Source organism: Leptinotarsa decemlineata, unplaced genomic scaffold (genome assembly GCF_025532065.1).
Source record: "Leptinotarsa decemlineata unplaced genomic scaffold, Ldec_3_MD MMD2_P_RNA_scaffold_2, whole genome shotgun sequence".
Classification (NCBI taxonomy): domain Eukaryota; kingdom Metazoa; phylum Arthropoda; class Insecta; order Coleoptera; family Chrysomelidae; genus Leptinotarsa; species Leptinotarsa decemlineata.
In genome coordinates this window covers 6,303,482-6,419,070 of record NW_027412529.1, presented here as the reverse complement: position 1 = coordinate 6,419,070, position 115,589 = coordinate 6,303,482, and the positions used below count along the sequence as shown (strand labels likewise).

At 36.1% G+C, this 115,589-nt stretch overlaps 3 protein-coding genes across 3 annotated transcripts; 1 reads left to right on the top strand and 2 right to left on the bottom strand.

The window, feature by feature from the left end:
* Positions 1–13,472: 13,472 nt before the first annotated feature.
* On the bottom strand, positions 13,473–33,456 carry LOC141485555 (uncharacterized). The gene is made up of 4 exons (XM_074182412.1): positions 33,306–33,456; positions 26,998–27,062; positions 21,558–21,777; positions 13,473–13,758 (listed from the first exon to the last, which is right to left on the bottom strand). The coding sequence occupies exons 1-3, from the start codon at positions 33,324–33,326 to the stop codon at positions 21,609–21,611; spliced, it is 255 nt and encodes an 84-aa protein (XP_074038513.1). The 5' UTR covers positions 33,327–33,456; the 3' UTR covers positions 13,473–13,758; positions 21,558–21,608.
* Positions 33,457–42,761: 9,305 nt separating this feature from the next.
* LOC141487479 (uncharacterized) lies at positions 42,762–46,816 on the top strand. Its single transcript, XM_074186569.1, has 3 exons — positions 42,762–42,949; positions 43,241–45,113; positions 46,547–46,816. The coding sequence occupies exons 2-3, from the start codon at positions 43,242–43,244 to the stop codon at positions 46,814–46,816; spliced, it is 2,142 nt and encodes a 713-aa protein (XP_074042670.1). The 5' UTR covers positions 42,762–42,949; position 43,241.
* Positions 46,817–65,299: 18,483 nt separating this feature from the next.
* LOC141485559 (uncharacterized) lies at positions 65,300–87,536 on the bottom strand. The gene is made up of 3 exons (XM_074182416.1): positions 87,406–87,536; positions 80,234–80,304; positions 65,300–65,668 (listed from the first exon to the last, which is right to left on the bottom strand). The coding sequence occupies exons 1-3, from the start codon at positions 87,418–87,420 to the stop codon at positions 65,386–65,388; spliced, it is 369 nt and encodes a 122-aa protein (XP_074038517.1). The 5' UTR covers positions 87,421–87,536; the 3' UTR covers positions 65,300–65,385.
* Positions 87,537–115,589: the final 28,053 nt, after the last annotated feature.

Here is a 115,589-nt window from a genome sequence, read left to right as displayed (position 1 = left end):
TCCCACACAAAATTCCTGCCTATAACGCATTCATCTACAGAATGCTGAGGATACCACTTTGCAATGAAGCCTGGAACGAGGAAAGGAAAATTACATATCAAATAGCAAACATGAACTAATCTAATGATAATAATAACAGGGAGGCCGTGGACCTTTGAGTTTGGAGTATCAACATGACAGAACTCTGTCACCGAGTTGGAACCCGTTCAGCAAAAAGCTCAGATAAAAACCGCAGAGATCACCTTACTTCTGCAGAAACACAAGGATAAGCCACTGCATGGGGTCTTCTTCAATAACATTGGAGACCTTGGCTTATCAAAGCGCCTGACGTTAGCTTTTCTCAGGTCGAGTGGGCTGAAATCGGAAACTGAGGGGTTCATCATGGCTTGCCAGGATGGTGTCTTCAACACCTTAGTCTACCGCAGTCGCGTGATGGGTATAGAGGTTCCTGACACAAGGTGCAGGGCCTGCCCCGAGGCGCCCGAGACCCTAATGCATATGCGGTCTCGGCCTATATCCATCGACATAACGCGGCCCTAAGAGTGCTATGTTACCATCTACGGCACTCTTACGGTATTGACGAGACACTGGTGTTGCACTACGCTCCGGAGGATATTGAATACGTTGTGGGGAACGAGAAGTGCCGAATTTATTGGAACTATTCGTTCCCCACCCTCAGGCTCATACAAACTAAGAAGCCTGATGTGGTCCTTCTCGACCACCATAGCAAAACGATATTTGTCGTGGAGTTTTCAGCTCCTGGCGAGACGAATATCGTCAGAAAAGAGGAGGAAAAACGGATAAAATATCGAGATTTTCTTTTTGAACTCCGCAGACTCTATCCAGATCACTCTGTCAAGATGGTTGTTCTGATTATTGGAGTCCTTGGTGGAATGATGTATTCTCTACTCTCGAATCTTAAAATTATACCGGCTTGCCGCACTAAGGCAGAAATATTAGCCGCACAGATGCGGCAAGACTGTTATTCTTGGCTCACTGCGCTTGCTCAGGGCACATGATTCTCGGACCCAATGATCACTTACTTCACGGTGTGGGGAGTGGCCATTGGTTGATAATGCTGGCGTGTCCTCCCGAATGTTTCGGGGCTTCGGGGGATAGGGCCTGACTAGCGCACAGTACGGTGAAAAATAATAATAATAATGATAATAATAATAATAACAATAATAATATCGTTTATTATGCATGAAAATACACTTATAAATGATAGGAAAAGGGTTAGCCAAAGGCTATCTTCCACCCCTCCCAAAACTTATACAGTGAGTATAAGAAAATAATTATAAACATACTTATCTACTATCATGACAATGATAGAGAAGAGAAAAAAGTAATACATCATATAGTTGCTAATAACTCTTAATATTCTTAGCATCATTTTGGTCAATTTAACAATTCACAATCAGATAAGAAGGGGCTATATAAGAAAAATATCCTTGAAGTTTGGAAGTACGGTGCAAATATAATAGATACATTAGAAAATAGAATCAAACTGAAAAGTCAGAACACGGATCAAACTACTCCAACGAATAAAACAACAAAAAGATAGACAGCATTCACATTCACCAAACCAAAAAATTACCAAACATCTTCAAACCCTTGAACATCAACATCACTTTCAACCCAAACACGAAAATAACACAAAAAAACGAGCACAAAAAAGCATATATAAAGCCATTAACGTATAAATTAAACCTCGCCATACAAAACAAACATAACTTTCCCCAACCAGAAAACATCAAACTCATAAAACAAGTCAATAAAGGAAACAAATACCTGCCCGAACCCTAATCAGTAAAACATCGACAAATTCTTGAGGCGTTCTAACCGCATTAAAGAACAAACTAGAAGATAAAACGTTCAGTTCGAATAAAGCCATGAAGATGATAGCATAGTAGTAGCACGAAAGTTACATTATTCATCATCTAACTCTTCTTTCTTGATTTGGGTGAATTGTTAGAAGAAGAGGGAAATATCAGTTACATCCTCATCTATTTCACAGGAATTTTCTTCTGTTATGCAAGGAATCGCACGTTGAAAGGTTAGGTTAGGCTTCGTTGATCCCTAAATCGCTATATACTATTGAAGAGTATAGAAGAGGTGATAGAAATTCAAAAACAATTTCGATGGAAAAGAAGAGGCAATGAAAAATAATAAAATCTGACTACTTGTTCTTAAAGCAACATGAACATGATCAGGTGATCCACTAGAGAGAAACCAAGCCACACCCATTAATAATAATATGAAACCAGAGTCAAATATCAGCATCGTAATTGATGTGTTCAGAACAACGCATTTAATGTTCACCGCAATAGTAAACTAACCGTCAGGTATAAAAACCTGCAGACCACGGCTAAAAAACCCGGAAAGTAGCTTTCACACCGCTCCAGCTCATACCATTCGAAAGATAAACGTAACAAAACAAACGTGACCTTTGACTTCGAACAAAAAACAACGCAGACCTGGGATCGATGGGACTTTTGATATTTCATTTCCTCACAATAGGTCTCTGCCATGATGGTTTCGCCCATTTGTAAAAAGTTATAGAGAATCACACCAGCCGCTGACCAACATCATCTTTTTTGGTGGGTTTTCGAGTTTGGAAAGTGCCTGGATAGTTCATCACTGTTCAACCACTGTCCACTTTTCATCACACGCGACTATCCGATCCAAAACAGGATCGTATTGGTTATACATGAGCGAAGAAGAATAATAGACCTCGAAATGTGACAATTTCTGTCGATTGTCCAAATCGTGGAGCACCTACTTTTCAAAATTTTTGACCTTCCTAATACGTTTGAAACCTGGAAAACCGCCTGGAACCTGACACCCAGTTCTTTCCGCACCGTTTGTGATGGACCAGTCTCCACCAGGGTCCTCGAATCCTCGCCCTGGATTACTGTAGATCAACCACTACGAGGCTCATATTCGAGGCTAAAAGCTACGAAACGAATTTTCGCACACCAACGTCGACACTGCTTTCATCAACACTATCATTCCCAAATGCCTGTTTACTTTTCCAGGTTGTTTTGGCAGCGCTTTGGTTTTATTTGAATTAGTAGAGAAAAATTGGCCAAAAATCGCTCCGCGACATCATGTAGTTATGAGTTGGAAAAGGGCAAAAAATCGAAATTTGGAAACAATCAACAGCATCAGTATACAGGGTGTAACATAAGTACGTTGAAATATTCAAGTGACGTATTCCTGAGACAATGTCAAAAAAAAAAAGTCTATATGAACTTGTGTCCGAAAATGCTTTGTTTCGGAGAAACGGGGTGTTGAAATTGAATTTTTTTGTTCGCTTTTTGAAAATAACTCTTGCAAAAAATAAGTTATTTGCACGAAATTCGGTACCGGGAGTTTTTTCTGACGTGGGAATTCATAATTTCGTATTAATTTTCATGTAACATCTAGAGAGCGCTGCGTACGCTGTCATTATTTATTTCAAATTGCCCTAACTTTTTTGATAGTAAACTTTTGGTACTTTTCATGAAAAAACCTAATTCCCACACCTTTTTCAAGTAAAAAAGGTACACCTCCTCAACAACAATAGAGGTGATCGTTTTCGAGATATTTACAATTTTCTATATCGATGCATATTACTTTATAGCCAAATTTGATTTCAATAATTTTTGTCACTCTTCCCTTGCAAATTGAGTTAATTATATCGAGTAGGCTCTGAAAGTTTCTTTATGGAAATAGAAGTTTGCTGTCACATTTTTAACTACTAATTGACAAATTCACAGTTCGGAGTTTATAAAGTGATTTTTTGGTACCATGCCTGACTTTACGAATGCTGAAATAACTGATATGGTTTTTGCGTACGGCTTGGCTGACGGAAATTCAAGCGAGGCAAGACGCATCTATCAAGAAACGTATCCCCAACGCGTGACTCCTTGTGCAGCGACATTTGAGAATCTTTTCCGGCGACTTTCCGAATCTGGAAGCTTTGAAACAAATTCTGCAGTATACAAGAAAAATTAGTCACACTTTAAATGTGAGTTACATGACAATTTACAGAATTTTGAAGTAACAGCAATTATATCCTTATCATATTCAGCGTGTCCAGGCACTTACGGTACGTGATTTCCAACCACGTATCGAATTTGCTCAATAGCTTCAAAGAAAGTCGAACAACATCCGGAAATTTTATCAAGAATCCTCTTCACAAATGAGGCTAATTTTTCAAGAAATGGTATCATAAACTTCCATAACAACCACATCTGGGCGGAAGATAACCTACTTGCGATAACGCAATTGGTGATTATTGATTTGGGCCCTATTTTCTCCCCTAACGTTTGAATGAAGATGCTTACCTACATTTTTTGGAACACGAGCTTCCCCAACTTATGGAAGATGTTCCCATTGGTCTCCGACACTCTTGGTTTATGCACGATGGAGCTCCTGCTCATTTCACTGTGATAGCAAGAAATTTTTCAGACGTAGCATATCCCCAATGATGGATAAGAAGAGGAGGCGCTGAGCATTGGCCCCCCAGGTCACTGGACCTCAATCCCGTCAATTTTTTCTTTTGGCGACACCTAAAATCACTAATTGATGTTAGCCCCATTGAAAACGAGGTAATGTTGAGGGATCGCGTCATAGATTGCTGCGAAACGATAAGAAACACTTCGGGCATTTTTCAACGGGTGCGGAATTTTTTGATGAGGAGAGCAGAAGCTTGTATTACTGTTGGGGGTCGTCACTTTGAACAGTTGTTGTAATAGTTGTTTCGTTCAAGTTTCATGTTTATTTTCCTAATAAATAACATAGTACTTCTCCGAATTGTTTTTTTTACAAACTCTGAAATGTAGTACTTTCTAATTGAATAATTAAACCTGACAATTTTTTTTAATTTGAATTGAATAAGCAGTTCGATAATGCGCCATTTAGAAGAAGTCTGTACGGGTATACTGCGTATAAAAATTGATGAAAATAACTAAAATTGCAAAAAACTTATGACAAAACCTACCATGTTTTAAAAAATTTCAACAATTTGTATTTCGAGAACAAATCATTCTTCGTTTAACATTTTATAAGAAAAAGTTTTTTATTTTGACGAGATCTACCACATACTTAGTTTTCGTAATGTTCTCAGCAACTTCACTTAGCGCCCAAGGAGCTAAGTGATATGCATCGATATAGAAAATTGTAAATATCTCGAAAACGAACATCTCCAGCGTTGTTGAGAAGGTGTAATTTTTTCACTTGGAAAAGATGTGTGAATTAGGTTTTTTCATGAAAAGTACCAAAAGTTTACTGTCAAAAAAGTTAGGGCAATTTCAAATAAATATTGACAGCGTACGCAGCGCTCTCTAGATCTTACATGAAAATTAATACGAAATTATAATTTCCCACGTCAAAAAACCACGGGTACCAAATTTCGGGCAAACAACTTATTTTTGCAAGAGTTATTTTCAAAAACCGAACAAAAAAATTCACCCTGTCTAGAGAACAAAGTTCTTCATCGACTGATGTACTCGTATACCAAGACACAGTAGAATAATAACTCATTGAGATATGAAGCTACAAAAACGTATGAAACTATTGAAACAACCGAATGGAACATGAACCACCCTATATTTTTATTGATATTGAAGTTAGGAAATTTCTTCGAAATTTGGAAAGTATATTGACAATAAACTCTGTTATGAATAAAATAATAGCAAACACTTGCGAATGAGCATTTCTAAATTCCAAAGTATTACGTAATCACTCCAGAAATGGTTCATGACCTAAGTGAGATGGCACTAAAAGTTCACCGATCGAGTGAAAGGATTTCAATTTGTATTCTTCTCGAGGAAAAGTTCATAATTCACCCGAGGTGAAAGGTAGACTGTGGGCGTATTCGCAATTAAATGGCTGATTGATGTTTAGTTTCAAGTAAGTATATATTACATGGAGGCCTATTTAAAAATGAAGACCGTGAAGTGAGGCATGTCAACTTTGAAATTAGTTTTCAATCAACTATCGTTGGTAATATCATATGAAGGGGAAAAATTGGTAACGTTACTGTTGCGAAGTCGGGAAGACGGTGCTACTCGTGCGAAGCCGGAAACATTCAACAAAAACTTTGGAATATCTCTTTTTATCGGAAGCGATCTCTCCTGTCAACGTGGGGAAATGCTGAAACCCGAAACTTCAATGTTATGTGGTTCAAAATAATATCACAGAAAATCATCAAATTCATAAGCAGGGTTTATCGACCACCTAGCGATACACAATATAGCACACTATTCTTTTTACTTGCAAACACCACTGATTTTCTGCAAATCAATGTTCCCAGTGCCGAAATTTCCAGATTTGGTGACTCCAATGTCCACGATATCGAATGGCTCAACTTTTCAAATATTAACGACAAACAAGATCGCGAAGCTGAGGCTTTTGCAATAAGCAGCGGACTCACTCAGATTATAAATGAGCCTACCAGGATTCCTGACCGTGATGGAGAATATGCTAGTCTTCTGGATATATACCTAACAACTAATCCAGAAATTTACACAGTCGCCGTAAGGTCTCCATTGGGATCTTCTGACCACAAAATCATTTCAGTGTTGAGTGGATTACCGATGAATGTTGGGAAACAATCTAAGCTACGCAAAGTTCAGCATTACAGATGAGCTGAATGAGAGGATCTTCGAGACCATTTCCGAATTTTTCTCAGATGTTTTTTTCAGCTCTGAAGATTCATCAACTTGTGCTTCTGAAGTCACGGTACTTACTCTATCATCTATGGATGTATATATCCTTTTTTCAATGAAGTGACTTTCTAACTGCAAATCTTGGTTCAACAAAAATTGCGAGCAAGCAAAAATCTCGTCAAAAAATCTCGCCTAACGGCAGTGGCGCAAAAATCCTAGTACCGAAAACCGTACTAGGATGAATATAAGCAAAGAACTTCACAATCAGAGAATTATGGATGAATTGCTTGCCAATCCCAACAAATCTAGATACTTCTGATCGGTAGCCTGAACTGTTAATCAGAACCTTACAAAATCCAGAATTCCACCACTAATACAAGCGAATGGTTCAATTATAACAACAGCCATAGAAAAAGCCAATCAACTAGCTGAAGAATTTGTGTCCCACTCCACAGTGGATTTTCTGGGAAAAACACCACCCACTATTCCCACGCTAGAATCCACAATGCTGAAAATTACTTTTCGACAGTGTCTAGTCAGGCAAACTTTTGAAAAAGCTCAATATCAATTTATATCGTACTCTGGCCCAAAACTAATAAACCTAGTTCCTTTAGACATAAGAGCAATCTCCAACCAATACAAATTCTAGTCAAAACTGAAAGAACATGTGAATCAAAACTATGACATTAAAATCTGTCTATGAACTGGATTCATAATCGAAGTTCTCTCTAGGCTATGAATATAAACCACATCCTATTGTAGGTAATATCTTGACTCAGTAGAACAACCCAACGTCACCTTCTCTTCGAATATTACTCTCTCTTTCCACCAGTTTTCCTTCCTTCCAACTATTTGTATCAGTTGTATTAACATTGTCAGTATGAGTGTTTGCTTCATTATGCAACAATGATACCTCCTTTATATATATATTTGTTTATGTATATATATGTGCATATAGGTGTGTATGTATGCATATGTACATGTATATATATATATATATATATATATATATATATATATATATATATATATATATATATAATCAACGTTTAAGTTGTTTATGGGTTGATACTACAACTCAAGCTCTGCTTAGATAGTTCAGCCTTTATTTTTCATTCATTGTTATACCATCATCAAAATATGTAATTACCTGAATAAATTTATCTATCTATCTATCTTATCTAACAAAGCGTCCCTTGATCAAGTGACCTTCATCGTACTTAAAAAGTGCGCAAATGAATAAAAGTTGGAAGATTGCTCGCGTTCAGCCTATTTCCAAAAAGGGCAAGAAAAATCTTCCAAATGACTATAGACCAGTCGCTTTGCTATTAGTGATATCAAAAATCATGAAGACAGTCGTAAACCACCATATCCTCAAATATTTGGAAGGCTTCAACATCTTACGAGATCATCAATATGGCATTCGGAAACAAAAATCAACAGGCGACCTTTTATCGTATGTCACCCATATTTGGATAACGCAATCGAGAAATATGGACAATCAAGAGATGTTGCGCTCGATATTTCTAAGGCCTCTGGCCGTGTGTGGCATGAGGGTTTGCCGGACAAATTTCAATGCTATGGCTTGTCAGATCATTTGTGTGTATGACTCTTCAGCTTCCTGTAAGAACGCTCCCTGCAAGTGGCCGTTGATGAATATCTCTCGAATACTTTCACCATCAACTCTGGTATTCCCCAGGGATCCCTATTGTCTCCAACCCCCCTTTTTATTGTATGTCAATGACTTGTTGGAAAAACATGAAGAATCCAATATATTGCTTTGCTGACGACATCACACTTGTCTTGTCATTCCATTTGGATTCCAGGATATCGGCTACGGAGGAACATCTTCACCGGCAGCACGAGAGTGCATATCTTATTGAAGATCTAGAGGTAATTTCGAGTTGAAGTGAAAGTATCCAGGTTCAATTCAATGCCACAAAAACACAGGTATCGGTTTTCTCCAAGAATTAAAATGTCTCCGAAACGGATATAATAATATCAGGTCAGACAATCCGCTTTCTGCTTCGATGAGTTTGTTGGCGGTTAAAATTGACACCAATATGTCTTGGCACAATCATGTCGCTGGAATTGCAAAGGCTGCTTCTCATAAGCTTGGAACACTGTTCCGAACCAGAAAACTGTACACACCTCAACAACTTTTGAAGCTTCATAAAGCTCAGATAATACTTATACTCATACTTGAAAAAAACTTTTTCGGATAAATACTTCTCCATCATCAACCAAAAAAAATATGAGAAGTAGGGAGCCAAAAAGAATTTTGAATGTCCACAGAAAAGTGCGCAAAGTCACTTTTGAGAATAACTCACTACGCTCGTTTCGAAGTTCCAAAAAATGATGATATATAATGTGGTAGGTACTTCGACCACGCCACTGAAGATGACTGCCGCAGTTCAGTTGCAGTTGAAACGTTTGGAGATTATAACCAAGGAAGACCAAGGCAAAACTCGGAAGCCAATCAGAACATTGACGCCAGCCCTGAAAGCCTAACATTCCTCTACGATATTGATTCTTATCAAATTGAATGCGTTAGTGATATTCAGCATATCATTCAAATTGAAATTGCTCTCTACTGCATACAGTTTCAATTATTGTCTTACGAGTTATCGCGAAATCAAAATTATCGTACGACAAAATAAATTCAAGCGGTCTCAAGCACCAATGCGACACCCGTGATGAAGAAAGGTTTCAATTGCGAATCCGAGGAAGCTCACTGGTAGCTGCAGAAATCATTGAAATTTTTCTTAAAAAATAACTTTCGATATCGATAATAATATAAAAAATTACCCATTAAGAACAACAATTCACCAAAAATATTTGGAGCCTCACATGTCATAGTAACTTGTGATAAAATAGGGTGTAACAGTAAAATATAATTCACTAGAATATATTTGTAATAGCACATATTGATATAATTTTTCATAATGGATTAATCTCTGATAATGTTTTGGTGGCGCCATCTCTGAACGAATAGTGGAACCAAATGATGATGAGGAATACTACATTTCACATATACCATAGCTTTTTGTGAACACTCTATTCGTCCAATAGATAGATGGCTGTAGTAATACTTTTCCGAAATAGTAGTACTTGCTTTCCTACAATTATCCACTCAAAAAAATATATCTATCTCACTAGTAGTCACGAACTGAACCACGAATGCATCGTTGAACCTAAAGTCCTCGAAGGACAATTGACATTTTCGTTTGATGATTCATGTCAAAGCTCGATTTTGCAACGAACCTCCTTTGGGAGCCTGGAATATCCTTGACATTCGTTGATTGGGTCTTCTATTGATCTCATACCAGACGGCTTCATATTTTGGAGCATCATCGCTTTTTCGAGGAAAACATCTTCAATTGAATATCATTGTTTTGTGGATGTCTGGTAATTTTCAAAAAAACTTAATTTGGACACGACAAAATTTTTATCATTTTATTGAAAATCAAACAATATCCAATACAAATTTTTCGATGTGAAATGTAGAGCATAATTGCTGCCAACTGTTTTTGCATCTCGTATGTGTTGAGAACAAATCTGTTGAAATCTGCTTTGTCATTAACCTGCTGTCGCCCCCATACGAACGAGAACTCTCAAAAGTCGAAACTTGTGCGAGCTAAAGACTAACAAGGTCTTACCTTTTAACGTGTGATTCCTACCACGGGTTGGACGATAGGAAGTGAAAATCGATTGTCCAGCCTTGTGGTTCAAACCACCACTTCACACAGCGGTCGACTGAGTGAGTGAAACAAACCACCCACGTCAACCCACCAGGCTACCGTCCCATTTAGGTGTTTTTCTCATAGGTATTGTGGTTCTCAAGTTATGCTTTGGGAAAACTAAAAATTCTAACAAACTGAACAAACATGTTTGCTATATCTTCAACGAGTATGAACAAGCACAAGAAAGCGTAGTATTTATATTTTTACTCAGATTACGCTATACCCAACGATTTCATTAATTTTCTATCTAATCAATACCGTAGATTGCTGAGGAGGGTGGTTGATGACTGCTACCTAGGACCTTCCGAATTATTTTTTAGTCTCAACTACATTATCTACATTATAAATTGATGGATGTATCCGTTACTACGTGGTAGGAGATCATGATGAAGAAAAGAGAATTGACAGTTTCTATGTTTTACCACTTTTATTTATGACAAACGTTACTGCAGTTTCGTCCTATAAGGACATTTTCAAACTTATACATTAAATTCATAGTTTAATGTATAAGTTTGTATGCTGGGAAAAAATACCAGCGTGGTTCAAACAGAACTGGCTGGTATCTCAATCGCCATAAAAGAAATAACCAGGAAAAGAATTTCTGGCAAAAACATAACAATCCACACTGATAGCAGACAAGCCCTCTTAGCCTTGAACAGACAACGTGTTACCTCAGGGCTAGTACTAGAGTGCCACCAAGACGGTAGATAATAACATTATCCTGAGGTGGGTTGAAGGGAGTAAAGATAATCGCATTGCCGACTCTTCAGCCAAGGAAGCGGCTGGACTAAGAATTTCAGAACCCAGTGGCACCTACGGCCTGAGGACTTCGACAATTGTGAAACTAGCCAATCGTCACACCCATGGTCAATCCCTAAAGAGATGTGATGGAATCATAGGAAGTAGTCTTGACAGGATCAGCCTGGGCGACCCTGGGAAGCTGGCGCCGAAGAAGTATCTGGCGATGATAAGGAAAAATCTACGCTTAACAGTAGGATTTCTGTCTGGCCACTGTCAACTAAGGAAACACCTGCATGATATGGGGCTAATGGGCACACCCCTATGCAGGATGTGTGAATAGGAAGATGAAACTGTCAGGCATGTCCTATGCGAGTGTCCGGAGTTATCGTCAGTGAGAGAGTGTGTGTTCGGCGAGTCTTGGCCTACACCTGCCGAAATAAAGGACATGTCTCCTAGTGACCTACCCACCTTCCAGAAATGAACAGGATGGACGATGATCTAGCAGGACAACTACTTGGGAAGATGTACAATGGGTCACATGTGGCCTGAGTGCTGTGGGCCTAGACTCGCCCTCCCTACTCTACAGATTCAGATATATTAATATACTGCTTCGTTTTAGAGGAAAAAATTCAAGCCACTTTGCATATCATGGGCACCTTCTTTGGAGACCAGCTGACAGTGATGATGTTGTCATATCAGTGGAAGTTAGGGTTGTCAATTAGCAGTGATTTCATCATCAATAATTTTAATAACGCTGAAATGGCTGACATGCACTTTATTCATGGATTAGCAAATGGAAATGCGGAAGAACCACGGACAATTTACCAGGACCGATATGGCGTGCTAAAACATTAAGAACGCTACATGCAGGATCATGTGAAACTGGGAGTTTTGATAAAAATACATGTGGTGGGAGACCAGAAACTGTAACTACGCCTGATCTAGAAGAAGCTATACTTGATTCGATAGAAGAAGATCCTTCCAATAGTACCAAGAAGATTGTACTGCAGCTGAAAGTCAGATCAAAAACCGTACGGACAGTTCTAAAAACAAACCTCCTATACACATATCATATACAGCGGATGCAAGCTCTACTGCCTTGGGATTTTCAGCCAAGAATAATGTTTCGCAGATGGTTGATTCATACGATAACACACTTTATTTTATTCACGGACGAAGCAAATTTTTCACGAGATGCTCTTATGAACTTTTACGATGGACATTTTTGGACCATTGAAAATTCACACGTTATTAAAGACAGTCATTTTCAGCAAAAATTTACGCTGAACGTTTGGGTAGAAATTGTTGACCAGCAAGATTAACAGGTGGATCCATTTTGTTAGAAGAAGTACCGGTTCTTGTAAGAGACACCATGTGGTACCACGAAGCTCCAGCTAATTTTAGGGTTCTTGCTCGTCAGCATCTTGACATCACCTACTCTAATCGCTGGATTGGACGTGTAGGACCTCAAAACATATGAAGAAAACCCAAGCGACAAAAAGTTGTATTTTCAGTTGCCTAATCTAAAACATAAAAAACCACGACAAAGTCGGAGTTGTTCTTCTTTTTCTCAATATTTTTGGCTGTGGTGCCCACTGAGACGTCACTAGGCCTAATAAATCCAATCTAGTTCGGGCTAAATGAGCGTCTTATTACTTTAAATAACTGTAGTGAATTCCAACCAAATCGGTATATGGATATTTATGGTATTTTATAAATACATGTAGAATTGGATATGCCAAACTCCTTTGCAAGGGATGCATTTGATTCACCGGCTTCTAATCGGTATAATATTGCACTTTTTTCTTCAATTGTAAAACACTTTCGCTTCACAGAATTCATTTTGTCGAACTTTATGAACTTACAACTAGTGACAAAGACTGCATACTGGAACCTCTGGCGCAAAATCATTCTAATAATATCTGTTAGTAGTACCTATCAATAGAGGTACCTAAGAATACTACCTGATAGTAGTACCTAGCAATAGAGGGACCTAATAGAGGAAGTGCGCCGAGGTATTGGTGCGCAGATTGTGTAAACAAAACATTGCGCGACGTTTTAACCGGATGTATTATCATGAAAAACGGTCGCTATAAGCGGTTAGTCGCTTAAACCGGAGTCGCACCAAAAGGTATATTTCCTCAATAACTAAATATGGAACTAAACTTGAGTAAACATTATCGTCGCTGTAAACGGATAGTCGTTATAAGCGGAGTCGTTATATATGAATTACACTGTACTGTTTTTTTTATTCAACCCCCTGTAGTTAGGAAACACCCTGTATTTTTTCCAACTCTTGTGAAAAATTAAGGTCGGACATATCAAAACACACTTTTCTGATAATACAATATGTTTATTTACAAATTTTTAAAAACAATAATCTTACTATCTAGCATACACCAGGTTCAAAAGATCAAACGCTGAACTCCAATCGAATCACTTCTGACTAGTTGTTGAATTTCCTCTCCTTTCGAAATGATCAGAACTAAAATTTCAACATTTTTACCTCTTGCCTGGTGATGGTTTTGGTGATAATAATGCATGACTGTGGAACTACAAAACTAGCAACTGGTGATGTTTTGCACTTTCCTGCACACTTGGAGAGACGAAAAATATAACTGAAACAAAAATACAAATCAAGTGATAAAAAGAAAATAGAATATTCAAATTAATCAGTAGTTTGCTTTCGGAATTTTTTATATAGTTTTCCAAAAATATGCCATTTATTTGGGCGGCACTTGATGAGAACACAAGAATGTGAAAATCTCACAATGAATGTTACTTGAATCAATTTTTTAAAAACATCATGTTTTCGCATTTCCTTCAGAGAAAACTTTTTCAGAGTACATTAGTTGTATCTTCAGCTATGAGAGGTACAATTTATTAAAAAATATCAATTTCTATAATAACATTTTGAGTTTATTGGCAAACGAATGAAATACGAATTTATTCATACAAATTTGAATAAAAAAAAATATTAAATTCTTGAAATGTTATGAACATACATACATTCAATCAATATACATTTCAAGTGGATTTTTTACAAATCTTCAGAAAATTCCAGACAGTAATGCGTCAATAATATTGATTTCATGAAGAACATCTATTTCTATAATCATTTTTGAGAAGGTGAACGATTGAATTGTGAATGTATTCATTGAAATTCGATGTCAAAAAAATATGATTCAATTATTGAAAAAATATGAATGTATTTGTATCAGTTTGGTGATGAAATGGGAGTGATATTCAACTCCAATTAATATACATTCCAAGTGGCACTTTTTGCAAGTTTTGAGAAAATTCTAGACAGTAATGCGTCGATGATATTGATTTAATTCTATCCAAAAAACAGATCACAAAAGGTTCAGACATCTTTCTCCTGAGAAGAAGTTGAAAGAAGAGTACCACAATGTAGTATTTCAGGCCCACTATTCTATATCGTTTGTTGAAAATATCATCTTTCAAATAGTCAGATATAGTTGAAAACCCGCCATTGGTCTGGTCAGTGGTTCTAGGGTGAACCACAAATGCATTGCTGAACTGAACTGTCGTTCTGAGTAAATGGGGCAGACATAGGTCAAACACTCATTCAAAAAATTCAAAAGCGATTTTAAAAGTGTTTACTAGTCACATGTTCAAAATCAATCCAAACAAGTTAGTAGTCATCATTTATGAGATTGATTATTATGTATTAGGGAAGAAGTAACCAACTACAACTTGAAAATGGAAATTTCTGAGATTCAATTTTGGTCGTATTCAATCAGGTGAATTTTAGATCATAAACTTAATTTTATGAGTATGTAACCTAGATGTGACAATACGATTCATCAGTTTCATCCCATTTCAACCAATATGAGGTTTATCATCCAAGTTCTGACAAAAACATGCATCGTATTCAGAGAGTTCAAAATGTTTGCTTCTTGGTTTCTGGTATGAATGAAAAATCTAGAACTTTCCACAGATCAGTAGATTTGAAGTGGTTGTTGAATCGTTCACTTGTGGTATGTAGGTATATTCTTCAAAATCATTATCACTTATATCACATCACATATATGGATTTTTGTCTAATTGAATAGATAGCCATAATCTGAGTTCGCGTGTTAAGTATCCCTGCCAATAAAAAGGAAATATTGAAACCTTTCTAGTATATCATGCACAATCAATCATCTCCATGAATGCAAAAACAATTGATTTACTTCGTTTAGCATAAAATGTATTCGAGAGTTCATTTAATTATTTTTTTTTTAATTAACTGATGTATGAACAAGGACCATCTGCAAGAATATCCCCTGTGAGGCAACCTGCAAAAGTGTCTGTCGGATATAATTCAATATCCATCGTGCTATTAGTCAGAAAAATAGTTTTTTTGGCAGGCATTCGCCAGATTACACTGTGTAGGAACGTTGAGAGAGATAAATATTTCTGTCAAGCATTCAGAGCATCAAATTATTCGTTTGCGATAAATATCCTAAAAAAACCTTGATGGAGAAGTAAGTTAAAGTTCATTTTCATTTGATTTTTTCTTTTTTGTCCTATCTTTTCATTCCCCATTGAAACAAGTGAGCTGTAACATTTCATATTCTTGAATTTTAAGCGTTAGTGGAAGACCAGATGTGACTTCAAATTTGCGATCTGAACCAAAAGCCATTTGCATATCAAATACAAAGTGTTCTTTCATTTTGTGATAATAATCATTTTGGTTGAGCAGTTTTATAGAGACAAAAAAATGTATAAATATTTTGCAACAATTCCAAAAACACAAAAATGATCCACAATTTGTGTTTACTGGTAACACCTGGGCTGGAAAATCCCAGGAATAAGAAGGAAAACGCGTTTTTTTCGTGAAAAATTATATTTGTTCAGCAACGTAATCTCCATCAAGAGCCACACAATAATTTCAGAGCCACTATAACATTTCAATACCACTTTCGTGAAACGATTTATTTCCTGCCTCAAAATAGGCCTTGGTTTCGACATAAACTTCTTCATCCGAGAAAAATTTCTCACCGGTGAGCATTTTTTGAGGTCTGCAAACAGCCAGTAGTCGCTGCGAGCCAAATCTGGCGAATATGGTGTATGCCGAAGTAATTTGCAGCCCATTTCATGTAATTTTGCCATCTTTTCCAATGATTCGCGACACTGTGCCGTTTATTTTGCTTTCATGCGCTTTGGACGAGGTGAAGTGAAGTGATGTATCCGTGTTTCATCCATCGTCACATATCGACGTAAAAATTTCGATTTGTTATGTTTGGACATGACCAAACACTGCTCAGAATGATCAAGACGTACTTAATTTTGGTCAACCTTGAGCTCGCGCGACACCCAATTTGAACAGAGCTTTCTCATAGTCAAATGCTTATGCAATATAAAGCAAGCACTTTTTTCTGATACCTTTACAATGTCAGCTAACTCACGCAACTTTCCGATCATTCAAAACGATTTTGTGGATTTTTTTATGTTTTCTGGTGTTACTGCCTCATTTGGACATCCACTGCGTTCTGCATCATCAGTGTCTCTACGACCACATTTGAAGTCAGCAAATCAACGTTTAATTGTTTTTTCTGATGAAACGGAGTCCTTATAACACTTTCCAAGCCATTGTTTTGCTTGAACGGTATTTTTCTTCCACCAAGAAGCAAAATCAAAAAACGAAATTGTTTTTGAAACATTGTTACTCTTAGCACAAACTAATGAGTAGAATATAATGACATTTCAACAACTTTCTTTTGAAGTTCAGTACTAACTGTTGATGTTTTTTGAAGAAGTTGACAGCCACAGTCAGGGCCGTAAAAGAAAAACCAAGGGGGGGAGGGAATCCAAATTTTCCCAACTCCACCAGCAAAATTTACCAACTTTCGAAGAAATGAAAGCCGAGGGATTAGTTACAACTATAATATATTACGTTTATTACTTAGCTATCCAAAGATTGGCTGAATGATTATGCCCGTTAGGCTATGCACAAACAAAAATAAATTTTGGTGATTATAAAAATAATAATGGGAATTATTCTACTTTGGACCAAGGTCCTTGGTCTTCCACCATATCCACCATGTATAGGAATATTCATTACGAATGGAAGGAAACAATACTCAAATGATATTGTGCTTATTGTTTTCTACTATTATTTCTTCTATCTTCACGGCCAGAAATTCTCCAACTTTTCCAAGTCGGAAAAACAGCGAAAAGTTGGGAATTTTGTAACATTGTCGCATCAAAATTTGTGGACTCTTCAGGACTGTTCTCTTACTTGGGAAAAATTAAACTTTTTTGAAGATTTCAAACAACTCAGAATTCTCTTCAAGTTATGCATGTTGGGAAATCCCAACCTTCTCCTGGTTCTTTCCCTTTTCTTATTACCTCTCCTTTTCTTTTCTCTCATTTCTATTTTTTCAAATTTTTATTCATTTTTTAACTATTATTTTTTTCTATCTTCATGGCCCAAAATTTCCCAACTTTTCTCAACTTTTTCAAAAGTCGAAAAAGCAGAAGGGAGGCTCCCCACCCCCCCCCCCCATGGCGACGGCCCTGACCACAGTCACTCGATTCGAGCTTAAATGTGTGTCATTATTCAAAAAAAAAGTCAAATAAATGTTTGGTTCATGAGAAACAAGGAATTCAATCGATATTTCATGAATTACTGCTGGGACTTTCTTTGATGCAAGTGCCTCATGAATCATTTCCAGACAAGATTAATTTATTCAATATAACTTTCACTTCGTGAGAAGACATATCATACGGCTTATTTCCGAGAGGTGAAAATTTGGCGGAGCACCATTTTAGTCAGAACTGGATATTTGCTGAGAGAAAGTGGTTCTTGAATGCAACACTTATGATGGGTAATATCGGCAATGCAATTCTCTTATGCAATTGGCAATTTAATCTGTTTAGTGTTATTCTGTCCTGTTATGTCATTTTATGTTTATCAAGAACAGTATTTTGGAGACAAATTTAGAAATTATTACACATTAGTGGAAATTTCACTTGTATTTTGAACTTTTTTTTCAGAACAAAACACAAGCACGACAGGGAAATCCTTACGGCGCTCTTACAGTGGTACCTGTGTGGAAGTAGCGATTCACGTTGGATTTGAATCGCTGGAGATTAAAATCCATCAGGAAAACCGTTCTCAGGAAGTTTATTCCACAAAAACGCAGTTCTCCAAATGAAAGAGTTCTTGAACGGTGACATTCGAGGTGTCCTGAGTTGAACCTCAAAACAATGAGAAACCACAGTCCGTCGCGTATTTCTGATATGTACCGCTCTTGGTGGAATGAAATGTGTCAAGTCACTTGAACGCCTCCCGTGAAAATATCTATGAAATTGGGACAAATCTCTAATCTTTCTTCGATTTTCCGGACTATGAAGGTTGCAAGTGATGTTCGTGTCTCCAATCATACAGATGGCTCGTTTCTGGATGGTATGATGCTATGTAAATGTTCCATATGTCTACCTTCAGACATTACGCATGCGTCTAGACGTCGGCGCATTGAGCCACGTATTCGCTCAAATATTCCTGGAGTCCCTCTGATTACCCTGCACGCATCGATGATGCGGTTTCTTGAGTCCTCTACATCGCGAACAGGAGTACGATAAACCAAATGCTGTGAATGATCCCAAATAGAGAAATCGAGAGGATTGAGATTCAGGGATCGAGCGGGCCAGTTTTGTGGTCCTTCTCGACCTATCCAGTGATTTGCATATATTTTAGTTAAATGCTGACGTGCTTCTTGACCAAAATGGCGGGAGTCCCATCATGCATAAAAAACATATCCCTTCTGATGCCCAAAGGAACTTCCTCCAGCAGTACTGGATGCACTTCTCTTGAAAAGTGAACATATGCCTCGCCATTTAATCGAGGAGGTAGAAAATAAGGCCCAATTAAATCATTCCGAATAACACCGAGCCACACGTTATGAGAAAACTGTTCTTGATGGTTAGTTTCGACAATAGCGTGTGGGTTTTCATCAGCCCATATGTGGTAATTATGAAAATTAATAATCTTGTCTCGAGAAAAACTACATTCCTCTGTGAATTCTATCGTCTTCAGAAAATCACAATTTCTTCTAATCATTTCCAGCTTCCAATTGCAAAATTCAAGACGATTCGGAAAGTCTCGCGGTAACAGTGTCTGTACTCGTTGCAGATGGTAAGGGTATAAGAGTTGTTCCTTTAAAATTCGAAATACCGTCATATGATCAACATTTAACTGGGAAGCAATCTTCTCTCGTAATCATTGTTGAAGTCGAGCAAATATTCTATGTGAAGGATGCTGCCGTTGAGGATAAATTTCAGCATATCTTCCAGAACCTTCTAACCCATTCCCCTGCGATAGACCGTAAACGTCATGCATATCAGCCATTTCCTCATTTGTGTATGTCATTTTAATAACAAGTGAATTATTAAAGTAACAAAGTAAGAACAGAACAACAATACACAATTAGTATTGATTCAATTTCTAAAATTCACAAACTGACAGCGTCATACCAATTTAATTGTCACCAATGTCACTATCGCTAATAGTGACCTACTAGATAGATTAGTTTCGTATTTTCGCATTTATGACGATGTATCTCTGTAGTTGTTCCTAAAATATTTTTTTGCTGCGAACTGGTTCATTTTGGGCAAAAAACTCAAGAGAAAGTGTTCGATAGCATGTTTCGATAGCATGTTTAGAATGAAACATGCTATCGAAAATGAATTTTTGAATGGTAAACAAATGATAAGACAAAAAGTTACATTGGAAATAAATTTTAGGGGTTGCGTTTTCCACCTCTCACAACCATGGGGTAAACCAAATAAATTTCTGGCTAAGTGGCATTTTGGTAGTACAAAACGTCAGGTTAATTTCAATATTTTAACTTTTTTAGTGCTTGTGAAAAAAATTGTTATACAAATTTTATGTACCCCCTTTAAGGGGCTGTATCTTAACAAGGGATGATCCAATGAAATTTCTTTATATGAAAGATCCTATCTTTTTTGGCGAGGAATGACCTCCTTGAATATTTTACACTTATTCAGTTACACCCTGTATATCTTTTTGGCGAAAACTGATGTCTGGGATTTTGTGGTATTGAATTGAAACTGGTTACCTTCACCCCAATTCTTAATCACTTCTAGATCATCATTAAGATTTGCAACCTCCTGATGCCAGTTTATTAGTCAAAAATGCGAGTACGGTATTTCTATCCTACTTTTTGTACCGGATGTACCACAAGACAGTCACTTGAGATCAATATATTTCCATCAGTTTCAAAGGGTTTCAAGATTCCTATGAACTATATTCCTATATGAACCTATATTTGTGTAGCAATTAGAAAAATGTCTCATGAAAACAATAACTGAGATACGCGATTAACTGTGTGTTCAAATCATCTTAAAAAACAACTCGTTCAGGCCAGTATCAACTCCCTACTCTCTAGGTTAATAGACTGACACCTATCAGAAAACAACTACTTCCCTGGCTAATACCACGAAGGGCGTTGGATTATATCCGACAGGTGTCAGTGCAGGATTCTTCACAATCGCCGCATTAGATTTTTAATTATTGGAACACACTTGCAGACCTGTTTCGGGCTGTTTGGCCACTCGTCAATGCAAGGTAGTGTATATCATCAACATAAAGTCGATAATTTCCGATAATTGAAAATCGAATTCTTTCAGAGTATTATTCCTCGAACTAAGCAGAAGCAGACAATAACAACAGATTTGTCATCGTCTCATCTGCCTGTGAACGAGGTAACCAACTGCATATCCGACATTTGCCCAATTCCTCGTATAAGGAAAGAAAACTTCTCACATATAGTCAGTGGGAATACTTGAAGACTGGCTATAAATCAAATCATCTAAAAGAACAATTCGTTCAGGCTAGTCCCGACTCCCTACACTGTAGGTTAATGGACTGATACCTATCAGAAAACAACTACTCCCCTGGCTAATACCACGAAGGGCGTTGGAATATATCTGACCGGTGTCAGTGCAGGAATCTTCACTGAATTTATTCCTGCATATGCTGTTGGCGATACAACTGCTGCAATAGATTTTCAGTTATTGGAACACACTTGCAGACCGGTTTTGAGCTGTTTGGTTAACTTGCACTGACGAGTGGCCAAACAGTTCGAAACCGGTCTGCAACAATATTTGAAAATCTATTGCGGCAGTTGTATCGCCAACAGCATATGATTTATAGCCAGTCTTCAAGTATGCCCACTGACTATATGTGAGTCGAATGGAGTTGTCAATTCTCATAATCAGTTATTGAGATTCATCAGAAATATTAGACATTTCAGAAACGCAAAATATCTGAAAGATTTTCACGTCACCTTCATATATTATATATAGCCTTTTGAACTCTACATTTTTCTTTGGAGTCGGAATTTAGGGTATTCACAAGTTGATAATACTGATTACTCGTACTTACCGGTATTTTAGTGACTATACAGGTACATACAGTATGGCATTCGTGTTAGATTCACCACCATCCTCCGTGTTCGATGATTGGCTCGTGAATGATTTTCTCATGAATGACTGGCTCGTGAACGACGATCTTCTTCACTACTGGATATGGCACGTGGACTTTCTTCACGTGGTGATGGTGGACGGTGTGTACGTGATAAGGAACATGGATCACGACATGTTCACTGAAACAAAAATATGATTTAGAATTTCATTTAGGCTCAGTAATTAACAGAACATGATGTATGCATTTGAGGATTATAATAACCCACATACAGTAAGATGCACTGTAAATCTGGAAGATGAACTGCAGAATATTTTGCCCACAGACCCCAAACGGATGATATTACTACTAATTCGATATAGTTCACGACACCAACCGTTTGAAGAAAAGTATCAGTAGCGGCACATTTTTCAATATCATCTATGATTTAGAACTCACATCGCATCAGAAAACACATTGATTTCAATAAAGGACGATGATTAATTCAAATCTTCAATCAAGATAGTAGTATCATGAAATAAAATTCAGTTATGAGAGATGCAATTAGTGTATCAAGATAGAGTAGGAGAAAGCCAAAAACTTTCGTTCTCAAAAATTGGTCATTCCTAAAAATATGACCCTTTCAAACTAAATGAGAATCGTTTTGGCTGGAATTTGATCAAATAAGGGAATGAATGTCATTACGATGTCATCGATTAGTAGATCAAACTTATTACGTGACAAAAATCGTAATTTATGACTGAATTGTGTGTTAAATGTTTGGAATACAAACTAAGTAGAGAAAAGTATTTTCTGTGTAATTTGGTGTTCATATGAAAGTATTTAAACATTTTTTTTTTGGGTAATTCAATGTTTATATGAAAGTAGCTGTTTCAGGAAGACCTTTTTTCTTCTAGTTTGTGTCTGAAAGTTACTTCTTTGCATGATCTACACATCTATGTATAAAGTTACTTTTTTTGAAATTGATTATTTCCTTCCTTCCTTTGGAAGATTTAGTAGTAGAAAACCAAAAATATAACCGTTTCAAGTTAAAAATCAACAATTCCGTATAAGACACTTCGCTACTGAAAACTCATATGAAAGCTTTGAATTCTTAACAGCTTGTATATTCAAATAAGTATTTTATTGATTTGATTCAATTTACTACACTTAAATTGATATATTTCATTTTATCAACCGTGTTCTTATATCCTGAACATTTCTATTATGTTATTATTGTTTACATGTCTCTTTTCAGTCCATGTTACACTTACTTTTAGTAATTTTACTTTTGTGATTTCATTTTTATATGTTATTTATATTTCGCACAGGGTTTGGTCGATAAGAATTTATTCTCCGTACAAGAAATTATTTTGAATTTGAGTTGTACGACAGATTTTTGAACATGCTATATTTCCGTACGACTAGTTGAACTGCACACGAAGCAATTATTGTCCAAACGGTTGGACCAACCAAAATCAAACAATTTGTTGTACAACAAATTGCATCATTTATTGATTCTTCTAGAAATATTGTGATACCAATCTTCCCAAATGTAATCCAATCCGTTATAGACTCAAATATCACCGATCTGTAAAATGCTCTCTAATGTCTCTCACATGAAATTTATAGGTAGAAATCATTAACTGCTTTTTTATTTCGATTTTTATTGTCCAGTTACGATATTGATTCACCTAGTGCATTTTAAAATGATCCATAGTAAAAAGACTTATCGCTCAATTGTGTATTGTGAAGACAATTGAGGAGAAACGTATGCTATTATGTTCTTAGCTCATCAAAATATTGCTTATATCCAATTCAAAATAATTTAAAATACCAAAAAATGATTGGCAAACACATAAAATCACCCCATTCTCATTTGTAAGAACAATTGTACATCAGTGGTTCACTTTTCAACACCTGTCCCAAAATTTCTGATGTTTCAAAGAATTTTTCATTATTGCAATTTCATCAAGATTAGTTCAATTCAGACTCAGGTTCGTGATCTAATATCAAAAAAAAAATCAATGAGGTCGAAGGGATAGAAGGGGCAGAAGGGACAAAAAACTAGGTTGATTTCTTTGAGTTTGAGAATGAATCAACTTTCATTTTATTTGAGAAAATAATAGAAGTTGATCAATTCATTGAGAACCAATATTCTCAAAAGTCTGTCCTGAAAATGCATTGAGTTTCACCTTTCTCTACTTGTTCTTTCACGTTCCAAATAATTCAAATCAGTTCGTATACTGTAATGTGAAGAAGAGGAAAGAAGAAATTGAAAAAGAAAAAAGAAGACAAAATGATGATAAAAAAAAAAAAAAAAAAAGAAAAAATAAAACCAGAAAGTAAAAAAGAATGTGTTTTCATGTAAATTTACAGATAACTCATTCATCGAACAAAAACTTTGAACCAGAAAAGTAAAATTGAAACGAATATGAAAAAATCAATGAAATAGTAAGGGATGAAGAAAAAAAGAAAAAGAAAAACAACTCATTACTACCAACCAAATACCAACCTTCAGAAATAAGGAAGAGTATATTATGTATCTTGAAAATATAAAAATATTGTAGAAATTTTACATGTTACATTGGACTGGCACGGATCCTATTTGAACTCATCACACACACACCCATATCTTTGATTCTTCAAGAACAGACTGTGCCTATCCTGGTGGAAGTTCTGGGACAAATTTCAAGAAGAAACTTCTATATATCTATCCCAGAAGAAGGCTTTCAAAAAATGGTTTTCAATTTGGTTTGAAAAATCCTGGAGAAACAGATTCTTTTTTTTTTTTTCTATGGTCTAGAAAAATTCAACTGATGCTCGTATGATATAGGCACCTTTGACAGAAGTTATAAGTTCTGTAATATCGAACGACTGGATATATTCAGTCCCAAGATCAAAAACAACTCGTCAAATCAACAGTAAGTTACACAAACATAGTTGAAATTGAATGGCTCAACCAAAAATGGTCTGAACAGAATATTTAACATAATACCAATTTTAGTCTGAAAACTATATGAAGATGGAGCAAACGTAATTAAATGGAAGAATATATTCATTTGAGATCTTATATCCTCATTTTCCTGGCGAGGTTATGGTTTTCTTCTTGTATTGCAATTTGTGAAAGTTTTACGTACATCAAACCTTCTTTCACGATTTAAGGAATCCTTTGATAGTGTTCAAGGATATGTATGTGAAAAAGTGAAAATTATTTATTCCAGGAATGTATATCTAAAGCCAATGTGAATGAAATATATATTATGTTCTGTGATTCCATGATTATTCCAATTTCCAAAAAAGTTCCTCTCTACAGCATTTGTGGCAGCCATTTTATTCACAAAAATTTTGGATGGCTGCCTTTTTAATGATAACTACATCATTGAACCGCAGTAATTCTCCCATTGAGTTTAATATTCTATTCATTTGTTATTACAAAAATCACCATAATGAGAAAATATACAGTAATTTTTGTGATAGAAAACAACAATTAATACATGTACGCAATAACTAAATTATTTACATCTTACATCATATTTTTCAAGAATATGTTTCGAAATCTAGGCAAACTAATTGAAGCAAACATATACCCGATGGTATAATTTTATCGTATAATGAGTAATATGTGTAACAAGGTATCAATGTTTTCTTCAAACATTTTCTTGTTTTCTCCTAAACCGAGAAACTACAATCTCCACAATTAGTTCCGCTGCTGCTGAATTAAATTACCTACAATTCCATAATTCCACCATGAAAAGCAAACAATTATCCAATCAAGTTGTCCGGTTTAACCCAAATCCATATGAAACCGTTACTACTGCATGTCGCGAATGTTTTCAACGGGTGAATATTCGAGAAATGTCAATTATGCAATAACATATAATTAGTTTACGAAACATATGTGGAGACAATAAATATGAATCAATGTTTTTTTTTTGGTTTTGTGAGACTAAGGACTCTCTGTGTATCAACAAAATTCACTGAGTGTTCACATTTATAAAAATGGTAGTGAATTCTTTGGAGAACAAAAAATATTTAAAGAATCTCCTGCTGATTCACTGTTCTCCTGTCTTTGAGGAATTCATTGGTGTTGAAGGATTTTTTTAAAGTTCATCTTGTACAGAGCTATTTTTGAAACAACTGATCCCTTCTGTTGAAGATAAGTATAGATGACACATGTTTAGATTGAGAATTAGGTTGATTCTGTGGAACAGTATTATGATGAGGGTCTTGGGGTAATTTCGAAAGTTTGTCAAATTTGTCCAAAAAATTATATTCATTCAGCTCGTCTCAGTGAAACAAACTCATAGAAATAGTTTCACAGTCAAATATTTGATTTGCACTTCTGTCTGTGATGAATTCAAAAAGAGATACGATTTCAAACATCGTGATTCTTCTCAAGAGATATATTCTTTCATGATTTTTTTAAGATATCTTTACTTCTTCATGAAAGTTAAAACTGATTTGATAATATCGAGTGACTTATACATTCATTACTTCAATTTCCGAAAAGTTCTCTTCTTATTCTCGAATCCATTGGAAACATTTTTTGTGAGCCATCTCTTAGTGTTGAATCTATAAATGAGTGCATTGGTTTGCTGGAGACATTGACAATCTCATGGAAGCTTCTTATTCAACAAGACTTCAAGTTTTCTTCAATTGTTACTAGGTACTTCAACTGTTTCATCATCAAAGAGTAGATTTTTTTCTCAGTATCGCCTAATATCAAATCTGACTTTGTTATTTTTTCCGTCTATTTGAAGTTGAAGTCAATTACACCATGCCCCGTTATGAAAAACTCATTCATTTCAATATTCTTCAATTTGAAATATATTTTCTCCCAAAAATATTTAGCAATAATTTATATTCTTTCTTGAAGTTTCAACTGGAAATATACAATACCTACATACTTTTTCATATTCGCCAAAAACACAAAACACGCATTTGTAGATGACTGTAAAGAGCGTAAGATATTATAAACCTACCAATCAAAAGATCGACTGAAATCGTTCTGCAAATACCTACTGAAACAGTATCTTGATAATTTCTCGAAAGTTCTAGTAGGAAAACTTATTTTTGGCTTCAGGCTTGATTTGAAATTCAAATCATATTGGTCATGAACTTGTTTTGTCAGTGATACTTTTAGATGAGTTGGAATTTCTACACGTATAGGCCGATTTGGAAATTTTTCTTCATTTGAATTACAAGTTATTTCAATGCTGCTTACAAAGGAAGCAATTAACCTCAATTCATCACGTCGAAATATTCAATGAATATTAATTGTTACTCAAAATGCCGTGGATAAACTATTCGAAAAGAAAAACTTTCATCAAACTAGATTCCTATTAATCCAGTTCACCTACTGTTTGTTTCAGAATCGAAAAAAATCGTGCAATTTAAAATTTGTCATTTTTGAACTCACCTTTTTCCACCCCATCCACCTGGTGCTGCAGTAGCCAAAGCCAGGACAAAAGCAAGAAGAGCAACCTACAAAAATACAACAATTATTATGACTCTCATCCTACATGAAGAAAATGATGAATAAAGGAAAGCTGAATACATTTATTCGAATGAATCAATGGAAACATTTTGTAAAGAAGTGTATAATTGTAAAATCTCTTTGCAAAGAGCTTTCGACTTTCGTCGTCATCGGTGCTCATCTGAAAGTGAATAATCTAATTCAAAGGAAAGTTTTTGTGACAATTGAAATTTGAAATTTGAGGTTATGAATTTAGGAAAATTGTTAATTGAAATACATACTCGTCAGGTAACAAGAAGCATCGAAATATGTAAAATTTGATTGGTATCAAACTCATTAGCCTAATAACCAACGAAATATATGTTGGAGATTGAGGCCATGTGGCCTATATGTATTTCGTTGGTCATTAGGCTAATTAGTTTTGAACAAACTGAATTTTGCAAATGTACTATGTTCTCATATTTCGATACTTCCTATTGCCTAACGAGTTAATACTCATCAACAATTTTCCTGAATTCAAAACCTTAAAATTCAAATTTCATTTATCACAGAAACTTCTTTTCAAATAGATTATTTATTTCCAGGTGAGCACTGATGATGACTACTTTACAAAATTCTTCGATTCATTCAGAAAAGGATAAGTTATCATATCCACTTTGAAAGTGCATGTGAAGCGAATTCATCTTCTAAATAATTTTGATGAAATCAAGAATACCTGCTTTTCTTGATAAAAAATGTGAATTTTTTGTGACACCTGAAATAAATTTTAATATTTGGTGGAAATCTTTCGAAATGGTTACATATTCATTAAACGTTTTCTAAGGTTCCCTAGGCCATATTTTTTCAAATTATGTTTTTCATTGAAGTTATTCCTGCAGTTGTATTGCCAACAGTATATGCAGGAATAACTTCAGTGAAGAATCCTGCACTGACACCTCTCGGATATAACGCCCTTCGTGGTATTAGCCAGAGGAGTAGTTGTTTTTTTAATAATTGTCAATCCATCAACCTATAGTGTAGGTGATTTGAGACAGACCAGAACGAATTGTTCTTTTAGATAATCCTATTTTTTCAATTTTGATTTACAAAAAACTGTGCTTGAAAATTCAAAATTAATTTTATCCACGACATCAACAAATGCGAACACTTATAACATAGAAAGACTTGATAGGTATAATTTGAACCTCTGAAATAAAATGAAATTGAGAAAATAATCTGTTGAATTCTGTTTTAGCGTTAAAGTGTCACTCCCTTACGAACGATAGCTAAAGTGTCGAAACATGTGCGAGCTAAGGATTAACGAGGTCTTACTTTTCAACGTGTGATTTTATTGAAACATACTAATGAAGTGATTACAAGCAGTTCGAACGATATATTCATATATGCATATATGAATATACTTGAATATAATCTGTGACCTTTTATTGTCACATTTTGCAATCAATGCACACCTGACATTGCCATAATCAAATAACCCCTTGAAATATTCGCTTATAATAATAATAATAATAATAATGAAAGTGAAATAAGTAGTCGACTATATCAGAAATTATTAAATTTCAATATTGAATCACAATAATCATTTTCAATATTCTGTCGAACCTGAGATTTTGTGAAGCTATGAATTAACTCAATCACTTCAACAGAACATTTATCAATAGAATGGAATAACTGTGTACTATATTGAATCCATCGTTGAACTTATTTTTACTATCCAGTATAAATCTTTCACTACCATTATTGCTAATTGCAATTATCCTTTTGAAACTACTTCTTTCAAATGAACATTGAATTACATGAATAAAAAAATATCTTCAGAAACTACAACATTCATACGAACATTAAATTACAGTCTGTACTGAAAATTTTCGTTATACAACTAAAACAGATTCATAGATTTATAGAAACGCAACACGATGTGAAATATTGAGAATCTCGATACGTAATGTCACTTATGGGGAACATTGTCATCCTCCATGGTGTACTTCGAGGTTTCGGGATGAGTACCTTGTTTTATCATCTCATCAGCAACATTTTGGATAACGTTTCTGTATGCTCTGAATATCTTCATAGAGAGATCTAATCGTAGTTATTTTTTTTCCTTCATTAAGAGTTTTCCCCATTTTTGTTTAATGTTGGAAAAGTGAGAAGTTGGCAAATCTTTGAAAAACTTATTTTTCCATATATTTAATAGGGAAATATATATATTCCATATACATATTTCCCTATGAATGATATTCATAACGAATGTTAAAAGTACGAACTGAATGGGAAAAAGGGACTTTTGCGTAATTTGATGTTCATATAACAGTAGCTGCTTCGATAGGATTTTTTCTTTCGTTTAATTCAATGTTAATGCGGAAGTAGTGGTTTCATAATATGTTTTCTTTCAGTTTGTATTCGAAAAAACCCTATATTTTTTTTATTGATTTGGCCGTTACTTGATGAAGATCCATAGTAATTTCAAAAACTACACTTCACGATTTGATCTCCACAAACTTTATTTGAAAAATATATCACAACATGTTTCGCTGACACAATAGCTTTGTCAAGTGATTTGAATACTTCAAGTTGTTTCTTAAACTAATATGTATACATACACTACAGGTAACCTTTCTCGATTTTTGAGAAAACAAGTTCAATAATGTTGATCTATTCAAATCTAGTTGGTCATTCAATAGAATGTTTGAATTTTCAAGTTTATTAATTTCCATTGCTTCCAAATGATTCAGTTTCAAACCTTTATTTTCAATGTGCAAAATTGCTAACTCTTCATTAAAGATGTGATTTTTTCTAGAAGATGATTCGAGTATGTTGAATTTGTTTTCTTATTCACATAGCTCTTATGATGTTCCTGAATTCGATTCCTAAACGTTTTGCCAGTTTGACCAATGTATACTTTACGGTACGTTCCACACTTTAATTTATATATTCCTGATTTCTCGAATTTGGATGTTTTGTCTTTATTACTTTCAACTAACGTTCCCAACATATTACTTCTTCTATATGAAATTTTATTATCTCGTTTCCTCAAAAATGAAGCCACTTTTTCCGTTGGTTGTCCAAAATACGTTAAAGCTCTATAATTTTGATTATCCACCTTATCAATAAAAAAAACGTCTCGAATCTGTTTTGCATAGCCTTTCTTGGCAAGTATTTTGTTTATTAATTCAGCTTTGAATCCATTGTTAACCGCAATTTGCTTGATGAAATCAAGTTCTTTATTGAAATTATCTATCGAAAGAGGAACTTATATATTTGTGTGGAATGGTAGAATTTCTACCGGAAAGCTACGATGTTTGCAAAAAGCGTCTGGGAACAAACTTTTTTGTGAAAATTATGTAAGTATTATCATGGTTGCCTGAACAAAATATATCTATTTTGGTGATGGTGAATTCAAGTGATTCTTGAAATACCATTCAGAGATTTTGTGAAAATATTACATTGAAAATTCATTTTTGTGAAGAGAAAAGTTTCAAGATCATGACAACTACATGGCATTTGGGGTATACTCCTGTTCATAATTACAATTCTCATTTTTGTTTTATATTTCATCGTATTTTTTTACTGTCACTCACGGTTGAGCAAATAAGTTTGAATTTCGTTTTAATCTTTCCGGCATATTTAGTAATTTGCACCCCATATTTGATTCAATTGAAATATTTTTTGAATTTGGAATAGTGAAAACCCTCAAATGTCAAGATTAATCATCATGTAATGTGAATTGCGATTCACAATGTGAGTCATAACGAATTCATTTCAAATTACCACGTTATTTGCTATTGATAAAATGAATGCCGCATTAAAGGATGTGAATGAGTACCTCATGGCAAATAAATCAGAACTGAACAAAACGAAAACTGAAGGGATGATTATTACAACAAAATATAAATGGAACAACCTTGATTTGAATGAAATAAATCTACAAATCGATAATGAAAACATTGAAATTGTGTCATGTATCAAATATCTTGGATTCCAGTTAGATAATTTATTATTTTTGGCAATCATCTCGATTATATATGTGAAAAATATCTAAAAACCTATATGTCTTTACAAGAATTTCTGGTAATTTTCTCACTCAGTCTAAAATTACTGTGTACAATGCGATTATCCAACCACATTTTGATTACTGTGCTTCTATTATTTTCTTGTTAAATCTTAATCAAACATCTCAATTATAAAAACTTCAAAATCGCAGTATGCGAATTGTTCTAAAAGTGAATAGATTCACTGAAATCGGAATTATGTTACATACTTTGCGGTGGCTATCAGTTTCTGTACGGTTGTGTTACTCAACTATGACATTCATATATAAAATTCTGAATTACTCATCACCTTCTTATTTTTCTGAATTTGTTAGTTCAAATTCAGAAGTGCACAAATATGACACAAGAAATCATGCTAATTTGCATTCATGCAGAACAAATAGGAGAAGTGCCATGAATTCTTTATCAATGAATCTCCAAATGAAATTAAATTTAGTCCATCATTAGGCATTTTTGAAAAGCATTCATAATGCTAGATAGAATAATACTTGGTAAGATAATATTGATAAATATAGTATTTACATATTGTTTTCTTCATTTTTTCATGGTATTGGAGCTGTACCTATATTGCAATGTATTTTTAATAGTATTTGTCGTTATTTTTCAATCAAAAAATTTTCATTTTCAATTTTGAACTATATCTACATTTCAAGTTTTTTATAATTATTTTAAATGTCCTTGTTAGTAATATGTTTTATATAATATTGTGTATTAGAATTACCTATTTCAATAAATACATTCTTCTTCTTCTTCTTCTCGGTTTTATTTTGTTTACTCGATTGAAGCAACATCGAAACGCTTTCACATGAGCATAAGATGAAATAATAATAATAATAATCTTTATTTCAAAAATATGCCGACTATTACAGCTTGTACACAGACAATATAGAATGAAATAATGTCAACAACAAAAAAAAGTCACTAACACTATATGGTTCTAAATCAATTGAATATTTTTTTATTTCTTTTTTAGATTTCTTTATGCTTCTCAAATCTTTGATTCGATTAGGCAATTTATTATATAGCTTCATTGACATGTAATGAGGGGTTCCATAGGAATGTTGATTAATATTGTTAACGAACAGATGCCTATTTTTTAATACAAACATTAAGCATTCATAAATATGAAGAGCAGATATCGTCATTATCGCGTTATTCTTGAAGACATTTCTACACGATTGATTATACTTCAAATTACTCATCATTCTGATTGCTCTTTTCTGAATTATAAATATTTCATTTATATTACTATTGCTTCCCCAAAATGTTTCTATATCTAGCTACAGACTCAAAATTCGAGAAATATAAAATTTTTACCGATTCTTTTGTTGAGATATTTGTGAACCACCCTTAGTCCATACGAAATTTTGCTCAATTTGTTAGCTGTATAATCAATTTGTTTGTTCCATTTCAAGAATTCATCAATATGAAGTCCTACAAATTTGGTGTCTTCTGAATATTTAATAGTTATGTTTTCAATATTCAAAGTTTGAGGTCGTTCTATCTGTAATTGATTAGCTCTAAAAAGTATAAGATTAATTTTTGATTCATTCAAAATCAACCTATTTCTAGTGAACCATTCTCTTGTATCATTAAACGTTTCCATACTTGTTTTTACTACTTGAAGGTATGTTTCACGGCCTATTAATAAATTAGTGTCATCAGCAAAGACTGTAATTGAATTGTGTGTTTTTGAATGATAACATAAATCGTTTATGTAGATAATAAATGACAAGGGGCCCGCAATGCTTTCTTGGGGTATTCCTACTTTCACTGCTGCATTCTCAGATTTGTATGTTCGACCATGTTTGTTAATAGTTACTATTTGTTGGCGATCCTAAAGATTCAATCCATTTCAGTGAGTTTCCTCTTATACCATATGGTTCTAGTTTTTTTATAAGTATCTCGTGATTCAAGCAGTCAAATGCCTTTGACAGATCTAAGAATATACCAAGTGCTAAGTATTTTCTTTCCATTAGGTTTGTTATATTTTGAGTAAATTGAAATATTGCACTGTTTGTTGATCTCTCTCGTAAGTATCCGTGTTGGTTATTGCCAATTATATTACATTTATATAGAAAATGAAGCAGAATGCTACTCAAAATTTTCGATAGGAGAAATGCCTTTGTGAAAAACAATCAAAAATTTTGTTAATTAATGTTTTTAAGAATAAAAAGAATAAAATGCCAAATATGTACTTACAATCATTTTGACGGTGGTCATTTCGAAAAATGTAGTGGTAATCCACAGAATGAGTCACAAAAACACCAAGATAGTAGTGATACATTTTCCGGTGATAGGTGAGCATATATAGTTTCAGGTGGGGCTCGAACCCCCTTCTTGCGCGCATATTATCGAACGTCGTTACATAAAGAAGTAACCCAGAAATAATCCATCCCGTCGAAATTACAATAAAAGACGAAGTGTCACGGGCGGAGAGAGTCCCAATGTGGCAACTTGATAATTTATATGTGTATCACTGCTCTTTGAAACGCGATCGGAGTTTTTATGTAATTACTGAAATCGATCATCACCATTGTATGTGTGTCAGTGGCGTGCGGTATGCCACCTGCGACTGACATTAATATTCAATAGCAACAGCCTAATCGCCTAAACAGGTGGTGATGTGAGCGATCATCTTGAAATATCTTCCAATTGAAATTTTGAAAACGATTCCATCAACAATTCAGCAATCGAAAATTCGAACACGTCTATAGTGAAATCAGATTCAAACTTGTTGACTCGTTCAATATCTTCCAATTTTGGGGTGCCAGAAAATTCCAATCAGTGATTTCATACCGCGTTTTATCAAGTCAAAATTTGTATCTGTATCAAATGTTATTTCTTACTGTATTTTAGGTGTATAACCTTCCACGATTCAGCTTTCTTCAGATGGTTTAGTGTTTCGGAAAATTATCATTTTCAGTTTTCAAAACCTGGAAATTCACTTGCAAATAATGTCTCATTTGACAAAATTTCTTTTAACACAAGTGAAAGAAATTAAATGTCCACATGTCTTATTCGATAGTCTAGATAGTTAGATAGATAAACAGATAGATATGTGAATGAATCGAAGATCAGTCCTCACCTGGAGATAAATATACAGTGTGTTAAAGTCAAATGGAATAAATTGATGTATGTAGCCGTTACTATGTGGTAGAAAATCATAAGAAAGAAAAGTGAAATGAAACTATCTATGTTTTTTACCACTTTTATCTGTAACTAACGTTACTGCAGTCCTATACAATATTGTATAAGTTTGAAAATGTCCGTATAGGATGAAACTGCATAACGTTAGTTACAAATAAAAGTGGTAAAAACATAGAAAGTTTCATTTTCTTTTTTTTTTTCAAATGGAATTAATTCATTATTTCAGTTTCTGTACATATTTTAATAAAATCCCAAAACACGTCAAATTTAAATTATAATTTGACATACTTCGACGGAAAAATGCTACCCCTACCTTCAAACCCTCTACGAATGACAGGTACATTGTGTTTTTCATGAGACAAGAAGATGTGATTTGTTGAGGGCAAGTAAATTCACACTGAAAAAGTTAAGCAGAAACTTTATCAATGTTAACTTCTAAAATATTCTACCTCACAATATCAAAAAGTTAAATCAATACTTGAATATTACTGGAGTTTTTTCCCAACACCAAATCGTTATTTTCAACACCTCGACACGTGTTTCGATCACCAAGTGATCATCTTCAAAGAGGAAGATTAAAACTAGAAACTGGCGCGAAGCTAACCCTATTTATGCTATATTATAGATATCCCATACAGGTAAACCATACAGGTGTACCACCCATACAGGTATACCAACCTGAATTAATGTTACAATTTTTCCTTATCTATTATTTTACAATATATGTTTAACTGTTATAGCTGTATATAAAACAATTTTCAGCTATATAAAAAAATTAATTTCACAATATTGCCTATCTAAATTTATTTTTGCAATGTGTCCTTATGTAGTAATCAATAAACCCAACAATATTATTTCAACAAGCTATATAGTATGCTCTTTGGTATAGGTCCGTCATCGTTATTCATAATATTATTGTGTTCACATATTTCTACACTCTCATAGGCATCTAGTTGCCTGTTGTTATTAACTTGTCTAACTAATCTTGATGAACTGAAAAGTCTATGGAATGGTTTTGTTGCAAAATATGATGGACGACTGCTGATTTTTTGGGTCTTTCATATTTTGAGTGTGCTATGTGTTTCTTATATCTTACTTCAATAGATCATTTTGTCTGTCCATAATATTTTGCATCGCAGTCATTAAATTCAATTTCGTAAATTCCAGACTTTTCCGAATTCTCGACTTTGTCTTTTGGACTTCCCAAAAGGCTCTGTAGTGTATGACTTGTTTTAAAAACTACCTTCATACCTAGTTCCTCGAAAATCTTTCCAAAGTTCCTCGTATATTGGTGGTATGGAACCGAGATATATTCATCTCTGTTTCTTCCTTTCCTAACCTAAACTTCTTCTTTATTATTATGTCATCTACAATACCTCTCGAGAAACCGTTAGTGACTGCTATTTCCTGTATTGTACGTCTTTCTTTTGTGAACCTATCATGTGTTAGAGGGAAAGTCAAAAGACGGTGCACTAAAAAATTCAACCCAGCACGTTTGTGCTGTCCACAGTAATGTGAACTGTCAGGAATATACCTGAAAGTGCTTGTTTCTTTTCTAAATATATCGTATTCTAACCCTCCATATTGGCTCCTCATTACTAAAACGTCAAGAAATGTTCCTTATTTTCTAACTCATACGTGAATTTTATTGATGGACATCTATTATTTGGAAATGGAAACATGGAAACAAAGTCCTCAATATTCGAATATATGGTATCGAATATCGCGAAAATATCATCCACATACCTTAGCCAAATCCTAGGAAAATACTTCGACTTTTCTTTGGTTTCGAATTTCGTATTCGTTTCTCTTACTAATTTGTGTATGAAACAAAATCTGTTCCAGGTAGAAGGTTGCTTTTATGAACAACAGGAAGGATCGGCCATGGGAAACCCCTTTTCCCCCTACCTGGCAGACCTGTTCATGAGCAGATTCGAAATGGAAACCGAAGAAAAGTATTCGTTTCTCTAACTAATTTGCGTATGAAACAAAATCGGTTCCAGGTAGGAGGTTGCTTTTATGAACAACAGGAAGGAACGGCTATGGGAAACCCCTTGTCCTCCTACCTGGCAGACCTGTACATGAGCAGATTCGAAATGGAAACCATAGAAAAGTCGAAGTATTTTCCTAGGATTTGGCTAAGGTATGTGGGTGAAATTTTCGCGATATTCGATACCAAAAAATCGAATATTGAGGACTGTGTTTCCATTTTGACTAATAAATGTCCATCAATAAAATTCACGTATGAGTTATAAAATAAGGGACAACTACCATTTCTTGACGTTTTGGTAATGAGGAGCCAATATGGAGGGTCAGAATACGATATATTTAGAAAAGAAACAAGCACGTAAAGGTATATTTCTGACAGTTCACATCACTGAGGACAGCACAAACGTGCTGGGTTGAATTTTTTAGTGCATCGTCTTTTGACTTTCCCTCTAACACATGATAGGTTCACAAATGAAAGACGTACAATACAGGAAATAGCAGCCACTAACGGTTTCTCGAGGGGTATTGTAGATGACATAATAAGGAAGAAGAAGTTAAGTTAAGAATGAACGAAATCTCGACTTTCAGAAAGGACAAAAACCAAGATAAATTTATCTCAGTTCCATACCACCAATATACGAGGAACTTTGGAAAAATTTTCAAGGAACTAGGTATGAAGGTGGTTTTTAAAACAAATCATACACTACAGAGCCTTTTGGGAAGTCCAAAAGACAAAGCCGAGAATTCTGAAAAGTCTGGAATTTACGAAACTGAATATAAGGACTGCGATGCAAAATATTATGGACCGACAAAAAGATCTATTAAAGTAAGATATTAGGAACACATAGCACACTTAAAATATGGAAGACCTGAAAAATCAGCAGTCGCCGATCATATTTTGCAACAAGACCGTTCCATAGACATCAGTTAATTAAGATTAGTTAGACAAGTTAACAACAACAGGCAACTAGATGCCTATGAGAGTGTAGAAATAAGTAAACACAATAATATTATGAATAACGATGATGGACCTATACCAAAGAGCATACTATATAGCTTGTTAAAATAATATTGTTGGGTTTACTGATTACTACATAAGGACACATTGCAAAAATAAATTCAGATAAGCAATATTGTGAAATTAATTTTTTTATATAGCTGAAAATTGTATACAGCTATAACAGTTGAACAATTATTGTAAAGTAATAGATAAGGAAAACTTGTAAAATTAATTTAGGTTGTTATACCTGTATGGGTGGTACACCTGGATGGTTTACCTGTATGGGATATCTATAATATAACATAAATAGGGTTAGCTTCGCGTTGGTTGTTAGTTTCAATCTTCCGCTTTGAAGATGATCACTTGGTGATCGAAACATGTGTCGAGGTGTTAAAAATAACGATTTGGTGTTGGGAAAAAACTCCAGTAATATCCATTACTACACCAAAGGTTCCAAACAGGGCATCATAAGTAAATCAATACTTGTTCAAAAATTATCCAAAAAATATATTAATTACAATCTTTGTCTACTCCACTGCCGAATATACCGGGTGTTCTTTAAACATGCAGCAAATAATTGAAGGACTCTTTCTAAGGATACTTTGTCCTTAGATGATTTTTGATATATCGCTTCGTTTCGAAGATACGGATTATTTCGACAATAACAATTTTGGTAATTTTAAGATTATTAACGTAGCCGAAGTGGAAGTATAGCTTACTACACTGGACCAACCAAGTAATAAAAAATCTAATAATTCCGTTGGTACCTATCAACAACATTCCGATTACTACAAACGGCTGCAAACATTCAATTTGAATACTATGTCATGTAAGTGATCCTGGTATTTTTGAAACAGTTCGGGAGTCCATGAGGAGAAAATTGGATTCTTGCATCCGAGAGGACGGTAGTCATTTTTAACAGTTCTAGTAGATTAAGAAACATTACATGTAAATTTTGCTAGTCATTTGTTAGTGTCAAAAATTTTTTTCGCTCCGTATCTTCGAACAAAGCGCCCTATCAAAATATTCTTAGAATAGTCCAAGAAATAGTCCCTTGAATTTTTGCCGCATGTTCAATAGACATGCTATCTCATTCAGTGAAACACAAATGAACGGCTGAGCAGTATAATATTCATTCCTAGGTAATAATGCATGTTTGTATATCTGACCTATCTTATTTGCATTTCATTTGAATACATCTGAAAGATCAATAAATTATGTCCTGGAAAAGAAAGTTTTTGGATCCCTACTTCTCCATCTTGATACAGAAGAATGTGGGAATCTCCAAAGGAAGGAAGGAAGTAATCAATTGTAAAATAAGTAACTTCATATATAGCTGTGTAGATCATGCAAAGAAGTAACTTTCAGACACAAACTGGAAAAAAGGCTGAAATCGTTCACAGGATTTCAACATAACTGAATGGTAAACATTTCATTTACAACCTCTCAGTCAGTATATTATGTAAAAATCCTGTGGATGTTTGGAATACAAACTGAGTAGAGGAGAGTATTTTCTGCATAATTCAGTGTTCATATAAAAGTATTTGTTTTGAAAGTATTTTTCTTTCGTGTAATTCAATGTTTCAGGAAAACTTTTTTTCCAGATACTTCTTTGCATGATCTACACATCTATATATGAAATTACTTCTTTAAAAATTGATTAGTTCCTTCCTGTCTTTGGAGATTCCCACATTTTTCTGTATCAAGATGGAGAAGTAGAAAGCCAAAAACCCAATCCCTTGACAACAAGAAAATAGCGGTTGCCATTTTTTCTTGATATTGAAGGAGGATTTGACAATGCACTACCTAAATCTATAGGATTGTCTCTGGCTAGAAAGGGTATAGAATCTATCATAACTGGCTGGATCTATGCCATGCTAGTAAACAGAACTGCAACTACCACTCTTCAAGGCGAAGCTATCAGGTTCAAGGTGGGGTACTATCTCCCCTTCTGTGGTCGCTCCTGGTGGATAATCTGCTAGATGCCCTCGACAGAAGAAAAGTTGATCTACAAACTTATGCAGATGACCTTGTCATCCTGGCAAGGTCCACGTCGAGAAGGGTAGCTTGTAATATCCTCCAAAGCGCGTTCGATATTGTTCACAGATGGTGCCTGAGGAAGCAGATGTCTGTCAATCTCAGCAAAACTGTGTTAATCCCCTTCACCAAGAGAAGGAAATTGGACGATCTAACGCCACTTTCCCTCAATGGTGTGATCATTCCATTTGGAACGGAGGTGGAATATCTTGGCATTGTCCTTGATAAAAGACTCACCTGGAACGCTCACTTGGAAAAAGTTTTACACAAAGCAAGACTGTATCTATGGGCATGTCGAAGGATTTGTGGTAAAACTAGGGGTTTAGATCCCAAAAAAAACCATTAGATTTTTGTGATGATTGTCAGATCAATGATCACTTATGGTGCAATTGCTTGGTGGCCGAAGGCTTTACAGAAAACGGCCCAAGCGAAGCTCTCTGGCTTACAGAGACAGGCTTGTCTGGCTATCAGTGGTGCCATCAGTACCACACCCTCAGCGGCCATGGAAATGCTTCTAGATCTACTTTCTCTCCACATTTTTCTGAAAAGAAAGGCTAGATGGACTGCAGACAGACTTGAGCACATTGCCAATTGCACAAATCATTTCATTGCAGAGTGCAACAGACTGTTGGTTGACATTGAAAATCACATCATTCTGGAAATGACCTTGTGACTTTATGCATCCAACTGTCAACTACGAACTGCCTTACAAAGTACTGTTTCCGAATAGAGAGGACTGGATCCTGCGGGAGAAGGAAATATCAAGAACAGATAGTTGTTGGTTCACAGATGGATAAAAAACACCTTCTGGTTCTGGTGCAGATGTTTTCAGTCGCAGACCCAGAACATAGTTATATACCTGCCTAGGAACTTATGCGACCGTATTTCAAGCGGAAGTTACCGCTATTGAATTGTGTGCGGAGAGATTGGATAAATCCAACCTCACTCCAATAAAAATATTCTCGGACAGTCTAGCGGCGTTGGAAGCTCTTGGCTCCTACCGAGCAACGTCTAAATTGGTAGCAAACTGCCAAAAAAGACTCTTTTCGATAGGAAGACTAAACAGATTGTCTCTGGTCTGCATTCCTGGCCATACCGGCCTGGAAGGCAATGAAGCTGCTGACTCTCTCACAAAGGAGGATGCTGTAAGCGGCTTCATTGGACCAGAACCTGTCATTGGCATCACTTTGGGCTTTGCCAAACAAACACTGAAGAACTGGATGGCAAGAAGAGTTATGCACTTCTGGCAGAATCTTCCAGGATTAGCTCACTCCAAGGCATCTATTCACCCTTCAAAGCTTGATTCCAAACAGTTTTTGGACTTTAGTCCATCCCTACTAGTTCATCCCTACTTTAGTAGGGATGAACTACGATGTCTAACAGGTCTTCTTACATGTCACTGTCATTTGAATCATCACATGCAGAGACTTGGGATGTCGGAAGACAGTGTGTGTCGCCTCTGTCTGGAAAATGATGAAACTGCAGAGCATATACTTTGTGCCTGCCCCGCTGGGGACCGTATCAGGTTCTTTGAGTTCGGCAGATCCGTACTCTCACCATCTGACCTGAAAGACCACTCACCATACAAACTAATCGGCTTCGTTAAGTAGCTGGGTTTATGAATAGGTGTGAGCCACAATAAACCGTTATGGGTTGCGGTGTAGGGTTGAATAGACCCACTCACTTTAGACCTACCTACCTACTTCTTTTACAATTGATTATTTCATTCCTTCCTTTGGAAGATTCCCACATTCTTCTGTATTAGGATGCAGTAGTAGAAAGTCAAAAACTTTCTTTGTCAAAAAATGAGTCACTCCTAAAAATATAACCCTTTCAAATTAATCAATAAATTATCTTATCATATCTTGTCTTATTCATCTTATCTCATACAAATCTTGGTTTGATTGAAAATGGTATGTTTTCAGAGATTATTCTTTGGAAGAGAAGCATTTTGGCTGTATCTTGTCTATCCTCATACAAAACATTGTGGGAAACTTCCAGAAGAATCAATAAAGTTCAAACTGAACACTTCATTACAAAGATGTGCAGAACATGCATAGAAGTCACAAAGAAGAAGAAGAAGATACAAACTGAAAGAAAAAGCCTTTCCGAAACAACTACTCCCAGATGCTAATTGAATTACTTTCTCCGGAGGTTTTCCACAATTTTTTGTAAAATGATGGAGAAGTTGAAACTAAAAGCTTTTTTCCAAAAAGGTTTCGAGGATAATCAATAACTGAAATTTCCACGTCTCTCGTTTTTTTCCATGTAATCATTCCTCATCAAGCTGCAGTTCTATTTCTTATATTTTACTTGCCTATTATTTCTTAAAGGATCTGTTCCATGATTGAGGATTTTATTTTGATTCATTTTCACCGCATCAATTCTTCACAAACTCATAAGGTATATCATTCATTTCGCAATTTCCTTATTACGAGTATTTTGTGTTTTGGAGAAATGGTAATTTTGATTTTACGAAATACATTCGAGTTTGACCATGAGCGCAACATATAAAATGATTTATGTATTAATTCCACCTTAACCAGATGTCTACTTCTTTATATGAATATTAGTATTTTGAAAAGGACAATAAAATAATTCAATCATCCTCGATTATGAGGTTTGATAATGTTTTGAAATCCTCAGTTATTGAGGTTTAGAGGATGCCGTAAATATAGAAGTATGTGAAAGTGATAATATCCGGTTGAAATAAACATATTTTTTGTTTTGACACACTTCTGAAACCTCATACACTGTGTTCAAGATAAGAAGGATCAGCATGGGAAAATCTAAAAAGTAATTTGTCTAATTTAAAGCATATTTGAATGAAGTTGGCCAATGGAACGAATATAAAGTTGAATCAGTGAAATGTTCGTCAAGAAGGCCAACTTATTGATACCTCGTATGTTTTACTGGAACTAACAGACAGTTGACTAAGTTCTTGAATTTCATCGATTCTCTCCACCCTTCTATCATATTCACCATGTAGATGGCAAAATACGACTCTATACAGTTTTTGAACTTGACAATAATGGAAGTTAACAATAAATATGATTTTTGAATTTATCGTAAATCAGCACATACAGATATTATCAATCATAATTCGTCTACCCACCTGTATCAGCACAAAGTAGCAGCATTCAACAGTATTATACACAGCCTGATAAATGTTCTCTTGTCAGATGCGAATTTCAATAAAGATCGGAACATAATAAAACGAATAGCTGTCAACAACGATTACGATAGCAGTCTAAAGTTACGCTTCCACCGGAGGAACATGAGGGAACTTTTGTGTTTTTGTTGCTTGTTGCTCAAAAATGTTTCCTATAGTTCCTAAGTGTTTCTTCTTGTTTCGGCAACAATTATTGCATGTTTTCGGTTTCCAATTTCAGCGGTAAATTTCAAAAGAAATTCGGCAACAACAGGGAACAGAAAAATATTGTTTCCTGAGTGGAAACACATACTGCAACTTGTAGTAGGGGAGACCGAGGAGGGTTGTGACAGAGGAGAGTTGTGACACGCGCGATTTCGCTGTATCTGTGACCGTTAGCGAGCTGTCAACGTCGCACATTTATTGTTTTCTAGACTGCTTATTGGATTTAGTACGCGCCAACGGCCCACGAGGAGCGGCTGAGTTACTGTGACGCTGTCATCTAAAAAACGACCAAAAGTAAGTTTTTGATCATAACTTTCTTATTCTGTCTTTTGCTATATATTACGGGAGCATTAGTGTAATATTTTTTCTAATTTGCATCGGGCCTTCAAGATTCAAAGCCATTCATAATTTTATTGAGATCTCTTACTGTTTGGAGGTTATACATTATTATTCTGGCACACTCACGATTTTGCGCACCTAGGAGAGTTGTGACAGGCTGTCACAACTCTCCTATTTTATTTACTAACAAGTGATATGGCTATTTTGTATGCATTCGATTGCTGCATTGCTTTTTTATTGTTTCAGAATGCCTAATACATATGTTCGTAAAACAGAGAGAGGAATGGCTAGTATCGAAATTTACGATCTGGCCTTTGAAGAGGTGACGGTTAGAGGCCAAAGCCTTCGAAGTGCAGCATCTTCATATAATCTAAATTATATGTCTTTACAAAGATACATTAAAAAGAAAAAGGCACATCAACAACAATTATCAGACGAGGCTCCATCTGTAGGCTATATCAGCCCAACAGTTTTTACGAAGGACGAAGAAAAGATATTGAGCGATTATTTGTTGACTTGTGCCGCGTCTAATTATGGACTGACTACAAAAGAGACAAGGAGTTTAGCCTATTTATTAGCAAAAAAACACAATAAAAAAGTTCCTGAATCATGGGAAAAAAACGAAATGGCTGGAGAAGTGTGGTTAAAGCTATTCATGAAGAGACATTCAAATTTATCTCTTAGGCTACCTCAAGCTACAAGCATCGCTCGCGCCACGAGCTTTAATAGGACAAATGTCGCTGCCTTTTTTGAAAACTATACAGGAGTCTTGGCCAAGCATACTCTCAGCGGTAAAGATGTATGGAACGTCGACGAGACCGGGATTACTACAGTCCAAAAACCTGATAGAGTAATCGCACGACGTGGAGAAAAACAAGTCAGTGCGATGACTTCTGCGGAAAGAGGAACCTTAGTAACGCTGGCTTTTGCTGGGAACGCCTTGGGTAATTATATACCACCTATGTTTATATTCCCTCGGAAGCGATTTCAAGAACATTTTATTCGGGATGGCCCAACAGGTTCAGTAGGAACAGCAAATGGATCCGGGTGGATGCAGGAAGACGACTTTCACTTTTTTCTTGAACATTTTACAAACCACGTGAGGCCAACAAAAGAGCAAAAAGCTTTGTTACTTCTGGATAACCATTCATCCCACATGGCTTTGAAAAATATAGAGTTTTGCAGGGAAAACGGCATAATTTTGCTCACGTTCCCTCCACACTGCACACACAAGCTGCAACCAATGGATCGTGCAATTTTTGGTCCTCTTAAAAAGGCCATTAACACAGCTTGTGATAATTGGATGCGGTCAAATGCTGGCAAAGTTATGTCTATCTATGATATCCCTTCCATAACAAAAACTGCCTTTGATGTGGCGATCACTGCAAAAAATATCAGCGCTGGTTTTGCTGCAACAGGAACATGGCCTGTTAATACAGATATTTTTGGAGAAGCAGATTTTTTGCCAAGCCAAGTTACAGATCGCATTTTGACCAATCCTGTGCCAGAACAAGCTTCCATTACTGCAGAAGAAGAATTGATAGAAAATCCGGAAGAAGGAACCCCCACCCAAAATTTGTCAGTTGATATAGTTGAGAACGACGTTGTTGTTGGGGAAGGTCTAGAAAAAAGTGATCACAACGAGCACGTTGGATGTGAAGAACGTAATGTGACTCCTCTTGTTATGACCGGCGACAACTCTAAAGAGCCTGCAAATATTGAACCTGTTGCATCTACATCTACAGTTCGTAATCCACTTGCCACCCAATCTAATGTATTCTCGCCAGAAACAATAAGGCCGTTGCCTAAAGCTCCGCCAAGAAAAGCCATGCAACAGAATAGACGTAAGATCAAGTCTGCCGTGCTAACAGATACACCAGTTAAAGATGAAATTGCTGCCATAGAGGAAAATAGGAAAGTGAAGAACGTGAAGAAGCGCATTTTTACTGATAAAAATGCTAAGAAACCAAAGGGGAAAAAACCAAAAAATAAATCAAAGACAAAGAATATTCGTGACGAAGAGGAGGACGATAATGAGGGCGGTGATGGCACAGAAAATGAATGTTTTTCCTTATGTTGCCTCGAGCCCTTTGCCAATAGCAGGCCTAACGAAAAATGGGTGCAATGCATTAATTGCAAAGGATGGTCACATGAAGATTGTACTGGGGGAGAACTGCAATACGAGTGTCATAATTGTTTTTCGGATTAAACTAATATTAAGTATTTTTATTCTCTCTGTGCCATTTAGAAAGATGATTTATTTTGTTAAGTTTTAATAATTATGTTACTTAATTAGCCAAAGATTATGATTAAAACTGTTTCGTAATTACTTGTTCATTTTTAATCTACAAAAAGTGCCGATAAATTCCAAACACTGAAGTGTCACAACTCACCTCGAGCACTGTCACAACTTACCTTGGTATTAGGAGAGTTGTGACACGGGTTGTCGCTTTGGTTTTAATCCATTATCTCGGGAAACTTATTAGTTTTGTGTATTTTTATTTTTGATTCTAATAGAGAATAGAACAAGCTTTGACTGATGTAAAGTTCACAGATATAGGTCAATTTTTAACCAAAATATATGAGTGAAAGCAAAAAGTGTCACAACCCTCCTCGGTCTCCCCTAACTTGTTTCCGTCTTAATAGAGTGCGGCTCGTCGTTGAATACAGTCGGTCAAGAAGTGTGAAATAAATAGAAAAATGCCGTTTATGTGGACAAATGAATTAGTGGTCGAATTAATCGAAAACTATAGGCTTTGTGGGTGTTTATGGAATACAAAGCACGCCCAGTATAAATGTAGAAATGCGAAACATGATGTTTGGACAACATTAGCAGAAAAAACAGGGTCAAATATAGAAGAGGTGAAAAGAAAAATGAAAAATGTTACCGCACAATTCTTTGAAGAAAGAAAAAAATTATCGTATTTCAAAAAAGTCGGGAGCCGGCGCCAAATTTATTTCAAAGTGGTTTTCTTATGAAATCTTGTTGTTTCTTGCGAACAGAAACAAAGTTATAAAATGTACTGAAAAAGGAGTAACTACAAGTGAGGTACGTATTTTATTTTTGTTTTATTCGTTATTTTTACACAAAGTTAAAAGTTATTTTGCCATGGAACCATTCCTTCGGGTGACATAAAATATTGAGCAAATTCATCTCGAACTTGTTTAGCTTCCAACGTTGAATTACGTGCTTGCTTTCGCAGTGATGCAAATATACAGTTGTTTATTTGTCTTCTCCAAGAACGTGAGATCGTTTTGCCCGTATCTTTGTCTTCAGAATCAAACGTGCCAGGCGGTGTACTTTCGGGAACGTACACTGCTTCTCAATACAATAACAATACATCAATAAATAACACCACACTGAAGAAAGACTTGTAATTATAAAATTCACTGCCACTATGTTTTGGTGCTTGTATCTTGATGTATTCGCCGTCCATAACCCCGGCACATTACGGAAAATTCCAAAGATTAGAGAATTGATGTTCCGTAATAAGCCACCCGTCTCTACTCTGAGGCATCTGAAAAATGAAAAAATATATTTTCAATTTTCAGGGTGAGTATGATACGTTATACAGCAGTGGAATGGACAGCGAGGAAATTGAATCGCTAGACTCCAATATAGCAGACAAGGCAGATGAAGTTAACTATTCTTGTTTCACTGTTGAAGAGGCGGATAATGACATCGACAATGAGAACAAAATAGTTGCTGTTATTACTAAAACAACAACAACGCCCGAAGAAAGCAGAATCAGATCTTCAACGCCTTCTATAAGCGGCACTAAAAAAAGAAACAGGAAAATAAGCTCTTTAAAAGTCCAATAATACTGAAATGTAACAAAAGAAAAGCTGAGGTGGAAGTTGAAGAACGACAGAAAGTGGCAAATCTATTGCTGAAGCAGCTACAAAATAAAAAGCCACGAAATCGTTTTCAAGTTTTCGGCGAGTTAGTTGCCAGTAAAATCGAAAATCTTCAAAATGTAAACGCTCAAAACACGGTAGAGCATTTAATTGATCTCTAATATTTTGTATGAAGCGTCTATGGGTAAATATGATCGGCCATTACAATGGTATCAAGATTGGCATATCAACATATCATTCATCAACATATCATTCAGATCACCAGAGCTATTACTCACCCTGTTCCAATATTTCTGTAACATCACCAGCCTCAACATCACACACACCTATGCCATCATCAAGTAGCTCATATGGAACTAATTATCTTTCCCAAACAGAGACAAACAACACGATACTCTCAGAAGAAGAGCAGTCTTGTAATAATCTTCAAGAATCATCAATATCTGATGCAATAGTTTTGGCCATGTCGGATGCAGGACTTGCTCTGTTGAAATAACGATACAATGTTATTTTTTAAATAGAATATATCTTTAATTTTTTCCCCAGTTCAAAAAATTGGTTTGTATTCAAATTTAAGTAACATGCCTACTCATTACACTATGTCATTTGATTGAAAAGCTGTGTATCTACTTACCTTAAGTTTATCCTTCAGAATTTCTGCGATTACTTCACATACTTCTGGTATTATTCTACTATATTATTCTATATATCATTCTATATTCTATATATTATTCTTCTATATTATTTTCTATGTGTGAATCGTCATTTTTCAATGCATTGAGTAGGTGCATGCCACCATATTCACTTCTATCGCGGAGACTTGGTTTCACCCCATATTTGTGCTTTCTTTTTTGCCGATAACACTATAAAGGACGCCGCTGCTGCCGCTATTTCATCATCTTGTTCCATGTTTGACAATCGCAGTGGAAACACTGAGTTGCTCTCTGTAAGTTACCAGAAACATTGACGATTTAAAAGTTCTGTCAGTGGAAACAAAAAGTTTACATTTGTTGCCTTCAAGTTCCTAAATACACCAACAAGAAGAAACACAAGGCAACAGAAATGTTACAAAATGTTCCTCCGGTGGAAACATAACTTAATACATTCTATTTTATCAATAAAGTTATGCTTATGCTTTGAAAAAAGTTTCCCCAATTTGAAGAGATGAGGATAAAAGTTATAGAACCTTAACCCAAGCAGGCCAACCCACTACGAATATTTCTAATTTTCTGTTCAGCAAAGGTGTGAATATTGCATTCAAAACTAACGACAACTTAGTACATTTCGAATAACAAAGATGAAAGTTCAGTTTCAGAAAAATCGGGAGGATATAAATTATCATGTGGGTCATGTTCAATGTTTTATGTAGGTCAAACTGGAAGGACGTTAACAGCTCGCATAAGGGAACAGAAAAATAGTTTCCAGAATGGAAAAATAAACTCCATATATGCCTCTCATCTAATTACAGAGGGAAATGAGTTCAACCATGAATTCATGCCCCATTATTTCCGGAAGAAAGGTTTAAAACTCAACCTGTTGGAGAGTATGGAAATAAACAAATCAAAAACTCTCAATATCTTATGAGCAATCGAACTGAACTGAATAATTTGTCATTTTCGAATCTGTTTATTTCCATGAGAGAAAAGATAAGTATAATTATGGTACTTTCATATAGTTATTGAATGTATACCTAAATTTATAACTAATTCATAACTAAATCAAAATGCCAGGAATAACTCCTAGAAATATACTTGAAAGACTTTTCTACGCTGTTGGAAATGATTTGGACGCTCCTACAGTTTGGTGGAGCCCAATCAAAAGAGTTATCCTTGGTATCACCAGAAATTTCGACGAGTTTCAGCCATTGACGAGTGCTATACTGATGATACAGTATGCATATACGAAGATAATTTTTAATACAAAAGAGACATCAAGTTGATTCAGAAATCTTGGATATCCTCCGAGAAATAATTGAAGTTTGTTCAATGTATGAGGCTCCAGATCACTTAGAAAACAGTACTCCACTTTTTCAACAATATGAAGAAGCAACTACTAATTGGTTTATCAAATATGGAGATTTAGGGCGCCTACATGAAATTAAAACAGAATGATTCATGATCGTGAACATGGCCCATTTGGTACTGGAATGAAGGAATCTGCTCTAGCAGTGAGAAATATATCATTAATTACATCAAGTTGTGTACATTTTCATTTTTTGTCAAAACGAACAACAAGAAGGCTATCCGTCTTATAACTGAAAAGAACAAATGAGTTTGATTTAAAGAAATATATAATTTTAGATCATAAATGTAAATGACACTCTTTTCAGTATACGAGATCACTTTGTTTCATGATACTGTTTTCTGTAGATAATTTGTTTGGAATATAATTTAAAATGTGGTAGTAGTAGCAGTTAGTAGACTGTTGAGCTTTTATTTTTCTCATCTCCAGTGGTAGATTATTATATATTTTACAACCATTGAAAAGATTTGAGGTTGGAATGGCTAATCTAATATATTCTGTTATAATTCGTTAATGTGTTATATAAAGTTCAAACAGTTGAACATGCATGTTATCTCTTGTTTTCCACAATTCACTTTTTAAAAATTGGTTTATTTCTTTATAAACACTTTATTACAATTTGAATATAACGTGAAAAACTTGGAACATTAACAGAATAAATATGAACTGTACTTGAGAATGATTTCTAAGTTAATGAACATCTTTCTGACCTCGCAGGGTCTATTTATACGTTTTGTATGAAAAACAATATTTGAACAGTGTCAGCAATTGCTTTGTCTGGAGCACAAGTGTTCATATTGCTGATACTGCACAATAAGCACTTTTAGCAGGAAGCTGTTATCGCTTTGTAATTTAATACGTGTGAGACGCTAATTCGCATATAACAACTCCCCTTTTATACAAAAAGTTGTTGCTTTTTGCTGCAACTTTTCACAAAACATTTTCCTTGTGGAAACTGGTGTTGAGTTGGATTTCCTCTTCTATAGGTTCCTGGAGGTTGATACTTGGTCTTCTCCTGGGGATGAATCTCGTTAAGATACGGGATGTTTGTCTGTCTGGTCTTGGATGATCCGGGGGTGGTTGATTCGAAGTGGATGTAATACCGATTCGTATTGGTCCTTTTCGTCTACATTTGCAAAAGATGTAAAGTATGATTAATACAATGATCAATGTTATAGTGCAATATGTGAACCATGATATGTGCTTGTTCACAAACGGCTCATTGATAAGTTTATCCAATTCTTCGGAATATTGGTTTAATTTATGTTGAGCGATGTTCAACTCGTCAACGTTGATTTTGTTGAGTTTCAGCGGTTTCAGTTCTGGAAGATGTCGTTTTTCAGGAAGATGGTCGCAACAGCTGTATGGTATTCGAACGGCATGGTTTTTGTATGTGACGTTCTTATATCTATCGACGAAGTATTTGGAGTGAATTCTAGTGCTTCCAACGAATGAGCTGCATCCGGGTTGGAGTTTTAGCAGGGAATTGGTTTTGATCACTCGTGTAACTGGTTCCATATTTTCGCAGTTAATGGTGATTGGTAGAACTTCAGATATTGTTATGAGCCACAAATTTAGACTCAGTTCCTGGACATTGTATTCCGTAGCGTAGATCAGTGAAGACTGGCAAGTTTTCGGGAGGACGGTCAATCTTCTCAATAGTTGGGCTTCGCATATAGCTTCGCTGTCAATCGGGTAGGGTAGTAGATCGGAACAGATTCTTACGCCATGATTCAGAGTTTTACAGTTTTCTAAATTTTGAAGTGAAATGTACAACAAGGATTCGTCATCTCTCGCAATATATTTTTGAACAGTTAATAATATGTGATGAAGTCCCGTTCGGTTATCTGGAATTGGTATTGGTAGAAGTCGATACAGAGTGTATGTTTCTGGTTCGACCAATGGAATTTTTAATATGAAAACAATTCTTTTGTCCACTTGATATGCTTCAAGTTCAATGATTTCGATATATTGAGCAACATGTGAGAGCATTGTGGGTAAAGGTAGATTGTTTTTATGGAGTGATTGAGAAATTTCCTGGAGTGAGTTCATTAGGTCATTAGGAGTGATAATTGAACTGTGAAGTATTTTCAACCTAGCGAATGTTATTGAATTCAATATGTCGTCAAGAGTTGATTCCAAGAAAAGATAGCTTTCCATTAATGTTTCACATATTTCCAATGTTTTCAATTGTGCTTCATAATATGCAAGATCGTCTGAAATGTTATAGATTGATTGTTCTATTTGCTTGATATCTCGATTGAAGGTTTCTTCATCGATTTGAAGTTTTTGAATAGTTGTGTTGAAATTTCTAATTACTGATGTGGTCACCGATATTTGATTTTTCAAAAGGTTTTCTAATTGGTGTTCATCTTGAGTGAGTTTATTAATACAGTTGGTGTAATATTCGCCGTCTGACGAGTCTAGATTACCAGTAATGGCTTTCCAGAAGGTGCCTATTCCATTAATTAATCCTCGTTTGGATCTTTTATAATAATTTTGGGTGTCTGCAAATATTTCTCGATATTTCAAGTCGAGTGAGTCAGATATTTGGGTCAATAAACTAATGTGTGTTTTCACTTCGGTTTTGAAGGATAACATTCTAGGGTTTGATTGATCAAAAGTATATAGCATGTTTTCCAAAATTTTGTTGTTGTTATTTAAGGCAAATTCTATGGAGTCCAAGTCTTTGTAGACGAGAAGAGTCCATTTATCATTGGAAATTTTCAAAGTGCTTTCTTCGTGAAGAAAAATTCCTATTGTGTTATTAATGGGTTGAACTGAATATTGGGAATGTGTTGAGTGCGTTGCTGAAATCAGCAGGAGAATCCTGAAAATGAAATCAATTTTCAGTACAAGGTCGTAATCTGTCAAAATTTACTTTTGTTTTTTGTCTTGTCTTCCAATTAACTAGCATTGCTGAGTTTTGGTAGATTTCTATAATTTCAAACGGGCCATTAAATTTGTTTTCTAGTTTATTTTTGATTTGGGATTCTTTAACGTAAACATTGTCTCCTACCTTATACTCAGGTATATTTTGTGCAACGTTTCTATCGAATCGAATTTTGGATTTTTCTTTTTGGTCTTGTGTTCTTTGACGAGCAATTTTATAATAATAAGAGATTTTATTATTTAAATCTCGTATGTACTTAGTTATGAGTTCTTTTTGGTTGTACAGAGTTTCGGGTGGTCTACTAGAGGTGTGTCCAAATAGTAGTTCGTAAGGGGTGAATCCGTGTGTTTTGTTTTTGGTGTTATTGTAACAAATTATTGCGTATGGTAAAATACCTAAGGGGTGTTCATCAGGGTTGTCGATTTTATTTGTTCTTATCATTTCTAGAAGGGTCGCGTGAAAACGTTCTAAGGAACCGTTTGATTGCGGATGGTCCACACTAGAAAATGATTGTTTAATGTCATAAAGCGTACAAAGGTCTTTCAGTAGGGCGTTGTTGAATTCTCGACCGAAGTCACAATGAATTCTGAGTGGAGTTCCGTAGTGTTGAAAGTATAGCAGTAAAGTGTTTACTACTGATTTTGCTGATTTATTTTCAATTGGATAAGCTTGGGTAAATTTTGTGAGTTCGTCTCGAATTGTAAGTATATAATTTTTTGTGGGAATTTCAAGAATGTCAATGTTTATTCTCTCGAATGGTGTTTTCGGAGTTTCTGTAATGACTAGAGGGCTTTTAAGGTTTTGTCTGCAAATTTTTGCTTTTTTGCAAGTTTCGCAGTTCTTTACAAAATTTTCTACGTCTTTGATCAGATTTGGCCAATTATATTTTTCTTTTACGCGTCTAACTGTTTCGTTAATTCCTCGATGTAAATTATTTTTTCCTGAATGGCATTGGTCCATTACGATGGGAATTTGGTCTTCGTCGGGAGTTCTTGTTAGATTTTGGCATACTGTTATTTTAATTTCTTTTTCAGCGAAAATGAAAGAAAGAATTTCCAAAATTGGTAAATCCAAATTATTTTCGACAAAGTACGTTTTGGAAATGTCTATTTCATCTGTCCATTTATAAAGGATGAAGAATAGAATTTCTACGGCTGAAGTATGATCGAAGGGTAAAGCGATTATGAAATATTTTCTGTCTTTAACGGTTTTACTTGAGAGAATATTGATTCTATCGTTGTAAAATTCGACATTTTCCTCGAATATGTCATCTATGATTTTATGATGAAGATCTTCTAATTTGTTTTGGCAGAAAAAAGTGAGGATGTATTTATGTGATTTGTCTAAAAGTTGCGAATTGTCAAATTTGATTTTTGAGTAATCAATCAGGGATCGAGTTTCATATAAGTGACTGAAATTTTCGTATTCTTGTAAAATTTGTTCGAAGGGGGTTTCTTCGTGTTCTGGTGTTTCTTTGTTTTGTGTTTCTGTGTCTGGTGTTTCTGTGTCTTGTGTTTCTGCGTCTGTTGGTTTGTTCGTTTCATTGATTTCGTTTGAAGCGAGTATCGTAAGTTTTCTGTGAAAATTTACACATTCTCTGAAGTGATTAATTTTGATCCGTGATAGGGCATCGGCATTTTTGTTTATTTTGCCAGGTTTATACTCTATTTCGTAGTCGTACTCTTCTAATTTGAGTCTCCAACGTGCTAGCCTACTACCTGGGTCTTTTATTGAAAAAAGCCAAGTGAGGGGTCTATGGTCAGTGATGAGTTTGAACTTTCTTCCGAACAGGTATGGTCGAAAGTGTTTCACAGCCCATACAATCGCTAAAAGTTCTCTGTCAATCGTAGAGTACTTTGATTCAGCGTTGCATAGTGTTCTGGATGCGTATGCTATTGGGAGGTCTTTTCCTATCGGTCCTTGTGAAAGAACAGCTCCTATTGCAAATGCGCTAGCATCTGTCGTTAAGAGGAAAGGTTCTTCGAAGTTGGGGTAAATCAAAATTGGACTAGAAGTAAGGGCTAATTTCAATTCGTTGAATGATTTCAGACATTCTGAGTCGAATTTAAATGGGGTATCTTTTTGTAGTAATTTTGTGAGTGGTTTGGAAATTTTGGCAAAATTTGGTATGAAGCGTCGATAATAACCAGCTAAACCTAAAAATGATTTGATTTCTTTTGGGTTTTTTGGTTGGGGGAATTCTTGGATGCATTCAACTTTGGAGGGGTTTGGTTTAACGCCGTTTTTCGTGATGACGTGTCCAAGATAAGCGACTTCTTTCCTTAAAAATTCGCATTTGTCAGGCTGAATTTTCAAGTTAGCTTTCCTTAGTCTTTTGAACACTTCTGTTAGTCTTGAAATATGTTCATGGATCGTTGGTGAGTATATAATGATATCATCCATATATACAAGACAGCGCTCGTTTTGGATGCCAAGGAGGATGTTATCCATCACTCTTTGGAACGTGGATGGTGCGTTCTTTAATCCAAAAGGCATACGGGCAAATTCATAGTGACCGTTCTCAACAGAAAAGGCTGTTTTCGGAACGTCTTTTGGGTCGATTTCGATCTGGTGAAATCCTGACGCAAGATCGAGGGTGGTAAAATACTGACATTTTCCAAGCTGATCTAGCAGGTCGGAAATGTTGGGTAACGGATATTTATCGGCTACTGACAGTTCGTTCAGTTTTCGATAGTCAATCACAACACGCCATTTGGGTTTTCCGGAAGCATCTAGCTTTTTTGGTACTACCCAAACAGGGGATGACCATGGGGATGTCGAATGTTGAATGATACCTTGATTAAGCATTTTGGAAATTTGGCTTTTGACTTCTTCTTTGTGAATATGAGGGTATCTGTAAGATTTTGTAAACACAGGTCTCGCATTGTTAGTTTCGATTGTGTGTTTAATTTCATTGGTGAAGGTGAGATTGTCGCCTTCAAGATAAAATATGTCAGAAAATTCTAGGCATAATTCGGTTATCATTTGTTTTTCTTCATGGTTTAAATGGTCAAGTCTGAGTTGGTTTTTTATCTCTTGAGTTCTGTCAATTTGTTCTAAATCATCGTGAGAGGTGTTAAAGTTCAAAATTGATTCGAAGTCTGTTATTGGTTCGAGAATAAGGTCTGAAAAATCTATTGTTTTGGGGATTGCGTTGGCGTTTATGATGGATGTCAAAAATTCACCATTGTTGTCAATTTTTACTAAAGCATTTGGTATTCTGACTTTCCTCTTTTTCTTGCGCTAACAGTATAGCGTCGGTATTTTTGAAGTTACTTTTGAGTTTGAATATTCTTTCTGTTCTGGGTTCAATTGAAATTTGGTTTGGTTTCGAATTTTCAGTTACTTCATTATCTATAACTTTGAACAAAGGGACTGTTTTGAAATTTGTAATTAATTGTTTGTTTTTTAGATCAATAATGCAATTATAATGTTCCAGAAAATCGGATCCTAATAAACCATCGAATTCAATATCAAGGTTGTGAACATAGACTTTGTGGGGATCATTATCTTTGAAATTGATCAGAGTCGATTCAGTGATTAAAACTTTTTGGTCCGTGATTCCCTGGACTATTACATTTTCTGGGAATCGGTGAAGGTATTTTTCACAAGTTTTTGGTTTGAATATCGAAATTCCTGCACCAGTATCTATTAAAATTTTGAAGGTATTTGAAAGGTCTTTGATGTAGTATAAGTTTTTTGAATTCATGGAGTGAAGTGAACTTACATGAAGCGTTGTTCCGGGAAGTTCAGATCGGGGTGATAATCTTCTAGGTTCATCGATTGGATTTGAGTTTGAATGTCCGATGTTATGTCTTGGGATTGACTGAAATCTGGGGGGTGATGTTGTGTTGGAAGTGAAAGAAAATCCTGGTATTCTGAGATATTTGGATTGTTTATATTTTGGTCGTGTTGGTCATTTTGATCATATTGATCGTATTGGTTGTATTGATCGTATCGTTCAAGTTGTTCTTGCGGGCATTGACCATTATCAGTATAATAGTCATTTTCTTGGCTACTAGCTGTATAGTAGTTCTCATACTCCGTGTTATAATCTTGAAGAGGTTGAGATTCTTCATATGTAACGCAATGTGTTCTTTGTTGATTTGAGTTGGGGTTGCGTTGAATTACTGAGGGACGATTCTGGTTTTGGTTTTGGAAATTTGGCCTAGGTGGGGTATTTTGGAACTGCGGTCTTTGTTGATTGTTTTGAAATTGTGGTCTTTGTTGATTGTTTTGAAAATTCGTTTGAGGACGGTTTTGTTGGGGAAAATTTGGTTTCGGAAAATTCGTATTTTGAAAGGAATTTGTGTTATTTGGTGGCGGTCGTTGTCTTTGGCGGCATTCGTTCGACAAATGACCAAAGCGTCCACAAAAGTTACACGTTCTTGAAGACTGAGGTTGTTGGGGTCTTTTGGAAATGTTGTTTTTCGGTTGGTTATGTTTGTCATGCTTTTGGTTTTCGAAATACGAAAGTTGGAGTTCTCTCCTGATTCGCATATGTGCTTCAAGCATGTCTCTGGGGTTTCCAGCGCGTATGATTTGCCCTAGTCTGGGTTCAAGTCCGGTAAGTAGTGTATTCAGTGTCATCGTTTCGATGAGTCTCGATTGAGCTGTTTTTTGATCGGCAGTGAGAGTAGATTTTTGAATACAAGCGTGCATTTTGGCGTTATGTACTTGTAATCTGTTGAAAAATATCAACGCGGTTTCATTTGGTAGCTGTTTAAGTCTTTGTAGGTCTTGGATCAAGGAGGTGAGATCTCGGGTATCACCAAAGTTTAAATTCAATAGGTGTCTGATCTCTTGATATGTTTCGGGGTTTCGAGAGCTTATCAGTTGGGCAGCTCTTCCGCGAAGTTTGTTTTTAATGTGTATCGTCAAAAGATTTCTTTGGTCGCGAGTTGACATTTGGTATGCACAATCGCAAGCATTTGTAAAAGTTGTAAGAAATATTTGGTCTCCTTCAAATTCAGGGACGATCGAAAATATTTCCGACAATTTATATGGTTCAATTTCGGGAAAAGGTTCAGGGATTGGTTCAGGGGCATTTTCGTTGTCAGGCATATCGCTCAATTAATCGATTCACTGGACTATAATAAATCAATAATAGCAATACTCAATACCTCTGAGATAATCGAACAGTACGATTATTTTGATGATAATTGATCTGTGCAATTATCAACAATTGGTTTTACAATAAGCCAATAATCAATCTGTATGATTATTGCAATGAAATAAAATTCAATACAATAAACGAGATGAATCTTTGTTGACTTACAGTATTTGTTTCATGGGTGATTCGTCTTGTTCTCGAAGTTTTCCACCAGGGGCTTCACTAGGTGTTCCTTCCGTGGTTTTCTTCAAGTGATGACTCCTCGGGTTCTCTTGGTTCTCGCTTTCTCGAAGGGCTCGGTCCTTTGTTTCCTTGAAGGGCTTGGTTCTTTGATTCCTTGAAGGATTGGAATCCACCGCTGCCAGTTAGAATTTTCTTGTTCTAGCAACGTTCAGGAATCCTACCGACTGCGCCAATTTGTTATCTCTTGTTTTCCACAATTCACTTTTTAAAAATTGGTTTATTTCTTTATAAACACTTTATTACAATTTGAATATAACGTGAAAAACTTGGAACATTAACAGAATAAATATGAACTGTACTTGAGAATGATTTCTAAGTTAATGAACATCTTTCTGACCTCGCAGGGTCTATTTATACGTTTTGTATGAAAAACAATATTTGAACAGTGTCAGCAATTGCTTTGTCTGGAGCACAAGTGTTCATATTGCTGATACTGCACAATAAGCACTTTTAGCAGGAAGCTGTTATCGCTTTGTAATTTAATACGTGTGAGACGCTAATTCGCATATAACATGCATACTCTCTAATGAGGCTAATGAGTTGTTTCCCAATAGAGCTTTTCTACTTTTTATGAAACATGCAAAATAGGTAAGTTCACTAATCGTAGTTATTATTCAGCGAAACAAAATTCTTATTCAGCAGAAAATTTCTTCAATTGGATAAATGTTATGTAAACAACTTTTATTTTAGTGACGGTTCGATGATTTGGAAATCTTTTTTGATAACGACTCTTGGCGATTCGTTAGACAGAAGGGACGGTGTAAACTTGATAAATGATTGTTGAAATTTTATTATTTTTCCAGCAGAAATTATTATTTTTCATTCGAAATGTAAAAAACTCAATTTGCAGACATGAGTTTCAATTAGACATTTCTATTATTTATAAACTTCATAAGGATATATTTTATATTCTGTTCAGAAATTAAACATTCACCTAGTTCATAGTCAATGTGTGTCATTCTTCAACAAGAATGTCAGAGCCGTGAGAGTGAACGACACTACTAGTGACCAAAAGCAAGTTAATTGTGGTGTTCCCCAAGGCACAGTATTGGGTCCTTCATTGTTCAACATTTATATTGATGATTCATTCAGATTACACAGTGAGGGGGAGGTAATTGAGGGTTTATAGACTGACACCTATCAAAATACAACTACTCACCTGGTTATTACCACAAAGGGCGTTGGATTATATCCAAAACAGATTAGAAGATGAAATTTATTTTTTAATGAATCTTTCAGATTAAAGTTCACAGAACTGTTCCAATTTCCATCGTCATTTATATTTTTGGTGATGCAATATTATTGTCTACCTCAAGAGAAAATCTCACAATCCCTTGGCAACAAGGAGATTGCGGTTGCCGTATTTCTCGATATTGAAGGAACATTTAACAATGCATTACTAAAATCTATAGGATCATCTATGACTTGGAAAGGTATAGAATCGACTATAACTGTATGGAACTATGCCATGCTGGTAAACAGAACTGCAACTACGACTCTTCGAGGCGAGGCCATTAGGTTCGGGGTCACCAAAGGCTGCCTTCAAGGTGGGGCACTTTCTCCCCTTATGTGATCGCCCCCGATGGATAGGCTGCTTGATGCCCTCGACAAAAAAAAGTAGATCTGCAAGCTCATGGAGACGACCTTGTCATCTTGGCAAGGTTCACGTTGGGAAGGGTAGCTTGTGATATCATCCACGATGGTTGTTGTTCACAGCTGGTGCATGAGGAAGCAGATGTCTGTCCTGGGGTTGACAGACCTCCTCCTTCACCAGGAGGAGGAAACTGGACCATCTAATGCCTCTCTCTTTTCCTCAATGGTGAGGTCATTTCATTTGGAGGTGAAATATGTTGGTATTGTCCTTGATAAAATACTCACCTACAATGCTCTTTTGGAAAAAGTTTTACATAAAGCCAGATTGTTCCAATGGATATGTCGAAGGATTTGTGGTGAAACTTGGGGTTTAGGCCCCACACAAATGCATTGAATTTATGTGATTATTGTCAGACCAATGATCCCTTATGGTGCCTGGTGGCCGAACGCTTAACGGAAAACGGCTCAAGCGAAGCTCTCTGCCTCACAGAGACAGGCTTATCTGGCCATCAGTGATGCCATCAGTACCATACCGTCAGCATCCATTGATATATCTCTAGATCTTTCTCCTCTCCACATTTTCCTAGAGAGAGGCTAGATGGGCTGCATTTGCAACAGACTGTTGGTTGACACTGGAAGTCACAGCATTCTGGAAATGACCTCTAACTTTATGCCTCCAACTGTCAACTACGAACTGTCTTATAAAGTACTGTTCTCGAATAGAGAGGACTGGATCCTCCTGGAGGAGATAATATTGAGAGCAGAAAGTTGTTGGTTTCGATTCTGGTGCAGGGGTTTTCTGTTTCAGATCCAGGACAGAGATATCAACCTACCTAGGAACCTATGCGACTGTATTTCAAGCAGAAATTTACGCTATTGAATTGTGTGCGTAGAGATTGGAAGAATCCAACCTCATACACAAGTCAATAAAAATTGGTCTAAATTGGTAACAAATTGCCAACAACTACTCTTCTCGATAGGAAGACTCAACAGATTGTCTCTGATCTAGATTTCTGGCCATACTGGCCTAGAAGGAAATGAGGCTGCTGACATTCTTGCAAAGGAGGGTGCTGTAAGTAGCTTCATTGGATCAGAACCTGTGTCATTGTTATCGCTTCAGGCGTTACCAAACAAAGATTGAACACCTGGATGGCAAAAAGATTTATGGACTTCTGGCAGAATCTTCCAGGATTGGCTCACTCCAACTCATTCATTTACCCTTCGAAGCTTGATACCAAACAGTTGATGGACTGCAATAGGGATGAACTACGATCTCTAACAGACCTTCTTACAGGTCACTCTCATTTGAATCATTATATATAGAGACTCGGATTGTCAGAAGGCAGTGTTTGTCGCCTCTATTTGGAAAATAATAAAACAGCAGAGCACATTTTTTGTGCCTGCCCCGCTGGGAACCGAATCAGGTTTTTACAGTTTAACAGAGTTTAACTCCTAACATCTGAACTGAAAGACCACTCACCATACAAACTTATCGGCTTCGTTAAGAAGCTGGGTTCATTTGGTCGAGTGTCTATAGGTGTGAGCTACAATAAACCTTTGCGGGTTGCGGTAGAGGGTCGAATAGACCTACCCACTTTGGACCTTACCTAACCTAACCTACATATTTACTCAGGTTACGCTACGCCCAATGATTTTATTATTTTTTCAATTGATCAATACCGTAGATTGCTGATGAGACTGGTGTGGCGATTGCTACCTAAAACCTTCTGAATCATTTTCTAGCTTTCAGTACATTATATACTTCATTATTATCGGTGTTGTTCAATAAAACCGCTCAACATAAAAAAAAATTATCAATGTTTTTCAATTTCTGAGAATAGACGCAAATTCGGGTCTGAATGTTAGTATGAGTTGTTGTGCAATTTTCAGCTCTTTTTTTATCGACAAAATCATAAGATAGGATAAATTATTGAAAATGTATAGAATTCATCCCGTGTGTACTGACACTTTGTTACTTCTACACCTATTTGAAGTTCTTCGTACCAATTTTGATTTTTTTTATTTGTGGAAGATGACAATTACCACAAGGATTCTTGAAGAAGTGAAAAGTATTCTGTTTTTGATAAACTAATTATTGAATATCTTGTTTTCACCTTGGATTTTGAGAGTTTCATATGCTTTTTTCACATTTCACATTCCTGAACATTTTAACAAGCTCAGGAGATATCTATACTGATAGATATTCATACTGATATTGATGGAAAAAGTACACATTTGGGTATGAAATATCAATAAAAATTCAAGTTCATTCCATGAAAGTATGAGACGAAAATATGAAAAAATTGCTTCCCATTGGTGAGGCCGATTTGATTTTTGAATTGTGTATATAAAAAAAATCAGTAAATGAGAGAGTAACAGAAATCTTATGTCTGAAATGTTTTCTTCTTACTGTTTTTTGGTATATAATCTTCCACAATATGAAAAATAATGAAAGCCTAATCAATAGCAACTTGTCGTGGCTGACTAATTCTGCTTAAAAAAAAACTATTTAAAATCTGTTTTTCCGTTAATCAGCTCTTCAATGGTTTATATTACGTAGTAACTTTTTGGGGTGAACTTTTCAGTTTGCCCCTTATTACACTCTAGCAGATTCACTGTTGATTTATCTTTGTTATTATTTTTCAGTATGTGGGAGGTTATATAGACAAAAAAACAGTGAAAAGTATTGAGTCTTTCACAAAAATGTCTTTCAGAGAATATTTCGAAGGTTTTTCATTTTACTTGATGATAATAAGTTCATCTGTTTACTTCACATGAACAACATGTGTGTTTCTTTTTTTCCTTGGTGAAAGGTACGTATCAAAAGTACCTTCTATCTCCGATAATACATGTGCGGCCAAATCTAGCAGTTCATAAATGACAATAGGAGTTTCAAAAAATAGCGTTTATATATTTTATAGAAATGTCAAAAATGTATTTCTGCATGAAAAATCAATGAGTTTTATTTGATGATGAGATGTTCAAAGTATGATGAGGAAAGTATGGACTTATGGTATCTGTAGAGTAGGGAGGGTGAGTGTAGACTCACAGCACTCGGCCACATGTGACCCATTGTACATCCTCCCGAAGAGTTGTCCTCCTAGGTCATCGTCCATCCTGTCCTTTCCAGGAAGGTGAACAGACATCTCCTTTATATTGGCAGGTGTAGGCCAAGACTCGCCAAACACACACTATCTTTCGCAACCTTGAGGTATGTCACGGTGGCCTCCGTAAAGGTTTTGGAAGGTGCAGCAATATTACTGTCGTTGCGCGGCTTCTTCAACCTTTTTGAGGTTCCCTCCGTGGAGATGCACAAGTGAGGGAGCTTTCCCGCAGTGTCAGCCGCTTCCTTGCCCTCATTCAAGGCGGAGCTCCTGGCACCCGCCGAAGGAAGTGCCCTTGTTGGTGGAGGTGATCTGCTATGTCCAGCCTCATTCCAAGCGATAGATTGGGGTGGACATATCTGTTCATCCCCAGCCACCGCCTTAGATTGAGATGAGCACTTCTGTCCTGCCTCGAGGTTGGTGTTTGTTTTTGTTGTTTCTATTGTTCCATTCATGTGTGTTCCCACGAGCAGCAAGGAAAGAGTTGGTCACCTCTGGTAGAGCCCCGCATTACCAGAGGTAGGCTGATTACAATGATGTTCCTCCCAGTTCCCCAAGGGGATCGTTCGTGACTGCATATTACCCTGCGGCCACTCAGCTGTCGGCACGATTCCTTACACCTTAGCTTTGGTAGGCTGGTTAACTGTGGCATGTTTTGCAGCAGCTTTTGAGGGGTTTTAGTTCCCCTCACCTTACTTATTTCTGCCACTGACAAGGAGTCCGGCGACCCCGTCCGTAAGGCCACATTGGCTTCCCGGACAGGGCCTCCAGTCCCCTGGTCGTTCCCCTATCCGCCACCTGGAGACACGCCCGATAGGTATAGTGTATCAATTTTCAATTGAAGGTAACTCATATACAAATTAAATTGAGAGCTAACGGCAACAATGTTAGATATTGGAACTATATTCTTACCGGGGTCATTTTTATTGTCTATGCATCGCCATTGTAAATAATTGGAAAGTAAGATGATTCCATAAAATTTTCCCCCCGTAACGAGATAGCTTCTGCATATCGATAGGATGTACGAGCGAATAGGTGAATCAGTTCGTTAAATACTTTGAAACATCGGTAAACTGATCAACACTTCGCAGGTCTATTATATTTGCGTCCTTGAAATGCCATAACTAGTCATTCGGTTTCTTCATTATCAAGCATCCTTATCTGCATAGGCGTAGTGTGTTCTGTTTCTTGTGTTTTGTATTCATTAAATATATTTCATTATATTCATTAAATAGACTGTTATATTTATTAACTTTGAAATATAAGATAGAATTGGCCGATACATGTTTTTCAAAATACATTATCATAGATTTTCATCACATTCACACTTCATTGTGGGATAATTAGTTGACCTAGTCATGAAACCATGGTATGAATGTTCGTTAAACTCCGATATAACTATCATTAATTAGTTCCTAGAATATTATTAGTTTCTAGGTAGATAGTAATATTTCAAAAAGTATATATAAATCAAAATCTATGTACAATTTAGTTTGCTAGTGAACACGCTTGAAAAAGCTACTGTGCTGCAAAACACGTGTTGCGGATTTGTTAATCTGTTCTAGTGAAAATCTCACAATAAAATGTTTTTCAAAATACATCAACTTTAAAATAGTTTTTAAGGTAAGTGAACAACTGACGAATAGCTGAATAATATAATTGGGTTTTATTATTTTCATAGTATTGAGATGGATGCCGTAGCAGGTTCAAGTAATGTACAAGTGAAGCTGCAGCCCAGTGTTAATTTTCAACGGGAATATCCGTGTCGACAATTGAACGCATTGTACGTGAAAAAAAGGTGACTGGGATTGTGCAAGCTCCAAAAGTACATTGTCGTGGTAGAAAAAAAATTAAATTGGACGAGTACCAGAAAAATTTTGTACGCTATACCATTCTTTCTTTTTGAGAATAAAGCACCAACCCTCGAATCCATTACCACAAAGATAATGGATAATGATCCCATTCCAAAAATGAGCAAAGAGAAGTTATGGAAAATAATAAAAGAAGATTTAAAATTTATACACGCCAAACGATCCCGTAAATCTGTCTTAATAGAAAGAGAAGATATAGTCTCATGGCGACGGAGATAACTTTGCTCTATTAGAGAAATGCGTTTTACTCACAAAAAGATTTATTATCTGGACGAAACGTGGGTGAATGCTGATCACACAGTATCTAAGATCTGGCAAGATACTGTAACTAGTTTTCGTCAAGCATTTGTGGACGGTTTATCAACAGGGTTACGCGGACCAACAGGTAAAGGGCAACGACTAATTGTCGCTCATATAGGTAGCAAGAGTGGCTTTTCAGACAATAGTGTACTAATTTTTTCATCAAAAAAACGGGGGATTATCACGAAGACATAGACGCCCAACGCTTTGAAGGATGGTTTGAATCCCTTCTTTCACGAGTCGAGCCAAATTCGGTAATAGTAATGGATAACGCTTCTGACAGCCGATTAGTAGAACAGCTGACAACTATGACCACCAGAAAAGCAGACATGCAGATTTGGTTAGGACAAAAAGGAATTCCAATTTCAGAGGACATGGTTAAGGCCGAGCTCATGAGTGTCATTAAACAACATCGTGACAGATATCGCCAGCATGTGGTGGACACAATAGCTCGTGCTGAAGGCATCACCATTTTGAGACTTCCTCCTTACCATTGCGAGTTAAACCCGATAGAAATGATCTGGGCTCAAATTAAGGGTTAGGTTAGGTTCGCTAGCTCGTGAAAACGTAAAATATAAAAGTTCTGATGTTTAACGTTCATTAGAACTCGCAATGGAACGGATACGGAAAGAAGATTGGGCTAATGCTGTAGCCCATGTCATCAAGGAAGATGAGAAAATGTGGAGATTGCACGGGATGGTAGACACTGTTTTCGACCAAATAATAATAGATTTAAGTGTGAATGGGGATTTCTCTTCGAACGAGTTAATGGATTCTGAAATTTCATGAGCATAACATAAGTAATTATTTCTTTGCTTTGTAGTTCTCTTTCTATATAGAAGGAACATAATAATTATTTTGTAAATGTTTCTGTTTTTTTTTTGAAGTACTGTATTAGGCATAATAAGAAAATGTTAATAATTTTTCCATTGACACCAAGTAGCGCCACATACAATGAAATTGTTTACGTATACTCACCTATGTGTTTGAATAAATGAAAATATTATTTTGGTACGCCTCTGCAGAGTTGATAAGAGGATTATCTGCTGGTCACTTCAAGTGCGACGTTGCTAATGAATCAATTTCAATTGAAAATTGTTATAGTATAGCCCAACCCACGGGAAAGTATGAAGTTATTCCTATCTTAATATTTACGTGCTACCACAGTTTGATCGTTCCATTTCGTTAAGAGAAAAATACTTTATTCGTATAACACTTCATTGTGACAATAAACTGTTACTCGAATGAATTATGGATTTTCATCAAGTATCTGCCAAAGAGAAATGATCAACAAAAATATTTTATTTAAAAAATAGTATAACAGACGAAACAAAAACTTTGTACAATTATTATTTGGTAACGATACTCGGATTGACAGTGCCGGAAAATCAATGTCAATGTCTAATGATCTTCCTCTTCCTTGGTTTCTTCGGAATATGAGGCCGTTTTTTCACGACAGTATGCCTACTCTCACCAAAATATTCGTGATTATCGAATTCCGAAAAGTCCACTGAGTCTTCTTCTTTTAAAGGAGGGTAAATAGGATCCTCTTTCTTCGGGACCTCTACGTAGATTTTTTCCTTCTCGTGAAAATAGTGATGATGTTCTGGTACTTTGATGATTTTTGTGCGATAGATGGTTTTGATTTTATGTGGAACGTGGATTCGGTGGTGTATGCTGAAAAATATAAAAAGGATTGTAGATTGTAGCAAGGATAATTTCACTATTAGATTATGAATTTTGTAAGTATCATTGTAAATCACGCCATGAAGAAAATGACGTCGGCCGCCACTAGAAGCCATAAACCAATTGTGACGTGGCTAAGAGCGCGCCGAGTCCGACTGACTTCCCGCGAATGTTCAATGTTTGCTGCCATTCTAGAATAATTCCAGCGGCTTCCATGGAACTCCGATGAACCGCCTTCGATTGGCAAATATAAATGAGGTCCACTCGTCTGTCGGGACAGTCAAGTGAAAGTGACAGCGTGGTGCGCGAAGCGATCTCATAAGGCGATAGGCATTTGAATAATAGTTGAATTTAAAGTTGAAGTGTTTTGTTGTATCAAAAGTGAAATAAAGTTGAGTTTGATTATTGCTCAGTGTAGCCAATTATTGGTGAACCCACAGGTAAAAACGTAACAGTATACTTGCTAGCCTGATACGACATTGTCTCATAACATCTAGTCATCGAAGACAGCGATTGTACGATTTCATTTCATATGCCTCCACAAACATCGAACTGTGAAATGTCCAAAAAATTTATGTATATAATAGTTGATAATACAAAATTTGTGAGGTTCAAATTAATCCTTGAAAGAACATTCGTCCAACATAACATATATGAATGTGATAAAATGAATGACAAAACTAATACTTTTTCAGATACCTTGTGGTACCCGACAAAATAGTGAGAGGCCTTGAGCAACTGATACCACTCTCGCGGAATCGATTTACCATCACGTATGATCAGGCTAGAGTCCAAACAGGGTGGGTAACTTTCAGAAGGGGTGTATTCCTTCAGTGTCTTTCTACGATATTGAACTTAGTGCCTCTGTAGGAAAGAATATCTATCACTCCTCGAGGGTGTTGAAGGAGCACATGCATGCTATCGGTATGAAATTCAGGATAGACAAATGTGCAACGGTCCATTTCGAAAGACAACGATGCGAGAAATACAAAGAGGATGTGCAGCTCGTAGATGGCAGCTTCGTGCACCATATGGATACCGGAGAGACGTATACTTACTTTGGGGTGGAACAAGGCCTCTTACCAAAGGTAACGGCAGTGAAGAACTCTCTCCGCGGCAAGTATCAGCACAAACTCCGACAGATCTGGTCGTTGGAACTGTCGAGGAAGAACAAAGTTCTTCGCAACGAATAAATTACTCTATTCGTTTGGAGTAGAGGAGTGGACTCGGGAGGAGCTGTATCAACTCAACCTGAAGGCCCAAAAAATCATGTACCTCCATAGGAGTTTGCATCCCACGTCCACCCGTTCCACGGATTCCCGACAATAGGGAGGCCGTAGGCTTTTGAGTTTGGAGCTTATAATGCCGTCAAGAGTTCGCAACCCGTTCTCTGTATGGTCTGTGACAATGAGAGAGCAGAAATTGAAGCATATATCTTTAGGGCAGCTGCATGAGCAGCTAGTGAACTCGGTTTAGTTTTCTACACCAGCCAGAGTTTGAAAGCAGCTAGAGAGATCATTTCACTTCTGTGGGCAACACAAGGATAAGCCAATATATGTGGTTTTCTTCAAAAATATTGGAGTTCTTAGCTTATCAAAGCGCCTGACTTGCATTTCACTCAGATCGAGTGGGCTGAAGTCATAAACTGAGGGGATCATCGTGGCCTGCCAGGATAGTGTCTTCAACATATCAGTCCAGCAGTTCCTGATACAACAAACAGGGCCTGGATAGCATTGGACATGCGGTCTCAGCCTAGATCCATCGACATAACGCGGCCCTATGAGTGCTCAGTTACCGTCTATGGAACTTTTACGGTATTGACAAGACACCAATGATGCCCTCCACTCGGGGGAAATTGAATTTCGTCTCATACAAGCTTAGTAGCCTGATGTTGTCCCTTACGACCAACAAAGCAAGATGAAATTTGTCGTGGAATTCTCAGCCCCCCGTGGGGCGAATATCGCCCTGGAAGAGAAGAAAAACCGGATGAACTATCGAGACATTCCATCCAGATCCCTCTGTTAAGATGGTTGTTCGGTCCTTGATGGAATAAGCCTCTCTCCTCTCGAATCTTCAGATCATGCCAATATGCCACATGAAGGTGGAAGTCTTGGCTAGACTGATGCAGAAGGCTGTCATTCTTGGCTCATGACATCTGATCAGGACACATGATTCTCTGAGCCAATGACCACTCACCTCAAGGTGTGGGGAGTGGTCATTAGTTAATGATGCTGGCGCGCCTTCTTGAATGTGTCACAGCTTTGGGAACAGCGTCCGACCAGCTCACCCTTCGGCGGAAAAAAAATAATGCAGCTCAGCGCACGAAGGCATAAATCTTAGCAAAACAAATGCAGAAAGATGTGATTATTGAATGATTTCGTCTGCTTGAGGCATATGAGTCTCGGGAACTCAATGATCATTTACCTCACTGTGTGGGTAGTGGTCATTGATTAATGATGCTGACGCGCCTACCCAAATATGTCGGAGCTTCGGGATAACCCGACCGGCTTCTCCTTTGGGAAAATAATAATAATAATACATCTTCATTATTTCCATTACAATGAAAGTATATTCTAACAAGTAATATTTTTCAGTGTGAATATTCTTCAGGTTTGAAGGCCGTGGATTTCTAGAATTTCTTCCTGACGTTTCGCTAGCGTGAGTGGCTAGCTTTGTCAGAGGTTCTTACATCTAAAGTTGATATCTCCTACTGAATATTACAGTTACGTAACGCGATTTATACTGACTCCTCAGGTAGTTTGGTGTGCTAGTACCTGTATCTGGCTTAAGTAAATTCCGTGAAGCGTGTTTCTGTTGATACAGGTAGTCTGTTGTGTATCTGGAAAAGGTAAATTGTCATTAACATCTAATGACCTTTTTCTACCAGTCGTCATGCTGTTTGCTTTTCTTGAATTCCTTAAAATAGGATTCCATATTCGATTGAGGTTCACAGCTTCTCCTTTTCTATTGTTCGTGTTTGTGGATTTCTATTGCCTCCCGTACCAGTTAGCTGTGATATTTCTGAACAGGGGCAATAAGTTCCGGATTTTAAAACAGAATTCCGTGGATTCCTTCACTGAGAGCGTGTTTCGCCACAGACGACTTGTACATTCGGCCTAGTCTGCAATTTCTTCCTTGCTCCTTCAACCTTGTTTTCATGAATCTTTTGGTGGTTCCGATGTATACCTTCCCACAAGTGCACAGTATGCGATAAACCCCTGCTGCTGTTAGTGGGTGCCTTTTGTCTTCAGCCGACCTGAGGCTTTGTTGTATCTTCTTAGTGGGTTTGAAAAACGCCTCAATGTTGTGTTTCTGCAAGAGTTTTTCAATTCAGATCATGACCGTGGGTATATGAGGTAGATACGCGCGTGCAACCACTTGAGCCTTCTCCTCGTTCTGAGCCGTAAAAGTCTTCAGTTTCATAGCTTTGTTGATCTCGGGTACACTGTATCCATTCGATCTCAAGGTCACTTGGAGATGTTCCAGTTCTTCCTCCAGATGCTCTGGTCCACATATTCTCCGAACTCGTTCCGATAGAGTGGAGATTACTTCTCTCTTTTGACGAGGATGGTGGATCAATAGTGTGTACAGGAACCTATCCGTGTGCGTAGTTTTTTGGTACCCTAGTCCAGCATCACGTCGTTTGATTAGTACATCTAGGAATGCTCGGGTGTTGAGCGTTCAAATGGTCTAGGAAAAGGTTCAGAGGGTCCCTCAAAGTTCAGAGGGTCCCTTCGAGGTTCAGAGTGTTCCTTCTATGTTCCTAGATGAAGAAGATGTCTTCCAGTAAACGGACCCACAAGGTTGGTTTTGATAAGAAGGTGTTAATTGTTTTCTCTCCCAAACGTTATATGAAGTAATTGGCTAACACTGGGCTAGGTGGACTTTCCATCGCCTCGCTACGCCTTGTGTCATCCGACATCTCTGCAGCTCTCACTGCAAAGCGACTAGAGAAAACCAGAGACCAAAAGCTAAGCAATTTTGTGATCTAAAACCAGACATAGCTCTATGAATTTTTAATAGTTATTTTCCTTGAATATCAAGTCATGATATGATTCTTTCCTTTTAGAACTCCAATTCTATCTAGTTATTTGATTGTTTTCAGTGGACCAGAAAAAGACAGAAAGTGATTCTTCATCAGACCTTGGATTTGCTGTCTCCACCATTTATTCCTCATTTTCGGCTCATTTTGATCTAGTTCAGGAATTCAGGATGCATTGTCATTTTGACTCTCCTTCATTGATGAGTTCTTTCCTTAATTGGTCGTCCTTCTCCGTATGTTACTGATGTGATCTGTGTTTATCTCTGTCACCATGAATTACAGATTATTGATCATTTATCAAATGAAACTTCCCATACATAAGAAGACGCGGATGTTGAACTCACTCCATCAATAACTATCATTGTATAAATGGTAGGTACTTTGAAAAACAGTTGAATGGAAAACGGGAAATGAATGTTTCCAATGATCACCTTGAATGTTTCAGTTTAACACGTTGAACGCCACCGTAGGAGCCGAAAATTGGGTATATCAGGCCAATTTTTTTTTTGTGGTAGTGTCTCGAAAATATATTCTTCTTTCATATAATTTCAAGTTAGAAATGAAGAAAACAGATTTTGACATTTTATGACGTTGTCATTAGTATGTATCCACATTGGATACCCACGGCCACAATATTCATTTTTGAAAACTGCTGCCGCATGTATCCAATCTGGATACATGACTTTGGATACTGAACTTCCGTACTCTTTGATAAGTTATTAGTGTTCTTTACATTATTTATACGGCATATTTCGAAAACAATGTCCTACGAACAGGAACAATTACATTTACAAAAACTCATGCAAGAGTTGTTGTCTGACGAAGAGAATTCGCTATTTGGAGATGTTTACTTATCAGACGAATATCAAATGAAATTATTAGATCAAGGGAGAACCTTGTATACTGATAAATACTATACAAGTGTTTCCCTAGCTCACACTTTGTTAGACCGAAAGACACATTTAGTGGGGACATTACGTTCAAATAGGAAGCTCAATCCCAAAGATGTTGTCACTAAAAAGATAAATAAAAATGAAATTGTCGCAGCTGAGAGCAACACAGGCGTGGTGGTACTGAAATGGAGAGATAGAAGAGATGTTTTGGTCCTTAGTACAAAACACACTGATGAACTAGTAACAGTAAGTCAAAGGAGTGGTGAAGTACAGAAACCAAAAATAATAAACGACTATAACAAATATAAAGCTTTCATCGACCTTTCAGACCAAATGAAAGCATATTCATCATCTTTGAGAAGGAGCTTGAAATGGTACCGAAAATTGGCAGTTGAGCTTCTATTGGGTACGGCTTTGATGAATGCATATATATTCCATCAAGAGGTTGCAAACGACAAAATGCCGATTACAAAATTCAAAGAATGCGTTATATCAGATTTGTTACATTTTCCAACTGAGACACCTAACAAAACGGCGCCAGCTGATGAACCTTCAGCACAATATGTTTTGGAAGAAAGTCAAGGTGCTGGCAGAAAACGAGGAAGATGTGTACGATATTATAAGAAAAAACTGAAGAGGTTGGGAGAAAGGCTGCAGCTAATCAAACAACACAAAGTAAATTCAGATGTATAACATGTGAAAAACATTATTGCTTATCTTGTTTTTTGAAGTACACAAATGTTTTATGGCATAAAATACCCAATCTGTTTTTGTAATGTTCATTTCTTCCGTGAATATACATTTTGTTCATTATAATTTAGCGCTTATTGTTGTCGAATAAAAAAAATTCACAATTTCAAACCTACTTCCTAACAAAATCGTCCCCTGAAAAAACTGTGAATAAAATTCATAGGCCAAATATGATTTTAGGTATGCCAGGCCATAGTGCGAACGCTCCCATAAAGATCTGCGCAAGGCATGCAGCCAACACAGATACATGTGGCTGAAATTACAGAAATACTTATGTATCCGCCATGGATTCACGCGGCCATCGAAACACTGAGTCGCGTGTATCCGTGTTGGATACATACGGCATTCAACGTGTTAAGCATGAGGAGAGTAATTTATATAACAAAGCACCTATTCTGCAGCAGCAGATAGTCCAGAGGAGCTCGAAGAGAGGCTGAATTTCATCAGCAATAGCTAATTTCACGACATAGTGTCATGATGATAAACTTGTCGTTAATGCAGTAAAAGCAATACCTATTGATTGAATTCTTTGGTGAAAAAAATGTATTAATCAAATACAGGTTTTAGTCAATAATGTTACAATTCTCCCAAGTGAAACAACCAAATATTTGGGTGTTCACATTGACACTAATTTATCTTAGAAATTTCATTTTAACCATGTGGCTAGAAAACTTAATAGCAGCTTTCACGTACTAATGCAACTACGTCAGGTTTTGTTTGTAAAATCTTTAATTAATGTTTATTATTCTATGGTTCAATCTACACCCTCATACAACGTCATCTTGTGAGGAAACTGTACAGGAGCGGATCGTGTTTTTATAGCTCAGAAAATAATTATTTGCCTAATTTTTAATCTAGATAAAACCGAATCATGTAGGCTCTCATTTAAAAAAATAAAATTTTGACTTTCCCAGCAATTTATATTTATGATTTTTGGTCTATGCGTAGAAAAATATGAATGACTACGAGTCCAATTCTCAGTGCCATCGATATCCCACAAGATCAGGAAATTTAATTGAAATTAAACAACATAGGACTTCAACCTATGAAAGTATTCCTCATTGACCGGAGCAAGAGGTTTCAAGTGTCTACCTACTACTCCAAAAGATTTCTCCGATATCAAAAAGTTCAAAATTAACCTTGAAGGATTTTTTAATTGATCGGACTATTTATTCAGTGGTAGACTTCTATAAAAGTGACCGTACATAATGTGTGTATCATTTATATGTATTTAAATATATATAATAATAATAATAATAATAAACTTTATTCACCATAAGAGTACATAATATGAATAAATGAACTACATGATAGAGTGGGAATAAAGACTTGACCGATAAACGCTATTGCACTTGTTTCTTTATTGTGTAACAAGGAGTATAATTTATAGATGAGATAAGATAAGATAAGATAATATTTATCGACCAAAACGCGATACACTTGGTATATGTGGTAAGTCAGAGTATATATTTAAAATATGACATTATGAGGACCCCAAGTCAAATAATCAAATGAGTAGTACATTCAGTGAACTTACATCGCAGTGATAAGGCACACACAAAATAAGCAAAAATATATACATAATAACAATGTTAGACTAGGAATGCCAGACAAAACTTTAAATTAAAATGTGTTTGAGTTGTTTGGGAGATCGTCGTTCAAGAAGTCCTGATAACTATAATAGCATTTCTGTATTAGAAGGTTTTTAATATTGTTGTGAAATTTTAGGTTACTCTTGACCTTTTCAAATTTATCTGGTATCTTATTGAAGCAGGTGATAGCATTGTACTGTGGAGATTTTTTGAAAAATGACATACGATGTTGAGGGATTTGCAATAGATGTCCATTTCTGGTATTGTAGTTATGGACAGTGGCGTTCTCTGTGAAGAGATTAGGGTTTTCCCTAGCAAACATTATGCATTTCAAGATAAAGATGCAAGGCGCTGTTAACATTTTTTTCTCAATAAAGCTAGCACGGCAACTGTCCCTGTAGTTCATATTGAATATAAGTCTTATAATTCGTTTTTGGGCAACAAAAACTCTCATAAAATCATTTGCCCTCCCCCAGATCATAATATTAAAATTGATATGGGAGTATACCATAGCATAATAAATGCTGAGTAACGCTGATTCCCTTAATGCTGATTTCAGTTGCTTTATTGCATAGTATGCTTTATTTATTTTAGAACATATATTGTCTACTTATTTTTCCCAGTTTAGATTAGAATCTAAATAGGTACCAAGAAATTTCGTCACCTGTACGTTTTCAATATCATATGTAACAGGAGCATTTAGAGTATCAGTCCTAAAGTGAAACTTCATCGATACTGATTTGGAGGTATTAAGGATAAGTTTGTTTCTTTGGCACCAAGCACTGAACTGGTCAACAATACTTTCAGATTTACAAATAAGTTGCTCAACGTTTTGTCCCGTTAAAGTTATGGTAGTGTCATCAGCAAACATCGTAATGTGTCCATCTTCTATATATTGAGGTAGGTCGTTTGTATATAGGAGAAACAGTAGGGGGCCTAAAACCGAGCCCTGGGGCACACCGAGTGTTATCTTTTTGGTCTCAGAGAACGACCCATTGCAAAGTACCTTCATGTTTCTTTCGGACATGTAAGATTGTATCCAATTAATTATATTAGTTGGGAGACCTAAACTGGATAGTTCAGGGAGTAGAAACTCCGGGCACACTGTATCGAAAGCCTTCGATAAATCGAAGAATAAAGAGAGGACATATTTTTTGTTTTCGATCTCAGTGTATATGTAATTCATTAGATGATAAGATGCTGTTTCAACCGATTTTTTTCGTCTAAAGCCATGTTGGGAATCGCATAAAAGATTTTCATTTTCCAAATGGTCCATTATTCTTACCGAAACTACTTTCTCAAAAAGTTTTGATATAGAGGGGAGTAAAGAAATTTGTCTGTAATTTTCAATTTCTTTGCGGCTTTCTTTTTTATGTACGGGGATAATTACCGCTCTTTTTAAAACATTTGGAAAAATACCTTGTATTAGAGATTGGTTCATAAGGTAAGTTAATGGTTTAATAATTGAATGATTTTCTTGAGAGTGATTATAGAGAGTTCATCATAGCCTGCAGATTTTTTATTTTTCATTTCAGACAGAGCGCTTAGTACCTCGTATTCCGTTAGAGGGTTGGATGAAAAAGGTAATATGGTACCAACCAATTTAGGGGTAGTACAGGGAAGGGATAAATTTTGTCCAAAGTGGTGGAATGCCGCATTTTCTGCTCCCATTGAAAAATTATTAGCAAATAATTCAGATACTGCAACAGGCTCCATTATATGTTCATTATCTTGTTGGAGAGAGATCGTTAGTTTCAACCCATTTTTATTTCTCCCGAGTTCATTGTTTATAATGTTCCACGTTTCTTTTATTTTGTTTTCGGACTCACCTATTTTTTTACTAAAGAACTCTTTTTTTGCCATGTTTATTTTCTGTTTATGCTCTATCAATTTTGTTTTATAGCTCTCGAGAAATGCTGGATCAGCTTCATGACAATTGGACAGAAGCCAAAATAGATTCCTCAAGTTCTTTCCTTCCTCAATGATTTCCGGAGATATCCAACATTTATAGTTCTTTTTGCCGCATGCTCTCTTTTTTGGGCATGATATATCAAAATACCATAGAATTGTATTGATGAAATAGTTGAAAACATCATTTAACGTCATGAGGTAAATTAGAGTCCAGTCTTCACTTAGAAGCTTTGTTCGGAACTCCTCAATATTTTCATTTCGAGTCTGACGTCTCAAAACTGGAGAGGTATTATTAGGTTTTTCAGTAATATTCCTGTTCTGGTATACCAATACATGAGCTAGATGATCGGCTATATTAGGTTGAACTAGTTTACATTCATAACTAGATTGCGGAAGACTGGTCGCCATATAATCAATACAGGTTGAACTCCTATGAGCGTTTCTATTGGTGAATACTCTGGTGGGACCTAAATAATTATTACTGAGTTGATGTGAATTAAAAATATCTAATATAAGCTTAGTATTCATATCATATTTCTGGTAATTTATGTTGAAATCTCCACAGACAATTACTAAATTAGAACGGTCAGTGGCTACATTGAGTGCTTCAGTTAACCTATTTACAAATGTATTTACATTGCCATTGGGTGGTCTATACACAGATACAATAGCAATTTTGCAATCATTTACTGTATAGATGATAGAGGCTAATTCAATTACACATTCAATTGAAAGTAATCTAATATGACCAAGTTCAGAGAAACTATTATCGGTTTTTGAGAGTATCAAAGCACCCCCATGAATATGGCTTTTTCTAGAAAAAATTGAAGCTATTTTATAGTTACCAAAATGAACATCGTTTATTCCACAATTTTCTTGCATCCAGTGTTCAGACACACACAAAACATCAATATCGTACGTTTTCACAAACAACTCAACTAGGGAATGATTATTTAAAAAACCTTGCACATTTACATGACAAAATTTTACAGGGGAATCCCTGATTGTGCTTAGATTAACGTTTATATCAGCAGATTGATTTGTTCCTGGTTGGATAATAAAAAATCACTCTTGGAATTAGTTGCTGTAATATAAGTGTCTGCTACGGTATTCTGTAGTTCTTCAGCAAGTGATATTGGTCGGTCTTCAACAGCATTAGATTTGACTGAGTATTCGGAGGTAAATGATATTTGAGACAATCGGGGGTACAGATGATCGGTTTGTTCATCGCAGGTTGTAGGGGCTGTAGGATATATTTTTTGTGATACTCGGTAACTTTCAAGACCCAACTGATCTGATGCAGGATTGTGAAGTGTACTGTGATGAGTACTGATGTGGTTGAGTATAGCCTTACATAAGAACCATTTTCCTGATTTTCTAAGTGTGCATCCGTCCAAATTATAGTTTGTTTGTCTGATTTTGCCATTACATTCAATAATATTATTTGGTAGTTTCCATTTTTGAAAGTTTACTTTGAGTGCTAAATTGCTATTGTAGATGATGTTGTTGATATTTCTACTATCGTTTCTGTAGAGCTCAGTAATGAAAATTAATTGAGGCAGACTATCATTTCCTACAAATAAGTTAGTTAAGTCTTTAATGCTTGCAGAATAATTTTTCGACCAGAGTATGATTATATCATTTTTACTGCTATTTTTAATTGCCTCGATAGTGGTGCTTACTAGCTTCTTTTCACTGCAGTTAGGTTTGAGGATAGATTGGGTTAAGAACTGGTTTCCAGCTTGTCTATTTAATATATCCGCCATATTTCTACCGTTTTGGCCTGATATTAACAAGATATTCCTTTTGTTGTTTCCCTCCAGTATCTTGGACTGACTATTCTTGAGGATCGCTTCTTTATCCTTAATTTGGGTGTCGTGTTCCTGCATCGTTTGTGTAGATATATGTCCAAGAATATATCCACCTCCACCACTGGAATAATCGTGTGATTTATCAGACGAGGTGGAAGTAGCCTTGTGCTGAGTTTCTTTACTCATTGTTTGTGTGTAAATACTTTTTGTAGGAACTTTATATCTCCCAATGTCTTTTTGTAGTTCCGTTATCTTTCCTTCAAGTTGAGCGATGATAGCTTTTTGATGCTGTACTAGGCAATTCAATTCATGTTCAGATTTCATTACCTCCTGTAGAAATATATCGTGCTCCTCTTTCAATCTTTTTATGTAATTATCTTTGTCATAGCTATCTTTACTTAGGTCGTGGATTGTTTTTTCCAATGAGCTGATTTCCTCCTGGTCAACATCCGTGTAAGAATCTTCATTACAACAAGCTATGATATTACCGTTTAAATATCGAATTTGATTTTTCTTTTTCATTAAACAACTTTTATGATAGATGCCTGAGCAGGTTTTGCATACGTAATAACTAACTAATTTAGACTTAAAGGACATTTTTGTAGAGGTTTCGAAACTACGTGTTCACTCCGCGAAGTACATTCGAAGAATACGCTACAAGACAAATAAAATGTAACATAAAAACAAAAACAAAAAAATTTGAAAAGACATGACGGTATAAGTTGACAGAAAATATAAATAAAACAATAATAATAACAATAATAAGATTCGTGTAAACTTAATACATGGTGCCTGTTTATGGTAACAATGAGTATAATTTCTAGAATACGGCACAAGACAAATAATATAAAAAAAAATAAAACAAGGACATAAACCAATATATGTTGACAGAATGTAAAAATAATAATAATAATAATTTGTATAAAATCTATATAATGTGACTAGGGTAATATAGCATAATTGGTTGGTATACTTTTTATTCTAATATATTCATCACATATTGTCTTTGTTTTTCGAATATAAACGATTTCAGATTCTTCTTGAGAATTGAAGTGCGGTTACTGTTTTTAATTTTATCAAGAATAATATTGTAGAATTTGGTTGATGTGTATGAAAATGCTCTTAGTGAAATTGACTTTTTCAGTATGATAGGATACGGTACTTTCTTGTAATTTCTTGTATAGTAACTGTAATGTTCTGGTTTTATTTGATTTTTGTTGTAATTGTATTTGACGAGTACGTTGTAAAAATAAAGCTGTAAAGTTCCATTATTTGACATTCCTTGTATAGTTCGTCCGAGGAATAGCGATTGTTTCTGAACATTAAAATTTCAAGTATTTTCCTTTGTAGGATTTCTAACGGGTTGAGATGGGTACGTAGAGCAGCTCCCCAGGCTACAATGCCATAATTCAAATGACTTTCAACCAGCGCATAATAAATATTTTTTAATTCTTTAATGGGGAGGTATTTCCTCAGAAATCTGAATGTGAATAGGACTGTCTGAAGTTTCTTGATGGCATACTTGATATGAGTATCCCATTTCAGGTACCTATCCAAATAAACACCTAAATATTCCACTTCGTTAACAGTTTGAATTGTAAAGTTTGATGTTTGGTTTTTGATAAGGAGATTGTCAAAAGGGCAGGAATTGCAACTGAAGGGTAAGACATTGTTTTTCTCCATATTAACAGTGAGTAATTTATATTCGAACCATTCTTTTATAGCTTCAAAATCCATTTCAACAACATTTTTGAGGTTATTCCATGGTCTGTATATCCAATAATTGTACCAGCTGTATTGAGTTTGAATAGGTCGTTTATGTAGAGATTGGATAAAGTTGGTCCTAAGATTGTACCTTGGGGCACGCCACATTCTACTCTTCTCGGCTCGCTTTGTATCCCTTCGATTCTTACTGACTGTTCTCTATTGAGTAAATAGCTTTCAGTTTCAGGCAATTGCCCCTAATACCGTTATTTTCCAATGTATTCAGAAGTTTTTTATGATCCACGGTGTCAAAGGCTTTTGAGAGATCAATGAATAGACAGAGAGAGGGTGTGGAGTTCTCTAAAGCCTTGTGTATCTTCTCAGTTAAAGTTATTGAAGCATCATCGGTGGAAATATTTTGTCTGACGCCAAATTGTTTCTCTGAAATTAGCTGATATTTGTTTATAAATGACGTCAACCTATTTTTCAATAAACTTTCGATAAGTGTGTGATCAGGGATATTGGTCTGTAGTTGTTCACTGAGGTTTTATCTCCTCTTTTGTAAATTGGGCAAATTACTGATTTTTTGAAGGCATCAGGCCAAACACCTTAAGATATACATTGATTAATGATGAATTGAAGTGGTTCAATAATAAACTGAGAGATTGATTTTATTACTTTTGATTTAATTTCATCATAGCCTACCGATTTGTGATTTTTTAACTCATTTATTAGTGTAGTCAGTTCTTTGGAGTCGGTATGTGTTAAAGCTAATGAGTTTGGTAGAATATATTGATGTGCGTTATAATTTCTACTCGTTGAGATTTTTTGGGCTAGTTTTGCACCCATACCTGCGAATTTGTCATTGAATTTGTTGGCTATATCTTTATAGTCGGTTGAAAGCTCGTCATTATCATTTTTTATTGGACCAGTAACTGTTGTTTTTGATTGTGTACCGGTGAGTTCCTTTACAATGTTCTGAAGCTTTTTTGTGTTTCCTTTTTGTTTCAATTTGGTTCCTGAAATAATTTTGTTTTGTTCTGTTTATTGAGTTTGTTACTTAGTTTTTGTATTTTTTATATTGATCCTGTATCGCAGTATTATTAGGATTACTCTGGAGTTCTTTGAACATTTGGTTTTCACTATTGATCATGGTTAATAAGGAGTTATTCATCCAGGGAGCAATTTTGGTGTTTTTTCTGTAGTATCTTTTTCTTTCTGAGCATTGATTTAAACTATTTATAAGGATATGGAGGAAATTGTTCATTGATATATTCGGATCCTGTGTACTTTAAATTGTGTCCCAACTAGTCTTTTGCATAATTAACTGCATAATTAACTGTAATTTAGGTATTTAATATATTTGTTTTCCGTTTTTTGCTTGTTTTGTTTGTCAATGACTATTTGGAGTATTGTTGTTGTATGATCGGTTATATTTGTATAAACAACGAGTGTATATAATAATTGTTTTTCACTTGATATAACTCAGTTACATTTTAATTTGCATATTTTTATTATGAATATACTTGTACTTGACATTTCCTACACCAGAATTGTATGGAAAAAAATTATTATTATTCCAGTCGCTGTGACAAATAAGCCTGGAAAGTTCCGTTCTGATATCCGTAAATGGAATGATTCGTGGTTTGACGAACGAATTCATCCATGCCACTTCAAATTCTTTTCAATTTCATTGAAGATTGAAAAATATTTTGACTAATGTGCAGCCACAGTCATGATCTGGTTTGAGGAATAACAAGTAACCATTTTCCTCACTTCCTCGCCAAAACCAGTACTTTTTTACTGAAACTAATTTTGGTTCGATCCAATATAGAAATTTTTATAATACTTACTGATGATGAGTATTTCCAGGATTTGGTGAACAAGTTGTTTCTAAGAGGAAATACATCGACAACAGCAACACCTGAAACAAATGTTTGTGAAAACACGATTCCATATATTTCCTCTATCAAAGTGTCAAACCAAAGTTGAACTTGAGGCTTAGTTTAAAGAGAAGGTGGCATGTGAAATACTCCTGAATGTATAACAGACAAATTTATCAAGAACTATAATATATCGGATAAAAAATAACTAGCCGTCTGTGGCCTTTTTCTGCTTTGCAGTTGAGGGCTCAGCTGTATAGCCCTATTTTGTTCAGGTGTTCTCCAAATAGACAGTTTCCAGCAGTACTTCGCTCTCGAATACTTCGACTTCTCTAGAATTTTCTGGAAGGTGAAAATTGATACCCGTATTTCTTCAGTAGTATATACACCTTTCAGGTGAACATATAACTTCCTTGATCGCTCAATGATGATCTGGTATATACCTTCATCTTCCAGAACGTTCCAGATTATTGTAAAAAATTCCACTATATTTCAGAATGTTTCGAATACTTCACAACCCTAGAATATGAAGTCAATATCTTTACCTACTATAAACTGGCGGAACATTTAATATTTTTCTGAAGACTAACACATTAATATCGATATTTCTAGAAATATTCCTTTTTACCTGCCATATGGCAATTCCAACAACCCAATAAAGTTTGGTAAGTTCATTTTTTGTTTATAAAAACGACAGAAATGGTCAGTACGACAATGAACATCATTGTTCAGTTAGAATATTCTCATTTAGTTTTCGGTTTTACTGATAGGAAGGTACCACGTCAACAATTTCTAACATGGTCAATTCTCGTCCATTGGAAGAAAAAATTGGAACATTTTTTTTTTCAGTGCGACGCCTAACTTTCGCGAGACCAAAAGAATTCTCAATGAACGTTTTTCGAATCGTCCTATCTGTAGAAAATATTTGAGGGAACTTGTATCCAAATTCACAACTACCGGTAGTGTACATAACAAAAAGCCCCCAGGTCATCCGTTCATTCCGGAAGAAGAGCAAGTGCAAATAATTGGTGAGATGATAGTAAATCCTGAACAGTTTGCTTATTCCGTCGCGAATATTTGTGGGGTGTCAACTTCTACTCTGTGTAGACTTCTGAAGAGAAATAGGTATCATCCATACAAAATTAAAATGGTACACCAATTAACTGAAGATGACTCTGATCGAAGAACAGAATTCTGTGAAATTGTGGCGGAAACTATTGCAAGGTATCCTACCTATATCCACATTTGTTTCAGTGACGAATGTTCTTTTTTTTGAACGACAATGTTCACAGACAAAATTGCCGTTATTGGAGTGATACCAACCCTCACGTTTTCCGGGAAACACATATCCATCACTGAAATTGTCAAAGCGGATCCTAATGAATATGATAAGGATATTGTATTCCAACAAGACGGAGCACCATTACATTACTCCAGACAAGTGAGAAACTATTTGGATACTACTTTTCCTGGTCTTCCAGATCCTACAGAATGGCCAGCCCGCTCGCCAGATTTGACACCTTTGGACTTTTTGGGGTTATTTGAAACAAAGCTATACCTAACTGAACCTGCTTCAATATCGGATATACGGCAGAGAATAATAAAATATTTGTAGGGATATTGATGTTACTGTGTTCGAAAATATTAGGCATGAAATATCGGACAGGCTATTCATATGTCAAGAAGTTCAAGGCAACCATTTCGAGCGTCTTCTGAACTGAACGCAAGCTTAATACCTCATATTATGTAGTTAAAAGTCAATGTATTCAGGCTATTTTTAAAAGTTCCGCCATTTTGTAATAGTTGAAGATATTGACTTTATATTCTGAAATTGTGAAGCATTTGTCAGTGTGTAGCAGTGAAATTCGTTGCAGAATTGCTCAATTTTGATTAAAAAAACCATCGCATGAGCATCGCTCAGGAATTGTTGAATAACGTCAACGGCGATCCAGATTTTCTCGAATGGGACATAACTGGTGATAATAATAATAAAAATAATGTTCATTCACAGATATATCATTATATACATTTGATAGAGAATTTAGTTGAATAAACAGACAATATCACAAAAGTCACAGAAGTGACTTGTGCGTGATAACATAAATATGTCAGATAGTAACAATATAAATAACACATAAATAATTATTATTGAAATATTACATTTTCACAATGACATGTTGAAATATCTCAATCATGAAATAAAGAGTATTGAAATATCTATTAATCAGTTTTTAATAATCAAATTTGATGGAGAAGGTGTAATTAGATCCAAACTAAAACTTTTACAAAAGAATCAACAGTCGAACAGAACGAATGAAACCAGGGTATATAGGAAATATTCTATATATTTGTGTACTAATTTTGCTGTAAGATGTTATTTTTCAATTTTTTCAATTATTTGGTGGATCGCTCTCCGGTTCCTCTGATATACATATGTTTTCAACTCTCTTTTGAATTTTGATATCGATTGTTGAATTTTTATTTCATCAGGAAGAGTGTTGAGAGCCCTTGGACCCTAAAATTGATGACTTTTCTGGCCTACCGACTTGCTCATTATCGGTTGGACAAATTTGTTTATTCCTCTGGTAAGATATGTATGATCCAGATTGAGAAGGTAAAATTTTTTTTGGAATACTGCAATATTCAGCTGTTCAAAGTATATTTATCTCAGATCAAACATTTTTGTCTCTTTATATACTTGATCACTGGAGTATCTACTATTTTTATTCAGAATGAATATCAAGAATCTTCTTTGGGATACTTCCAATGCATCAAGGTGTGTTCTTGTCACCCCGCCCCATCCGAGAATGCTGTATTTCAAGTGCGGTTCGACAAGACTTTTGTACAAAATGATTTTTTGATCTTGATCCAAGTACTCCGTCACATACTTGAATCTATATAAAATGCATCGCAATTTTTTCAATAGATAGCTAATATGCTGATCCCACCGAAGATGTGAGTCTATGATGATTCCTAAATATTTAATTTTTTCTTTTGGTTTTATTGTACATTTTGTTGGAGTAATATCAAACGTAGGAAGAAATGCATCTTGACAGTTAAATGGTAGGTAGTGTGTATTTTCGAAATTTATTGGTAAGAGGTTATAGTCGAACCACATTTTCAATTTATTGAGGTCTGTTTGAATTTTATTTTTCAGGTCATACCACTTGTTGTCTGTATAAAAAGGACAGTATCATCAGCAAAGCTTGTGCTTTTTCCACTTTTTTTCCACACATAGTAGGTCGTTGAGGTATATTGTGAATAATATTGGTCCCAGTACCGTTCCTTGAGGTACTCCACATGTAATGGAATTTTTTCGACTCGTTTTTCCTTTGAATTTCAATATTTGCCCTCGGTCTGTTAGATAATTCTTTAATAATTCATATGATGAACCTCTTATATCTATGTCCTCAAGTTTTCGTAGAAGAATGGAATGGTCAACGGTATCGAAAGCCTTCGTGAGATCTATAAATACTGCTATTGATGAAATACCTTCATCTAATGCATTGTATATGTCTCCAGTTAAGACCTGAATTGCGTACTGGGTAGATTTTCCCTCCCTAAACCCGTATTGTATTGTTGAAAGTAATCCATATTTGTTAATGAATTTGCTCAATCTAGTTTTCAAAATTTTTTTTAGTATTTTGGCGAGGTTTGAAATTAAGGAAATAGATCTATAGTTACTCATATCACTTTTATCTCCGCTTTTATAAATAGGCGTGACTACCGACAGCTTAAAGGCAGAGGGAAATTCACCTGTTTCCAGAGATTTATTAATTATAATATTTAATGGTTTTTTTATTTAGTCTGCTATGAGTTTTAATGTTTCTGCCTTCAAACCATCGATTCCCGGAGCCTTTCTATTTTTCAGTTCAGATATAACATTTTTTATTTCCTGTTCATCCGTCGGATTCAAAAAAATAGTTTTCTCATGAATTTTTTTATGTTCTACATATTTTAAGGGCTTCTCAATTCGTTTTGCTAAGTTTTTGCCGATATTAATGAAGGAATCATTGAATTTCTTTGCGATTTCAGAAGGTTCGTTTATCATCCTGCCGTTTTGATCTCTAATGGTGTTTATTTCTTCACTCTTCTGGATATTCAACATTTCATTTACAGTTTTCCATAGTTTCGTTGATACGTTTCGTTCATTACTTATCCTTTTCTTATAATAATCTTTTTTAGCTCTTTTAATTTGTTTTTCTAGTTTCTTTTTGAACTCTGAAAATTTCCTCTTCAATGTTTCATTTTCATTTTTTTTCATTTCATTCATTTTTTTGTGTCATGATACAATCTTTTTTTTTCGTTCACGGAATCAACCAAATGTTTTGTTATCCACTTATTTCTTTTTATATTTTTATGTTTTATCCTAGGGTAGAGTAGTTGTAGAGTAGTTAAGAATGCGTCTGTCATAGAATTCAAATCTGGGCTACAAAGTATTTCATTCCAATTTACCAGTTGAATTGTTTGTGTTAATTTATTTTCCTGAATTTGCTCATGATATTTGTTTTTACGCTCGTTAGAAGTATTTGGTTTGCCACTCAGAACGATTTGCAGTAGTATAGCATAGTGGTCTGTTATAGATAATGCAATTGTTATGGGTAACATTTTATCGAAGTCATTATTTTTTTCTTTGACAAAAAGGTGATCCAGACATGTACCGATTCCCTCTGCTCCCGAGTAGGAGTATTGATTGCCGAACGAAAACCATGCTCACCAAGAGTATCCAGATAATATTTTGAAACTTGATTATCTGTCAGAAGATCAATATTTGCATCACCAATAATGAGGCTATAGTCAAAATTTTCAGTTTCTTCGTTCAAAATGTCATCCAATTCATGATGATTTGTAGGAATTTGATTTTGACAGCAAGACCAAAATCCAATCGTCCCAATGGAAGAACCAAGACCAAAAGAGCACGCCAAGTTCGATCAAATTTCAAGGTTCTACTCACTTTTACCGATTATCGTTCCTTAGTACATCTGGAGTTCTTGTCATATGGTCGTATGGTCAAAGAAGAGTATTATCTTGAGTTATGTGTCGCTGGCAAACCGGCCCACCGGTAAAAGCAGAAGAAACTTGGTATACAGATGGATCAAAGACCCAAGAAGGAGTGGGAGCTGGTATATACGGAGGCAGAGCAAAGACGAGAATCGCCCTCAGCCTCGGACATAATGCAGCTGTGTTCCAGGCAGAAGTAGCAACCATCGAACACTGTATAGGGGAAGTTAACAGGCAGAAGGTCACAAATAAAACCATTGCCATTTTCTCCGACAGCCAGGCGACTATTAAGGCGCTCAGTTCATTTCAAGTCTTTTCAATACTGGTGGAAAGCTGTCTCAGCGCAATCAAGGAGCTGAGTACCCAAAATAAAGTCACTCTAGCTTGGGTACCCGGACATGAGAGTCACAAGGGCAATGAGTAGGTCGATGATCTAACCCGTAAAGGCGCATCCAAGGCTATGATCAGTCCAGAACCCTTCTGCGAGGTAGCAAAAGCATGCATAAAGACATCCATGAACTCATGTATGCAAGCCGAATCGATAGATTGGTGGAATAAGTTTCCAGGAATGAGGCAGGCGAAAGAGTTTATAAGAAACCATCGCCTAGATTCACGGAAGACCTGCTAAACCACAACCGTGAGGTTGTAAGGGTAGTGGTGTGTCTACTAAAGGGGCATAGCCAACTCAGGAAACATATGAACAACATGGGTCTGACAGAAGATGCAAATGCAGGTTCTGTCAAGAAGAGGAAGAAACCGCACTGCATGTGCTCTGTAAATGCGAAACGATAGCAAGGCTGAGACACGTAAGATGCGGGGAAGAGAAACCAGAGGCTAACAGCTATATTAAGTGGTCAGTGTCAAGGCTATGGAGCCTGATCAAAATATCAAGCGAGATAATGAGCTGTAACAACCAAGGAGCATCACAATAGATCTGAAAAGGTCGCATTGAATCAGGCAATCTATGCGTCGCTTGTAAAAATCATTATGTGGAAAACGTAAAGAAGGTGAAAAAGAAATCACTTTTGCATCACGATAATACACCTGGTCATTCGTTATTGCTTGTTCGTAACTTTCGGTCCAAGACAACACCGTAGTCATGCCACAACCACCGTATTCATCTGATTTTGCTTCCCGTGACTTTTTTCTGTTCCCAAGATCAAAGAAACTCATGAAATGGCGGCGTTTTGCGACAATTGAGGAGATAAAAACCGAATTGCTGAGAGATCCCAAGGACATATCAAAAAGTGCTCATGAGAACTGCTTGATGTATTGGAAAAAACGCTACCATCATTGTATTTTATCTGAGGGGGACTACTTTGGAAAGAACAAATTTGAAATCGGTAAATAAATGAATATTTCTTGAGAAAAATAAAAATTCACCTTATTTTTTTAACATACCTTGTATACCAAAAAAAGATTAGCGTCAGTACATTTCTTTGCGATATTCATGTGATAAAAATTGGTGAGTTATTCAAAAACTCCAAAAACTGGACTACAAATTTCAATACCTCCAGAAATCTTAAATATTATATTTCAGTGTCAGAATACATCATTATGGTTGACAAGTTGCACAAAAAAATTTTTCAATTAATAAATTTATTGCGATATATAAATTTTAAGAAGGAATTATCATTCACAGTAATTTTTGGAATTCATTAATTTTCATTTTTCAATAATGTATCACATAACTTTTCTAATGCCTATGCATTGTTTGAATATTACTGGGTTTTTTCCCAAGACCAAACCGTTGTTTTAACACCTCGACCAAACAGTGCATCATATATGCATTGTTTGTATTAGTCTCAGTGAGACATCAAAAGAACTACTACAATTTCCTTTTATGAAAACGTCTATTGAACGATTTGATTCAGAAAACTATGATTTTCCAAGCCACTCAAAGCATAGTAGCTGAATTTGAATATTATTTGAACTTAATCAAACTATCAACCTTTCAAGTTTGTTGCACTACTAACATTGTCCACAGATCCTAGAAGAAGCTCGCCTAACGGATACTCTGAACTAGGTTAATTTCTTCCCGACAAAAAACTTGATTTCCCAAATTGCTGAAAACCAGTTCCTGCACGACCAGGAAATAAAACCACCTCGCGATGTCATTAAACAAGTGAAACTGTACTTACTCTGATCAGTTCCATATTCGACAAGAAAACGAGTCGAGAAGAAATTTTAACTCACGATTTCTACTTGAGATACACTGAGCGACGCAAAACTTTCCTATATACATATATATTTTTGAGATACGAAGTGGGGTGTGCCAAGTGACAGAAACAAAACGACTTCCTGAAGGATGTAATGACTTCGCTCAATGGACGGTGAAAAAAAAAGTTTTAGCCACGCGAGCGTAATTGATGCGTCTGCTGCGAATAGACGAAGAAAGTTACTGTTAGGCAGATAATGACATTATTTAAAATGTCATTTCCATGTAATTGCTGTTTTTCGCGGTTCTTCTGAAGGATGAGTTTGATTCAGTGTATGAGTTTTTGTCGATAGTCTAGCGAAACAAAAACCTAGAAACACAAATAGTATGAGGGCTTGAGCAAATACATAACCCGTATGGATCACCAATATTGAATGAGGATACGAATGTATTCACCTATAACCATGAAACAGGCGACAGGGATCAATATTAATATTTTTGTTGATATTTTTTCAAGCTGAAGTAGAATATATTCAGGAGGGTGCAACAACATTATCAGTCAATGAACACTTTCCACACCGTGGAGTGATCATTGCAAGCGCAGTGAGCCAGTAGAGGGCATATTTCCACTAAGGACTCCAATAATCAAAACTACCTTCTCGACAGATTGATCTGGATAGAGTCTGTGGAGAAAATCTCAATATTTTATTCGTTTTTCTTCTCTTTATGAACTACATTCTTCTCGCCAGGAGCTGAAAACTCCACGATAAATAACGTCTTGATCTGATGGTCGAGAAGAACTACATCAGATTTATCAGCTCGTATAAGCCTGAGGGTAGGAAACGAATAGTTCCTAAAAATTCAGCAGTACTCATTCAACACAACGGATTCAGTATCTCCCGGAGCGTTGGGCAATACGGGCCGTCTCGTCAATACCATCATGGCAGGCCATGATAAACTCCTCAGTCTTCAATTTTGTTGAAAAATACAGGCTCTTAGCTTATCTTCATGTTGCCATGGAAGTGAAGTGATCTCTGCGGCTTTCATATCGACTTTTAGCTGAACGAGTTTCAACTCGGTGATAGAGTTGCGATCACCTTGTTCAGTGTCAAAAACTGAAGCAAGTTCACCAGCTGCTCGCACAGCTGCCCTAAAGAGAAATGCCCAAAATCCTGATTTCTCAGGCTTCATTCGGTAGCATTTTGTCATGTAGACACTCCAAAGTCCAAGACCTCAGTGTTGGCTTGGAATGCAATTTCCTATGAAGGTGCAACCTTCCTCAGGTCTTCACGTCGAGTTGATACAGCTCCTCTCGAGTCCACTTCACTGCTCCAAAAATTGGAGTGAGATTGGAATGGCAAGCACACCACCCTCAAGGACTGGTGAAGATCGCTTTGTCCAGAGACATAAAGTTTGAGGTCATCTATATAAAATAAATGGTGTTCCAGTAGAAGATTTCACAAAAATTATTAGTGAAACAGTGTTAGGAATCACCCCGTAGTCAACAATCGGAAAGAAAAGTTAATTCAAGTAATTCAAGGCGACGATTATATGATTGGTCACGCATTTGTGGGAACAACTTGGTGATACGTCCTTGGGTTTGCTCAAAAACACATATGTCTTTGGCAATGTGAGAATTCCAAACCGGCAAAGTATAATCGAGGATTATTCTACTGTATATTTCGTGTATTTTGGATAACAGTTCAGGAGATATATTAAGAAATAGTTATCATATAGCCTTTATGGTGCTTTACGGGTTTCAAAGGACCGCCATGAATATGATACTGCTCTTCTATGTTATTAGAACCAAAATGAAGACCACTGCACCTTTGCTCCAACAACCACTTTTGACACCACTTTTTTATTCGCTAAAGATCATTGGCCATTATATTTCTATCCAGGTTTGAGTTTGCATACAATTTTGTATCATCAGCAAAGAGGGAGACATTGGTTTGGAATTCACTTACGAGATTGCAAATAGGTATTTCGAATAATAGTGGGCCAATTACAGATCCCTGCGGATCACCACTTACCGCTGGGTTTAGCGAAGTTGCGAAGTTGAAAATTGTTAACAAACTTCTTGAACTCAGAAGCTTGAGAGTATAATTCTTTGCACTGGTAAAATCCTGGGAAATATATCTGATTCGATTCCATTACGAATGTTTGGGATACGAACGGAATCAAGAAAAGTATTTTCGTGTAATTCAGCGTTCATATGAAAGTATTTGATTTGAAAGTATATTTCTTTCATGTAATTCAATGTTTATATGAAAATAGCTGTTTTTCTTCCACTTTGTGGCTGAAAGTTACTTCTTTGCATGATCTTCATATCTTTGTACCGAATTATTTTTTGAAATTGGTTGCTTCCCTTTGGAATATTTTCACATTTCTTGTATCAAGATGGAGAGGTAGAGAGCCATAAACTTTCTCTCCCAAAAATTTTGTTTATGTTTAATTCTTTTATGGAGTTCATGTCATTGGAGTATTTTTGGAAAAATCATAGGAAAACATATTTTTTATTTTTCTGATCTCATTGAGAATCTGAAGGTCGCCTCATCTACATAGTTTCTATGTTTGGTACTTTTTCATAATTCCTTATTCGAATCGCTTATAATATAGAAGGAAAACTTTTGGCGGTCGACTACAAGAGGGATACTTTCAGAAGAGGTTGATGAAATCAGTAAATCATCTTCTCTGACGGTTTTTTTATTTTATAAATCCTTTCTTTCGAGAAATATCCCAATTTTTCAAGTATTTCGTTTGGAAGCATAATACAGCTACTACTGAAAATATCAAAAAATTGTGGTAGTCTTTTTCTGTTCCAGAGTATAGGAAATAATGGAACGAAGATTTTTAGGAAAAATCAAAAATGTTTTCTTCGTTCTCCATTTTCCACGGTTTTTATTGTTCTAATAAAAAAACTTACTTCGAAAAAAAAATATTACCCAGTGAAAATTTACTAATTGTTTTGATTAGATATTGGTTTTGAAGTCATTTCGATTGACAGATTGAAATTTTTTCGAAAAAATGTATTTTCTAGATGCTATTAATGTTTATTACATACCTACCTTGATGCAATTTTCTTGAGTGATGTATTTCAATTTTTTTTTAAATCAATGAAACAATACAGTTCCGGTACTTCTCAACTAACCATTTTTGGTGAATTTTGCTTCGTCGCTCCATATAATATTCCTCAAAAATTGGTCGTTTTCTTGATTTTTCATAATGAAGAACTCCGCAAAGTTAATTCTTCTCTCATAATCGGATAGCTTCAGGCCATGGACTGAAGTATGAGAATAAGGATGCCATTTACGTTTTGCTAATATTCTCTGCATGGACATTTTATTCAATCCCAAATCTCGTGCCGCATCTTTCGAAGATGCTTCTGGAAAAGCAGTAAAGTACCCAAGCACTGTAATTGCATCATCTTCATCGTCAACCACCGTTTTAGTTTTGATAATTTTCCATTCGAATGATCCAAAGTTCGTAAGATTGAAGATTAGTCTTCTAATGATATCTGAAGGTGGTTTCGGTTTTTCTGGATACCCTGTAGCATAAGCATCACATGTTCTTATTAACACCTTATTGCATTCACCATGAATCACCAATAAGTTGAAGAAATTGTGATTATTATCACCAGCACGAGCCATATTGTAATAGAAATAAATAGAAATAGAAATAGAATTATTTGAAATAGAATTCCTAATATACATAAATATTATACAAGTATATCAGTTATTAAACAAAATTACAAAAAAACTGAAATTGTACCTTCTGAGAGCACGAATCTGACAATAAACAACTTTAATCCATTTGTCACCAAACATTGTGTTGAAAGATGGACAGCAGCCTACTAGAAATATCAACATTTCGGGAAAGTATGTAAATATGATGGAATATCTTCGAAATTGTTTTGGGTATAGAGAAGTGTATCATAACTGGGGCTCATTTTCATAATAGAATTGAACCTTGAGGAAGAAAATGGGGGTTTCCTTTTGAAAAAGTTGAGATTTTTTATTTTTCTCATTCACTTATTGAACCCTAGTTTTTGCCCACCCTGTGGATTATTCAGTGGACGTGAAAATGATGCGTGATCCGTTCAACCTTCATTTATCACGATTCATTAGCTGCATATTTTCAAAAATGTTAATTTACATGAAAATGACGTATGTTCGAGAGGCTGCATCTGTCACTTTTTTTAAAAACTCGAATAACTCGAAAATAGTTCATTTTGAATATAGGGTATGATGCATGAGTTAAAATCCAAATCATGGGTAGAATTCAAGAATGAGGTGAAATACAGGGTGTGTCAATAAAAATAACAAAGATAACGTCACTTCTGGTGAAACCTCAAACGTCACCTCAACGATAATGTTTCAGTTGAATCCTTCATTACTTCTTCACCCATCCTATCAATTTTCAGAATTGCCCTACTCTCAGTTTTCTATATACAGATTGCGTTAACTCGATAAATCATTCATAGGATCATCTCATTACGAACGTATTTAATCAGAACTATTTTAATCCACTGGCAGACAACATCCATCATATGACCGAAATTAACCATAAAAAATGTTTGCCTAGTTTTTTCATATTGTAGCAGAGTGACATAAAAATAACAGTTGAAATCAAAATAAAACTGAACCCGTTTACCATATTCATGACGTTGTGTTGGAAATTCTATTTCTAGTTAATATAAAATTTTAAATTCATTCTTGTTCACGGACTATGATACCATCGAATCGACCAATAAAAGAACAACAGATGGTTGATGAGAATATCAAGATTTCCGCATCTCTTTCAATAATAAAAATATAATGGAAGTGAAATTGTTGTATAACAGTTGTCTATTCAATCCGATAGACATATTCGGGTTATTGTTGTGAGAGAAAACGATAAATAAACAAAATCTATATATATATAGAAGAAAGTGGTGTTAGTTACACTATTTATAACTCAAAAACGGATGAACCGATTTGGTTGAAAATTGGTGGAGAGGTAGCTTAGAACAAGGAGAGGGACATAGGATACTTTTCATCCCGTTCGATCGCGTTTCCGTGAAGTCACCAAGAAGTCACTATGAAACGTGGTATAGCAAAACACATCTGAATTGGAATAACGAAGGAAGGTAAATGACAGCTAAACGTAATTTTGTCAATGGTTAATGAAGGCAATTGCTGATGGAAATTGTGGTATAAATTTCCTGGATGCCCCTGGTGGAACTGGTAAGACATTCCTGATGTCATTAGTTTTAGCTACTGTTCGTGGGAGATCCATCATTGCGCTTGCAGATGCTTCTTCTGGAATAGCACCCACATTGTTGGGAGGATGCCGTACGGCTCATTCTGCATTAGAATTGCCGTTAAATCGTCAAACTATTGAAGAACCAACATGTTATATTTCAAAAAACTCCGCAATGGCCAAAGTTTTATCAGCATCGAAAATCATCATATGAGACGAATGCATAATGGCCCACAAACGTGCATTAGAAGTACTTAACCGAACATTGAAAGATCTACGCAATGACTCGAGATGTTTTGGAGGTGCAATGATTTTACTGTCTGATGGCGATTTCCGCCAAACAGTGCCAGTAATTACAAGATCAACGGCTGCCGACGATATAAACTCTTGCCTCATATCATCAAATCTATGGCGCTATGTGAAGAAACTTCAGCTGACAACAAACATGAGAGTTGCATTGCTTAATGAAACATCTGCTGAAGATTTCTCTGAGCAATTGCTGACTATCGGTAATGGTCGAGTACCGGTCGACGAATCGAGCGGATTGATTTCATTTCCTCAGAATTTCTGTAACTTTGTCTCATCGAAAGACGAACTTATCAAGCAAAGTATTCCCAAACATAGTTGAGATTAATGAATGGTTGAGTGAGCGAGCAATTTTAAAGGCTAAGAATAAAGATGTAGATAACCTAAACTACATAATTCAGAATGATATCATTGGAACAATGCATTCATTCAAAGCAATTCACTGTGAAACAAATGAAGATGAAGCCACCAACTATCCAATTGAATTTTTAAACTCCTTGGATGTGCCTGGCTTACTACCGCACAATTTACGCCTGAAGGTTGGCTCCGTAGTAATCATGCTTCGAAACATAAACCCACCAAAACTTTGCAACGGTACACGTTTGGTGGTAAGTGAATTGATGAACAATGTGATTTATGTGACGATACTCAAAGGAAAATTCAAAGGTGAGGAAGTTCTCATTTCGAGGATCCCGATGATCCCAAGCGATATGCCGTTTGAGTTTAAAAGACTTCAATTTCCAATTCGTCTTGCATTCGCCATGAACATTAACAAATCACAAGGCCAATCCTTGAAAGTTTGTGTATCACAAGGTGCTTAACTGAAGAGTGTAATCTAATAAAGAATAATTGAAATACTTGATTAATGGAAAAATTAAATTATCAAAATCGAAAATGTGCTTTTTTATTGCGTCTAGCTAGTACGATATAAAAATATATTTCACACACAAACTCCTATGGAGTTGCATCATTATTCGGAACTTTACTTTGGGTTGATGCTGTTCCTCTCGATTCCATTTCACTACTTCAAACGAGTAGAGTAAGACTGGAACGGCAAGCATATTTGTAATAGCAACTTTGTTCTTTCCAGACAATTGTGATGAACAAATCTGTCGGAATATTACTGTCGAACTTCAATTACTTAATTTGAGGCAAACAAACAGGGCAAGCTAAATAAAACCGTTTGATAGACACAGTTATTTTTTTCAGTTTTTTTTGAGCTTCTGCAGAATTTATTGAAAGTTACTTCAGACACCTCATATGTACCTACTTTTATAAAATTTAGGGGACTATAGTACGTTCATAATTTGTTGATAGCTCACTGCAAGTTTGACCCTCATTAGAGAACTGAAATACAGGGAGGACAGCTAATATGATATAATAACAAAAACCAAACTGAAACTGGCAGTTTAAGATGTTTTCGACTAGCCCACCTTGTATCTGAAGAAATACAATACAGCTATAAAACTTTTAATCCGATTATGTAGGTATTTTGAGTGGAAATGAGTGACCAGTGTCGTAGAGTATATGATTAAAACATTAGTTACTTTTAATAAATAAATATATTAATATTCTTAAACTGTATTTTTATTTTAAAAAAATTTCTTTATTTTATTCAAAAATAATAAGTCACTTGCAATTTGTAAAAGATACATTTATTTAATTAATACCTATTTTTAAATGATATAAACTACGATTATTTACAAAACTATTCAAATTCAAAATAAACAGGATCATCTTCGGAATCCGAGTCGTCTTGCAGGTTAATAATTAGCGGTTGTGTCTCTACAGTCGCATCAATTATATTGTCAAGATCCCACATTTTTTGTTCTTCTTCTATTGCATGTCTTACTGCATCTCGCCAATTTTGTTCTGTAATATGTTGTAAAGACTCATATAACAATTCACGTACAGCTTGTATTTTATATGACGTATTTTTTCTAGCCACATAGCTTTTCATTTGTGCCCAAATGAGTTCAATTGGATTTAATTCGCAGTGGTAGGGTGGAAGTCTAAGGACTGTGATGTTTCGTCTTTCCGCCATTTTGTCAACTACGTATTTCTTGAACTTAGATTTGTGTTGCCGGGCAATTTTTAAAAGTTCTGCTTTAACCATTCCATCTTCGTAAGGCAGGGACTTATTCCGCAGCCAGTCAATGATATCCTGTTTCTTCCACGCAGTCGTTGGAAGTCTTTCAACTAGTCGTGAATGATAAGGTGCATTATCTAATACTATAATTGAGTTTGGTGGTATATGTTCAATCATCTGCTCAAAATACTCTTCGAAAACATCAGCTGTCATCTCCTCGTGATAGTCTTTTGTGCTTTTGGATTCAAATTCCAACAAACCATGCTTAGCAAATCCTTTTTCACTGCCAATGTGAGAAACTATTAATCTACTGCCTTTACCAGAGGGTGGGGAAATACCAGTAGACCAACCTTCCGTAAAGGCTTGCCTGGAGCTTGATATATTTTTATCTGTCCAAATTTTTGTGAGAGTATGACCTGCGTTTACCCACGTTTCGTCCTGATAGTAAATTGGCCTTCCTTCAGCATGAAATTTTCGTATTGATCTTAGATACTTTCTTCTCCAACATATTATCTCTTCCCGGTCAATCAAAAGTGATTTTCGGTCTGATTTCTCCCACCGGAAATTTAATTCTTTTAAAACTTGCCACAATTTGGTTCGTCCGACATGAGGCAAATCCGGGTCGTCTCTAACTTCTTGTAAAATTTCGTTTAAGTTGGGTATTTCTTTTTTGTAAAAAAATTCGTGAATTTTCCTTCGAATACCATTTTTGGCAAATTCATCAATTTCAATAGGTTTTCTCCCCCTCTTTAAGTATTCATTTGTATTTGGGTTAGCTATACCTTTTTTTTTTCTTTCTGATAGGAACCTATATATTGTTGACTCCCCTACGCCCGTCATGTTGGCACAACTCTTGATTATGTTCTGAACAGTGTTTGTGGGATTCTGAGAAACCAGAGCATCGTGAACGTTTAAAACAATAGTCTTCTCTCTTGGTGAATAGACAGACTTACTGACTGTACGCAACAGTACCGGTGTAAAACTTGATGATGTTGATGATGATGATGAAGCCAACGCAAGCAATCAAACAAAACAAGCAGGAACGAAAGGTACGTATTTGTTTGTAGGAATATGAAAAAAAGTTACTCACGCACTGCACAAAATTCGCAAAATAAATATTAGGGACGTTAATTACTGCCGTAGACGCCGAAACACCAACGAGCCCCGTAAATTAAATGCGATTAAAAAATGTACTGAACCAAAAATTATTTTCGTTCGTAACAACTTCACCCTTTCAAGGCAAGTTTCGAATATAAACTGAAGCTTTATATTTAATGAATAAACGCCTCAGGAACCTCCGCCTATGATTTTACGAGTTTTACGACCGTTTTATGACTTGGGCCCTCATTTTGTGCTATCGACAAATTATGAACGGACTATAGAAGACTCAAGTCTATTCAGTCTGTTTCAGTAAATGTGATATTCAAAATTTTATATTTTCATTTTTTTGGTAGGACTCTAGATATTTTTTATCAATCTACTAGCTTATATTCTGATTTCATGCACTTGACTATGTTTTTTCTTTCTCAAAATGTTCACCAAAGCTTTGTCAATAAGAGTTTTTCTTTGGACAATAAAGCATATTTATTAATATTATTATTATTAAAATAAAGATTTGGTGTTGGGAAAAAAACTCCAGTAATATTCATTGCCACACCAAAGGTTCCACACAGTGCATTACAAGTATAGAGAGTATTATTGATCCCTAATTGAACCGATTTCCGGAATTATACAATCTCCAGCGAATCATATCTTCTCTTATTGAACCCTCCGATAATTTGAAAGCTGTGAAATTAATCTCGTCACATTTATCGAATGTGTCATTATGTACATAAAATGCCTACTATCCAAGTGAAAATAAATAGATTCATTCAATGATAAATTGAATGAAATGGAATGCAAATTGCCGCAATGAATAATCAAATGATGGCGTTATCCATTTGGATTATATCTTTTGTCGATTATACAAATGTAACACTCACTTCTTGACTCGGAACGAAAAAAATGTATTTTCCAACTAATCGTAACAATTGTCTTGTTTGTGTTATGAATCTGTGCCTAGAAACCAGCCAATGGGCTCTACCCTACAGGGGATACTGTGAACATTCCAAACAATTTTCAAGAAAGCCATATTTCGAAAAACTGAGAGGATGCAGAATATTTTTCGATAGTATAGCCTTACTGACCATATTTGGACTTTTATGGAATTTGCACTATTTGTCAGGTGTTTGCGATGAAGATTCTGTGAAATGTTTTCTGCTGATCACACATGAAATTGTTGGGCTATACGGTGTTTGTTTGTACATTATATTAACTTTCAATGAGACTTATTTTCTCTCGACTGCAAACATTTTGGTGGATTTGTCTGGGAATGGAAGGACTGGTTTTATTTCCCCGAGTTTTAACAAGACGTTTCGGTTGAGATGTAGGATAATAACAATTTTACTGTACATCACTTACATAGGAATCATTTTGGATCCAGCTTTATATGTTCATTTCAACGGCTTTGTACAGGGAGCAGTGATTAAATTGATAGTTTCAGCCATGGAAATTTTCAGTGTAGCGATATATTGTACACAAATTCAACTATTTTCTCTGTATCGCCATATAGTGGAAATGTCATATAAAAAAATATCTGTTGATTTGAATGATTCTACAGATAGCGTTCTCATAGGATCACTGGAGAAAAAACTGAAGGGACATATAAGAACCAATAGGAAAATATATATGGCTTTTGAATATTTTAGCGATTTTTTCAATCCAACTCTTTTGTTATTTTTAACATTGTCGAAGATAATACTGATAATCAACACGTATATATTCATAACACCTTATAGTGAAAACCACGTAGTAGAAGTGAGATTACTACAATACTCTACTTGTGTACTGATAATAGGACTAATTGGACTCGTCAGCATTTTGGATCTTCAGAATGTGGTGAGTAGATCAAATTTTTGAAATACATTTATCATTTGATCCATATATTGTGCTATGGAATTGACCCATTCATAACTTATAGAAATTGGCGTATTTCAACTAATCAGTGACATACTGAAAGATATAACAAGTGTGCCATTTTTCTTGAGATAATGTATCTAAATATGTAACTATCTATAAGAACATATAGTTACATCATCATCTGATAATACTCTTTCAACATGACATGAATGACCTATATTTTTGTACCTGTTTTAGTACAAAAGCTGTCTCATCATAGAATCAAAGGTAAAGTCTTAAATCTTATGAAATCGTAGCTTGGCAACAAAAAACATGAAAAAAGTTCCACGAGGAAGTGTGCTAGGTCCTTTGTTAGGTATTCGTCATTTACATAAACGATTTTTCTGGGATTTCTGAAAACACCAGCAACGATTGCAATCTCGTTCACCTCTTGACTGCCATATGATTTGGGACAGCAATATATTGATGGTTGTTTCTATATCCCCAACATATTTAATTCAAAATGAACTTCTTTCGAACACGGTCAAAACTAATTCTATAGTATTCGATTGTCTTTGTACACTCCTGAAGAAGCTATTGTATGATGGAACACGTGTTGTGTGTCGCTGAACGGAATTTTGATATAATGGAGACCAAATTAAAAATGCATAATCTACTTGTGATGCACATTTCATTTGATGAACCTTTGGTGTAGTTTGTTGTAATAATGAATATTAGTGGAGTTTTTTTTTCCATCATCAAATCATTATTTTAACACCTCGACACGTGTTTCGCTCACCAAATGATCATCTTCAAGAGGAAGATCAAACTGAAGGAAGATCATGTTGAAGATGATCGCTTGGTGATCGAAGCACGTGTCGAGGTGTTGAAATAACGGTTTGGTGTTGAGATAAAACTCCACTAATATTCATTACTACACCAAAGGTTTCAAACAGTGCATCATAGATTTTTTTAAGGACAAAACACAAGCACTACAGAAAAATCCTTAACGCGCTCTCAGAGCGGTGTCTAGCGATAGTAGCGATTCACATTGGATATGAACCGCCGGAGACTGAATCCATTTGAAAAAAGTTTCTCAGGAAGTTTATTCCACATAAACGCAGTCCTCCAGATGAAAGGGTTCTTGAACAGTGACGTTCGAGGTGTAATGAGTTGAACTTCAAAACGATGAGCAGCCAATGTCCGTCGTGTATTTTTGATATGTACCACTCCGGGTGGAATCTTGGTGGATTTGTGCCAAGTCACTTGAACACCTCCCGTGAAAGTATCTATAGAAGAGAGACCAATCTCCAACTTTTCTTCGATGATCCTGGCTATCAAGGTTGCACGTGATGTTCGCGTCTACAATCAGGCGGATGGCTCTTTCCTGGATGGAATCCAGCAACTTTAGGGTATGTTTGGGGGCAGAGCTCCATACATGAGACCAATACTCCAAAGAAGGTCTGATCTGAGCTTTGTAAAGCATCAGAAGTTGCTGAGGTGTGTACAGTTTTCTGGTTCGAAACAGTGTTCGAAGCTTCTGAGAAGCACCCTTTGCAATTCCAGCGACATGATTGTGCCAAGGCATATTGGTATCCATTTCAATCCCCAACAAACTTATCGTTGCAGAAAGCGGAATTGTCATACCTGACAGTATTATATCCGGTTCGGAGACATTTATCCTCTTGGACAAAAACAATGCCTGGGTTTTTGTAGCATTGAATTGAACCTGGTTACTTTCACCCCAAATCGAAATCACTTCTAGATCCTCATTGAGATATGCAACTTCCTACTGTCGATGAAGATGTGCCTTCGTAGATGACGTCCTGGAATCCAAATGGAATGACGAGACAAGTGTGCTGTCGTCAACAAAGCAATATATTGGATTGTTAGTTTTCTCCAATGAGTCTTTGATATACAGTAAAATGAGGGGTTGGAGACAATATGAATCCTTGGGGAACCCCATTATTGATGGTGAAAGTATTCAAGAGATCCAACATCCGCCACTTGCAGGTAACGTTCTTTTAGGAAGCTGAAGAGCCATACACTAAAATTATTCTGACAATCTATAACATCGAAGTTTGTCCAGCAAACCCTCATGCCACACACGGTCAAAGGCCTTAGAAATATCAAGCGCAGCAGGTCTTGATCCTCCATTTTATTCGATTGAGTTATTTCAAATTCGGGTGACATTCAATAGAAGGTCTCCTGTTGATCTTTGTTTTCGAAAGTCATATTGATGATCGCTCAAGATGTTGAAGCCTTCCAAATATTTGAGGATATCGTGGCTTTCTTCATGATTTTTGATATCACTAATAGCAAAGCGACTGGTCTATAATCATTTGGAAAATTTTTCTTGCCCTTTTTGACAATAGGCTGAACGTGAGCAGTCTGCAGAATAATGGTGCGAGTTCATTTGCGCACTTATTGAGTACGATGATGTCAGACGCCTTGTCGATATGAAGTTATTTCAAAATTCGCCTGACTAGACGCTGTCGAGTCAGCAACTAATGTTTTCAACCCTCTCTCATAATATATCCGTTGCAATACTCGGTCAACTACGGTGAGAGTTCTTGTGTATAAGATGCTCGTAAACAACTTATAACACGATTTTCAAGCAAGTTATCGGCCTGTAACTCATCAGAAACGACAAATCTTCGCTTCCAATACATTCCAATACATTCCAGAGGGCGCGCTAGCATTATGAACCAATGACCACTTCCCATTGTGTGGTCATGTACCCTAAGCAAGTGCGTTATTATTATTCCGATTATTGTTATGGTGATTTTTTTCTTCTTCTTGCCATCGAAGTTTTCGCTGATCAGGCCCTATTTCCCGAAGCTCTGATACATTCGGGAGGGCCTGCCAGCATTACCAACCAACGACCACTCCCACCACCGTGGGGTGAGTAATCATCTGGTCTGAGAAGCATGTGCCTTGAGTAACCGCAGTGAGCCAAGAGTGACAGTCTTCTGCATCTGTTCGACTAAGATTTCTACCTTAGTGCGGCATCATTCTAACAAGGACTACAATAAGCAGAACAACATTGATAAAGTGGTCTAGAGTCTGCGGAGATTGAAGAGATACTCTCGATATTTCATTCGTTATATCGCATGAGCACTTTCAGAAGGGGTGTATTTCAGGGCGGTTCCCTCAGTCTCCTTCTCTTCTACATCTCAGTATTGCCATTATCCGTTGCGCTTAGAAATACTCGAGGGTGGCACCCCCGGAAACCGGAGGCACAAGGTCACCCATTTGTATTATATGGATGATCTTAAAGTTTATGCCTCTGAAGAGAAGGATCTCCATCAGTCCTTGAGGGTGGTGGTACACGCATGCTATCGGTATGAAATTCGGGATGGACAAATGTGCAATGGTCCATCTCACAAGAGGACGATGCGGGGACTACGGAGAGGATGTGCAGCTCGTAGATGGAAGCATCCTACACCATCTGGATGCCGGAGAGACGTATACTTACCTCGGGGTGGAACAACGCCACTCACAAGAGGTAAAAGCAGTGAAGAACTCTCTCCGTGGCAAGTATCAGCACAAATTTCGACAGATCTGGTCATCGGAACTGTCGGAGAAGAACAAAGTTGCTGAAACAAATATGTTTGCCGTTTCACTCATTATTATTATTATTGAAAAATGGATTTCTATGTGACTTAATTTTCATACAGATGATTAGTCGATTCAGTAGTGCCCCTTTTCCGTGAGATATGTTGGAAATAAACCACTTCATCCAAAGTCGTGTACGTTCTATTTGCTCCAATTTTATTGATCCTGATATGAATAGTTAGCTTTCAAAAATCTTCAATATCCGCTAAGATATTACAAAACTTTCTCCTGTAGTTGGTATGACAGCTGGCATTGCTCAAGGCAATGATATTCGCCATATGCTGTTTGTGTTATCATAAATTCTTGCTGAAAGGTGATTATTGAACAATACAATTTTCTTCGGTTCATGAAAGCTAAATAATTTGAATTAAAATGTACACATGTTATTTCAGACGGAACGTGATTTACGCATATTCATTATAAATGTTTTATTCCTGATGTTTAATGTTCACATAGTGATCATCGTAATATTTTCCAAATTTGAAACTGAAGCGGGTTAACTTCAAGTGAAGTGATTTTGACCACCAAATGATCGATGATCTAAGACTTACTTTCAAAAAGCATTAATTTCAACTACTTCCTTTGGCTAATTTTGTCGCAATAATATACAGGGTGCATCAGAATAGTATGCCGATTCTTAAGGATGTGAATTATCAAGTGATTTTGAGAAAAATTTCGAATTTACTATCTTAAAGTCTATTTTTTGAGCAGCGGAATAATAAATCATTTTCAAGTGGCTGTTCAATAGATGTACATAATTGTATTAGTTGACGAGTGAAAAATGCAAAATGCGGTATTCATTTTGAACATCCAATGTTGACCCCCTGCAAAAGAGAGTATTGCAAGGAGCTTCATCGGACCAGAGCTTGTCATTGGCATCGTTTCAGGCTTCGTCAAACAGATTTAAGACATGGATCGTAAGAAGATTCATGGACTTCTAGCAGAATCTTCCAGAATTGGCTCACTCCAAGGTGTTTATTCACCCTTCGAAACAGTTGTTGGACTACAGTAGGGAAGAACTACGATGTCTAACAAGTCTTTTTACAGGTCACTGTTATTTGAATTAACATATGCAGAGGCTCGGACTGTCGGGAGACAGTGTGTGTCGCTTCTGTCTGGAAAATGATGAAACTGCAGAGCAAATACTTTGTTCCTGCCCCGCTGGGGACCAAATCAGGTTTTTTCAGGGTTCGGCAGAACCGTACTCTTACCATCTGACCTGAAAGATCACTCACCATACAAACTAGTCGGCTTCGTTAAGAAGCTGGGTTTATTTGGTCGAGTGTGAATAAGTGTGAGCCACAATAAATCCTTGTGGGTTGCGGTGGAGGGTCGAACCAACCCACTCACTTTGGACCTAACCTAACCTAACCAATGTTGTTGTATGATGTGATTTAACAATTCTCAAAAGACTTTTTATATTTGTATGTATGTAAGAAGCACTTTACGCATGAAAAACTTCTCCACCAAAAATTGTTTTTTCTTTTGAATTTCGGTTAAAACTTTCGAAACTTTGTACAAAAAATGGTTCAAAATATCACATACCTGAACAGGCGTACGTGATATTTTCAATTTTTACTGAAAATATAGTGCTTTATTACCTATAGAATATGAATCAGTGATAAAGCCCTTGCATCTTAATCAGTCTCATTATTTGTAGATCATACTTAGGGTATTTGTTTCAAGAACAAAATACAAGCACTACAGGAAAATCTTTAAGGTGCTCTAAGAGCGGTTTCTGTGCGAAAATAGCGATTCAAGTTGGAGTTGAATCGCTGAAGATTACATTTATTCGGGAAAACGTTCTCAGGAAGTTCATTTCTCATAAACGCCGTTCTCCAAACGGAAGAGTTTCAAAACAATGGAGTTCAAAGTGTACTGAATTGAACCTCATAACGATGAGCAGCCACAGTCCGTCGCTTATGTCTCATATGTACCGCTCTTTGTGAGATCAAATGTGCCAGGTCACTTAAGCAACTCTCGTGCAAAAAGACCTTGGAAAAAGACGAAATGAATTTCGTTCGAAATTTAACATAGGCATGATGAGAATTTTGCCTCTTTTGGTACATCTTCTAGTTGACACTTTCAATTTTTTTTTTTGACGGAATTTTTGAAAAAGTGTAATGAAAAAACGCGAAACCGAATATTATTTGTCGTTATCATTATTAATATTTTTTGAGTCAATTTGATAATTTATTTGCCTTCATATCAACAAAATCAATAGGTCATTTAAGAGAGTATTGAATATAATAAATAACTCAAAATAATATTTCAACAAGCTATACAATTTTTTTTCAAAACAGAACACAAGCATTACATGAAAATTCTTGAGGCGCTCATAGAGCGGTGCTTGTGCGAAAGTAGTGATTCTCATTGGATTTGAATCGCTGGAGATTAAATACATTTGGAAAAACTTTCTCAAAGCGTTTTTTCCACATGAACAAAGTTCTTAAAATGAAAGAGTTCTCAAACAGTGGAGTTCGAGGTGTACTGAGTTGAACCTCAAAACGATGAGCTGCCATAGTCCGTCGAGGATTTCTGATTTGTACCGCTCTTGGTGGAGTCAAATGTGCTGAGTCCCTTGAACGCTTCCCGTGAAAGGATCTATAGAAGAATGATAAATCTCCAACCTTTTTTCGATGTTCCTAACTATCAACGAATTGACTGACCTGACATTATTATATCCGGTTCGGAAACATTCATCTTTTTGGAGAAAACCTGGGTTTTTGTGGCATTGAATTGAACCTGATTACTTTAACCCCAATTCTAAATTACTTCTAGATCCTCATTAGGATATTCACCCTCCTGCTACTGGTGAAGATGTTCATCCACAGCCGATGTTCTGGAATCCAAATGTAATGACGAAACAAGTAGGTATGCTGTCATTTGCAAAGCAATATATTGGATTCTTGGTTTCTTGCAGAAAGTCGTTGATATACAATATGGATCCCTGGGGAATGACAGCATTGATTGTGGATGTATTCGAGAGATATCCATCGACGACTACTTGCAGGGAACGTTCTTTCACATAGCTGAAGACCATACACAAAAATGATCGGACAATCCATAGCATCACCTGTTGATCTTCGTTTCCGAAATCCATATTGATGGTCGATGAAATTGTTGAAGCCTCCCAATTATTCGAAGATATAGTGGTTTACGGCTTTCTTTATGATTTTTGATGTCACTGATAGCAAAGCGACTGGTATATAGTTATTTGGAAGAGTTTTCTTGCCCTTTTTCGGTATAGGCTGAACGCGAGCACTTTTCCAACAAGAAGAAAAAACCACTTTCTTGGAAAACAAGTTGAAAAGTCTACAAAATACTGGTGCGAGTTCATTAGCGCAATTTTTAAGCACTTCATCAGGATCAGACGCCTTGTTGATATTGAGCTGTTTCAAAATTCGCCTGACTAGACGCTGTTGAAAAGTAATTTCCGGCAATGTGGATTCTAGTGTGGGAATAGTGGGTGATGCCTTTCCCAGAAAATCGACTGTGGACTGGGACGCAAATTGTTCAACTAGTAGATTTCCTTTTTCTACGGCTGTTGTTGCAATTGAATCCTCCGCTTGTGTTAGTAGTGAAATTGTGGTTTTGTAAAGTTATGATTAACAGCTTTAGCTACCGACAGACCTGTTGGGATTGGCAAGCAGTAATACTAAACTATTAAGTATTGGTCCACCGACTTTATTCATGATATTATGAGCTATCATAGACATCTAGATGTCTGTTATTGTTAACTTGTCTGAGTGATCTTGATAAACTGAAGTCTATGAAATTGTTTTGTTACAAAACATGATGGTTGACGGCTGATTTTTCTGGTCTTCCATATTTTAGGTGTGCTGAGTGTTACTCATATCTTATTTCAATAGATTTTTTGTCTGTCCATAATATTTTGCATCGCAGCCCTTACATTTGATATCGTAGATTCCAGACTTTTTCGAACTCTCAAATTTGTCCTTTGGATTTCCTAAAAGGCTGTATGGTGTATGCCTTGTTTAAAAAACCACCTTCATACCTAGTACCTTGAGAATCTTTTCAAAGTACTTCGTGTATTGGTGGTATGGAACTGAGATATATTCATCTTGGTTTTCGTCGTTTGTTGAAGTTGAGATATCGTTGATTCTCAACCCAAACTTTTTCTTCCTTACAATAATCTACTCAGATAACTAGCAGAGGTATCTTTGTTATAAATAAGGACAACATTGTTTGTTCAATCTTTCGCTTGAAGATGATCACTTGGTGATCGAAACACGTATCGAGGTGTTGAAATGAAGATTTGATGTTGGGAAAAAATTCCAGTAATATTCATCACCACACCAAAGGTTCCAAACAGTGCTTTACCAGTATATAGAGTATTATTGATCCCTAATTAACTCGATAACCGGAATTATACAAACTCCAGCGACTCATATCTTCTCTTATTGAACCCTCCAGTAATTGGAAAGCTGTGAAATTAATCTCGTCACATTCATCGAATGTGTCATTATGTACACAAAATACCTAATATCCAAGTGAAAATAAATAGATTCATTCAATGATAAATTGAATGAAATGGAATGCAAATTGCCGCAATGAATAATCAAGTGATGGAGTTATTCCATTTGGATTATATCTTTTGTCGATTATACAAATGTAACACTCACTTCTTGACTCGGAACGAAAAAAATGTATTTTCCAACCGATCGTAACAATTGTCTGGTTTGTGTTATGAATCTGTGCCTAGAAACCAGCCAATGGGCTCTACCCTACAGGGGATACTGTGAACATTCCAAACAATCTTCAAAAAAGCCATATTTCGATAAACTGAGAGGATGCAGAATACTTTTTGATAGTATAGCCTTACTGACCATATTTGGACTTATATGGAATTTACACTATTTGTCTGTTATTTGCGATGAAGATTCTGTGAAATGTTTTCTGCTGATCACACATGAAATTGTTGGGCTATACGGTGTTTGTTTGTACATTATATTAACTTTCAATGAGACTTATTTTCTCTCGACTGCAAACATTTTGGTGGATTTGTCTGGGAATGGAAGGACTGGTTTCATTTCCCCGAGTTTTAACAAGACGTTTCGGTTGAGATGTAGGATAATAACAATTTTACTGTACATCACTTACATAGGAATCATTTTGGATCCAGGGTTATATGTTTATTCAACGGCTTTGTACAGGGAGTAGTGATCAAATTGGTAGTTTCAGCCATGAAAATTTTCATTGTAGCGATATATTGTACAATGATTCAACTATTTTCTCTGTATCGCCATATAGTGGAAATGTCATATAAAAGAATATCTGTTGATTTGAATGATTCTACAGGTAGCGTTCTCATAGGATCACTGGAGAAAAAACTGAGGGGACATATAAGAACCAATAGGAGATTATATATGGCTGTTGAATATTTTAGCGATTTTTTCAATCCAACTCTTTTGTTATTTTTAACATTGTCGAAGATAATACTGATAATCAACACGTATATATTCATAACACCTTATAGTGAAAACCACGTAGTAGAAGTGAGATTACTACAGTACTCTACTTGTGTACTGATAATAGGACTAATTGGACTTGTCAGCATATCGGATCTTCAGAATGTAGTGAGTAGATAAAATTTTTGAAATACATACATCATTAGATCCATATATTGTGCAATGGAATTGACCCATTCATAACTTATAAAAATTGGCGTATTTCAACAAATCAGTGACATACTGAAAAATATAACAAGTGTGCCATTTTTCATAAGATAATGTAACTAATTATGTAATTATCTATATGAAGAGAAAGTTACATCATCATCTGATGATACTTTTTCAACATAACATAAATGACCTATTTTTTAATACCTGTTTTAGTACAATCTTATAAATCTTATGAAATCGTAGCTTGGTAACAGAAAACATAAAAATTGTTCCACAAGGAAGTGTGCTAGGTCCTTTGTTAGGTATTTGTTATTTACATGAACGATTTTTCTGGGATTTCTAAAAACACCGGCAACAACCTTGTCAGTTATGCCAATGATTTCAATCTCGTTCGCCTCTTGACTGCCAGATGAATTGGGACAGCAATATATTGATTGTTGTTCCTATATCCCCAACATACTTTTTTCAAAATGAACTTCTTTCGAATATAGTCAAAACAAATTCTATAGTATTCGGGCGTGTCTGTACAGGCTCAGAGAAGCTATTTTATAGCAAAACACGTGTTGAGTGTCGCTAAACGGAATTTTGATATAATGGAGACCAAATTAAAGATGCATAATCTACTTGTGATGCAATATTTGGAACCTTTGGTGTAGTAATGGAACATCAAATCGTTATTTTAACACCTCGACACGTGTTTCGATCACCAAATGATCATCTTCAAGAGGAAGATCAAACTGAAAGAAGATGATGTTGAAGATGATCACTTGGTGATCGAAACACGTGTCGAGGTGTTAAAATAACGGTTTGGTGTTGGGAAAAAACTTCAGTGATATGCATAATCTACCTTACTTCTTGAGAAATTAACATGCAACAATTTGAGTGTATTAACATTTGAAAAGCTTCCTCAGTTTCTGAAAAGTAACCCAATTGCTTCAACGTCGACGATTCAATGTGAGTTATATAAGTATCAAATGCAAGCCTTCGATCAAACAGGACCCCTAAATCTTCAAACGTGTCGCCATTTTCGAGAGCCGTATTATTCATGAAATATTCGAAGATTATTGTTTTCTGCAGGAAGACACTACTTTGCATTTACCAACATTGAGTTGAAGTCTGTTCTCACTGTACTAGATTTGAACTTCATTAAGCGAGTCCTGTTAATGATAGCAGTCGTCTATGGATTTAATTACTGAATAAATATTTGAGTCATCTGCGAAAAGTGAATGAGGACATGTGATCCTAAACAAAATGTCATTTATGAAAATCAAGAATGAGAGTGGCCCCAGATTATACCCCTAGGGCACCGCTGAACTAGAAATGTATTGGTTTGGCTGTGCCCACCCATATTTGACGAATGATATTCGAGTTGAGAGTTGAGAATCCCATTCTTTGTAGTTTTTCCAAAAGTAGAAAGTAGTCATTCTGATCGAAGGCTTTTTTATATCAGCATAGATGACATCAACTTGTTCTGTTGAATCGAGATTCAAGAAATATATTCTGTTATACTCGTCAGGTTTGTTACGCTAGATCATTTAGACAAGAATCCATGTTGATTTGGTGTTATCATTCTAAGATCATTTAATAATAAATAATGCTTTCGAAAAGTTCTATAGAATTGATTAACATAGCTACCGTTCTGTTGTTGGTCGGTCGGTAGCCAATCGATTCGAGGTGGGTGCTTTGTTTACTCACTCGAATTGACTGCCGTGTTGGTCGGTTCAAGCACCAGGCTGAACGATCGATTTTCATTTGCTATCGTCCAACCCGTGTGAAGAATCACACGTTGAAAGGTAAGACCTCGTTAGTCCTTAGCTCGTACAAGTTTCGACTTCTTGTTGTTGTTGTTCGTAGTGGTGCGACAGCTGATTAACGGAAAAACATATATTAAACAGATTTTTTTCAATACGAATGATCGGTCGCCAGATTTGAATACTGGGCATATTTTTGCACTTTTCCACATATCTGCAAGTGAAAATTAATTTTAAAATTTGTGAAAGTAGTTCTGTCAACGCAAAAATACAGTATTTGACAATAAAACTAAGCAAGTTGTTCACTTCAGTGATTAGGTTAGGTCCAAAGTTAGTGGGTCTATTCGACCCTCCATCACAATCCGCAAGAGTTTATTGTGGCTCACACCTATTTACACTCGACCAAATATACCCAGCTCCTCAACGAAGCCGATTAGTTTGTATGGTGAGTGGTCTTTCAAGTAGGATGGATAGAGTACGGCTCTGCCGAACTCTAAAAACCTGATTCAGTCCCCAGCGGGGCAGGCACAAAGTATATACTCTGCTGTTTCAACGTCAGTGAGGTAGTCGGAGAGTTGAGGTGCAAGATTCCCACCTTGATACCCGTGACAACCTGACGATGCCTTAGATTCAACCGTGTAGGGCTTTTTCGCCCTGCAGGAGCACAAAAGTTTGCTAACCTGCTCATGGGTGGTTTGTTCCTCCACTAGAGATAGATTCTGCGTACGCCGCTCAAGAATTTGGTGCAAGGAGGTTTTATAAGGTACCCCGCTCTTGAGGGGACGACTCAGTCGTTTTCTGGCGGCACCACCAAACCTTTTTTTTAGATTCAGTTATTGGATCAAGAGTTGGGTAGTTGAGAAGCTCTCGCTCTTGAACAAAATTCACAGGGAGGTCAGTTGTAGTCGTGAACTCGACATCCATCTCCTCTCCAGAATCGCTCCTGAAATAAATTCACAGGGAGGTCAGTTGGAACCTAAACTCGACATCCTTCACCTTTGTAGACTCGCTCCTGATCTAAATTCACAGAGAGGTCAGTTGGAGTCTTGAGCTTGACACCATCTCCTTTTTAGACTCTATAGACGGATTTTGCCAGAAGTCTTTAAATCTTCTTGCCTTCCAGCTGTTCAATGTTTAGCAATGTTTAGCGAAACCTGAAGCAATACCAATAACAGATTCTGGTCCGATGAAACTACTTGCAGCATCCTCCTTCACAAGTGAGTCAACAGCCTCTCATTGCCTTCTAGGCCAGTGTGGCCGGGAATCCAGACCAGAGACAATTTGTTGGGTCTTTCTATTGAGGAGAGTCGTTTTGGGAATTTGCTATCAACTTAGACGTTGCTCAGTAGGAGCCAAGAGCTTCCAACGCCGCTTGGCAGTCCGAGAAAACTTTTATTGACTTGTGTGTGAGGTTAGATTCCACCAATCTCTCCGCACACAATTCAATAGCATATATTTCCACGTGAAATACAGTTGCAAAGGTCCCTAAGCTCTCTGTTCTGTGTCTGCAACTGAAAACACCTGCACCAAAGCCCGGAGGTGTTTTTGATCCATCTGTGAACCAACATATATCTGCTATTTCCTACTTTTGGAGGAAGATCCAATCATCTCTACTTGGGAAAAGTACTGTATAAGGTTGTTGGTAATTGACAGTTGGAGGCATAATGACAGAGATCATTCCCAGAATACTGGGACTACCAGTGTCAGCCAGCAGCCTAGAGTACTTTCCATCCTCAGAAAAATATGGAGGGAAGATAGTTCTAGAAGGATATCTATGGCCGTTGACGGTGTGGTACTGATGGCACCACAGATAAGCCTATCTCTGTAAGCCAGAGAGCTTCGCCTGAGCCATTTTCTGTCGAATCCTTCGACATATCCATAGGGATAGTCTGGATTTGTGTGACACTTTTTCTACATGAGCGTTCCAGGTGAGTTTCTCATCGAGGACAATGCCACAATTTCCCCTCCGTTCCATGACCTCATCATTGTGAGAAAGTGGCGTTAGATCGTCCAACTTTCTCCTCCTGGTGAAGCTTTGCTGGGGTTGACAGACATCTGCTCCCTCTGCCACCAACTGTGAACCACCGCCATCGTACTTTGGAGGATATAACACGCTACCATTCCCGACGGGGACCTACCTTGCCGAAATGATAAGGTCATCTGCTTAAGCTTGCAGATCTAATCCTCTTTTAATGAGAGCATCAAGCAGAATATCCATCAGTCTAAAAGTCACTTCTTTGCATGACATACACATTTATGTATACATAGAGTTATTTCTTTTGAAATTGATTGCTTCCTTCCTTTCTTTGGAAAATTCCCACTTTTTTGTATCAAGATGGAGTAGCAGAAGCCAAAAATTAATCACTCCTAAAAATATAACTCTATCAATTCATCTTTACTTTGTAATGAATTGAGTAACATAACATATTTTTGTATTGGAAGTCGAAATTGATCTACGGGCACTTAATTGAATAATAGAAACTATCACGAAATCGAAGGAACTGTCGATTATCACTCAGTTAATGGAGAATATATTAATTTATTCAACAATCAATTTGATGAGAAGGGAATATCCACAATGAACGACAAAAGAAAAACAGGCGTTCAATATGAAGCTATCGTCGATTTACGACTATTTCATTCGTTGTCGAACTGTCAACAAGTACAGATGTCTTTTCCTTAGTTGCATCAAAAATGTTGAACAAGAAATACTGCATGGTGTGCATCGTAAATCCTCTTCTGAAATCCACACAATGGATTATATCATACGGGGGATACTGTGAACATTCTAGGAAATCTTTTTCAGAAAGAGCATATTTCAAAAAAGTAAAAGGAGGTTCGGTGGTATTATGTATCGCTTTACTCACTATCTTTGCCCTACTGTGGAACCTGTATCATATCATGACCACATGTAGTGGAGATTCGGTAAGATGTCTTTTACTGACATCTGATGAACTATTCGGCTTTCACGGTGTTTGCTTGTACATTATACTGAGAATAAGAACTAAAAATTTCTTCTTGTCTACGAATATCATTTGTGATATTTTGGCAGAAAGCTCTAGGAATGGTATAACACATTTGTTATCATCCAACTTCTCCGGGAAGTTCATGATGCGATTTTTGGTTGGATGTATAGTTGTGTATATCTGGTACGCACTGACCGTATTGGATGTATATTTATTTTTCCATTCCAATGGATTCGACCCAAGGATTGTTGCCAAGTTGATAGTTACTATCACTGAAATTTCGTCAGTAACGGTATATTCAACTTATCTTCAACTAGTTTTCATGGATCGTCATATCTTGAAGAAGATATACGTTGGCATATGCAATGATTTGAAGAATTATTCACCAATCATTGTGGGATCACTAGAAAAACAGCTTAGAGGGTATGTGGGTATTCTCAGGCGAATGAAAATTTCATATGGATATTTCAATGAATTCCTCAATCCCACGTTGCTGATATTCCTCATAATGTCGGAAATGGTACTGATCATCAACACCTATATTTTCATCACACCTTGGAGCGAAAATTACTTGATAGAAATAAGGTCGCTACAATTCCGAACATTGGTGTTAATTGTGATGCTGGTTGTGGTAGTAAATGTACTAGATCATCAGCAACTGGTGAGTTTTACCTGATTTGAAGATCAATTTTAATTGTAGTGGAAGGTCAGGCAAAGTGAATACCTTAAGATTCAGGGCTTTAGCAGAAAGGATATAGGGTACAAAAACGAAATAATTAGCACAAATTAGTCTTCATTCATTGGTTTCACAATTACCATCATCAGATATCCTTTATAATAATTATGAACTGCGAATAAAATTTTATAAAGAACGAAATTATTCACTTTGCCCGGATTCCCGGGTAATAACATAATAAGTTATAATACTGAGAATGCGAAAATGCAAGCTACGAGTTTGCATTTCAGCTTCGGCCATATTTGAATAGGTGGGCCTGAACATTTATTTAAAATAAAAACGGACGAATGACTTCGATGAAAAGAAGATATAGGTCATGAGTAGGAAGGGTTATGGAAAAAATTCGGAAATATTGAACAGAGATAAGACCAATCAGGAAACGGTAGAAAGAAGGAGTGTTACGGACTTGGGAATACTAATTAAACGGTTAATTGGGACAGTTGCGGAAGAGGGTAGCGAAATGGTCGCGAAAGTCAGTAGCGAAAGGGGGTTGCGAGAAGGAATTTTACAACAGGAGATTTTGCGATAGAGGGGTTGCAAAAAGAGTCCTTGGCGAAAGAGAGTTGCGAAAGTTAATTGGGGGACAGTGGCGATCTGGCAGTTGCGTGAAGTCGGTCGCGAAAGTGAATTGTGATAGAAAAGTTGCGAAAGTCAGTTGAAAAGTCAGTTGCGAAAAGATTCCTTTGCGATTGGGAGAGTTGCGACAAGGAAATTTGCGAAAGGGGATTTTGCGATAGTGGAATTACGGTAAATTGTGATCAGTGAGTTGATTGTTGTTTCGTTTGATGACACTTAGAACAGATCAGTATTTCACACGGATACCGTACCAGAGAGGGAGACCAGAACCCAGTATAGTATCGTGAATCAATTTGGAATTTTACTAACCCCCATGTGGGTTTAGAGAGAGAGGATGTCATTTTAATTTTGTAATAATTGTCTTATTATTGTTACGTTCCGGGAACTATGAAAAGTTAAAATAAATTACACTACACCCCTTTCATATGTGTAAATATCATATCAATTAGTACACACGAGTTGAAAGCTAAAAAATAGTACGGCGCTTAGGCAATTTCAAATAATCGCGAATATTCGCGAAACTTGGAATTCCTTCTAATGAGAGAATATATAATATTTCACAAGTCGATAAATAGATAATTTTTGTTTGACAGTCAGCTATTTGAGACGTGCTTTACTGTTGAATTTTGATCTCACCTTTCGATCATTTTTGCTTATTGCTTTTGTTTCACTTGATGATTCCTCTCTCAGTCTATTGATGGTAGTTGGATCCCTGGTTCAGATACTGTCCCGTGTAAGTGGGTTTTTGGTATACAAATGTTTCCCAAGCGCGCGGTATGTTGCCCAAACAGAACACCCACTTCGATAAAACAAATGTAATACTTGCACATGTTTTTGAATACTATAATAACCTCTGCTAGAAGTCCATTATATCTCAAAGTGGAGTGCAGAAGATTTGCGAAGAATAAAAACTCAAAGTCGTCTCCACAATTTAATGTCACCATCAGATGTTGGAGCGGTGAAACTATCAACCAGTACATGTTTTGAACCTGTATAGGTTCATCATCAGCTGATATTCAAAATTTTTCTATAAAAGAACAACGTAACAATAGTTAATACAATGCAGTATAAAATACTTACATGGAGAAAAAAATATTTTATTTTATAACGGAGAAAAAAAAATCAATTCATATCACTAATGAAACGAATATAGTCACAATGACATTATATTGATGAAGAAATATTTTTTATCCAGTAGAAAAAAGGAAAACTTTATAACATCATATTTCTCAGTAATCGAATTATGGGCGGATTGAAGCCTCATTTACACCAAAATCATCAACCGGTACACGACTTATAAAGAAAGTACCCGAAATTAATTCAATGAGAAATGACCCGAAGTTTTATTAAAACAACGATAAAAATAAAATAAAAACAACAATAAAAATTAATTAGCGCTCCGAGGCGACTTCATTGATTCCAGTGGCGCATTTGCTTTTTCAGCTACAGGAAAACCCGGAAAAACCTGCAGCATCACGTCATCTGAAGATCTTGATCTAACAATGTCTTCTCTTTTATGAAACAAAATGTAGGGTTTCTCCAGAGGCTCCAATAAATTCAATGCATCGCCAGAACACTTCGTGACACGACTATCGTCAAACTTAAACCAGTCCGTTTCTTCTTTGACCAAGGCGTAATAATGACCAAATTCAACGCCATAACCACAGTGAACAATGACTGCATGAATATTATAATAGTGGTCTACTAGGTTGAAATGTTCATCTATTTCGAACCTTCCAAAGAGTTTCTTGCTTCCGTTAGAGGTTGAGTCTTGTTTGAAAATCATCAGTGTTATTATTAGATTGACTGGAGCCTCAGCTATACTTGTTTCCTTACAACAGTCAGTTAGTTTGGCGCATGTTCGACAATACAGTCGATCATCACCTGTTGAAAATTCCATTTTCAGATGAGTTAACAATAAGTTTTGCACGGACTGGTTATTAGTCGTATTAGGAAAAGCTAGATGAAATTCCAGAAATTCACATAAGTTTTCAGTACTTCTTGAACATTTACCAGAAAGTTAACAAGTGAGGATTTTTCCAGCAAAAGATTCACAAACACAAGACGAGATGGGTTGTACGGAATCATTCAGTCCAGAGCAATCAGGAGTATTGATTTTGCTATTGTTTTGCTCACGAAGAGTATTCAACAAGAACCCCAAGAATTCGGAACAATCCTCTTGTTGTCCTAACGAGTATCTAGTGGACTTCAAAGACTCCAGGAAATCGGTTGGAGGGAAAGATGATACCTTCTTACGAAACTGCAACTGCATGAACAGATGTTTGAGTTTGATGAATAAGTA

Coding starts and splice junctions, on each gene's coding strand:
- LOC141485555 (XM_074182412.1), bottom strand. CDS start 33,326: ATGACCACCGTCAAAATGATT. Junction 27,063..33,305: donor TGACCACCGTCAAAATGATT/GTAAGTACATAT, acceptor GTATTTTTGTAG/GTTGCTCTTCTTGCTTTTGT. Junction 21,778..26,997: donor GGTGGATGGGGTGGAAAAAG/GTGAGTTCAAAA, acceptor TTTTTGTTTCAG/TGAACATGTCGTGATCCATG.
- LOC141487479 (XM_074186569.1), top strand. CDS start 43,242: ATGCCTAATACATATGTTCGTAAAACAGAGAGAGGAATGGCTAGTATC. Junction 45,114..46,546: donor GCAGGCCTAACGAAAAATGG/GTGCAATGCATT, acceptor TTCAATTTTCAG/GGTGAGTATGATACGTTATA.
- LOC141485559 (XM_074182416.1), bottom strand. Junction 65,669..80,233: donor CCTGGAAATACTCATCATCA/GTAAGTATTATA, acceptor TATATTTTTCAG/CATACACCACCGAATCCACG.